The sequence below is a fragment of the Perognathus longimembris genome, chromosome 1 (assembly GCF_023159225.1).
Source record: "Perognathus longimembris pacificus isolate PPM17 chromosome 1, ASM2315922v1, whole genome shotgun sequence".
Classification (NCBI taxonomy): domain Eukaryota; kingdom Metazoa; phylum Chordata; class Mammalia; order Rodentia; family Heteromyidae; genus Perognathus; species Perognathus longimembris.
This window is the reverse complement of record NC_063161.1, coordinates 59,724,257-59,866,704: the sequence shown is the minus strand read 5'-3', so window position 1 is coordinate 59,866,704 and position 142,448 is coordinate 59,724,257. Positions and strand designations below refer to the sequence as shown.

General features: G+C 39.7%; 2 protein-coding genes and 1 pseudogene across 13 annotated transcripts; 1 reads left to right on the top strand and 2 right to left on the bottom strand.

The window, feature by feature from the left end:
• Positions 1–21,963: 21,963 nt before the first annotated feature.
• Positions 21,964–22,778, bottom strand: LOC125365896 (annotated as a pseudogene).
• A 7,284-nt stretch (positions 22,779–30,062) lies between these two features.
• Positions 30,063–48,656, bottom strand: Zcrb1 (zinc finger CCHC-type and RNA binding motif containing 1). 2 transcript variants are annotated; one of them, XM_048366208.1, is made up of 8 exons: positions 48,507–48,656; positions 42,462–42,547; positions 38,879–38,907; positions 35,535–35,646; positions 35,052–35,159; positions 31,509–31,618; positions 31,339–31,414; positions 30,063–30,239 (listed from the first exon to the last, which is right to left on the bottom strand). In XM_048366208.1, exons 2-8 carry the CDS (start codon positions 42,543–42,545, stop codon positions 30,108–30,110), a joined length of 651 nt encoding a protein of 216 aa, XP_048222165.1. In that variant the 5' UTR covers positions 42,546–42,547; positions 48,507–48,656; the 3' UTR covers positions 30,063–30,107. The 2 variants fall into 2 exon arrangements, with proteins under 2 accessions (XP_048222165.1, XP_048222171.1); XM_048366214.1 differs by lacking the exon at positions 48,507–48,656 and having other exon boundaries at positions 42,462–42,549.
• Positions 48,657–48,739: 83 nt separating this feature from the next.
• Positions 48,740–133,617, top strand: Pphln1 (periphilin 1). 11 transcript variants are annotated; one of them, XM_048366116.1, is made up of 11 exons: positions 48,757–48,795; positions 49,630–49,789; positions 57,507–57,598; positions 67,981–68,250; positions 75,817–75,878; positions 84,824–85,035; positions 90,723–90,779; positions 93,621–93,700; positions 96,800–96,919; positions 100,705–100,845; positions 133,400–133,617. In XM_048366116.1, the coding sequence occupies exons 3-11, from the start codon at positions 57,527–57,529 to the stop codon at positions 133,592–133,594; spliced, it is 1,209 nt and encodes a 402-aa protein (XP_048222073.1). In that variant the 5' UTR covers positions 48,757–48,795; positions 49,630–49,789; positions 57,507–57,526; the 3' UTR covers positions 133,595–133,617. The 11 variants fall into 11 exon arrangements, with proteins under 11 accessions (XP_048222140.1, XP_048222116.1, XP_048222073.1 ...); XM_048366183.1 differs by lacking the exon at positions 49,630–49,789 and having other exon boundaries at positions 48,740–48,795; XM_048366099.1 differs by lacking the exons at positions 48,757–48,795; positions 49,630–49,789 and adding an exon at positions 49,802–49,927.
• The last annotated feature ends 8,831 nt before the right edge of the window (positions 133,618–142,448 follow it).

Below are 142,448 nucleotides of genomic sequence, written 5' to 3'. Positions count from 1 at the left end.
GGTGGCTCACAACTGTAATCCTAGCTACTCAGGAGACCAAGATCTGAAGATCCCAGTTCAAAGTCAGCCCTGCTAGGAAAGTCTATGAGACTTATCTCCAATTACCACCAAAGTCCAGAAGTGGAGATGTGGCTCAAGTGGTAGGGTATCAGCATTGAGTGAAACAGTGCCCAAGCCCTATGTTCAAACCCCAGAAAACACACACACACACACACACACACACACACACACACACACACACACACACACACACAAATAGAGAGAGAGAGAGAGAGAGAGAGAGAAATATAAAATTACCTGTAGAAGGGATTGTAGATTTGTTCCAAAGCACTAGATGTCTATGCTATACTTTTCCTTTTTGCATAGGATATCTGCTAACTATGTAATAGAGAAAATATTTCCTTTTTTGTTTTAGTTCGAGCTGGAATTTGTTCTGTATCTGACACTTTCACTCATTGGCTGGCACTCTACCCACTGAGCCACACCTATACTCCCAAACAAGTATTTTCTATACATGATTATTTGATAAACATCATTCTCAAAGGTAGCTTTTTTTTCATGTCAGCAACTTTGGTTGACTATGTTCTATGCCATGAACCTGTGGCTTATTTCTGCAATGCTAGCTACTTAGGAGGCAGTGATAGGATGCTGTGACCCAATCTCTGATACTCCATCTTCAAAATGACCATCTCCATCTCAAGCAAAAAACAGGCTCGAGGCATGGCTCAAGTAGTAGAGCTCCAGTCATTGGCACGTAAGCCAAGTGAGAATCCCAGGCTCTGAGTTCAAGTATCAGTACCATAAAAAAGAACACAAGCAACTATGTTCTAGCCATGCCACATGCCTGTAATTTCAACACTCAGGAGACTGAGGCAAAAAGATCATGAGTTGAAAGCCAGCAAGGCTACATAGCAATACTTTGTCTCATTAAATAAATAAATAAAACAGAAACCATCTTGTTCCAATTTCTTGTCTTGCTTAAATTGGTATTTTTGTTTTCCTTGTTGTCATCATAATTTCCTATTGTATTTTTTCTTGCATTTTCTGCAAATATTGCCTTTTTAACTGAACTTTCCCTAGTTTTCTCATGCTTGCCAGATGTGTTTAACACTTTTTGTTGGTTCTCCTTACATTTTTTATTCTCCTTTCTCATCTATGTTCATCTCTGATTTTGTTTAGTACAGAGTTTGAACTCAGGGCCTCAACCTTGCTAACCAGGTACTCTACCACTTGAGCCACATTACCCAGCTCTCTTTTACTTTATTTTCCAGACAGGGTCTTGTCTATGTCCAGGTCAGTCTCAGACCATGATCCTCCTACCTATGCCTCTCACATAAGGGAGATTACAGTTGCACAACACTATGCTTGCCTTGTTTTCATTTTTGGCTTTGGTTTTGGTTATGTGACTTGAACTCAGGGCCTAGGCCCTGTCCCTGAACTCTTTTGCTCAAGGTTAGCACTGTACCACTTTGAGCCACAGCACCACTTCTGGGTTTCTGGTGGTAAATTGGACGTAAGAGGCTCATACTCATAGACTTTCCAACCTGGGCTGGCTTTGAACTTCGATCCTCAGATCTCAGCCTCCTGAGGAGCTAGGATTACAGGTGTGGGCTACCAGCACCCCGCCCCTTGGCTTATTTGTTGAGATAAATTCATACTAATGTTTTTCCCTGGCTAGCCTGAAATGAAGTTCCTCCTGATCTCTATCTCCCAAGTAGCTGAGATTACAGGTGTGAACTACCATGCCTGGACTTGTATTTTCTTTTTATTATGTTTTATTTCTACTAGTACTTATTAGAAGCATTTAAAATGTTCAATACATATCCTCGGGATAATATTTTTGTTTATTCTTGTAGCTCTAATAGTATTCCAATGGAGAAAATCCAATGAAAAACTTACTTGGTATAGGAGAATATTTAATACAGTGTTGTTTTATCAGTTGTTGAAAAGTTCAAAACTCCAAATTCAGTATATCCCTAAAAATGAGAGACCTTGCAAATCTACATTTTAGATATTACAGAAGTGCAGGATTCCAGGTGCTGGTGACTCATACCTGTAATCCTAGCTACTTAAAAGGCTGAAATCTGAGGATCACAGTTCGAAGCCAGCTAGGGCAGTAAAGTCCATGAGACTCTTATTTCCAATAAACTACTCAGAAAATGCTAGAAGTGGTGCTGTAGCTCAAGTGGTCGAGTACCAGCCTTGAGCAAAAGAAGCTCAGGGGTAGTTCCCCAGGCTCTGAGTTCAAGTCCCACAACCAACCCCCCCCAACAAAAAAAAAAACAGAAGTAGAGGAAAAATGAGTAAATGTGCACATCCCACATAGCCAAGGGAGTTAATGGTGTATTTATTATTAAAATAGTATTTTATTTTTATTTTTTGCCAGTCCTGGGCCTTGGACTCAGGGCCTGAGCACTGTCCCTGGCTTTTTTTTGCTCAAGGCTAGCACTCTGCCACTTGAGCCACAGTGCCACTTCTGGCAGTTTTCTGTATATGTGGTGCTGGGGAATCGAACCCAGGGCTTCATGTATTAGAGGCAACCACTCTTGCCACTGGGCCATATCCCCAGCCCTAAAATAGTATTTTAATAAACTCTACTTATAAAAATTTCAGCACTACTCATCTGTTAAAGGATTTCATAAGCTTTCAGTATGACAAAAATTTGTAGCTACACTAAGAACCACTAGTAAGGTTAAAGATATTTTAACCATTCTTACATGAATAGGTTTGACCCAGAAATGTCTATTACAACACATATGAAAAAATTGCAAGTAGGCTGGGAATATGGCCTAGGGGCAAGAGTGCTTGCCTCCTACACATGAAGCTCTTGGTTCGATTCCCCAGCACCACATATATGGAAAATGGCCAGAAGGGGCGCTGTGGCTCACGTGGCAGAGTGCTAGCCTTGAGCGGGAAGAAGCCAGGGACAGTGCTCAGGCCCTGAGTCCAAGGCCCAGGATTGGCCAAAAAAAAAGAAAAAAAAAAGTTGCAAGTACCTAAAATCTTTCTACCAATAAATAGCACAAACAGCTGCAGTATCAAATTTCTCAGTAGGGAAAGCAATATTTCCCAGAGACAGAACCACGGAGAATGGTATTTAGGAGAAATTGCAATCTGTTGTCCTAAATGTCTATATAACAAAATGATTGAACTACTACATTTTGCAGTAATATGAATAAAACTCTAGAGATTTCTATAAGGAATGTCCTGCAACAAACACATAGCTCACTCAATGCATTTCATTACCACTAATATATCATGGTCAAGAAGCAAATATATCAACCTTAGTATGTAAGCCATATACTCAACTAATATCTATTCATATAATTATATGTATACACATTACATGACATACATATATGTGCATATAAACATTTGCATATATGTATATATTTACCTCCATATCTATCGAGAGATATATCTATCAACATATATCTATAGATATAGTGGGAGTCCTGGGGCTTGAACTCAGGGTTAATCACTGTCCTTAAAATTTTTTCGTCCAGGCAAGTGTTCTACCACTTAAGCCACAGCTCTACTTCCAGCTTTTTGGTGGTTATTGGAGATAAGAGTCTTACAGACTTTCTGTCTGGGCTGGATTTACATTGCACTTCTCGGGCTGGGAATGTGGCTTAGTGGTAGAGTGCTTGCCTAGCATGCATGAAGCCCTGGGTTAGATTCCTCAGCACCACATATGCAGAAAAAGCCAGAAGTAGTGCTGTGGCTCAAGTGGTACAGTGCTAGCCTTGAGTAAAAGGAAACCAGGTACAGTGCTCAGGCCCTGAGTACAAGCCTCAAGACTAGCCAAAAAAAAAAAAAAAGTTAAATTGCAGTTCTCACATCTTAGCTTCCTGTGTAGCTATGTGTTGTGCCAGTCCTTGTATTTGAACTCAAGGCCTGCTTTCCTTGAGCTATTTTTCCCAAAGCTAGCGCTACTCTACCACTTCAGTCATAGCTCTACTGCCAGCTTTCTGGTGGTTAATTGGACATAAGAATCTCATAGACTTTCCTGCCTAGAGTAGTTTTGACCCCTGATCTTCAGACCTCAGCCTCCTGAGTAGCTAGGAATACAGGTATAAGCCACTTGTGCCAAGATGTTTTTACATGTTATATACTGTGTGACATTTCTCTGAGCATGCATATTCAAACTTTTTGAACAGGGATACATTTTGACAATATTATAATTTGAATATAAAATGTCCCCCACAAGCTCATTCTTCTGAATTCTTGGTCTGCAAATAGCTATTTTGGAAGGCTCTGGGAACAGTAGGAGGTGAGGCCTAGCTAGGTAAGCAGGACACAGGGGTGTGTCCTTAAGGTATCTTGTCCCTGATCCTTTCCTCCTAAGGTGGGGGAGATAAGTCTCTGCTTCCTGTCTTGAGGTAAAGAAGCTCCTCCTACACAGTCCTGCTGCCAGAATGCTGCTCAAGTTGTACCTGAAACCACTGACCGTGAGCAAAAGCAATCATATCCCTTTTTTAGTTGTTCATGTCAGGTATTCTTTCACAGTGAAAGGAAAGTAATTAACACATGCAACAAGCAAACCCTAGTGGTTTAGGTGTTATCTATGCCCAGATTTCTTGGTTTTAAATTTGGTCTCTGAGCCAAGCAATGATGGCACACACCTGTCATTCCAACTCTGTGAAAGGTGTAAATAGGAGGATTGGTATTCAGGCCTGCTCAAGACAAAGATACGGTACCCTATTTGAAAACTAAAGCCAAAAGTTCTGGGGGTACATGGTGCTGTTGGCTTACACCTGCAATCTTAGGTACTCCAGAGGCCAAGGTCTGAAGATCAAAGTTCAAAGCTAGTCTGGCCTCATTTTTGCTCTGGAATTCTTCAGTGTTATTGTTTGTGTCTATAAATTGTGCCTATTTTTTATTGTCTTGGTCCATTATCTGTGTACATCCCATTATCCATTCCATGATAAAGGGACATATGGATCTCTTTTATTTTTATTTATTTTTTCTTATTTATTGTCAAAATGATGTACAGAGGGGTTACAGTTTCATACGTTAGGCCTTGGGTACATTTCTTGTACTGTTTGTTACCTCCTCCCTCATTCCCCCCCTCCCACTCCCCCTTACCCTCTTCCCCCATGAGTTGTTCAGTTGGTTTACACCAAATGGTTTTGCAAGTATTGCTTTGTAGGCGTTTGTCTTTTTATCCTTTGTCTCTAGATTTTGATATTCCCTTTCACTTTCCTAGTTCTAATACCAGTATATACAGTTTCCAATGTACTCAGATAAGATACAGTAATAGTGTGGGTACAACCACAGGAAGGGGATACAAGAGGATCATCAGCAATAGAAGCTACAGTTTCACATGGCATGTTGAAAGTAATTACAACAGTGATATAACAGTCCTTTCCATAACATGGAGTTCATTTCACTTAACATTATCTTATGCATTCATAAGGGCATAGCTATTAGGCTCTCGTGATCCTCTGCTGTGGCTAGTTATTTATATTTTTCCAGTCCTGGGGCTTGTCCTTTGGGCCTGGGCACTGTCCTTGAACTTCTTTTTCCTCAGTGCTAGTATTCTACCACTTGAACCACAGTATCACTTCTGGCTTTTTCTGATTATGTGGTACTGAGGAATAGAACCCTCGGCTTCATGCATGTGAGGCAAGCACTCCACCACTAAGCCACATTCCCAGCCCTCTTTTATGTTTTCTTTTGGTGCCAGTCCTGGGATTTGAACTCAGGGTCTGGGTGCTATCCCTGTGCTCAAAGATACTGCTTTATGACTTGAGCCACAGCTACAGTTCCAGCCTTTTTTCTTTCTTTTGTAGTTAATTGGAGATAAAAGTCTCATTGCTTTCCTATCAGGACTGGCTTGGAATTGTGATCCTCAGATCAAAGTCCCCTGACAGGCTAGGATTCCAAGCATGAGCCACCAGAGCCCAGATGGATTTCACTTTTTAGTAAGTATGGATTTAGCTTTAAAAGACATTTGTATGGAGTGTTTCATGTGAATGTAAATTTTATTTCTCTTGGATATATACTCTGGAGTCAGTTTTCTGGATCACATGGTATTTTATGTTCAAATTTGTAAGAAATTGCCAAATTTTTTCCTAAATTAGCTGTCCCATTTATTCCATTCCTACCAGCTAGCTGGGGGCATAAGAGATTTTGAATTGTTACAAATACCCCTTAATTGCTACAAGTCTCTTTTTAAATCCACTTTTGTGAATATATATAGCAGCATCTTAGTGTGATTTTGGTTTGTATTCCCTTATGACAGTGTTGAGTACTTTGTTTTTTTCCCATGGGCTTATTATCCATTTATGTATCTTGTTTTGGCATGGGCTCTATTCAAAACTTTTTCTCATTAAAAAAAGAAAAAAGAATGCATTTTCGGATTCCATATCCAGTGTTCTTTCCCCTACATAAAGAATCAACTTGGGCTAGATACTGTTGGCTCACACCTGTAATCCTAACTACTCAGGACGCTGAGATTTGAGTATTATGACTCAAAGAAAGCTAGAACAGAAATATCTGTGAAACCTCTATGTCCAGCTAACCAAGAACTGGGGGTATGTTTCAAGTGGTAGGGTACCAGCTTTGAGTAAAAAAACTATGCTAGTTAATAATTATTTCTCCTACTGCTCCTACTTCTCCTACTGCTACAAATAAACCAACCCTTTTCTTTCCTGTTTTTGTTCTTCTTGTTGTTGTTGTTTTGGTGGTGGTGGTATTTGTTTTGTTTTTCTTTTGGATTTTTGGTAGTAGTAGGGTTTGGGCCTTGAGGTTTTTAGGCAGATTCTCAACTGCTTGAGCTATGCTTCCAGCCCTGCTCCTTTTTTGACAGTCTTTGATCTTGAACTCAGGGCCTGGACACTGTCCCTGAGCTTTTGTGCTCAAGACAAGTGGTATACCACGTGAGCCACAGCTCCCCTTCTGGCTTTTTTTTTTTGCCAGTCCTGGGGCTTCAACTCAGGGCCTCTGAGTTGAAGTCTCTGAGCTTCTTTTTGCTCAAGGCTAGCATTCTACCACTTGAGTCACAGCACCACTTCCAGCTTTTTATGTTTATGTGGTACTGAGGAATTGAACCCAGGTCTTCATGCATGCTAGGCAAACACTCTATCACTAAGCCATATTTCCAGCCTGCAAGTCTGTTAGTGATTGTATTTTTTTTTTATTTAACTGTATTTTTTGGTCTTTTTTTCTTGGTAGTGGAGATTGAACCCAGGACATTGCACTTGCTAGGAAAGGGCTTTGCCACTGAACTGCATCCCAGTCCTGACTTCTGCCTTTTTGGTGAATAATTGGAGATCTGAGTTTCACGGACTTTCCTATCCAGACTGGCTTCGAAAGGTGATCCACACAAGAGCCCAATAGCTATGCCCTTATGAACACATAAGATGATGCTAAGTGAAATGAACTCCATGTTATGGAAACAAGTGTTATATCACTGTTGTAATTACTTTCAACATGCCATGTGAAACCATAGCTTTTGTTGTTGTTGTTGATGATCCTCTTGTATCCCCTTCCTGTGGTTGTCCCCGCGCTATCACTGTTTCTCATCTGAGTACCCTGGATACTGTACACACTGGTATTAGAACTAGGGAAGGGAAAGAGCATATCAAAACTGAGAGACAAAGGATAAAAAGACAAATGACTCCAAAAGCAATACTTACAAAATCATTTGGTGTAAACCAACTGAACAACTCATGCAGGGAGAGGGAAAGGGGGAAGGGGAGGGGGGAAATGAGGGAGGAGGTAACAAATTGTACAAGAAATGTACCCACTGCCTTACTTATGAAACTGTAACCCTTCTGTACATCACTTTAACAATAAATAAGTAATTATTTTAAAAAAACAACCATGATCCACAGATCTCATCTCTTGAGTAGCTAGGATTTACAGGTGCGAATCACCAATGCCTGGCTACTCCAGCCCCTTTTTGCCCTGGTTATTTTCAATGTGTGTTGTCACTCTATGCCCACGTCAGCCTGGGCTGCAATCCATAGCTGAAGATGACAAGCATGTACCACTATTATGCTCTCATAACTCAAAGACATTGACTAAGTTGGAATCTCACAAACTTTTATGACCTAGCAGGCCTTAAACCGTAATTCCCAGTATTTTCCTGCTTTCCAAGTAACTAGGATTACAGGCCTCAGCCTGGAGCCTTGCTTTTCACTTGAAGTGCTTTCTTTAGAATGCTTTCTAAGATTTCTGAAGGCTTAGCACCATCTTAGAATCTTGTTCTTATAGCCCAATGCTGGTGGCTCATGCCTGTAATCCTAGCTACTCTGGAGACTGAGATCTTAGGATACTTAAGATTCATTCAAAGCCTGCTGGGGCAGAAAGTTCATGGAGACTAGTTAACCTCCTCAATCTCCACTTAATTAGCAAAAAGCCAGAACTGGGCTGGAGGCATGGCTCAAGTGTTAGAGTGCCATCCTTGAGCAAAAAAGCCTAGTGAGAGCAATAGATCCCAGGTTCAAGCCCTAGTACCAGCACATATGCACACAAAATGAATCCTGTTCTCTTTTTGCTTTTACTTTGTCTTTATACCTTAACTTAAAAAATTACTTTATTGTTATCATAGAGGTGATATACAGAGATGTTATATTTACATACATCAGTTTATAAGTACATTTCCTTTCATACAGTGTCATCAGTTCCCTTGTTCTCTCCCATTCCCTCCCTCCCATCTCCACCCAGAAGTTATACCTTAACTTCTTAACACCTCTTTAGAGGTTTGTCAGAACAACATGAGATTATAATGAATAAGTGTGCTTACAGCTAATTGCCTGCCAAAATCTATTATATTACCTCCTCACTACCAGAATACAGATGTGCTCCAGATAAAGCAATTTTGTTTTTTCAAGCTCTCTTCAAGCTTAAGGGTGGATTGTTGACATGGTATTTGCCAGTGATACCTATGCAGATGTCTACTTCAGAGTTCTGGAAAGTTCTGTTCACAATGGCAGACACAAGCAGTCACACACTTTTATCCTTTTAGAACATAATTACTGGTATTACAGGTGTGTGTGTGTGTGTGTGTGTGCGCACGCGTGCGTGCATGCGCCAGTATTCAGCCTTCATGCTCTGCCCTCATGCTCTTGCTTACTTTTTTTACTCAAGGTAGCACTCAACCACTACAGTTACTGCTTCACTACCTGCTTCTTGTGGTTAATTGGAGATAAAAGTATCACAGACTTTATTTCTCAAGTTGGTTTTGAACCTTGAACCTCAGATCTTAGCCTCCACAGTAGCTAGGACTATAGTTGTGAACTAACAGGGCCTAACACCATCAGAAGTTTAGACTTCCTTTCCTTCTTCTTTAAGATCCTCTAGAAAATTACTTCAGCTGGGCTGGGGATATGGCCTAGTGGCAAGAGTGCTTGCCCCGTATACATGAGGCCCTGGGTTCAATTCCCCAGCACCACATATGTAGAAAATGGCCAGAAGTGGCGCTGTGACTCAAGTGGCAGAGTGCTAGCCTTGAGCAAAAAGAAGCCAGGGACAGTGTTCAGACCCTGAGTCCAAGCCCCAGGACTGGTCAAAAACAAAAACAAAACAAAACAGAAAATTACTTCAACTTACTCCACCATTTCAGCTCTCAGCCTGCTGGCACATCTCATCCTTGTATTCTTTTTGTCATTTCCAGTTTTATACATGAGCTCTTGAAGAATACTGAAGAAAGATCACTTAATCCACACTTAGTAGAGTTCCTAGTCTTCAAACTGGTACTTCTTTATATGTTTTCTTTGGTCATTTCCCACTTCTACTCATTTTAGTAGCTACTGTAATTCTTTGCCACTCATTTCAACCTCTGTACCTGGAATGAATTCATTTTCTTGTGTTGTTTTGTTTTGTTTTTCGGCCAGTCCTGGGGATTGGACTCAGGGCCTGAGCACTGTCCCTGGCTTCTTTTTGCTCAAGGCTAGCACTCTACCACTTGAGCCACAGCACCACTTCTGGCCATTTTCTATGTATGTAGGGCTGAGGAATCGAACCCAGGGCTTCATGTATACTAGGTAAGCACTTTTTGCCACTAGGCCATATTCCCAGCCCCATGAATTCATTTTCATAAAACAAAAATACTGAAGCAATTTCCTTCCTTCCTTCCTTCCTTCCTTCCTTCCTTCCTTCCTTCCTTCCTTCCTTCCTCCCTCCCTCCCTCCCTCCCTCCCTCCCTCCCTCCCTCCCTCCCTCCTTTCTTTCCTTCCTTCCTTTTTTTTCTGCCAGTCCTGGGGCTTAAACTCAGGGTCTGGACAGTGTCCCTGAGCCTATCTGTGCTTAAGGCTAGCACACTACCATTTGAGCCACAGCACCATTTTCGGCTTTTTCTGTTTATGTGGTACCAAGAAATTGAGCCCAGGGCTTTATGCATGGTAGGCAAACACTCTACCACTAGCTCACATTCCCAGTCTGAAGCACTTTCTTATAGCTAAATTTGCCCTTTCCCAGTTCCATCTCCAAATTTATTAATATCTCCATCTCTTCCTCTTATTTTCTACTCTCAGGTGAAAATTATCTGTCCTGACTGAATCTCTCTCTGTGTGTGTGTGTGTGTGTGTGTGTGTGTGTGTGTGTGTGTGTGTGTGTACTGGTCATGGAGCTTGAACTCAGGGCCTAGGTGCTATCCCTGAGCTTCTTTTGCTCGAGGCTAGTGTTCTGTCAGCCATAGCTCCATTTCTGGCTTTGATAGTTCAGTGGAGATATGAGTGTCACAGACTTTCCTGTCCTGGCTGGATTTGAACTGAGGCCCTCAGATCTCAGCCTCCTGAGTAGGATTCTAGACGTAAGTCACCAGTGCTCAGCTTAAATCTATTTTATTTACCTGTGCTTTGGTTACTACATGTGAGTTACCAGGCTTTTTTAGTTAAAATGTGGGATTTGATTCAGTAGGCCTGGTGTGGGATATGAAATTGTGCATCTCTAACATGCAATGCTGTCATTACTAGTCAATAGGACACATTTGGAGTAGAAACGTGGTTGTTTTATGTCCTCTCATCTCCTTTTGCTCTCCCAGTTAGCATTTCTTTACATTCAAGCTCTCTCAATGAGCATTGTTTTATGTTCAAGCTCTTTTTACTGGCTCTTTTACATATAAAATGGTTTGTCTAATCTAAAAAGAAAAGGCCTTTCAAAACATTTTCTTCTTAAGTCATCATGCTTATATCTATTTTTGTATTCATTTTCCATTGTAGTATTATAAATTACAGGGGCTGGGAATATGGCCTAGTGGCAAGAGTGTTTGCCTCGTATACATGAAGCCCTGGGTTCAATTCCCCAGCACCACATATATAGAAAACGGCCAGAAGTGGCACTGTGACTCAAGTGGCAGAGTGCTAGCCTTGAGCAAAAAGAAGCCAGGGACAGTGCTCAGGCCCTGAGTTCATGGCCCAGGACTGGCCAAAAAAAAAAAAAATATATATATATATATATATATATATGTGTGTGTGTGTGTGTGTGTGTGTATATATGTATATATGTATATATATATATATAATAAATTACACTAAAACTTAGCAGCTGAGAAATCAGTTTCCATGGATTGAGAACCTGGGTATGGTTTAGCTAGATAATCTGACTCAGAATGTCTTACAAGTCCCTAATCAAGATATCAGGGAAAAGGAGGGAAAACTGGGAGAACTGGGAGAGAGTGAGGGGGTGACATATATAATTGTAGCCCCTTGTAAATCACCTTTATAATAACAAAAATTTTTTTAAAGGTACTCATTATCTGACTTATGTAATTGTAACCCCTCTATACATCATCTTTGTAATAACAATTAAAAAAATGTCAATGTATGGTTGAGTGTGGCTAAAGTTGTAGAACTCTTGTCTAATATGAAGGAGGCTCTGGGTTGAACTCCAGTACTGAAAAAAAAGAGAAAGAGGGGAAAGAGGGAAAGGAAGGGGAAAGGAAGGAAGGAAGGAAAGAAGGAAGGTAGGAAGGAAGGGAGGGAGAAAGGGAGGGAGGGAGGGAGGGAGGGAGGGAGGGAGGGAGGGAGGGAGGAAGGGAGGGAGGGAGGGAAAGAAAAGAGAAAAGCCAGCCAACGTAGTTATGGAAAAGCTTGTCTAAGGCAGGACCCATTTCCATACTCATTCACAGCTTGGTAGCAGGATTGGTTATGTGTAGGTTGTTGGATTGAGGGACTCAGTTTTGACTAGAATATTTATTTGCTATGTTATTTTCTAGGTGGAACTCTCTTATGGACAGTTCATAGCATGGTAGCCATGGCAAGGAATGTATAATTAATCTAGTCTTTTCCAAGCCCAACCCTGTAAGTGATGTTCCATTTTACTATATTTTATTCGTTGGAAGCAAGGCCCTAGATCCAGCTCCCACTCAATGGGAAGGTCTTGCCTAAGAGCATGAACACTCAGGGGCAGGACCAATGAGAGCCACCCTAGAAGCTGCCTCTCACACCACCACAGCCAAGCTCCTTGAAAGAATCTATGTATGGGGTTGGAGGCATGACTCAGGTGGTAGAACACCAGCCAGTGAGCGAAAGTATGAAATACTAATACTGAATTTGAGTACTAGCCTCAGACACACAGACCGACAGACAGACACAGACACCTACATTTGCTCTCTTTGTTCTGTCAATTTCAAAACTTTAGACTTTGGTCTCTCCCACCTTCTTACTACTTGCTGAAGTTGCTCTAATTGTCAAATCCAAACACTTTTCAGTACTTAACTCATTTAGCTTTCACAGCATCTTCATATACTGGTTTTTTTTCCCATCCCTAGAGTTGGATCCTTTTCTATACTTTGCTCTTAACTTACACACATTTGAAGTATGTTGTTTAAGTGCTCATCTCACTCTACCATATTCTCCTCACCTTTACCTGTAGCCTCCATGACCACAAGTGCATAATGCTGAAGACTTTTTCCTTTATTTTTCTTTTTTCCTTTATTTTCCTTCCTTCCCCCCTCTTTTCTTTCTTTTCTTCCTTTCTCTCCTGTCTCTTTCTTTCCTTTCTCTTCCCCTTCATACCATCCCCACCTGCCCCTGCTTGCTTGTCTTTTTCCATGGAAAGCTGGTTTTCTATTACTTGAGCCACATAACTTCCTGCTCTTTTTGCTGATTCACTGGTGATAAAAGACTCATAGACTTTTCTGCCCAGGCTAGCTTTGAACCATAATCTTAGATCTTCCTAAATGGCTAGGAATACAGGTATGAAACACCAGTACCAGGCTATGATGAATTTCCTTTGGAACTCCAGGACAATGTATCTGACTTGTGGCTGCTCCCTCAGCATCTCAGAAGTGAAATATGAAATCCAAGTATGTTTCTCTTCCTGCTTTTCATATCTTGGCTAACAACCTAGCATCTATCCAAATGTCCATGTGGAAAATCAGGATAAGTCTTAGAATCTTGTTTTTTGTTTTTTGTTTTTGGCCAGTCCTGGCCCGTGAACTCAGGGCCTAAGCACTGTCCCTGGCTTCTTTTTTGCTCAAGGCTAGCACTCTGCCACTTGAGCCACAGCGCCACTTCTGGCCATTTTCTGTATATGTGGTGCTGAGGAATCAAACCCAGGGCCTCATGTATACGAGGCAAGCACTCTGGCCACTAGGCCATATTCCCAGCCCAGTCTTAGAATCTTGTCTGTCACCTTCCACATCCAGTGAGATTCTAAATACTGTTATTTTCACCCCTTAACCATCTTGTTATGTTCTTGCTAATGTTTTCCCTGTCTTCACCCCTTGGACCCTCTCAGTAATCTCTTCTGTATGATGTAAACCTAATGATGGGGGAAGGTAACTTGTTTACAACTGTAACCCTAGCAATAGTACCAGCGCTGGTTTTTTGTTTTTGTTTTTGCTAAATATTTCTAGCCTGGTTTCCTTCCTTCCTTCCTTCCCTCCCTCCCTCCCTCTCTTTTTCTGTCTCTCTGCCTCTCTCTCTTTTTGTGCTGGTCCTGGAGCTTGAACTCAGGGCCTGGGCACTGTCCCTGAGCTTCTTTTGCTGAAGGCTGGTACTCTACTACTTGAGCTATAGCACTACTTCCAGCTTTTTCTGGTACTGAGGAATTGAACCCAGGGCTTCATGCATGCCAGGTAAGCACTCTACCACTAAGCCACATTCCCAGCCCTGTCCCTGAACTTTTGTGCTCAAGGCCAGTGCTCTACTGTGTAAGGCATGGCTCCTGCCTTTCTGGTGGTTAATTGGAGATAGGAGTTTCATGGACTTCCCTGCCTGGGCTAGCTTCAAACTATGATCTTCAGCTCTCAGCCTCAAGAGTATAGCCAGGCACTGGTGGTTCATGCCTGTAATTCTAGCTACTTAGGAGGATGAAATCTGAGAATTGCCACAATAGCCAAAATATGGAAACAACCCAGATGCCCCTCCACAGACGAATGGATCCAAAAAATATGGTACTTATACACAATGGAATACTACATAGCGATTAGGAATGGTGAAATATTGTTATTCTCAGGGAAATGGTCAGAACTCGAACAAATAATGTTGAGCGAGACAAGCCTAGAACACAGAAAACAAAGGGGTATGATCTCCCTGATATATGACTGTTAACAAAGGGAGACGGAGAGACAGTAGAGACCAAGTATGTGAAACCAAAAACTGCTTGTCAAATAGTATTCCCCACAGGATTGGGGCAGCAACCCAACAGTATGTAACTAAAACCAAACAATTACTCAACATATAAAGGTCAAAAATTGACCTCTCAGGGAAATACAGTAGCTCAAAAGCTATGTTTCTACGTTCATATGAGACTACTGTCGACATATTGTCTAATATCGACATTACATTTAAAGCCCTAGGTGAACTTTCTTGGGCGTGGCCACGTGGCTACTGTATATATTCTTGGTACACTGTATATTGTATATATGTCTACCTGACCTAGAGAAGAGATAGAAAAACAGGGCATAAGATATCACAAGAAATGTACACTGCCCTTTTTGCACAACACCTTGTCAAAAAATTTGTGTTCAATTAATAAATAAATTAAAAAAAAACTATGACAGGAAAGAAAAAAAAATCTGAGAATTGCATTTTGAAGCCAGTTCATACAGAAAAGTCAATGACAACCAAAAAACCAGAAGTGGGACTGTGGCTCAGGTGGAAGAGTTCCAATCTCGAGTGAATAAAACTACAGAACAGTATCAAGGACCTGATTTTAAGCTCAGATACCAGTACACACACACACACACACACACACACACACACACACACACACACCCCACAAGCTGGTCACTAGTGGCTCACACCTGTTAACCTAGATATTCAGGAGGCTGAGATCTGAGGATTGTGGTTCAAAGCTAGTTTGGCCAGTAAAGACCCGGTGAGACACTTACTTCCAATTAACCACTCAAAAAAAACCCCCAAAACAGAAGTGGAACAGTGGTTCAAAGTGGTAGAGTGCTAGCCTTGGGCAAAAGAGCTCAGGGACAGTGCCCAGGCCCTGAGTTCAAGCCCTAGGACTGACAGGGAAAAAAAAAAGAAAAAATAGTAGGTGCAGACCAGTGTGAAAAATCAAAGTATTTTTATTTCCTACTGTGATTTTTAGTGCTGAGACTATGTGAAATCAGTCTATCCACTATCCTGCTTAGCCCCAGTATAAATTAACAGAAATAAGAATGTTATTTCAATATATGTATCACTGATGCTTTTTGTTTTGTGTTTTTGCTAGTACTGGGGCTTGAACTCAGGGCCTAAGCACTATCCCTGGCTTCTTTTTGCTCAAGGCTAGCGCTTTACCTCTTGATCCACAGCACCACTTCCGGCTTTTTCTATATATGTGGTGCTAAGGAATCAAACCCAGGGCTTCATGTATATGAGGTGAGCACTTTACCACTAGGCCATATTCCCAGCCCTCACTGATGCTTTTTTTTAAAAAGGGCCTTATAGCAAGATTCTGTCAAATTTAAAAAAAGGGTGTGGTGGTATCTATCACTAGGAATTTGACCCTTTGTCCAAAGAAGAGCAGAAGCAATGCTAGCTCCAAGTGAGCTGATTAGCCAAAATATTATCTGGAAACACTTTTAATAACATACTTAGGAGGTAATCAATAGCCCATGTAGGCAGATAGATGCAGATATAGGAGAAAAGTGAATAAGCAAGTATAAGTAATGCATTATAAGTTTCTGTTAGAATAAACTGTGAGAACTTGATGGAGAAGGTGAAGTACCAGACTTTGAAGTCAGGCCCCACTTTACCACGTGAACCCCACTTTACCATGTGAACCTGAGATAAGCAGGCCCTGTGAGCAAACCCAGGACAGGCTTATTAGGGCCCAGCCGGTCTAGAACTCTAACCGCTGGGAATGCTTAACTCTAACTGCCCCCAGAATGCCTCGAGCCCTGAGCCAATCAGATTTGTACCTGTGTCCTAATCTTGCTTGTTTGAACACCTGATTGTTGTAACTTTGTTTTTTGCCTTTATAAGCCCTGTGTAATCGCAGCTCGAGACTCCCTCCTAACCTCCGCTGTGTCGGTGGGTAGGATGAGGCCCGAGTTGCAGCTCGCTTGTATAAAGCCTTGCCTTGCTTTTGCACTAAGGAACGTCTGAGTCTCGGTGGCCTTCTTGGTGGTCGTCTCGCGACTTGGCACAACAAAGGATGCCCCAGAAGTAGTTTCCACTGGAGCGAAGGTTTGTTTATTCTGTTTATCTGGAGTTAGAGCCAATAATCCCAGTGATCCCAAGAATGGTGACAAATGTTTTCCTACATTTAGAAAGAGCCAATTGGCAGCACATTTGCGTACGGGCCATTTCCTGCTCTTAGTAAGGCAATACACATAGGGCTCTATGATTTACTGCTGGCAATCATATGCTTTGTTTCTTACAAGTGAAAATAGATTTACACTCATTTTCATGCTTCCTGGCTCAGTGCTTTTGTAAAAAAAAAAAAAAAATCCTGAATGGGCTGAAGAGACAGAAGGCTAATGTTCATACTTAGGGAATAAAACCAAGTTACCTGACCCGCGACAGTCTGATGTTAGCCTCTATCAAAAGTCAAATTTAGGGGCTGGGAATATGGCCTAGTGGCAAGAGTGCTTGCCTCATCTACATGAAGTCCTGGGTTTGATTCCTCAGCACCACTTATATATAAAAGGCCAGAAGTGGCGCTCTGGCTCGAGTGGCAGAGTGCTAGCTTTGAGCAAAAAGAAGCCAGGGACAGTGCTCAGGTCCTGAGTTCAAGCTCCAGGACTGACAAAAAAAAAGTCAAGTTTAGAGCAGTGGATCTTCAAGACCAGGGAGAGGAGAAGCTCCAGTGGCTCATGCCTGTAATCCTAGCTACTCAGAAGGCCTCAAACTTTGAGGACATCAGACAGGAAAGTCTGTGAGGCTCTTATCTCCAATTAACCACAAGAAAAGAAAATTAAGAAAAAAATCTCGAACTGGAGCTGTGGTAGAGTGCTAGTAGCCTTGAGCAAAAAAGCTAAGGAACAGCACCCAGCCCCTCAGTTCAAACCCTAGTACCAGCACAAAAACAAGAAAAACAAAACAAAAACAGGGAGGAACATCTTGGTAAGGTTTTGTATTTCTAAATGGAGGTTGCAACAACAAAATGGATTCAAATCTTCTGTCTGTATTTGTGTGTTCTGGGGCTTGAACTCAGGGCCTGGGTGCTGTCCCTGAGCTTTTTTGCTCAAGGATAACACTCCACATCTGACTTTTATTGCTTAACTAGTAATAAGAGTCTCATGGAGTTTCCTACCCAGGCTGGCTTCTAGCTGCAATTCTCAGATCTCAGCCTCCTTAGTAGCTAGGATCACAGGCGTGAGCCATCAGTGCTCAGCATTTCCGCCCCCAACCCCACCCCAGGGCTTGAACTGGGGCCTGAACTCAGGTCCTGGGCAATGTCCCTGAGCCTCTCTGTGCTCAAGGCTAGCACTCTACCACTTGAGTCACAGTGCCACTTCTGGCTTTTTCTGTGGTACTGAGGAATCAAACCTAGGGCTTCATGCATACTAGGCACATTCCCAGCCCTGATGGTTAATTTCTGTCCCAGGCTGGCTTCAAACTGTGATCCTTAGATCTCAATTTGCTAAATAGGTTGGATTAGAGGAGTGAACTACCAGCTCTTGGCGTAGGCTAAATACGTTTTTTTTTTTTTTTTTTTTTTTTTTTGGTGTCAGTCCTGGGGCTTGAATTCAGCATCTGGATGCTATCCCTAAACTTTGTTGCTCAAAGTTAGTGCTTTACCACTTGAACCACAGCTCCATTTCCAGCTTTTTGGTAGTTAATTGGAGATAAGAGTCTCACAGACTTTACCAGGACTGGCTTTGAACTGTGATCTTCAGATCCTAGCCTGCTGAGTAGCTGGGATTATAGGCATGAGCTACTGGTGCAGGCTTGAGCCAAGTGCTTTTGAAGATTATTTATGTGCCAAACGCAGAAACACACATCTGAATGAAGATGTGAAGACAGTATAGCACTTGTAATATCTACATGTCTCAGAACTCATGCACAGAGTGATCCACTTAACAAAAGTTTAGGAGTGATTTTTCTGTTCACTTCTTTTTATCTGTAATTGATGCCTACAGACAGTCACAAAGCAATGTGGGTATATGTTTTAAAATTTTAAGATGAGTACAGAGCTTGACAGTTACGTTCCATCTTGATTTAAGTCACATTTAGAATTTGGCTGGGATGTTAGCCAAAAGAGATTTGCTGTAGTTTCATGAGATAAAATTACAGCATGTCTCATCATCTCTCTAGCCAATTCAAGTGAAGGATTTCTTCAAAGACCAACACAGCTTACAATTTGATGAATGGTGCCTTGGCAATTGGATTCTGTGATTTCAAGTGGCAGGTCAGAGAAGGCATGTGTTAGGTAAAGGGAAATGTTTGGGTTTATCAGATGACAACTAAGTGAAGGAATGCATTTTCCTATTTAAAGGAAGGGAGAGAAGAGGCTCATGCAGAGGTAACCCTAGCTACTCAGGAAGCTGAGATCTGAGAGTCAGTGTTAAAAACCAACCTGAGCAGGCCAATCTGAAAGACTTATTTCCAGTTAACTAGCAAAAAAAAGCAGAGGTGAAGGTGTGGCTCAGTGGTACTGTACCAGCTTTGAGTTAAAAGATAAAAAAGCCAAAGGAGAATGAGAGGCTGAGTTCAAGCCTCAGTAACAGGGGAATAGGAAGCAGAGGTAGTGGCTTGACATTTTTCAAGTAAAGCTAACATTTAGATGACATAGAACATACAAATACAGATAGTTATCTTTGTTGAGCAAAACTTTTAAAATTTAATGGGGCTGGGAGGTAGCTCAGTGGCAAAGTGCTTGCCTTGCAAGTGCAACATCCTGGGTTCGATCCCCCACCCCCCAAAAAAAAGAAACAAGTTTAAAATTTAATTATTGGGGGTTTTTTGGTAGTAGAAGACAAGTGCAGAATATTGGAAGAACTTGTACTGAGATCATTATTTAATATAGCAGGCTGAGAATATTTAAATCCAGCTTTCAAATTCCTGATATTTGCAATGAAGATAAAAACAAGTTGTTGAAAGGCTAGTACAGGAACACTCATCAGGTATTTCTTCATTTGTAATGGGATTTTAGCTGGCCAATTTAATCTTTAGAGCTATCATAACATCTGATGGTTAGCATCTGGCCTTCTATTGAAGTTAATTGCAGTGTCCTTAAGCTACTGAAAAATAAAAAAGGTTAATAGAGAAAAACAGTAGATAATCATAAGCTAGGCAATCAGGGCAAACCTCCCATTGCCTTGAGCAAACATGTGTGCAGGCCCCTAGACATCACACTACCATGGCCTGGAGCAGTCTCATATGTAGGCTCCTGAGCATCATGGCTCATTGACCCTGGAAGACTTAAATGTGAACAGCAGACTGATTGGACTGCAGAGCTGTGTGCTAAAAGGGGTGAAAGAATGCAAGGGGAGCTTGTGCAAGCTGTGTGAAGCCTCTGATTGGCTCTAGGAACTGTGAGGGCCCACTGTTCACTGTCCAATGATCTCTTAGAGACCCCTTATTAACGTGGCAGTGCCCTCTTTTAGGATTGTGCCCACCTGTAGTAGTTCTGTTTATCTTTTTCTTCAAATCTTTGCCATTTTACTTCTTCCTCTCTGTGCATGGACTCATCCTTTAAGACCAGAGAGACAAAGAACCTGATCTGGATATTGCAGCTTTTCAATATCAGTAGCAAGATAAAGTCCACTTGAACTCACACAATTTAAATATGATGTGGTATTTACATTGAATCTACTTTAATATAAGCATCATTTACTATGAAAACATGTGGGTTGACATCTCTGTGGCTTGGTTTCTTCATCTGTAAAATGGACATGTTCTGTTGGTCTTTTTTTGTTTTGGGTGGGTGCCAGGGATCAAACCCAGAGCCCCACACATGGCATGTAAATGTTCTATCACTGAGCCTTTGCCACTTCCTTTGATTCTTAATGGAGATTAAACTAGAAAACACACTTAAAAGCCCAGTGCTGGTGGATTATACCTGTAATCCTAGCTACTCAGGATGCTGAGATCTGAGAATTGATGTTTAAAGCCAGCCTAGGCAGAAGTCCTTGAGACTTGTATATCCAAATTGCCAATTAACCACCCCCAAACTGGAAGTGGAGTGGTATATCAAGTAGTACAGCACCAGCCTTGAGGGGGAAAGCTAAGGGGTAGAGAGTAGGCCCTGGTTCAAGGTAGAAAAAAATACAAAAATAAAAAAAAATACATTTAAAGTGCCTAGAATGGTCCTTGCCACATAATAAACATTCAGTGTAGAATATGTTATCATGTTATCAGTAGCATTAGAAGCAGAAAGGAAAAATAGCTATGAAGTTATATGAAAGTAAAGAATGGGGGCTGGGAATATGGCCTAGTGGCAAGAGCGCTTGCCTCCTACACATGAAGCTCTCGGTTTGATTCCCCAGCACCACATATATGGAAAACGGCCAGCAGGGGCGCTGTGGCTCAGGTGGCAGAGTGCTAGCCTTGAGCAGGAAGAAGCCAGGGAAGGTGCTCAGGCCCTGAGTCCAAGGCCCAGGACTGGCAAAAAAAAAAAAAAAGAGAGAAAGTAAAGAATGGGTAGGTTGTTTTAGCATATACCCACCTAAAATGTGAAATCATTTTATATTTACTAAACAATAAAGGCTAAGTTTCTGATAAATACTCAAAGAACAATATTTAGTGAGCATTCAGTAACCCAGAATTAAAGCCTATTAGGTATAGAAAGCAAAAGAAACAAGTTACTATACATATTACATGAAGTAGGGGTGGAGACTCCCTAGAAAGCCTTCTCCCATACATTATTAGATGTTAAAATGCCATTATATTGCTTCCCAGCCTTTTTTTTTTTTTTTGGCCAGTCCTGGGCCTTGAACTCGGGGCCTGAGCACTGTCCCTGGCTTCCTTTTGCTCAAGGCTAGCACTCTGCCACTTGAGCCACAGCGCCACTTCTGGCCGTTTTCTGTATATGTGGTGCTGGGGAATTGAACCCAGGGCCTCATGTATACAAGGCAAGCTCTCTTGCCACTAGGCCATATCCCCCAGCCACTTCCCAGCCTTTTAACTACAATCAAATATCACAAAGAAGAGGCTGAGAGCTGAGGATCAAGAAACACCAGCCATGGCAGAAAAATCCAAGAGATTTAAAAAAAAATACTCTTAAGGCATTTATTTATTAAAACATCCTTTGCCAGGATTTCACATTAGGTTAAAATTCAGTTCTGTCTTTACATGTCTCTACTGAGGCTGCCACCTCATTGTTACATCAAACACCTTTTTCAGCAATCAGTGTGACCAGTGTCCACACGCTGAGCCCCATGGTCAGCCTTTCTGTTCCCAAGTGAACCAACTAGATGCTAATACTGCTTCTGCTATAAGCTCCTAACTCAAACTTATTGGAAAAGGAGTAAAACTTCTGCAAAGTGCACTTTTAAGAAGAGGTACTTTTTGTTTATGAAAAGAAACCAGTGAATCCTCTAGGAATAATAAAGGAGTATTTTACAGTTAAGCACATGATTTTGGAGTGAAGAATTCAATATTGATATGCTGGTCGAGGCTGTTAATACTCTTCTTGCTCTTCCTGTGGGCCTCCTTCATCAGGTATCAGAAAGCCTTCATCTGTGGCATAGAGAATGTCTACAGTCCTCTGCAATACAGGGTCATTTTCCCACTCATTCTCCTGGCAAATCAGTTCAGTGTTCCTTAGCTTTCTGAAGTAGAAATCTTTCTCCAAATCTTCCACAGTAAGTTTCAATACTTTGACCTGCTGCATCAATTCAGCTGCTTCATCATCCCCATTGTCCATGCCAGGATTCTTTTCCCACTACCCCTGGGCCAGCCTTAGGAGTCGCAGTAGTTCTCTGTGTTGAAATGGGCCTCGGTGGAGCTACACCGCTAGAGGTTTTTTTGGGTTTATTCAGAGCTGGAGCAACAAGGGTGGGAGCCACTACGGTTTCTTGACCTTGTCTGGCAGCTACAGGGTCATATCATAGTCTTTTCCATCATAGTTCGCAACAAAAACTTTCTTGAACCACTGAACAAATTCAAAGTTGTCCTGAAACTTTCCTTTTACTAATATATCCACAGGAATTATTTTGTCAACACCTATTCTCTTAAAACCTGCTTGTAGTATTTTGAAGTTCTAGATATATTCATCTGCTAGCCTAGCTTGGAATTTCACTTTCTTCAAGGCAATAGAGCTAGGGAATAGCATGTCCATAAACTGACAATAGGCAGCACCTGAGCACAGTTCAATCTTTGTCAGATTCAACTGTAGAGACTCATTGATCCAGGCCAGCATATCATGTCGACTTAAGTTATCACTGGTTACTGACGTTGAATATACGTTCACTGCCATCTTCAGCTCTCAGCAGAACTGTGTCCCCTACCCTGGCCCGGCTCAGGTTCCTTCCTTTGTCTGTTCCCAAGAGATTCTTATCTCGAATTGACTAGCAAGATGTCTGACTCAAGTTTTAGTAGTAGCACCAAAAAAAAAAAACCAAGGGTAGTTTCTGTTTTTTTTTTTTTTTTTTTTGCCAGTCCTGGGGCTTGAATTCAGGGCCTGAGCACTGTCCTTGGGTTCTTTTTGCTGAAGGCTACTCTGCCACTTGAGCCAGAGCACCACTTCTGGCCTTTTTTATATATGTGGTGCTGAGGAATCAAACCCAGGGCTTCATGTATATGAGGCAAGCACTCTACCACCAGGTCATATTCTCAGCCCCTAGTTTCTGTTCGTATCAGCTTAATGTCTGGTATGGTATGTCCTCTATCTGAAGACAGTATAATTTAATAAATAATTTTGGAGTAGGAAGATCCAATAGAAAACTGCTTAGATAACTTCATCTATTCTATACAATAACCTGTTGCATGACTTTTAGGAACTGTGTACCCTTCCACCACCAACCCCCTCCCCTGCCTGCCCTGCCCCAGGGAATTAAATGGTTGTAAAATTAGAAAACAAACAACATAGCCAGGTGCCAGTGGCTCAAACATGTAAGCTGAGTTACTCAGGAGGCTGATACCTGAAGATCTTTGTTCAGAGCTAACCTGGGAAGAAAAGCCCAAGTGACTCCATCTTCAAAATAACCAGTAAATAGCCAAATGGCAGGCATAGCTCAAATGGGTAGAGCATCAGCCAATCAAGCAAGGCAAGCAAGCACAAGGCCCTGAGACCAAACTCCTGTTGTAGCAAGAAACCAAACAACAAAAAGCAAACCAAACAACCACAAATTTATGTGACTTGGCTTGTTAAAACTTACATATGGGGCTGGGAATGTGGCTTAGTGGTAGAGGACTGGCAAAAAAAAAAAATTGCAAAAAACAAAAAACCAAAACCCTAGGTCTGTAAATGTGTCAGGTTATTTCCTCTGAAAAACACAAATCTCATTAGGTATTTAAATTTTATTTATTTACTTTTTTTTTTTTTTTTTTTTTTTTTTTTTGTCATGGGGCTCAAACGCTGGGCCTGGACGCTATTCCTGAACTTTTCAGTTCAAGGCTAGTGCTTTACCACTTGAGCCATAGCACCACTTTTGGTTTTCTTGTGGTTAATAACAGTCTCATAGATTTTCCTGCTTGGGCTGGCTTTGAACTGTAATCCTCAGATCTCAGCTTCCTGAGTAGCTAGCATTATAGGTGCAAGCCATGGGTGCCTGGAACTACTTACTTTTTTTATTGTGCCCATCCTGTGGCTTGAACTCAAGGCCTGGGCACTGTTCTGAGCTTTTTGTTCAAGGCTAGTGCTCTACCTCTGAGTCCCAGTCTCACAAAACAAAACAATCTAACAAAAAACAAACAAACAAAAAACACCAAGCTGGGTGCTAGTGGCTCACACCTATAATCCTAGCTACTCAGGAGGCTGAGATCTGAGGATCACAGTTTGAAGCCAGCCTGGGCAAAAATGTCTATGAGACTATTATCTCCAATTAACTACCAGAAAACTGGAAACAGAACTGTGGCTCAAAGTAGTACAGCACTAGCTTTGAGTGAAAAAAGATCAAGAACAGGGCCCAGACTCCGAGTTCAAGCCTCACGACTAACAAAAACACAACACAAAACAAAATGAATGTAGCTGAAAAATTTTAAAGATGGTGCTTGGGTATCGTGCATTCGATTTTAAGCCTCACTAATGCTCAGCACTCTGCCACTGAATAACATTCCCTAAGCTAACTGGAGGTATGACTCAAATGGTAGAGAGCCTGTCTAGTACCACCAGGAAGAAAAAACACACAACAATCAGCTCTAAATTGACAATGACTCAGAACGTTCTGTACCTTTGGGTTTTGGTCTCTGATTGCAATTACATTGTTATTTTAAATAACAGGTTTATCAAATTTACTTTAAAATGTTTTAGCTTTCTTCCCATGAATGATGCACATAGTCGGTGAAATTATTGTAGGGAAATGACTTTTGGTGTCAAAGCTCCTTTCTGAGTTTTGTTCACCTGGTACAATCTTCTGCTTTGGCAATGATGAATGGAAGACTTGAATTTCTTTAGACAGGATAATTTCTATTCCCTTTGAAAACAGATACCACACAGAGGGTTTTCAGGAGCACATGTGGCTTATATAGGTTAGGCTACATACTACTGTGAGTCTACTCCTCTCCATAAGTGGGTCTCTGTCATATTGACCTGGCCACGCAGGGCTTTCCCTGGGACATTTGCTAGAGGGATATCTAGCTTTAGAGATACTGGTGGTCATTTCTGTCACCAAATGATGATGTGGTAGAGTAGGGCAGTACTGAGAAAAGCAGTGGTGAAAACCTAAAAATAAAATTTTAGTAACATTTAAAATGCCAGCAGGTATCGTTGTCAGCCAGAGATGTAGTGGTTGAATTATTTCTTTACAGTTTCCAGCCACTTTAGTGTATATATATTTTATATGTATTATAAATATATACTGTAAATATGACATAAATATGTAAATATAAAATATATGCAAATATATAATTAGATATATAAAATTATATGTATTTTTGCTTTGTTTATACTATATATACATATACAACATAATACAATGTTCATGTTTCATGTTATGTATTTGTCATAAATGTTTATATATGTAATTATATATTATACATAATTTGTTTATATATGTACATATATGTAAAATGTGTCATATATAAAGCCTTTTTATTTTTCTTTTGAGATAATGACTAGCTCTGTAGCTCTAAACTGTAGAATGTAATGTCTGGTTCAAAGAATAAAAAAAATTCTTGCTACTTGATGCTTGTACAATACCATGAGTATTCTACTTTCTTGAGATTTTATTCCAACCAGATTAAAAAGGGTTCATTGATGTAATAAAATTTAAAAGGTAAAAATATGTTCGCTCTAGGAAGTGGTGCTGTGCTAACCTTGAGCAAAAAGAGCTCAGGTACAGCACCCAGGCCCTGAGTTCAAGCCCCACAACAACAAAAATGTTCACTCTAGTACTTTTTCTATGTATATTGTTTATATCTATAGCTCATTTTCTGTGAGACTATAGGCTTAAAAATCTTTTATATATGAAAAAAATTTATTGTAAAGGTGATAGGTAGAGTACAGGGTCACCCCCTCCCTCATTTTCTCCCAGTTTTTCCCTTCCCAAATATATAAATTTGTATCTATTTTGGTCAGTCATGGAGCTTGATCCCAGGGTCACAGCCACAGCAACACTTCCAGTTGGGTTGTTAATTGGAGAGTCCCACAGGCTTTTCTGCCTGGGCTGGCTTTGAACCGTGATCCTCAGATCTCAGCCTCCTGAGTATCTAGGAGTCCAGGAGTGAGCCACCAGCACCTGGCTCATATTATCTAACAAAAAATTACCGTTTGATTTCAATTTTTATAGTATTTTACTGATGCAGCCAGAAATGTTATATATATAATTATATATTATACTATAGTCATATATGTGTGTATATATACATATGTATACATATACATATATATATACTTTTATTAAACAACTTTTTTTTTTTTTTTTTTTTTTTTTTTTTTTTTTTTTTTTTTTTTTTTTTGCCAGTCCTGGGCCTTGGACTCAGGGCCTGAGCACTGTCCCTGGCTTCTTCCCGCTCAAGGCTAGCACTCTGCCACTTGAGCCACAGCGCCGCTTCTGGCCGTTTTCTGTATATGTGGTGCTGGGGAATCGAACCTAGGGCCTCGTGTATCCGAGGCAGGCACTCTTGCCACTAGGCTATATCCCCAGCCCCTAAACAACTTTTTTTAAAGCAGTCTATCATTTTGTAGTCCAGGCAGCTTGTAACTTGTGATCCTGTCCTAGCTTACTGAGTACTGGAATTGCAGGTGTGTGTCAAGCTGTGAGACTGGCAGATTCTATGATGGTGGGGTGATTAACACTTCCATTGCCTTTGTAGGTTTCAAATCTTACTGCTTTTGTAATTAAAAGGTAATATGAGGATGTTGTTAAAAGAAAACATTCTAACAAAGAGAAATACACAGAGTGAAAAATTAAAGGCTCCTTCATCCTATTTCATATAGCTAACTGTTGGAGACATAGGAAGATTTGGTCATAAAGAAATGTGGTTAATATGTTTGACAAGGGCCTAATCCCTAGAACACACAAAGAAGTCAAGAAAACTAACCCACTTCCAAAGAATAACTAACTCAATTAACATGATCAAAGGAGCTAAATAGAGACTTCTCAGAAGTAAAAATAGCTAATAAACACACGAAGAAATGCCATAAAAGAAATCAAAGACAAATCAAGATAACATTGAGATCCCATCTCACTCTATTCAGAATAGACATCATCAGGAATACATGCTGGTGGGGATGTGGGGGGAAAAAAAACTATTACTCTGTTCATGGGAATGTAATCTAATGCAAGCACTTTGGAAGGCAGTTTGGAGATTACTCAAAATCTAAACATAGAACTATCCTATAATTCAGTGATGAGACTCCTTGGTATTTATCCAAAAGATTTCAAGCCAGGTTACAATACTGTTGCACACTCATAATCACTGCTGCACAATTCACCATAGCCAAGTTATGGAAACAGCCCAGATGCACTACAATTGACAAATGGATAAAAAGTATGATATATGGGGGTTGGGGATACGGCCTAGTGGCAAGAGTGCTTGCCTTGTATACATGAGGCCCTGGGTTCGATTCGCCAGCACCACATATAAAGAAAATGGCCAGAAGTGGCGCTGTGGCTCAAGTGGCAGAGTGCTAGCCTTCAGCAAGAAGAAGCCAGGGACAGTGCTCAGGCCCTGAGTCCAAGCCCCAGGACTGGCCAAAAAAACCCAAAAAAAAACACAACCCCAAAACAAAGTATGATATATGTATGTGTCTTTTCTGATATGTGTATATATATATTCATATTCAAAGGAATTTTACTCATTTATTAGGAAAAATAATACGTCATTTGTGGTACAATGGATAGATCTGAAAAATTATGTTAAGTGAAATAAGAGACATAACGTGCATATTTTCTCTCGTGTGGAAGCTACACATTAAATATATATGAAAACATGTACAGGGTAATATACAGATACATACAAATTGACTACAGTATGGTATAGGTGGGGGGAGGATTCCAGTGGTATAATGCCTTCAAAAACCTAATTTACAATTTAACAAAATAAATACCAGGAAGATGAAACATATTTTGTCAAGAGTGGGGTGAGTTCAAAAGGAAGGTGCCAGAGAAATGGAGGGAATAGGATTGACAAATACAGTTATTATACATTCAGTATACAGATGTGAAATAAAACCAGGTAACTTGAGGAGATGGGTAGAGTTGGGGCAGGTGGGTGAAGAATGATGGAAGAGATGACACTGATCAAGGTACATAATACTCATGTGACAACTCCTTTGTATAGCTAATGAAAAATTTTAAAAATGTGAAAAATACATGAAAAGTATGAACATAGTAATAAGAAACAAAGCAATCAATGGGATTTAGCCAGAAAGTCTGATATGGCCACACTGGGAATATGCTACAGAGAAATCCTGGCTTACTTATAAACAGAAATGCACTTTATTTAGCAAGATACTGACTACAAATGAAGAGAAATAGTTATGAGTTACATCTGAGGAATAGAACTTGTTACTGTCAGGGCAAGTAATTGAGAAATTTGGTTATAAGCTTTTTTAGAGCTACTTTATTATTTTTTTTTTGAAGCCAGGGTCTCACTATGTAGCCTACACAGCATATGGCAGTCTGTAGCCTTGGGCTAGCGATTCTCTTCTGCCTAAGTCCTGGGGTTATAACTGTACTCTGTCATGTTGGACTTCAAATCATTTTTACTACCTATCTTTTATTAATGGGTTGATATCCCCCACAGTATTTCACTGGTATCTGATATTATTTAAAAATTAGTTGTTTTATTTTATTTTTTATTTATTTACTTATTTATTTTGGCCAGTCCTGGGCCGTGAACTCAGGGCCTGAGCACTGTCCCTGGCTTCTTCCCGCTCAAGGCTAGCACTCTGCCACTTGAGCCACAGCGCCACTTCTGGCCATTTTATGTATATGTGGTGCTGGGGAATCGAACCCAGGGCCTCATGTATACAAGGCAAGCACTCTTGCCACTAGGCCATATTCCCAGCCCCTGGTTGTTTTAAAGATTATTAACATCTAGATTTCTAGTATAGGCTTTGGCAATTATACAAAATATCAGGGCCATAAGTAATTCCTATTTTGAAATATTTACATACATATGAGATATTTTGGGGATGACAGTGAAGTCTAAGCACAAAATTCATTTGTCACACATATAACCAGAAGGTATGTAACACACATACATATCTGTGCTTCCTTTTGTTATATGGTGACAGGTGTATTGTCATTGCACTCAGCTTGGGATGAAAGGTATGTGCTATTGTGCTCAGTCATTGGCTGAGATGGAGTCTCACAACTTTAATGTTTTAGCAATTTTTATGAATCGAGATCCTCTGATTTCTAAGCAGCTAGGATTACAGGCTTGAGCCATAAGCACCTGGCAATATTTTTTTTTTCTTTTTGGTAAGTAAATTCTTTTCCTTTTTTTCTTCTTTTTTTTTTTTTTTTTTTGTGCTGGGGCTTGAGTTCAAGGCCTGGGAGCTACCTTTAAGCTTTATTGATAAAGGTGGAGCACTCACTTGAACCACAGGTCCATTGCCTAATTTTAGTGGTTAATTAGAGAAAAGAGCCTCAAGGACTTAACTGCATTTTTTTTTTTTTTTTTTTTGCCAGTCCTGGGCCTTGGACTCAGGGCCTGAGCACTGTCCCTGGCTTCTTTTTGCTCAAGGCTAGCACTCTGCCACTTGAGCCACAGCGCCACTTCTGGCCATTTTCTGTATATGTGGTGCTGGGGAATCGAATCCAGGGCCTCATGTATATGAGGCAGGCACTCTTGCCACTAGGCCATATCCCCAGCCCCTGCATTTTTTTTTTTTTGGCTGGTCCTGGGCTTCAACTCAGGTCCTGGACGCTGTCCCTAAGCCTCTTTGTGCTCAAGGCTATCACTCTACCATGTGAGCCACAGCACCACTTCCAGCCTTTTCTATTTATGTGGTACTGAGGAATCGAACCCAGGGCTGTATACATGCTAGGCAAGCATTCTACCACTAAGCCACATTCCCAACCCTGTGTATAAAATCTTTTACAGTATAATTGGTATTAAAAGTATCCTTAGGGTCAAATACTAAAAATAATCTTCAGTCCCCAAGTGAGTACGATTTTTAATTTTAAGGCTATTTACATAATAAATACAATTTTAATCACTAAGTTCTTCTTCATCACTGAAATATGCACTTTTCTTTATCCTTGGACGTCTTGAATCATCTGATGTTGAGGGACCCCCTGAACTAGGTTTCCACTTGTTCTGTTCCTCTTCAACTTTGGCTTGCTATAATGTGATTCAGAAAACAAAGAAAACAAACCCAGTATTTTTTTATATGGTGCATCAACTCAACCATGGCAAAACCATAACACAAATGGCCAGCATTGCCAGCACCTCTACCCAGCCAGGCCATTCAAACAAGAAACTCTCAAACTCAATTTTGTACTATCACAGTGCTAGTCAAAATCATTCTAGGCAATTTCTGAGAAATCTTTTTGGTTGAGTTAAACTCACTCTATTGCTAGATTCTATAATGAAAAACACATTTAAAGTGTTGTGGGACCCGTAAAACCTAGAATGAACAAGTGAAAATTTGATTCATACAAAGATCTTAAGAAACAGCCTTGTTGCTTCAAATTTAGGAGGTAGAGAAAGGTTGCTATGATGAAATGATCATTCGAGAACATAAGGAATTTAATCAACTTTCATAGTGCCTTTCATTTCATGGTGCCTTTTATTTTTGGTAGTACTGAGGTTTGAATTCAGAGCCTTGAGCTGGCTAGCACAATACCACAGAGCTATGCCTCTAACTTTGCTTTCCATTGGTTATCTTTAGCCTTCTAACTAAGCTTGAGAGGACAAGCAGGCAACTACTGTATGGGTTGAGAAGAGATCTACATTGAGTTCAAGGCCTAGAATGAATGGCCTCAAACTACAATCTGCCTATTAATAGTTTCCTAAGAAGCTAGGATTACTGGTATAATTAGTAGTGCAAGCCACCACTGTCTAATTTGTTATTTTCAAATTGAACTTTATTTTTACATAATGTCTTACCATATAGCTCAGATTGGCTTCAAACTTGTGATTATCCTTCCTTTGCTTCCTAAATGCTGATCCCAGAAGTGTACTACTACTGCTCCTGGGTATTTTTTCTTTTCATGATAGGGAGCTGTTTGTTGCCTAGGCTGGTCTTGAGCTTGTAAGCTCCCACTGTGCCTAGCACTGGAACACTAGATACCAGACTGATGCTCTCTCTTCTCTTTTCTCTTACTCTTTTATTTTTTTAATTCCTATAGTGCTGGAGATTGAAACCACAGCTCATACCGTGCTAGGCAAGTTCTCTGTCATTGAGCTGTATCCTGGAACCTTTAAAAGAATATGATACCTGGAATGCTATGGCCTGACTGAGACTGTCAAGAGCAGGATCTTCTCCTTCATCTTCACTTTCTTCTACTTCCTCACTGAGGTATTAGAAAAAAAAAAGTCAGAATGCCATCAATTAACAGGTGAGAGATGAAAGCAATATCGTAAGGTATTAAGAGTAGACATACATACATTTCTTCTGGTTCAGGTATTTTCTTTTTTTTCTTTTTTTCTTTCTTCTTTGGAGGTTCACGTTCTCCAAGTACATTTTTAGGACAGGCATAACTTAAGTGTCCACTTTCCTTTTATTTAATATCAAAAAAGAAAGGAAAAATATTGTATTTTTGGTTGTTAGCAACTTCACTATGACTAATGATTTCAGAACTTAAAAAAGAATATTATTATACAGGGAATATACAAATTAACTGGTGGTTCATGTCTGTAATCTTAGCTACTCAGGAGGCTGAGATCTGAGAATCACAGTTCGAAGCCAGCTTGGGCTGGAAAGTCTATGAGACACTCTCTCTCTCTCTCTCTCTCTCTTTTTGGTCAGTTGTGGGGCTTGAACTCTGAGCTTGGGCGCTGTCCCTGAGCTCTTCAGCTCAAGGCTAGTGCTCTATCACTTGAGCCACAGCGCCACTTCTGGCTTTCTAGTGGTTAATTGGAGATGATAGTCTAGTGTACTTTCCTGCTCCAGCTGGCTTGGAATCATGATCCTCAGATCTCAGCCTCCTGAGTAGCTAGGATTAAAGGTGTGGGCCACTGGTGCCTGGTAAAAAAACAATTATTTTAAGGAAGACCCTGAGATATATTCCCAAAGAGCTACTTTGATAATTAGGGAGTACTTTAGAAGTTTCTCTAAGAGTAAAAGAATTACTTCCTCAAACATTTTAAATAACAAATTTCAAGAAATAAGATAATTCAAAAGTACATTTTGAACTTATTATTTGGTAAAATGGTACAAAACTATTAATTTGCAATATGTTGCCTAACTATTAAAAAAAAAGTGGAAGGCATGGATCAAGTGGTAAAGCACTAGCTATGAATGAAACAGCTGAGTTATAGTGAGGCCCTGAGTTAAAGTTCCAGTACCATAAAACACAAACAAACAAAAACAAAAACAACCCCCAAACAACAACAACAACAACAAAGTGTAGGTTTGGGATAAAACTCAGCAGTAGAGCATGTGCCTAGTACTGAACCAGGCTGGGTTCAACTCCCAGCACCACATAGACTAAGGAATAAAAAAAACAAAAAATTACACATCCAAATGGTATTATTTCAGATATATATTGGGTTAAGTAAGATATATTAGTGGATATATGTTGGGTTAAGTAAAAGATTATTAATTTTTACCAGTTTCATATTTTTTGAGACAGGGTTTTACTCTATAGCCTCAGGATAAGTGCTGTGATTATTGTGGGATTACAGGCCTGTGCCACTATGTCTGCCTACAGTGCTTTTACTTTAACCAGATAGAATGTTCTTTTAAAATTTTTTTCTTTTACTGTAAAGGCGATGTACACAGGGGTAAGGTAATGAGTACATTTAATTTTTTTTGCCAGTCCTGGGCTCAGGGTCTGAGCACTGTCCCTGGCTTCTCTTTGCTCAAGGCTAGCACTCTGCCACTTGAGCTACAGTGCCACTTCTGGCCATTTTGTATATATGTGGTGCTGGGGAATCCAACCCAGGGCTTCATGTATATGAGGCAAGCACTCTTGCCACTAGGCCATATTCCCAGCCCAATGAGTACATTTCTTTTCCAACAGTGTTACCCCCTCCCTTATTTTCTTCCCCTTTCCCTTCCCCCAGTGATCTTTTTTATTTTTCACTGGTACTAGGGTCCTCATGCTCTTGCTTGGCTTTTTTACAAATAGGTAGCACTTTACACTTGAGCCACACCTCCAGTCCACACTCCTATTTGTGTGTGTGTGTGTGTGTGTGTATAGGCATGTGCCCATGCATGTCCTGGGGCACAGCCCCTAAGCTCTTGTGCTCAAGGCCAACACTCTACCACTTGAATCACATCTCCCATTCTGGATTTTTTTGTGGTTAATTGGAGATGAGTTTCATAGACGTACTTGCCCAGACTTTCTTTAAAACACATCCTCAGATCTTAGCCACAATACTCAGATCTCAGCCACCTGAGTAGCTAGGTTTACAGGCCTGAGCCATTGGTGTCCAGTCTCATTCCTAATTTTTAAACACAACCTAAGACTCTGGAACACAGTTTCAAAACATTTATCCAGGTTTAGACTGATAGGATTGACAGAACTAGTATGACTTCTTAACATTTCTTATTCCCACTTTCAGCCTACCTATTTAATCTGGTAGGTACCTTTTTGGTGGGGAGGAGAATTAGGAATGGCAGTGAGGAAAGGACAACAAGCTACTTTCTTACATCTTCCATGTGAGTGTGTAGCCAGGATAATGTCTCTTAGTAATTCTCTAGCCACTTATTAATACCTCTGGACTCAGTTTTTTAAGTATTTTATATATAATTTTTTTGTTTTGTTTTTTTATTTTTTAAAGTTTTTATTATAAAACTGATGTACAGAGAGGTTACAGTTTCATACGTTAGGCATTGGATACATTTCTTGTACTGTTTGTTACCTTGTCCCTCATGACCCCCTCCCCCTTCCCCTATATATCATTTTAGAAATGGAAAACTATGGGACTTAGGCTGAAATTCTTTTGGTACCATTATAGTAGGCCTTATACAATATTACTGTTTCAAGGTTGTATATCTGTATGTTCTCCATCCCCTGCCCCCCCACTCTTGAACTGTAGACCAAATTCCTTTTCTTCCCAAGTTGTAGAATACAGGTGTGTTACCACCTCTGGCATTCATTCATTCATTCATTCATTCATTTATTTATATATATTTTGGCCAGTCCTGGGCCTTGGACTCAGGGCCTGATCACTGTCCCTGGCTCCTTCCCGCTCAAGGCTAGTACTCTGCCTGAGCCACAGCACCCCTTCTGGCCGTTTTCCATATATGTGGTGCTGGGGAATCGAACCGAGAGCTTCATGTGTAGGAGGCAAGCACTCTTGCCACTAGGCCATATTCCCAGCCCCACCTCTGGCTTTTATTATCTCTTCTAATCTCCAAAACTCTAAGTGGCTAACAGAAGATCATGAGGAGAATTAGAAAATGTGGAGATAGTTCAACCACAAATATTAACATCATATCTTATAGAGGATGGGTCACATGATGATACTGGTATAACTTTAGGCTTAAACACAGGCAAATGTTATAGAAAACAGGCACTATCCTTGACAAGAATTTGCAGGTTACTAAAAGCTTTTAAGACAATGAGACAAATAATTATTCTAAGACTGATTAGGAAATTATTTTAAAGATTTAGAAACTGGAGGAAATAATATGTAGTATGACTCAACCTAGATCATCTTGACATACATTTCAACACAACTTTTATAACCTGGGTTTAGCCAGCTAGCAATTCTGGTGAGCACAAATTTAAAAAAACTGCTGTGCTGCTGGGTGCTGGTGGCTCACGCCTGTAAGTCCTTGCTATTCAAGATCTGAGGACTGTGGCTGGAAGCCAGCCAGGGCAGGAAAGTCAGTGAGACTCAAATTGGTAGAATGTTAGCCTTGTGGAAAAAAAAAGAAAGAAAAGCTCAGGGACAATGTCCACGCCCTGAGTTCAAGCCCCATGCCATGGAAAATACCTTCCACTATGGACAAGTTCATTAAGTTTTAGGGTCACTCACCCCACATTCGTAACACTTGGATTTATCAAAGTAGTTTCGCCTTCGGATGAATTCAGCTGCTCTTCCATTGTCAATAGCAATGCTTGCCTTTATCATTCTACCAAATAACTAAGCCAGAGAAAAATATAAATGCACAAGAATGTATTTCACTGAAACCTAAAACTATTTATTTAATTCTGGTTTCTCATATCTTTAGTTTCATTTTATTTCTTGGGTTATTTGAAGAATTTCCTCCTATGTGTAATAAATTCTATCCTGCAGTATTTTTCTTTCTTAGGTTTTACCAATATTGTGGGAAGCTAATACAACACTGACATCCCTTTTTCAGCTCCCCCCACCCCCAAGTTAGATATCCTCTGAATCTATATCCATCACGATTGGCTCTACTGTATAACCCCATCTTTTTTTCTTTTTTGGGGGGAGGGGACTGGATAAGAACAAAGGCTTTTGGGTTAAAAACCTTCATGAGAATGAATGACTTACCTGTTTGTTGTTAATTGCTCTGGTGCAGTTTTGTGCAGAGTCTTTATCCAAAAATAAAATAAATGCAACCCCTTTACTTCTCCTAGTATCTTTATCTTTCATTATAGTAACCCTTAAAACATAAATGAAGAGTCAGTTACACACAAGGCAGAAACAAATAAGACAGATAATAAGCTGGGAGCTCACGCCTGTAACCTGAGCTACTGAGGAGGCTGAAATCTGAGGAGTGGTTTGAAGCCAGCCCAGGCAGGAAAGTCTGCAAGATTCTTATCTCCAATAAAATATTCAGAGAAAGCCAGAGTGGTGCTGTGGCTTAAGTGGTAGAGCACTAGCCTTGAGTAAAAAAAAGCTCAGGGTCAGCACCCAGATCTGAGTTCAAGTCCCAGGACTGCTAAAACAAACAAAACCCCCCAAAAAGAGATATTAATAACTCCTTGGGAAACTCAAGCTTTAAAAAGAGTTAAATAATAAGACGTTTATAAAGAGAGATTAATAATACATTTAAGCAACTGGCCATCTCTCTTCAATATCACCGGATAACAAAGAACAGAGGGGATGTTTTTTTCAGTGTAGAGTGCTTGCCTAGTATGCACAGAGTTCAGTGCTAAAACTCAAGTATCAGTAAAAAGAAAAAAAAGAAAAGCTGGTAGCTACTTAGGAGGCTGAGATCTGAGGATTATGGTATTACCAGTACTGGAATGAAGAAAAAAAAAAAGAATGGGAATCAGGAATGGCATTTGGCTGGGAAACTACTCCTTTGGCAAGCAAAAACATTCAAAGCAAACTTGAGGAATTCTCTTCAATACAAAAATCTAAACAAAAAAAAAACAACACACAAAATTATTTACTGAGTTTCCCAAGAGTTCAGAGTCTGATTATGCCTTAAAAAAAAAAAAGAAATAGTGAGGATTGGGAATGTGGCTTAGTGGTAGAGTGCTTGCCTAGCATGCATGAAACCCTGGGTTCGATTCCTTAGTACCACATAAACAGAAAAAAAGTTGGAAGTGGTGCTGTGGCTCAAGTGGTAGAGCACTAGCTTTGTGCAAAAGAAGCTCAGGGACAGTGCCCAGGCCTGGAGTTCAAGCCCCAAGACTGGAAGAAAAAAAAGAAAAATGAGGGAGGGGATAACAAGCAGGACAAGATATGTAACTGTAACCCCTCTGTACATTACATTGACAATAAAATTATTTTCTTTTTAAAAATGGTGATTTCATGGCTGGAGTAGGGGTAGGGACAAAGAGACTGGAATTTACTTACAGAAAAAAGGGTTGGGCTGGGAATATGGCCTGGTGGGTAGAGTGCTTGCCTTGGATACATGAAGCCCTGGGTTTGATTCCTCAGCACCACATATATAGAAAAAGTCGGAAGTGGCGCTGTGGCTGAAGTGGTAGAGTGCTAGTCTTGAGCAAAAAGAAGCCAGTGCTCAGGCCCCGAGTTCAAGCCCCAGGACTGGCAACACACAAACGAACAAACAAAAAAAAACAAAGAGAAAAAGGGTTGGAGGCCTGGGTCAGTTGTAGAGTAATTCTAGCCACTCAAAGAGGCTGAAATCTGAGGATCTAGGTAGAAGCCAGCCTGATCAGACAAATTGGAACTCTCGTCTCCAATTAATCACCAAAAAGCCAGCACTGGAGGCATGGCTCCAATGGTATAGTACCAGCTTTGAATGCAAAAACTAAAGAGCGTTTGAAGCCCTGAGTTCAAGCTCTATACCCCCAACAAGAAAAAAAAAAAGAAAAAAGTAAAACAGGATAGAAAGGTAGTATGGTTAAAGGTAATACTTGATTCTAGATTAGATCATATCATCAAGGGGAAAAATGCTACCCTAGGACATTAGGTCAACTGATAAAACTTAACATGGATGGCTTAACTCAATAAATTAGGTACTTAGGAGTAAAGGGTGATGATAAGTGTAAATAAACCATGACTATTCAAAATAATGTGTACCTGAAATTTCTGTATACGCAGAAGTATTTTTGATAATGACATAATAGCCAAAATAGTTAAGAAGAAAAATACCTAGTCAAGATGAATATGCTCTTGGGCTGGAGGCATGGCTCATGTGGCAGGGCTTGAGGCTCCCAGTGCCATCAAAAAGAAAAACCCAAACAAAACAAACATGCTCTGAAACACTCCACAATGTAGACCAAGTATAAGATATATTTAGAATGTCTTTGCTTATTTGCCTTTTAGTATAGCTGCCTGAGTAAATTAAATAACAACCTCAATTCTTCTAATGTTGTTGAATTCTTGGTCACAATGGCCATTATCATCCATTATCATTTTTATAGTTTTCCAGAGGTATCTATGCTTGACAAAGGGAGATAATATTTTACATTTATCAGTCTCATAAATGCTTTGTAAGTCATACACACTGATATATTAAATTTTGTTATTTATTGATAAATGGCAACCTATTTATAGTATACTTGATAACATGTTCTAGTGCAAAATATTTGCTTAAAAGAAGACTGATGTCTTTATTCACTTACAAAGGGGCTTCAATTCAACAATCAATAGATAAAAACAGTGCATGTTTTTTTTTTTTTTTTTTTTGGTATTGGTCCTGGAGCTTGAACTCAGGGCCTGAAGTGCTCACCCTGTGCACCCCTCCCCCCCCAAGGCTAGCATTAGCTTTAAACCATGATCCTCAGATCTCAAGTCTTCTGAGTAACTAGGGTTATAGGTGTCAAGACACTGGTGGTGGTAAGAACAATGCATCCTGATCCATGTCACTCCTTCCATTGTTCTCCCCATCTTTCATTGTGATACATTAAATTATATAGGTTCTCACTATATAGCACAAGCTGGCTCCACATCCTGAATTCTAGGATAGGCCATACCTAGTAATTCTTTTCATTTAGTTCTTATTTTTGTCAGTCATGGGGCTTGAACTGAGGGCCTGGGTGCTGTCCCTGAGCTCTTTTGCTCAAGGCTAGCACTCTACCACTTCGGGCTACAGCGTTTATTTCCAGTTTTCTGGTGGTTAACTGGAGGTAAGTGTCTCACAGACTTTCTTGCCTGGGCTAGCTTTGAACTGTGATCCTCAGATCTCAGCCCACTGAGTAGTTAGGATGACAGGTATGAGCCACCAGCTCCCGACCCTATAGAGTCTTACAATGGATAACAACATTAGTAAGAAAATGGCAAGAGATTATTTAAATAAAGTATGACATGTGAAGTAATACCAAAAAACATCAAATCTTTATAGTACACTAAAGATCATTCATAATATAGAAGTTAAAAAAAGTTGCACATATAAAGTCTTAAAACAGTGTATATGTTTATGTAGAAAAGCAATGGAAATACACATAAAACATATATCTTATAATGTGAATACTTACTTCACAACTTTGCCATACTTGGAAAATATCTGAAACAAAAGACCACATAATAGTTTGTAATTTAATTTTTTTTGGCTTTTTTTTGTTGTTGTTGTTTGTTTGAAACCGGTCTTGCTATAGAGCCCAGGCTGGATGTCAATTTTCTTCAGCCTCCCAAGTGCTATTATTACAGGTATATAACTACCACACCTCACATAATTTATAACTTATATACAATGCTCAAATATACATGTACATGTACATATATACAACAGTCCAATTTAATATTGAGTTATACAGCACAAATATCAAATAGGACTACAATTAAAATATGAATCTTTTTTAAGTTTTAGAAAGGATTTATTTTAGCTTAACAAATGACAGAGAAAAACAAACACTGCTGGCTCAAAATGCAGGAAAGAGGTGCTACTAAAGACTCCTTAAAATCTATTTTTGATATAAACATAATACTTAGAACAAGTAATGAATGATTTAAGGAAATGTATCTTATGTTTGGAAGTTTTCTCCTCACACAGTCAAAATCTGCAGTTTATATACAATGACAAAATTCTTCCTTATATTTTATGAAAACAAAATTAGCCTTCTGTCTATTCATGAAATATTTTCTACACTTCAGAGGCTGAGGCAGAAGAACTGTGAATTCAAGCCCAGGCTGGGTATTTAGCAAATTCCTATCTCTGTCTCTCTCTCTCTCTGTGTCTCTCTCTGTCTCTGTGTCTCTGTCTCTGTCTCTCTCTCACACACACACACGTTTTTTTCTAGGTGACAAGACTGTTTTTGTTATTAAATCTTATATACCTGCCTTAGCTTCTAATTATTTACTTTTGATGCCAATCATGGGGCTTGCATTTGGCCTTTGTGCTGTCCCTCAGCTATTTTGCTTGAGGCTAGAGCTCTTTCACTTGAGCCACTTCCAGCTTTTTGAAAGTTTATTGGAGGCAGTAGTCTCATGGATTTTCCTGCTTAGGCTGACTTTGAACCATGATCCCCAGATCTCAGCCCCTTGAGTAGCTAGGATTACAGGCACTGGCTACCAGCATCTGTCTAGCTTCTAAGATTTTTTAAACAAGGGCATGGACTCAGGAAAAAAACAAAGCAAAAAACCTTTACATGTGTGGCAGATGCAAGGCATATATATGGCAACTATCAACTCCTCCATAGCTCTAGCTAAATGTGCTTTTGTTACTAATGTTGTGGAATGTGACTATTCCTTTTCTCCACTGAAGGTCTAAGGTATCACTGTGTAAGCAGACCTTTAGACTACACACACACACATATGAACCTGTAATGGAAAATCCACTTCTAGTGGGTGGAGTGGTGAAAAGCCTGTAATCCCAGGGAGTCTGAAGTAGCATCATGAGTTGTCTGCTGGCCTGGATGACATACCATACTCTATCTTGATGGAGAACAAAAAGAAGAAAAATCCCATTTCATATATCTCCATCCCTTTTCTTCCTTTTTACACTTCTACATCGTCACCTAAGCCATCTTCATCTATTTCTACCATTTCAGCCAGTACCTACCCATATACTTACAGTTCTTATTTACATAATGTTCTGCAGGAAAGTCTTTCAGGATAATACAAACAAGCAACAACAATAAAATTCTACAATGAAGCAAAAATTGGACTCTGATGATGGTAATACTGGAGGCAGAAGACCAGAAATTTCTCTCCACCTCCCCTTCACTTTTTTTTGATACTCATCTTGGGGCTTGAACTCAGGCCCTCAGCATTGTCCCTGGGCTTTGGTGCTCAAGGTGCTCTATCACTTCAGCCACAGCTCCACTTCCTGCTTTTTGTTTGGTAGTTAATTTGGGACATGAGAGTCTCTCGAGATTTCCTCTCCTGGCTGCTTCAAACCTTTTCCCTCAGATTCAGCTTTCTTAGTAGCTAGGATTACAAGCATGAGCTAAGGATGCCTGGCTACAGCAGTAATTTCTAGTGGCAGTCTCACCATGAAGTCACTGAATTACTGTCCTCCTAGCTCAGCCTTCCAAGTGCTCAGATTACAGCCATGACTACAACACCTGGGCAAATTTGACTTTTCCATATCTTGCGTTGCTTCTTCAACACCACATCTTTTGTATATGTATTCAGAATACAGTAAGAATTCAATACATTAAGTTCATTTTGGGGGGTTGGGGAGGAGAGACCTGGACGCAAGTGGCTCACATCTGTAATCCTAGCTACTCAGGAGTCTAAGATCTTAGGGTCAAGGTTTCAAGCTATTCAGGGTAGGAAAGTATTTGAGACTCATATCCCCAATTAACCAGCAAAAAGCCAGAAGTGGAGCTGTGGCTCAAGTGATAGAGCACTAACTAGCCTTGAATGCTCAGGTTCTGAGTTCAAGCCCTTTCTTTCTCCCTCCCTCCCTTTCACTCCATCCTCTCACACACACAAACAAAATCTGTTGTTGTTTTTTGTTTTTTTTTTTTGCTGATGATACATTGAACCCAGGACCTCAGGCTTTCTTGGCAAATATTTTACCACTCAAACCACAGCCCCCCACACCTTTTTCTTTTCTTTCTTACTTTTTTTTTTTTAGATAGGGTCTCATTTGTTTGTCCAAGCTGGTTGGCCTCAAACTTGTAATCCTATCTTCACCTCCTGAGTAGCTGGGAATATAAGCCACAACAGCTGGCTTAATTCTCTTAAGAAATAGTTAATTTTTCTCCTGTTCTGGAAAGCTCAAATTATCTCAACCAAAATACTATGTACAGCATATGCAGGGATCTCTTTATATCTATCCAAAGAAGTTATATTCTTTTTTCCAGTTCCTCTCAACCACCATCTGCAGAACAAATGCAGTATGAAATTTTGTTTTCTAAGGTAATGAAGTAAAGAAACATGCTGGAAGAAATTCCACCTCTTCCCATCACTCTTATCCTGAACCAAAATCAAAATAATAAAACTGTGACGATTCTGCCATGTACATATACTAGAATATATACACTTCCTTAACCTGACAGGGAAGGGACCAGTTTGCTCTCATTGTCCATTCCTCCAAAATTTCCACTCTATTACCAGTTTAAAAGTTAGCAAGCAGGAAGAATTAGCCTATCACAATGGTTCCCACTTCATTACACTAGTTCACTGGATTTTGTTCTGTTTGTCTTGGCCTTTTGAGATAAGCTATGTAGCCCATAGTGGCCTTGAATTCAAGCTCTTCCTACCTCAGTCTCTGGAATGCTAGGATTATATCCACCAAGCCCAGGTATCTTCTGTGTTTGTGAAAAACTTGCTATTCCTTATAAAACCACAGTAAATTCTCTTCAGAAATTATAGGTAATTTTTCACTTATTCCTATTTATAATAAATGTCTTTGATTTTGATGGCAAAAGTGCATTATAATGTACTTACTAAATTTTTTTTTTAATCAGGGAAAGCTATTTGCTTAAATTATAGGCTTGTGCCACACAACCACTTCTTGCTTTTTGATAGTTAATTGGAGATTTGTCTGTCCAATCTGGCTTTGAATCTCAATCCTCAGATCTCAGTCTCAGTATATAGCATACTATTTGCTTACATTAATTCTCTATCTTAAATAATTTAGTAGATATGTGTACTAATAATGAAACTTACCCGATATAAATCATTGTTTGTCAGGGAGAAGGGCAAATTGGACACATAAACAGTGCTCTTACTTGGGGCCAAGCCACCACTCATTTCTGAAATAGAAAACAAATCAACCCCTAAGTATTTTTTAAAGTAGATACTCCTATACCGATTTAATTAAGGCTGACTTTCACACCCTGCTAACATTTTCAGACTGAGTTGTTTAACGAATTTCTTTTCACAAGCCACACTGTAAGGAATTTTTTAAAATTTTTATTAATTAAAATTTGTTGACAAGGTGTTGTGCAAAAGGGGTACATTTACATAATAGGGCAGTGAGTACATATCTTGTGATATCTTACACCCTCGTTTTTCTTTCCCTTCCCTAGATCAGGTAGGCAAATATACAATACTCAGTGTACCAAAATCATATACAGTAGCCATGTGGTGTACACCAAAGAAAATTCACCTAGAACTTTATAACATCAACAATAGAGTTTGCTTATCCTTGTCTTATATGATCATATGTACATAGCTGTTGAGCTATTGTGATCCACTGACAGGTCTATTCTAGACCTTTTTATGTTTAGTAGTTGTTTGGTTTTAGATACATAATGTAAGGTCGCTGACCCAAACCTGTGGAAATACCATTTGACAAGAAGTTTTTTGTTTCACAAACCTGGTCTCTACTGTCCCGCGCCCCCCCCCCCCAACAGTCATATATAAAGGAGACCATGCCCCTTTGTTCTCTGTGTTCTAGGCTTGTCTCGCTCAACATTATTTGTTCAAATTCTGACTATTTCCCTGCGAATACCAATATTTTATCATTTCTAATTGCTATGTAGTATTCCATTGTGTATAGGTACTACATTTTTTTGGATCCATTCATCTGTAGATGGGCATCTGGATTGTTTCCATATTTTGGCTATTGTGAATTGTGCAGCGATAAACATGGATGTGCAGATGTCTTTTTGATATCCTAGGACCTGTTGTTCAGGATAGATGACTAGGAGTGGTATGGCCGGGTCATAGGGTATGTCTATGCAGAGCTTGTTGAGGAACCCCCATGCTGTTCTCCAAAGTGGTTGTACTAATTTGCACTCCCACCAACAGAGGAGAAGGGTTCCTCTTTCCCCGCATCCCCTCCAGCATTTGTTGTTGCCTGAGTTCAGAGTATAGGGCATTCTAACTGGAGTGAGGTGGTATCTCAGGGTTGTTCTTTTTTGCATTTCCTTTACTGCCAGGGATATTGTACATTTTCTCATATGTTTCTTTGCCATTTTTATTTCTTCTCCTGTGAAGTCTCTCTTTAGCTTCTTTGCCCATTTAATAATTGGCTTACTGGGTTTGGAGGGAGTTAGTTTTTTGAGTTCTTTGTAGATGATGATATTAGGCCTTTGTCTATTGCTGACTGCAAGCAATTTTTAAGTCTTGTTTGACCTTTTTAGTACAGGGCTATTTGGGCTCTGAGAGAAGTGGTTTGTTTTTTGCCAGTCCTGGGGCTTGAACTCAAGGTCTGGGCACCATCCCTTCATCTGCTCAAATCTAGCACTCTACCACTTGAGCCACAGTGCCACTTCTGGCTTTTCCTTTTATGTGGTGCTGAGGAATTGAACCCAGGGCTTCATGCGTGCTAGGCAAGCACTCTACCACTAAGCCACACTCCCAGCCCTGAGAGGGGCATTTTTAAAAGCAAGATAAAGGAAAAACCCTGAGACTACTCTTCCAACTTTCTAAGGCCTAGAGCTAGAAGTTGCTTTCTGGCCTACTCCCATATCAAGTGAGAGAGTCTAAACTATTGATTTTTGTTAAGTTGTGATCATATATGTAAGATGCTCCCCCCTCATCCCCCTTTAAGTCTGCACCCAGTACCTGTGTTACCTAGGTAACTGACACATCTGGAGACAGTTACCTCCCCCTTTTCTGAGGTCACATCCAATACACCTGGCCATACCTCCTGCCCCAGCCCTAGATAAGGCAATGCCCTTCAGTGGTACAGCCCTTCTCTCTGGCCATGCATCATCTGGCCCACAGGCCAGCAGTTCAGGAATACTTTCCTCTCCTGCCTGAACACCACGTGGTGTTCTCCTTCATCGGTTATCTACTTTAATAAACCTTACATATGGAGTCAGGACAGGCAGAATTCCTCTGTTTCTCTCTCTCTCTTTTTTTTTTTTTCTGAGGAATATCCCCAGTCCTTACAGGCCCTTTTTCTGTGAACCAACGCCATCTACGGCTTTTGCTGGCCTCCACATCCATGTCCACACCACTTCTCTACTCCGGTGAGTGATACTGATCCTCAGGTTCTCTGTTGCTCTGGTACCATGCCAAAGAACTTCCCAGGCCCAGGGCCTGGTCACCTCCAGGGCTGAGGATGCTTGGCTTTGGAGGCTTGGCCTTCTTTCTCTCTGCTGAGGATGCTAGGTAAAGTCGTAAGCTCTCATTCACTCACTAGGCCGACTTCTTCCCAAACTTTTAATGGGTTGCTGTGTCACACCCCAGCCGGGACACTCAGTTGGAATGCCTCTTGCCAGTGCAATGAGGTCTGCTCAAAATACTCTCACAGATACAGTTTTTGTCTCTGCAATGGTAAATGGTTAGAAGTAATTTATATTCAGGCTCTCTTTGCTCTCTCTCTCCTTTTTTTCCTCTCTTCTTCTTCCTCTCTCCCTCTTGTCTGCCTGCTTGCTTGCTGTAAAAAACTCAGTCATACCATCCTGATAATGTGCCTTGCTAACAAAGCGGCCTCTTTTCACAGGCCTTGGAAACTGAGGCTTGACCATCCAATGTGCTTTGTCAGCAAAGATATCTAAAAGTTGCCTAGTTTCTCTAGCACTGACCACATGGTAGATATTAGGTTTAACAGGTACCACCTTGGCATAATAGCACTACGTGTTCTCTGTTTTTGTCACCGTGGCATCCCATTTCGGCTGACTTGGTTTAACAAAATGTGGCTTCTCCATTTGCTAATCTGAAATTTATTTATTTATTTTTTTGCCAGTCTTGGGGCTTTGACTCAGGGCATTGTTGTAGAGATGACGCCATCTCTACAAATTTGGCTTCTGTAAATGACTTGCTTAACTTATTTGCTCCACCACCTGTGTCAACTTCCTACATCTGTGCCACACTTGCTTTGTTGTGTACTCTACCCCTGCGTCAAGCCCCTACATCTGTGCTATGCTTTTACCTTTATAAACCCCAATTTGAGGACTGCTGGGGGGTCATGGTGGCAGCTCCCGAATCTGCGCTGGGTCTTGGCTAGTCAGCCCGCTTCTTTAGGGGCATAGGTTCAGCTCCCGAGTCTGTGCTGTGTCCCTGGCTGGTCAGTTTCACTTTATGCTTCCTCAATAAACCCATCTTTTTGCTTGAGACTGTCTCTGAGTGGTGGACTCTTGGAGGGATGGGAAATCCCCTCCCGCAAACCCTGTAACATTCCTAACCCCGTAACAGCCTGAGCACTGTCTCTGGCTTCTTTTTGCTCAAAGCTAGCACTCTACCTCTTGAGCCACAGTGACACTTCCAGCTTTTGCTGTTTATGTGGTGCTGAGGAATCGAACCTAGGGCATACTAGGCCAGCACTCTACCATTAAACCACATTCCCAGCCCCTGAAAATCTTGTTTGCTGGCAAAGTTTTTGTTTTTCTGACCACATGGTTGTAAAATGTTGGGGAAAATGTTATTTACTGCTGGAATTCCAAAAGTCTATAGCCAAAATTCATTCTTACTCATTGTAAAACCTATGTGCATGGTGTTTGTGTTACGTGCGTGTGTCTGTGTCTGTGTCTGTGTAAACTTGTTATATCTGGCAATATAATCAAGCCATTTGTTAGTGATGAAAGCCTTGGAAATGGGAATTGAGTAAACAAAGTGTAGGGGGAAGATGGTATGAGTATGTCTTGAATTTTTTCTTTTTGCCAGTCTTGGGGCTTGATCTCAGGGCCTGGGCACTGTCCTTGGCTTCGTTTTGCTCAAGGCTAGCACTCTACCACTTGAGTCACTGTGCCACTTCTGGCCTTTTCTGTTTACATGGTGCTGAGGAATCAAACCCAGGGCTTCATGTATCCAAGGTAAGCACTCTACCACTAAGCCACATTCCCAGCCTGTCTTGAATTCTTTTAAGATAAAGCTTATTGAAATTGGTATGTAATTAGCTTTGATTTAAACACTGATGTAAAACCAGCATGTCAATGTTTATGTCCATCTAGCTGTACTAATCTGTGCCAAAACTCATCACTTCTAAGTTTTGTTATTGTAGAATTTTGGCAAACATTTGTTGGTCAATTCTAGACAATGTGCAGTTTAAGTTCTAGTCCTCTCGGTCTCCTTGTTGCTTTAATTGGAAATAAAAAGGGTGTTTTGTTGTTTTTTTTGTGGCAAAGAGTCGTTCAATCTGAGGACTGCAGTTCAAAGCCAGCCTGGGCAGAAAAATCCCTCTAAAACTTCATTTCCCAACTAACCAGCGAAGAGCCAGGCTGGAAGCATGGCTCAAGAGACTTATCTCTAACCTGTCAAACCCCAGAAGTGGCACTGTGACTCAAAGTGGTAGAGCGCTAGCCTCGAGCAGAAGTGCTCAGGGACAGTGCCCTAGGCCTTGAGTTCAAATCCCGTGAATGTCAACAGGGGTGAGCCATCCCAGCAACATGCACCTAGACCCCTGGAACTCAGCCAGTTTAGGGAACAAGGGGCATGGAGAAGAATAGGAGAATGATGTCACATCCTAAATGGAATCACTTTATACTTGCCCTTTCAAAATCAGAGCCGGGGATCAAGAGATAGGTGTGGACATTAGATGGACAAACTACTCACTTCTAATGGGACAGGTATTTACATTCTCCAATCCAGTCTTAGTCTAGCACACTCTCCCCTACCTAGTTGCCAGATGCCAGAAGTAGCTAGAGACATTTTCCACCAACTCCAGGACAGCATGGAATGCAAGAGGTAAGTATAAGAACTAGCCGAACTAGCCAAGTCACCCAATTAATTTTCTGCTCTAAAGCCTTCCTTTTGCCTTTTGTGTGCTCTGGATTTTTCTTTTTTTTGTCCAGCCCCTGCCTCATGAGACTTCTTCCAGGCTTCATTCAAGAACTGGCATCCACCATCAAGGGACAGCTGTTGCTTGCCTTCTCCGGCCTTTTGCCCCTTGCCAGCAGGAAGTAGCCAGAGTCTACATTCTTTTTCATAATTATTAAAAGGTCAGAATGTAAGGTCCATCCTTGGGAGGGCTCTATGCAGATAGCCCCTTCTCCCCCCTATTTAAGTCAGGGCCCAGTACCTGTGTTACCTAGGTAACTGGCACACCTGGAGGCAATTACCTCCCCTTTTTCTGAGGTCACATCTAATACACCCGGCCATATCTCCTGCCCCTGCCCTAGATAAGGCATGGCCCTTCAGTGGTTCAGCCCTTCTCTCCCACCATGCATTATCTGGGCCACAGGCCAGCAGTTCAGGAATAAACTTTTCTCTCCTGCCTCAATAACCGATAATGTTCTCTTTCATTGGCTACCTACTTTATAGCTTACCCCCCCAGCTGAGGACCGAACTTGGGACCTTGCGCTCGCCAGGCAGGCGCTGTTCCGCTGAGCTAAATAAATCCCCAGCCCCGACTACCTACTTTAATAAATCTAAGTATGTTGGAGTGATGCTAAGAAAAAATTTAATTTTGCATGTTGACAATGTAAAGTTCTTTGGAATTCTTCATTTTGGGTGTTATTACCAAATTATGAAACGAGAGTTAGGTGCTGGTGGCTCATGCCTGAAATCCTAGCTACAGCAGGAGGCTAAGATCTGAGGATCCTGATTCGAAGCCAGACAAGGCAGGAAAAGTCCATGAAACATCTCCAATTAACTACCTACACACACTGCTTGTCATTTCGCGAAGTAGTTTGGAAATAAGCTAGGTGATAAGTAGTTGGGAGAATTAGTTTGGAAACCAATCAACATCCATAGCTATTTTAAAGTATTTCGTGCAGGTTAAAGGTGAACTGCTGAATAAAAGGGGTGACGGAAGAGAGGCAAATCGTTGAGGCTGGTGAGGGGCTGGGGTAAGGCCATAGGAGCAAGGGAAGCTTTTACCTTCAGGTGGGAGCGAGTCCGGACAACCGAAAGGCCGAGGCTAAGGTGGGGCTCAACCCCGGCAGCTCTTCCAGCCTTGAAGAGGTCCAAGCATCTCCCGTCCTAAAGGGACTGTAACACTGAGGTTCAGAAGCAGACTGCGCCTCTTCCCGGATCTGCAGAAACCCGGGCTCCGGGGGCGGGCGCGGTTTGTTGACGTCACGACGCGCGCGCCGGAAGTGCCTCGCCGAGATCGTAGTAGCGGGCGGTCGACTGGATTTCGCGGGTTTTTCCTGGAAACTTCGAGTCGGTGAGCGCGTTTTATTTCTCCTCAGAGATGAGTAGGGATGTGAAAAATGGGCTAATAAGCCCTCCGAGGTTGTGGGCGGGTGTGTTTCGTGGTAGAATGTGGAGTCTCGTTGCATTTGGTTGTGAAGCATTTGTGTGTGTGTCGGTACTGGGGCTTGAACTCGGCCTGGGCGCTATTCCTGAGTTGTTGTTTTTTTTCCGCTTAAGTCTCGCACCACGTGAGCCACAGCCCCACTTCTGGCCTTTTTTTGTGGTTAATTGGAGACTTCTGCGGACTTTCCTGCCCGCGCTAGTTTCGAACCGCGATCCTCTGATCTCAGTCCCCTGAGTAGCTAGGGTTACCGACGTGAGCCACCCATGCCCAACATGGATTGTGAAGTATTATTACGTTTGTACTTCGGAGTGGAGAGACACTCTGAATCTTGACATGAAGGGGAAAAAGTGGTTCTAACCTATCTATAGATTCATTTTTCTTTAGCAGCTTTCTGTGAACAAACAAAACCAAAAACCTGAGGTAACCAGTGACTCGAGATCATTCAGGAGATCGGTAATTTTGTTAAATGTCTTCAGCATACCCTTCTTGACATTAGGTATTTTGGAGGGTTTTTTTTTTTTTAAATCTAAAACAGTCCTCTGTCTCTAATCGGTGAGACAGCTAGCTTGAGAGTCAAATGCACAGAATGACGAAAGTGTTGAAGTTTTTGACACCTTTTTTCTTGCTGTAAATCTAATGAGCACACACTACCTTTTCTCATTAAAAGGTTGAAACAGGCCAATTATTCTTAAAGAAGAATGTTGAAAATAATGTAAGATAGTTTATGCTTCTATTCACCAGTATATACAAGACCAGGCTTCTTACTTTCCTCCTTGGGAGCCTGCGTGTCAGCAGACTGGAACTCAGAGCCCGGTCCTGGAGCCTCCACAATCAATCCAGATTGAAGTCAACGCCATAGTCTTCATCTTCTAAGAGGGACGGAAGTGCAATCCATCCAAGGGTACAAGCTGGATTTTGAGGCATTTATGCCTCAGTGCCCATCGGAGGACCACCTGCGACTAATTCTTTTGGCATAACATGTGGCCAGCCCAACTTCCCCTGCTTCAGATCCCTTCTGTAGTTGGTTTTCGCCCAGCACGTAAGCCTGCTTTTAAGCTGTGTCCTCATCACCTTACCAGCTTTATGCTTCCTCACCCTTGGTTTAGGCTATCCTGGCTTTTGCTTTCCTTCCTCACAGTCACTTCCGAACACTCCTGCTGGGTTCTGTTCTATACTTTTTAAAAAAATCTATTCATCATTCTTAGAAAAATTCTTTTTTGTCCTGACTTTAACCAACATGTGTTTTTTTTCCCCCCCACATCCCAGTGGAGGCCTTTCTGGGATACTTATGAGATTTGCCATAACCTTAGACAAATTGATGATGAACTGATTTCACTTCCTTTGAAAAGCATATTTTTAGTTTATATTTCTATTTATTATTATTTGCTAATGGGATGTTGGTGGCCAGGCCTGGAGGCTGAGATCTGAGAATCAGTCCTTAGATTTTTAATTGGAGATGAGAATTTTCCTGGCAGCCAAATCCCCAAGACTCAAATTAACCTGCAAAAGATGGAAGTGGAGGTATGAGGTATGGCTCAAGTAAGTAGAGTACCGGTCCTGAGGTCAGGCCCTAGTATTGGCACAAAAAAAGAAGAAAAAGTACTTTTTTTCCTCTATTTTAGTATCAATTCAATGTCTCTTCACTAGGACATTTATTCCCCCCTCCCCCTTTTTTTTGGTGTGGTCCTGGGGCTTGAACTCGGTGTTTTGTATTCAAGACTAGTGCGCTACTACTTGAGCCCAAACTTCACTTTTAACATTTTGGTAGTTAACTGGAGATAAAGGTCTCTTGACTTTCCTTCCCTTGCTGCCTTGGGGCCCTGATCCTAAGATCAGAGCTTCTTGAGTAGGTAGGACTGCAGGCTTGAGCCTGATGCCTGGCTCTTCTACCTTTTTTTTTTTGGCTGTTCCTGGGACTTAAAATCAGGGCCTTTGCACTGTCCCTGAGCCTCTTTGTGTTCAAAATTAGTGCTCTACCACTTGAGCCACAGCACAAAATCTGGCTTTTTTCTACGTAGTTTAATGGAGATAAGAGTCTCACAAACTTTCCTGCCCGGGCTGGCTTGGAACTGCAATCCTCAGATCTCAGCCTCCTGAGTAGCTAGGATTAACAGGCATGAGCCACTGGTGCCTGGCTGAGATCTGAGGATTGAGGTCAGAGTCAGTTTGAGCAGTAATCTGTGAGACTTTTTTTGGTGGGGTAGGGCTTGAACTCAGGGCATGTACTGTCCCCTGAACTCTTTTGTTCAAGGCGAGAGCTCTATCACATGAGCCACAGCACCACTTCTGGTTTTCTGGTGGTTAATTAGAGATAAGACTCTCATGGTCTTTCCTGCCTGGGCTGCCTTTGAACTATGATCTTCAGATCTCAGCCTTTTGAGTAGCTAGGGTAACAGGCTCCTGAACTACTACTGCCCGGCGAGCTTTTGTGTTTTAATGTGGAATGCCAGTGATAGTATTTTTTCTCCATTAGGATTGTATGAGGAAAGGACTTAAATGTGTTGAATGTTTGTTGCACAAATTCTTAGACATAGGGAAGAAATGCAAGCTTAAGGGACACCTAAGTAAGTTTATTTACTTTTTATTTTTGCAATTTTTGGTCAGTTATCTTTGTCATATATTTTCTATGTTCCCTAATGCCTTTTCTTGGGTTCTCCTATTCAATATTGTCTGCACTATTTGAACAATCTCAACAAGATTCTTAAATGTCGTTTAGCTATTTATTATTTTTTGGCAGTTGAGGGGCTTAAACTCAGGGCCTGGGCACTGTCCCTGAGCTTTTTTGCTCAAACCACAGCACCACTTCTGGTTTTCTGGTGGTTGAGGTAAGAGTCTCATGGCTTTCCTGTCCTGGTTGGCTTTGAACTATGATCCTCAGATTTCAGCCTCATAAGTAGCTAGGATTAGAGGTGTGAGCTACCAGCACCTTCTTAAAAAGGTGTGTGTGCATGTGTGCTGTTTCTGGGACTTGAACTTGGGATTTGGGTTCTAGCCTTGATCTTTTGTGCTCAAGGCTAGCACTCTACCACTTGAACCACAGCCACTGCCTACCTTTTTCTTCTTTTTTTTTTTTTTTTTCTTTTTGTTTTGATAGTTTCTTGGTGATTACAGTCTCATGGACTTTCCAGCTTGGTCTGGTTTCCAATCACTATCCTCAGATTTCAGGCTCCTGAGTAGCTAGGATTACCAGCTTGAGCCAGAATGCCCAGCTGTTTGTTTTTTTTGGTTTTGTTTTGTTTTTTAAATTACTGCCTGCATTTAGTTTTCCTTGAGTTCTAAATATTGTTGAATACTAACTGAGACTTTGTTTTGGCCATTTTAGTTGGAATCAGTGCCAATTTTATTTTCTAAGATCTTAATAGGTGCTATAATTTCTGTTTAATTTTAGTTGTTTGGAATTTTAAATATTTTCCAGTGAACAACATTACACAGTTGTAGGCTCAAGTTAACCCTTAATCTCTTTTGTGTGTCAGTTTGGATATTTACTTTGCATTAGTCAATTGACCTTATGCTGAGATGAGTTTAAGATTTGAAAGAACTTAGATCTTCCCAAAGTTAATTAATAGGAATTTCCAAGGGTAGGACATAGCTGGTGTTAGTTTTTAAAGCTCTTCAGGTAATTACAGTATATACCAGGGTTGAGTGTCACTGCTTTAACTGCTAGAGCTATGAGACTCTTATTGGTACCTTTTGCACCGAAGTGAAGTGGTATTAATGTCCTGAGAAGTGTGGCAGGAATCTTGGCTTAATAGTGCTTACAAGTAGTTTTCTGAATAATTAAATGGAGTAATTCCTTCTGTTAAGTTTCCCGGAATGGCTCATGTGGTGCTCACATAGACTTCATTTTGGGCCAATAGTACTTTTACTCTGGTAAGGAAAAAGAGCAACAGAGCTATGCATTTATTGCTTTTGCAGTAATATTTATTTTGGGTGAGTAGAAAGCAAAAGTACAGTATCGTGTCACTGCAGTAAGTTGCAGTAAGATGTTTTGATGGACACAAAGAAGGACCAGCGTGCTTCCTTCTAGAGATGGCAAGAGAAGTTGACAATTGAACTGTCTTGACAAGAATGGAAGCTAAAGCAGATAAAAACAGGTTGAGCAAGTAGATATCTAGATATGAAAAAGTTTGCAATTTTGAGTGACTCAGGTTTTTAATTTGGGTGTCCTAGGGTATCATTGGTCAAAACAGAGAAGGCAGCAGATGAAATACATTTCCAAGAAATGTGAAGAACTGTTGTTGCATGTTGGATTGGAGATGTCTATGATTGTGTGTGTGTGTGTGCGCACATGCACGTGCGCCAGTGTACCAGTACTTTAACGCAGGGCCTGGGTGCTGTCCCTGTAGTTTTTTGCTAAAGGCTAGTGCTCACTTGAGCCACAGCTCCACTTCTGGCTTTTTAGTGGTTAATTGGAGGTAAGAATCTCATGGACTTTCCTGCCAAGCTGGTTTCAAACCATCATCCTCAGATCTCAGACTTTTGAGTAGTTAGGATTACAAGCACAGTCAGCAGCACCTGGCTTAGTAGGATGTTCTTTTGAAAGGAATTGAGGTGTAAGTAGAGATGTAGTCATAGTGCCCATTTAATTAGCATTCATAGATTACACTCTGAAATACTGAGCGTATACAGTCTTTCCAAATTGTTCTCAAGGTTTAATCAACAAACATCAGAGAACTCCACTTTAACATAGCTCATATTTCTAGTAGTAAGAGATCAGTAATAACAAACTAAATGTAATTATAGTACCTGAGATGATTAGTGCTATGAAAAAAATGTGAATTATAGCTTAATTTTGATGTTTAAGCACTATATTCACAGAAACTTTAGCAGTTTATTATAGTTTTTTGGCAATTTTCTTTTAAAAGTGAAGTAGCAAGACTTTATTATTTTCTTTTTGTTGTTGTTGTTAATTTTGAGACTTTATTTTTTTAAACATGTTAACTAGCAGCTGATTGCTGTAGCTTCTAAGGTGAATAACTCCATGAAGACATCATCAATTACAGGGTCAGAGAAGCCAGGTGGCCTTAGGATTAAATGTAGGAGTTGCTAGTGGAACATCTGGCTATTTTCCTAGATACTTCTTTTTTAGTGCAAAAGTTTTGCATACTGATTAATACCTTTCACAAGTGATCATTAGGTTGAGCAAATTCAGTAAGCTTACAATGCCAGATAAGCCCATATTTTGGCTTTCTGAAAACAAGCTCTTTGGTTTTCTGAGACAGGATTTTACTGTATAGTTCAGACTGACCTCCAACTCAAAATGCTCCTGCCTTAGCCTCTTAAGTTCAGGAATTATAGATAATGTGTAGCCACATCTGATTTCTAGAGTTTTTATTGTGGTAAAATATCCAGTATGTTTACCATTTTAACCTTTAAAAAATTATTAAAAATGATGGTATTGGAATTTGAACTTAGGGCCTTGTGTGCTTGCCTGGCTGACTTCCTGCTCATTTGGTACTCTACCAGGGGATCCACCCTTCAAGCCTAGCCTTTTGCTGATCATTTTAGAGATGGGGGTCTCACTGACTTCTACACAAGCTGACTTCAGACCACAGTTTTTCAGGTCTAAGTGCCCTTGAATAGCTAGAGTTACAGACATAAACTCAACTCTATTGTAACCATCTTTAAAAATAGAATTCAGTAGAGTGTGTCACATATCTGTAATCCAAATATTTGGGAGACTGAAGCAGAAGAATCAAGAGTTTGAGACAAACCTGGGCAATGTAAGGAGCTCTATCACAAGAAGAAAAGGGAAAAGAAAGGCAATTTGGTGACATTCACATTGTGATCATCAATAGCATCTCCACTCAGAACTTTTTCATCTTCCCAACTGAAAATCTATACCCGTTAATAATTAGTAACTCTCCTTCTAAGCTTTTGTTGTGTTGTTGAGGCAACTGAATTAGCTCTTTGAATTTGTTCATGTTTAGCTCTTCTACAAGTAAAATTAGTTGTTCTCTTTCCTCTTGATAACATATATTCTAGATGGCCCCTTTCGAATTCTTCTGTAATTTCTCTGTTTAATTCTTGCTGCTTTGTTTCTGATTGCTAGGTTTTTCAACAAAATTGTTCCTTTATTTCCTTTGTGAGTATTTTCAGTTTCTGTAGTTTTTGTTGTTGATACTCACTATGTAAACCAGGCTAGTCCCCATCTTATTCTCCTGCCTCAGCACTCATTTTATATACTATATTGTGCTTGGGGACTGTGTTCTCACTGGAGTCCCACTTACAGTCCAGGTTTTGCTGGTTATTTGGAAATGGGATCTCTGAGTCTCATGTCTCATGTCCACTCTGGCTTCAGAGTGGATTCTCTGATCTGAGTCTCTAGAATAGCTACGATTATAGACGTGATCCACCAACTCTTGCTCCTGGACCCTTTGCTAAAGTAATTAAAATATCTGAAATTTTTGTATTTCTGTTATCTTCCAAACTATAGAGCAGAAAATTGCCATTAGATCAGGAGTGACCCCTAAATATGGTCCCCAGTTGTCTGTTGAGTCACTCCTCAAAATCCCTGAAGCACTTGTAAGTCTAATCTTTCTAGAGGGTTACTCCTCTGTCCTTTATTTCATGTAAAATGATAGAATTGAGGCTTGATTAGATGTAATACATACCCCTCTCCTGCTGCTTCTTTTTTTTTTTTTTTTTTTTTTGCCAGTCCTGGGGCTTGGACTCAGGGTTTGAGCACTGTCCCTGGCCTCTTTGATCAAGGCTAGCACTCCACCACTTGCCACAGCACCACTTCTGGCCTTTTCTATATATGTGGTATCGAGGAATCGAACCCAGGGCCTCATGCATACAGGGCAAACACTCTTGCCACTAGGCCATATTCCCAGCCCCTCCTGCTTCTTTTTGAGATGAGTTCTTGCTATGTTGCTCATATTGACCTTGAACTCCAGTTCTCAACACTTTCTCTCTCTCTCTCTCTCTCTCTCTCTCTCTCTCTCTCTCTCTCTCTCTCTCTCTCTCTCTTGCACACACAGTTTTTTGGTGCCAGTCCTGGAGCTTGAACTCAGGGCTTGGGCACTGTCTCTTAGCTTCATTGCTCCAAGTTGGGGCTCTACCAGTTGAGCCATAGCTCTACTTCCAGCTTTTTTTTTTTGGCCAGTCCTGGGGCTTGGACTCAGGCCCTGACCACTGTCCCTTGCTTCTTTTTGCTCAAGGCTAGCACTCTACCTCTTGAGCCACGGCACCACTTCCAGCTTTTTTTGTTTATGTGGTGCTGAGGAATCGAACCCAGGGCTTTGTGCATGCCAGGCAAGCACTCTACTCTAAGCCACATTCCCAGCCCCTCCAGCTTTTTTTTTCTTTAGCCAGCTTTTTGATAGTTAATTGGAGATAAAAGAGTATAACACACTGGCTTCAAACCACAATCCTCAGATCTCAGCCTCCTGAGTAGTTAGAATTAGAGGCATGAGCCATAGTTATGTCTCATGTCCTTTTTTTCATGTTTAAAATTCATTTTATTTTAGCTTGCTCAAATGCTTGTAATTTTGAGGGAATGTCATTGTAAAGTTCTCCATGAAAGTTATACATTTTGTGTATTCTTTGATGATTTAATGATTGTTGCCTTGATTTCTCCATTACTTTTGAACATGTGACCATTCTGACAAATACCAAACTGTAAGAGTTTCAGACTGAGCATGCCAACTTTTCTTTCAAACGTGAGCTATTTTAAAGCCAGTGTTCTTAATAATACAGCTGAAAAAGACCATAAACACCTTAGTGTAATTTTCTTAAAAACAAAAGAGTTACAGCCCAACTCCCACCTGGCAAGAAATATTTGGTCCTATGCAAAAAGGCTTGCTAGCCTTCATCTAGTCTTTCATTTCATATAACTTACCTGTTTTCTTATATTCTAATTCTCATCTTCTCTATTGTTTGTTTTGTTTGCCTTGTCTTCTGCCTGATCAGTTTCTGTGTGTCTGCTCTGGCAGCAGTGTGCTCTTGGTAAAGCCTCTACCTAGATGTGGAAGACCTCATTTAAGTTGGAACAATTTCTTCTATAAAAATTTATCCTCTCCCCCAAACTGTGGAATTGCTAACAAAACTTAATTTCAGATTTTATAAGTATACATTAAAATAAGTTAATATTAAGTAGGATCAAGAGTGTCTTGTTTTACTGATGTGTACTTTTACAGGATTGTTCATTTACTACTTTTTTTTTCTGGTTAAAATAGCTTAAACAACATACAGAGGTGAGGTAGAAGCTTTAAGAGTGGAAAAGCAGAAAACCACTATTACACAAAGTACTCATTAGGAAATTGGTATATCATTGCCTGTCTGCTTTTTAAACTGTTAAGTGGGATCTTTTCTATTTTTTTCTGTATGATAATTAAATAGTATGTGTCCTGTGTACTACTGCCATTGGTGTGTGAATAATTTGAAGTTTTCAATAAACTTGAAAATACAGGCACAATGAAGGTATTTTTAGACCATCTTAAAATTCCTGGGAAGAATCATCACTTTACTCTTTTCCTCTGGGGACACTTGGCATCCTCCCCCTTCCCCTTAAGGTGTTTGGAAAATATTTGTATGGGGAAGTAATCATTTACTTCTTCCTGTCTTCTCTGTTACTTCCTAATATAAAACCTATAATTGTTTTCTTTTTCCTTCAGTGGCTTACAGAAGAGATGAAATGTGGTCTGACGGGCGGTATGACTATGAAAGGCTCCCAAGAGAAAGAGGGCCTCCTCGGAATCACAACAATGTAAGTGTCAACTTCCTCTACAGGCTAACTCAGAACCTGCTATCCAAATTAATCTTCAGGTATTAGAAGCTTATCTTTCAGAAGTTGGGAAACAAATGCAAACTATTTTATTTCTTAAATTTCTAGAACAATAGGTTTATATTTAATTTAGGGAAAAGGTTTTTAGTTTCATAAAGGTCACACTACAAATAAGTACCTGAGCACCTACTCCTACTATTAGTTGTCATCTGTTTCTGTTCTTTAAAATGTTTGCAAATTGAATATACAAAATTTGAGAGTAGGTTTTTAAATTTTAGAACAGGATAACTTTCTAGAGCAGAAATATATTAACATCCCTAGATAGGAATCCAACAACTGCCTTCCTATGGATAGGTGACTTGTCTACTGAGTAAGAGTTTCTGGTGTTCTGTCCTACCTCTTGTCTCAGTTGCTCTGGTGGCTGGAAATTTTGAACTAGGCCATTTTTATTCTCAAGGTGCTTGCTGTTCTGCTATATTCAGAACTTCATTTAGTACATAATGGCTCATATATAATAAGAGGCTCAATGTTCATTAAACAAGTATATGTATGCCCTTTTTAGACATAGGGATAAAGTTTAGGGAAGGGCAAAAAACTGTTTAACTTCTGCATAGGCCTAATGAGGTGGTTCATGAGGCCATAACTGGACAATAAAGCAAAAAAAAGATTGGTAGAGCATCTGCCAATCAAGTTGGAGGCTCTTAGTCAAAAATCTCAGTGCTGTCATAGAAAGAAAGAGGAGCAGGCAGAGAGGAACAGAAGATGAAAGAGGGAAGGAGTAAGGAAGAAAGTAACAAAGACGGGTCTGTTCTAAGAATCAGGGAACCTGGGTTGTGGAGATGGTATATGGACATATTGCGGATTCATTATGTACCATTCAGTGGTACAAATATTTGTTTAAATGTGAGGTGTCTGTATAATATGTTATTTAACCCTACAGCTCACTGAGACAGGCAGTATCATATTTCAATATTGGAGACCTTATTACCATCTTATTTTCTTTCAAGGATAATGTAAAGACTATTTTTCCCCCCCCAAAGGCCAGTGTTTTAAGTTTTTATTTTTTTTTTGAAGGGGGAGGGGTCAGTTTAGGGGCTTAAGTTCAGGGCCTGGGTGCTATCCTTGAACTCTTTTGCTCAAGGCTAGTGCTCTACCACTTTGAGCCACAGCACCACTTCTGGTTTCTTGGTGGTTAATTGGAGATAAAAATCTCATGGACTAGCCAGCCTAGGCTGGCTTTGAACTGTGACACCCAGATCTTAGCCTCCCAGGTAGATAGGATTACAGACAGGTGTGAGCTATCAGTGCCTGGCTTAAAGTTTGTTTTTTTTTTTTTTTTTTGGCCAGTCCTGGGCCTTCGACTCAGGGCCTGAGCACTGTCCCTGGCTTCTTCCCGCTCAAGGCTAGCACTCTGCCACTTGAGCCACAGCGCCACTTTTGGCGGTTTTCTGTATATGTGGTGCTGGGGAATCGAACCTAGGGCCTCGTGTATCCGAGGCAGGCACTCTTGCCACTAGGCTATATCCCCAGCCCCTGGCTTAAAGTTTTTTAACTTGCTAAAATTACTTTGCAGTTCCCTAGGATAACCAAATGGTGTGTGACAACTGTCACACAAGAATGGAGAAGATATGTATGCCTGATTTTTTTTTTTGGGGGGGGGGTGTCATGGGGCTTGAACTCTGGGCCTGGGTGCTGTCACTGAGCTCTTCAGCTCAAGGCTAGCATTCTACCACTTGAGCCACAATGGCACTTCTGGTTTTCTGGTGGTTAATTGGAGATAAGAGTCTCACAGACTTTCCTGCCCAGGCTGGTTTTGAACCATGATCCTCAGACCTCAGCCAGTGGCGCCTGGCATAAAATGATTTTTTAAGCACCATCCCTGCTGTCACAGTATATCCTATTAGAAATTTTATATGCTGTATTTCAAAGATATAAAAGAATTTTCTATGTGGTTATGTTACCAATTGAGCATCTATCTGTAGGACAGGTTGCTTTCTTGCCACAGTTGCAGTTTAGGAATAGGGAAAGCAAAATTTTTTTTTTCTTTCTGAGGCTTGGGACTCAGGGCTTGAGCACTGCCCCTGGCTTCTTTTTGCTGTAGGCTAGCACTCTACCTCTTGAGCCACAGCACCATTTCTGGCCCTTTCTGTTTATGTGGTGCTGATGAATTGAACCCAGGGCTTCATGCGTGCAAGCACTCAACTACTAAGCCACATTCCCAGCCCCAAATTTTTGTTTTTTTGTTTTCATTTTCCCTGTTTTGGGGCTGGAACTCGCCCTGAGTGGTGTCACCAAGCTTAAGCCTAAGCTGCTTTTGTTCAAGACTAATGCTTTATCACTTGAGCCACAGTTCCACTTCTGTCTTTTTTGGTACTTTTTTGGAGATAAGAATCTCACAGACTTTCCTGCTTGTATTGGCTTTGAACCATGATCTTTGAATCTCAGACTGTTGAGTAGCTTATTATTGCCCGTACCTGGCCAAGCAAATTTTTTTATCAATTTAGGCTTGCAAGCTGAGTGATGGACCTTGTCAGGGAAGGATATTGAAATTTGACTCAGGATTATTGAGGTACTTAGTCTATGTGATATGGGCTGATATAAGAAGAAGTGAGGCTGTGAAAGGGGGATCAGTGGATTGAAACTGGTGAGGGGCTGAGGATAAGGAAGGTGAGCTTGAAGTCCCTGTATGGCAGGAAGATAGGCAATTGATAATATAAAATGTCAGTTTTCCTCATTTGAAGTGTTTGAGTGAAGTTCAGTGTTTGGTGGAAGTAGAATGGTACTAGAATATATCAGAGTTCAGATTAATATTAGCTAGATTTTGGCTTAGTGATTAATATCAGAAGCTCAAATTTTTACCTACACCTTGAAATTTCCTAGAGTTTTATTTCTATCTTTTTATTTAGTGTAGCATTGGGGTTTAAACCCAGAACCTTGGATCTACTAGGCAACTGCTGTGTCATTGAGCAACATTTCCACCTCCTCAGAAAGCTCTTTAATGTCCTTGCAAGGGGATTCTTTGCAGGTAAATAATCATCTCTCTGGGTGAGGTCTGGATAACAGAATGGTTTAAAAGTCTACCAGGAGGTTCTTAACATGCATATTTGGAAAGTTAGCACTCAGGTGATGGAAATGGTAGGATTTCATCAATCAGGCTGGGCTAACTACATAGGCAGTTCCAGGCCAGTTTGAGGTGCACAGGGAGACCCTGTCTACAAAAACATAAATGAGTCAGTGGACATATGTGAGGATTAAAGTTGTTGACCATGACAGGAGTTGGAATAAAGATGATAGTCCATTGAATCAACATTTTTTTCCCATATTTTCAGCTGGATGTTAGTGGCCCATGCCTGTAATCTTAGCTACATGGGAGGTTGAGATTGGGAGAATAGTGGTTTGAGGCCAGCCCTGGCAGGAAAGTTTGTGTGATCCCTTCTCAACCCAGAGCTTGGAGTGGTGCATGTTTGTTAGTGCAGAAAGTGTCTAGAGGCATTGCTTAGTGATAGAGTGCACTTTTGCTAGCAAACATAAGGCCTTGAGTTCAAACCCCAGTACATGTAAGAGATTGTTTTATAAGTAACATTAGTTGTAAGCTTTAAACTGGCATCAACTTAAATACTCAACAGTAGGGAAATTGATTGTCAAATTTATATGGCAGAGTAAATGTAAATATTGAAAGTAAGCAGCCAGGCATAAGAGTATCACCTGTATATTTCCTTGTATATAAAGTTTGCAAATGAGCAAAAGTAGCTACTTTGGGGAGGAGGAGGAGGAGATGTTGAGTGGCCAAGATACACGGAATTCTTTTTGTATGTATGCCTATCTTAGGCCTTGAATTCAGGGCTTAGTTACTGTCCCTCAGCCTCAACTCCACTTTTGGCTTAACATTAACTTTCCTTCCTGGGCTGGCTTCGAACCACAATATTCAGATCTCAGCTAGGATTATAGGTATGAGCTGCTGGTAGCTGGGTACAAGGAAGACTTTTAAGGGCTAGGAATGTTCAGTGTTTTGATCTGGGATGTATGTAATTACACAGTATGTTTACCTTGTGAGAAAATTTATACAACAGTACATTTTTGTTTTATTTTTAATATTTTTGCCAGTCCTGGGGCTTGGACTCAGGGCCTGAGCACTGTCCCTGGCTTCTTTTGGTTCAAGGCTAGCACTCTACCACTTGAGCCACAATGCTACTTCCGGCTTTTTCTGTTTATGTGGTGCTGAAGAATTGAACCCAGGGCTTCATGCGTGCAAGGTGAGCACTCTACCGCTAAGCCATATTCCTAGCAGTACATTTTTATTTGCACATTTTTATGCTGATTGTCATTTCTCAAAAAGTTTAATGTTTTGAGGAAGCAGAATATTTTTCAGAATATAAAGCTCTGTATGTGTGTGTGTGTGTGTGTGTGTGTGTGTGTGTGTTTGTTTGTCCTGGGGCTTGAACTCAGGTCTGAGCACTGTCCCTGGCTTCATTTTGCTCAAGGCTAGCACTCAGCCACTTGAGCCACAGCGCCACTTCTGGTTGTTTTCTATATATGTGTTGCTGAGGAATCGAACCCAGGGCTTCATGAATATGAGGCAAGCACTCTTGCCACTAAGCTATATTCCCAGCATAAAGCTTTAGTCATTTAAAAAGTGAGAACTTAGCCAGCACTGGTGGTTCATGCATATAATCTTAGCTATTCAGGAAGCTGAGATCTGAAGATCATGGTTTGTAGCCAGCCTGGGTTGGCGAGTCTGTAAGACTCTTTTCTCTATACCAAAAAGCTGGAAGTGGAGCTGTGGTTCACATTGTAGAGTGCTAGCCTTGAGCAAAAAAGCTCAGGGATGGGCTAGGAATGTGGCGTAGTGGTAGAGAGCTTGCCTAGCATGCATGAAGCCCTAGGTTCGATTCTTCAGCACCACATAAACAGAAAAAGCTGGAAGTGGCACTGTGGCTCAAGTGGTAACATGCTAGCCTTGAGCAAAAAGAAGCCAGGGGGCTGGGGATATAGCCTAGTGGCAAGAGTGCCTGCCTCGGATACACAGCCCAGGACTGGCCAAAAAAAAAAAAAAAAAAAGAAGCCAGGGACAGTGCTCAGGCTCTGAGTCCAAGCCCCAGGACTGCCCCCCCCCCCCCAAAAAAAAAAAGCTGAAGGATAGTTCCCAGTCACTGAATTCACACCCCAGGATTGGCACAAAAAAATAAAAAAGTGAACTCACTATCATTTTGTCCTGGGATGAGGGAATGTGGTACTCTATTTTGTGTTTCTGGGTTTTATCCCAATAGAAAATAAATTTTACTGCATTGTCTTTTTGTCATGCTGCACTCCTCTGCATTATTTCAAATTGTGACAAAAGGTATTTGGCAAACTTGTGTGTGTGTGCGTGTGCATGTGCGTGTGTGTGTGTGTGTATTGGAGCTTGAACTCAGCTGCAGCTCCATCCTCTAGCTTTTTTGCTCAAGCCTAGCATTCTACCACATGAGCCACAGCTCCACTTTTGTCTTTTTTGCTGCTTTCATTGGAGTTAGTTTCAGAATTTTTTGCCCAGGCTGGCTTCAAACGATGTTGCTCAGTGTCCTGAGTAGGAGGATTACAGGCCTGAGCCACTGGTGCCTAGCTCCTTTAAATTGTTGTACATGACTATGAGTGCATTTCTTTTTATAAGGTGGTTTCTCAAATATTTATTTCATCTTAAACTTGATTAGATGGATGGACATAGCTGAAAGAACCACTATTATGCTAGAGAGAATCTAGATTAGATACAAGCATGTGCCATCCCTCTATATAGGACAAGGACCAGTTATCACAGAATACCTACATTTAGCCTGAGATGCTTATGACTATCTTCACTGACTGCTTATTTACTTACTTTCAATGTATTTTGAGACAAGGTCTTGTGATGTGGTTCAGATTAGCCTAGAACCCATGATTCTCCTGCCTTTGCCTTTTGAGCACTGGGCACAACCATGCTCAGCTCTTTTTTTGTTTTAATTGGAAAATTAGATGAAACAAAATATCTCTAGTGTTCATTTGCTACATTTTAATTTGGTAATGTTTTCCTTTGTAGAGTTACTCTCAGAGGGGTTTAAATTTCTTGGCTGACAGTTGGAAGAACTAAACTTTGCTTTTTCTAACTTTTTGAAAAAGAGTTACAATGCTTTCTTAACCCTGTCATATGATGGTGTCTTAATTCGGAAGAGCAGTACTAATTTCCAAAATTTGGAAATCCAAGCCATTGGAATGACTTGGAAATACCAGCATAGAAATCCCAGTGCTGGTGGCTAAACTGGGAGCCTGTAGCTCACTCCTGTAATTCTAGCCACTCAGAAGGCTGAAACTTGAGAGTTGCACTTCAAAGGCAGCCTGGACAGGAAAGTCTGTGACACTTTTATCTCCACTAAAACTCTGGAAGGGGGACTGTGACTCATGTGGTAGAGCACTAGCCATGAGCACAGATTAGGGAAAATTTCCAGATCCTGAGTTCTATGCCCAAGACTGGCACCAAAGAAAAGAGAAGAAGAGCATGGAGTCAGATACCTATGGCTCTTGCCTGTAATCCTTCTGAGGATTTAATTTCTAAGACAGCTAGAACAAAAAAGCCCATGAGAAACTTACCTCTAATTAACCGCCCAAAAGCTGAAAGTGGAGCTATGACTCAAGTGGTAGAACATCAGCCTTGAGGAAAAAAAAAAGGCTGAGAGCTCCAGGCCTGGAATTTTAGCCCCAGTATTAACACAAACAAGCAAAAAACGCATGAGGTTGAAAAGTAAAATAAAATTTAGTTAACAAAATAAAATGAGTATCATGTAATCGTGACCACTTACTATGTGCTAAGTGCTTCCCAGATGTTGGGAAACAATGAATAAGACTACACTTTTACATTCATGTTGTATCGTGATTGTGCTAGAAAATAATATCACTTATTTTTTACATGTGCCATTATACTTACTTTGCCAGTAAGTTAATGTATTAGATTGTCACTTTTTAATTTATTATTTAGAGGAGACAGGGTCTTGCTATATTTCTAGGCAGAACATGGATTCTTCATCCTCCTGTCTCAATCTCTCAAGTGCTAGGATATAAAGTGCTACCATAACTGGCTTGTTCTTTAACTTTTTATGAGGGAAAAATTATGTAAAGATAAACAGGACAGCTAGATGTCCATGGCTCCTGCCTGTAATGATAGCTAGCTACTCAGGAGGCTGAGATCTGGGGATCAAGGTTCATTATCCGTGTAATTCTTACCCAATTAACTATGATAGCAGTGTGCAAAGTTTATTACATAAAATCAGACTATGCATTCAGTGCTTTTACTTTTTAACATGAAAACGTGTCATAATAGGAATTAATATGTGGGATATATTGAAATTTTTTTTTTTTTTGGCCTGTCCTGGGGCTTGAACTCAGGGCCTGAGCACCGTCCCTGGCTTCCTTTTTGCTCAAGGCTAGCACTCTACCACCTGAGCCACAGCGCCACTTCTGGCCGTTTTCTGTATATGTGGTGCTGGGGAATCGAACCCAGGGCCTCGTGTATACAAGGCAAGCTCTCTCGCCACTAGGCCATATCCCCAGCCCCATATATTGAAATTTAAGTATAATTCATGAAAGTATAATTTTTCAACAAGTTTTTTTGTTTTTGTGTTTTTATGTGTGTGTGTGTTCCTCCAGGCTCTGGCCTTGAGCTTTTCTGCTCAAGGCTAGTGCTTTATCTATTGAGCCACAGCTCTATTTCTGGCTTTTGGGTGGTCTCTGTGGCATTGATTATTTTTGAGATAGGATTTCAATTTAAGCCCAGTGTGGCCTGGGCTATGAGGGTATTCTCACTTTATTATTTAAAAATGTTTTAAAAAGCTTTTTGAGACAAGGTCTTCCATATACCAACTGTGAACATTGCTGAGAAAGAAATCAGGAAATTAGTACTGTTGACAATAGCCTCAATTAAAAAAAAAAAGCACAAACCTAGGGATAAACTTAACCAAGAAGGTGAAAAACCTCTGTAATGAAAATTGAAATGTAGAAGGAAGTTGAAGAAGATGCTAAGAAATGGAAACACCTCCATTTCTCATGTCCATGAACCAATTGGTATTGTGAAAATGGCTTTTGTTCTGCACAAATTAAGTGCAATGATTTTCCTCACAGAAAGAGAGCAAGAATTCTAAAATTCTTAATGGAACCTAAAAGACCCCAAATAGCCAAAGCATTCCTAAGAAAAAGAGCAGTGTTGCATAGCATTATTACAGTACCAGATTTCAGATTTTAAATTGTACTGCAGAACTATATGACTAAAACCCCAAAACAAGATGCTAGTGGCACAAAAAGAGAAGATGTTTAGAACTCAGAAATAAGCCCATAGAAATAACCCTAATTTTTTGAGAATGGTGCCAAAAACTTCTAGGAGAAAAGACTGTCTCTTCAACAAGTACTTTTGGGAGAATTGCATATTCACACGGAAAATACTGAACATTGATCTCTATCTTCTACCTTGTACAAAAATAATTTCAAAATGGGTCAGAAACTAAGTTAAGACCTGAAATACTTGCAATGTATTGGCAGTGAGTTTTTGAATAGAACTCTAGTAGCCCAAGCAGAATCGACAAGCTGGCTGCTGATGGCTCATACTTGTAATATTAGCCACTCAGTAGGCTGAGGTCTGAGGATCATGGTTCAAAGCCAGCCAAGCTCTTATCTCCAACTAACCACTAGAAAACTGGAAGTGGTGCTGTGGCTCAAGTGGTTGAATGCTAGCCTTGAGCTGTGAGTGACAGCTCACAGTTGTTGAATGCTAGCCTTGAGCACTGAGTGACAGTGCTCAGGCCTAGAGCTGAAGCCCCATGACGACCAAAAAAAAAAAAAAGTTGGCAAAAGGGACTGCATCAAATTAAAAGGCTTCTGCATAAAAAAAGTCGTTAGGATTATGAGAGACAGCTAACAAATGGGGGGAAAAGGTTATTCAATTTGACAGGGGTTTAATATCTAGAATATATAAACAACCTAGATAATCATGCATATAATCCAATTAATGAATGGGCAAATGAACTTGAAAGTTCTTAGAAGAAGCACAAATGGTCCAATAAGTATACAAACACATTTCAACATCCTTAGCCATAAAGGAAATGCAAATCAAAATGACAACAATTCTCATACACTGTTGGTGGACTGTAAATGAGTACAGCCACTGTGAGAGTCATGGAGACTCGTTAAACAAATAGAAACAGAACTGTCATGATCCTGCTGTGCCACTTTTGGGCTTAAGCCATCAGAAACCATCACACACTAGCTGTTTACTCCCATGATTATGGAGGTACTTTTAATGTTAGACACATTACAGAATCTGAAAATGTGGTGTAGAGCACATTATTTTGAAAAGTCAGATTTTGTATAGGTTTTATTGTGCTTATAAAGCTAAAGCCTGTCCTTTTTTCATTGCTTCTGGAAAAATAGCAATATGTTTCTTTTGGTCTTTCTGGTTCAGTATCATCTTCCCATGTTGCTTCTTGCGTGTTAATCTTGTTTCTTTTTTTTTTTTTGGCCAGTCCTGGGCCTTGGACTCAGGGCCTGAGCACTGTCCCTGGCTTCTTCCCGCTCAAGGCTAGCACTCTGCCACTTGAGCCACAGCGCCGCTTCTGGCCGTTTTCTGTATATGTGGTGCTGGGGAATCGAACCTAGGGCCTCGTGTATCCGAGGCAGGCACTCTTGCCACTAGGCTATATCCCCAGCCCTAATCTTGTTTCTTCTAAACCAAATAGTTCAAACACAGAACAAATATGTGTACTATATCTTTTTTATTTCTAAATTCTTAGAAAGTCAAGGGTAGAGATACTGTAATATTCTTACTGAAGTTTTTTTTCTCTTTTTAATTGGCTCATACGAGTTATACAGGTGTGTGTGGGCTTTTCATTTTTCAGGTCTTCGAATTTACTTTGTATTCCAGTCAGTTTCTTCTTTTCATACTCCTTACACCCTTTTGCCTAATGTAGCTATATTATTTTTTCTAGCTGACAGTTTAAAGAGTTATTCTTTACTAGACCTGCTTACCCCAAATTACTTAATTTTCATCATGAGTAAATAAATGCTTTGGGTGAGATGAGTTGAAGCTGTTGATAGGTTCATTTTTGTTATTGTTCTTAATATTTGTTTACTCTCTTCCATTGATGCATGTTATTTTGAATGTTTGGCTTTTCTTCATTGAATAATTTTATTTCCTTTAGTCCATATAAAGACACTATTGATTATATTCATGATTATATTCATTAATGCATTTTTGTTTGTTTCTTCTATTTGATTAAGTATAAGAACTCCTGTACTTTGAAAAAACAAATCTTTCCAAAACCAAAAAGAGAAATTAGTGATTTTTTTTATATATTTCTTTTTGTCTGTTTTAGGATGCCTACAATAGAGTAGTTAATATTGTGCCAAAGAAATCACCACTGCTAGAAAAGAGACCACCACTGCTAGAAAAGAGACCTCCACTGCTAGAAAAAAGACCACCACTACTAGAAAAGAGACCTCCACTGCTAGAAAAGAAACCTCCACTGCTAGACAGACCTGATGAAGGAAGCTACAATAGATATTACAGTCATGTTGATTCCCGAGACTATGACAAGGGCCGCAGTTTTTCTCATGATCGAAGGAATGTTCTACCTCACAGAGGAGTATGTAAATTTCCCCCATGTACTAACTTATTTCTTTTTATCTTTTAAGTTGATAACTAAAATTTATGTGACAGCCATGGGAGCATTTGTAGTAACACTTCCTGCTCTTGTCCTATGTTTTTTTTTTTTGTTTGTTTGTTTTGTTTTTACTTTTTGGGTCCAGGGTTTTGCTATGTATTTCAGACTGCCCTCAACTCAGCATTTTCCTGTTTCTGTCTTGTGAGGGCTAGCGTTACAGGTGTGAGCTCCCACACCCATCTTTGCACTCTGTTGAAATGTTGAAATGAGGCTGTCAAATGGGAACTAGTAGTCAATATATTGGGGTGTAGGCCAAGATAAACACTGAGTTTTTAGGAGACATTTGTTCCAACTGGCTTGGTATTCATTGCTTATTTGCTTATTCATTCTGGTGCTAGAGTCCAGTCCAGATTCTTACAGACAGGCTTTGAAAGCACTCTATTGCTAAGCTGTAAGGTCTACTTGCTTTTTTATATCCTTAATTGGCAGGGATTTACAGACATACATGATATAAGTGATTATATCATAATCCTTGGTGTTTAAGAAGTTGATGACCTTGGTGGTCAATTAGTGCTTAAGAAGTGATGACCAAGTGGTTACCATTCCTTATTGGACCTCCCTACCTAAAATTGTTTTCATGTAATGAAATGCCATGATTGATGTGAGTTAAGATTGTTGAGAGTTTTTTGTTGGTGTCATTGTTTGTTTCCCTTTTGTTTTACTTCTTAGCACCTGTTGCTCACTCAGGTCTGATTTTGTTTTTTTTTGCCAGTCCTGGGGCTTGAACTCAGGGCCTGAGCACTGTCCCTGGCTTCTTTTTGCTCAAGGCTAGCACTCTGCCAGTTGAGCCACAGCGCCACTTCCGGCTTTTTCTATATACGTGGTGCTGAGGAATCGAACCCAGGACTTTATGTATATGAGACGAGCACTTTACCACTAGGCCATATTCCCAGCGCTCACTCAGGTCAGGAAGAACTCAAAGCTCAAAGCAACTTGTATGTCATATAAAATAAGCATTTTGAAATGTTGGTTGCTATTGTTGATATTATAATTTTTTTTTCTTTGGGGGGAGTTGTTTTATTTTGGTAGTTGAACTTTCTTTGCTTCTTAGGCTAGTAGTACTTTTTGCTTTTTTAATTGTTTATCAGATCCAATCTTAAAGTTTTACCCTAGTCTGGCCTTGGACTTTCATCTTCTTATATATGCTGCCCACATAGCTGGGATTACAGATGTATACTGCCACATCAGGCTTGTTGTTTGAGACTGTGTCTTGCTACTGTCTTACTAGGCCAGTCTCTAAATACAATCTGTCCTCCAGATCTCTACTTTCTGAGAAGTTGTGATTATAGATGCATACCACTGTGCTGGCAATTTGTTATTATCCTGATTGAAACTGTTACTTAATGCAATTCCTTTGTCCTAGCTGGCATATTTGAAATTCTTCTAATCTGTTTTCACTCCTTTTCATGTCACCTACTGGATTCCATACTATTCTTTCCATTTGAAGAAATGAAAGTAAGTGATTTACCCAGTGTGGGTATATATGGGAACCCAGTAATTACACTAATCTCCAAGTATCCTCTCAGACTATATTTTCTGTAGTTTGTTCTTAATGTTTGGAGTATGTGTTTATCTTCCTTGCTTGTGTTTATTTAGTGCCAGTACTGGGGCTTGAACTCAGGGTCTGTAACTTCGCTTTTTCTCTCAAAGCTAGTGCTTTATCACTTGAGCCACACTTTTACTTCTGGTTTTTGCTGGTTAATTGTATTTAAGAGTCTCACAAACATTTCCTCCCTGGGCTGGCTTTGAACTGCAGTTTTCAGATCTTAGTCTCTTTAGTAGCTATGATTATGGCTATCGCTATATATGCTGCCTGGTTTATTCTGTAACTGTTTGGCTTAATGCTGGGTACTCTACAACTTGTGTCACAGATCCACTTATGATTTTTTAAAGGTTTATTGAAGAAGGTATCTCATGAACTTTACTGCTTTAGCTGACTTCTCCCCATGATTCTCAATCTTCAGCCTCCTGAGTGTAATGTCCACCCCGGCAGGCAGGGCTCTGTGCAGATTCCAAACAGCTACTGCTTGCCTTCTCCCGGAGGGGCCACATTTCCGCCTTTTACCCCTAATGTCAACACCCCTTGCCAGCAGGAAGTAGCCAGAGTCTGCATCCTTTTTTTTTTTTTTTGGCCAGTCCTGGGCCTTGGACTCAGGGCCTGAGCACTGTCCCTGGCTTCTTTTTGCTCAAGGCTAGCACTCTGCCACTTGAGCCACAGCGCCACTTCTGGCCATTTTCTGTATATGTGGTGCTGGGGAATTGAACCCAGGGCCTCATGAATACGAGGCAGGCACTCTAGCCACTAGGCCATATCCCCAGCCCCTTTTTTTCATAATTATTAAAAGGCTAGAATGCAAGGTCCATCTTGGGAGGGCTCCATGCAGATGCCCCCATTTGTCTAAAGTCTCTGCCCAGTACCTGTGTTACCTAGGTAGCTGGTATACCCAAAGGCAGCCACCTCCCCTCACCTGGCCATACCTCACCACCCCTGCCCTATATAAATGGCAAGGCCCAGTGAGAGGTCACCCCTTCTCCCTGGCCATGCATCATCTCAGCCAGCAGTTCAGGAATAAGCTTTTCTCTTCTGCCTGAATACTGTGTGGTATTCTTTATCGTCTACCTACTTTAATACGTCTTACTGAGTATCTCGGATTATATGTTTGAGCCACTGGCACTTTAACTCATTTTATTCACTTTTTTAAGTTAAAGATGTGTTAAGTATTGAAAAGGAAACAGTGCATTTTCTTTAAGTTAGAAATACTGAGTTTTGCCATCAGAGTAGCCATCCTCCAGGTATTCTTATGGAGAAACATTGCTTGCCCATAGCATAAGCACCTCTTATTCTTTTTATGAAAATCCATTGTAGTTAGTTAGATAATTGTAGGTATTTAGGTAATTAGTTATTTAGGGAATTTTTTTTTTTTTTTTTTTTGGCCAGTCCTGGGCCTTGGACTCAGGGCCTGAGCACTGTCCCTGGCTTCTTCTCCCGCTCAAGGCTAGCACTCTGCCACTTGAGCCACAGCGCCGCTTCTGGCCGTTTTCTGTATATGTGGTGCTGGGGAATCGAACCCAGGGCCTCGTGTATCCGAGGCAGGCACTCTTGCCACTAGGCCATATCCCCAGCCCTATTTAGGGAATTTTGTATTCATTGAATTAGCTGTGTTTTTAAATTATTCAAGTTTCTTCAGATTTTTGAATATTCACTATTTACTATAATTAAGACATTATTTTAACCTTAGCAGAAAAATTTAAGTTTAAAATAATCACTCACAATTGAAAATTCAGAGCTAGCACCAACTTTAGGAGTCTGTTCCTCAGAAACACAATGTCTCCCCACTTCTCAGCACTCTTCTGTGCTGACTTTCCAAACAATGAGCATTGTGACCAGGACTTGCCTGGATCTTTCCAGATCTTTATTGTGCAATGGAAGACCAAAGGAGAACATTTCCCATTTTATAAATATCTTGTGCTTGAACATATTTTATTCAATTTGCTCATTACAATAGTTTTTGAAACTTGACAAATTTATTTTAAAAAACAACTTATAGCATAATAGTGATTTTTCTGCTCTGGCTGGCTTTGAACTGTGATCCTCAGATCTCAGACTTCTAGGTAGGTAGAATGGTGTGATCCATTTGGTGCCCAGATTATACTCATTTTTTTGTTGTTTTGCTTTTGCCAGTACTTGTTAAGCTGGCATTATACCACTTGAGCCACACCCCCAGCCCTGTGTTACTTTTCTTTTCCTTTGGATGGTAGCCATGAGATGAGAGGGAGTCTCCATGTTATAACTCTTTTTAATTTTTTTACATGTATGGATGTACTTATTCATTTTGACAGTTTTAGGGAGTTTGAACTCAGGACCTTGCACTTATTAAGCAGGCTACTTCCCCCATTCATGTCATACTTAAGCCCTCAAGGTCACTTTGATTGTATTTCCTTTTGGCTAATGATGTTGGACTTTTGCTTATGTATTTACTTGCTCTTTGTATTTCTTTGAGAACTGTTCAATTTATTGGCCACTTATTGTATTTAGTATTTTGGTGTCTTAATTTTTTAAATTTGCTATTTCAGATATTAACTTCCTGTCGAGATGAATACATAATGATTTTCCAGTCTGCAGGCTGTCTTTACTCTTGTGATTGTTTCTTTCAGATGCAGGATGTGCTTGTGATGGTCCTAGGGCTTAAACTCAGGACATGAGCACTGTCCCTCCCTGAGCTTTCTTGCTCAAGGATACCATTCTACCACTTAAGCTACTGCTCCATTTCCTTTTTTTTTTTGGTGGCTAAGTGAAGATAAGAGTTTCACAAACTTTCCTGCTTGGGTTGGTTTTGAACCACAACCTTTAGATCTTAGCCTCCTAAACAGCTAGCATTTCAGGCATGAGACAAAGGCCCCTGGTGCAAGAACTTTTCTTTTCTTTTTCTTTTTCCCCTGCCCCTTGCCCTACCTTGCCCTGCCCTGCCCTCTCCTCCCCCTCCCTTCCTTTATTTTTTTCTTTCTTGTTTTCTTTCTTTTCTCTTTCTCTTCAATTCTTTCTCCTTCCCCCTGCCGCCCCTTGCCTTCTTCTCTTCCTTTCTCTTTTCTTTTTCTTCCCTCCCTCCCACCTTTTCTTCCTTCCTTCCTTCCTGTCCTCCTTCCTTCCTTCCTTCCTTCCTTCTTTCCTTCCTTCCTTCCTTCCTTCCTTCCTTCCTTCCTTCCTTCCTTCCTTCCTTCCTTCCTTCCTTCCTTCCTTGTCTCCCTTCCTTCCTTGTCTCCCTCCCTTCCTTCCTGCCCTTCCTTCCTTCCTTCCTTCCTTCCTTCCTTCCTTCCTTCCTTCCTTCCTTCCTTCCTTCCTTCCTTCCTTCCTTCCTTCCTTGTCTCCCTTCCTTCCTCCCTCTCCCCCTTCCTGTTCCTCTCTTCCCTTCCTCTTTCCCCCTCCCATTTTTCATGCCAGTTCTGGGGCTTGAACACAGGGCATAGGTGCTATCCCTGAGCTGTCACTTGAGCCAGAGCTCCACTTCTGGGTTTATAATTTTTGTCATTTTGTATTTATCTAGTTTTGAATACAGGGTATTACTAGCTTTATAGGAGTTTGGTAGCTTTTGTTCCCTTTCTATTTATGGAATAGTTTGAGAGGCATTGGTATTCTTCTTTTGTAAAGGCATAGTAGAATTCAGGAGTGAATCTACCCAGATCTGTACTTTTTGTTTTAGGGAGACTCATGTCATTTTCTATTTATAATATCATCTTGGTTCAATTTTGATAGGTCATATGTATCCAGAAATGTATCAATTTCTCTTAGATTTTCCAGTTTATTGGAATATAAGTTCTTGAAATAATCCTTAATGATCTCCTGAATTTTATTAACATTTATGTGATATTCCCCCTTTTCATTTCTAACTTTATTTTGGTATTCCTTTTTTTTTTTTTTTTTTTGGCCATTCCTGGGGCTTGGACTCAGGGCCTGGCTTCTTTTTGGCTCAAGGCTAGCACTCTGCCACTTGAGCCACAGCCCCACTTCTGGCTATTTTCTGTATATGTGGTGCTGGGGAATTGAACCCAGGGCCTCATGTATAAGAGACAAGCACTCTTGCCACTAGGCCATATCCCCAGCCCTCTAACTTTATTTTGAATCATCTCCTTTTGGTTTGTTTGGCTAAGGGCTTGCCAATTTGTTTATGTTTTCAGAGAACCATACTAATATATACAGTTATTTTTAAAACTTCATACAGAATGGAACACATAGATTACTTGTAATCAGAAAGTCTAATACTAAAGTACTATTCTCAATGTCCTCTGTAACATCATATGTGTTTAATAGTGAGAATAAAAGAAAGAAAAGCCAATGCCTTTAATAAAATATTGGATCAGGTAAATGGGTTTACAGAAGTGAACTCCATGAAAGTATTAATGTCATTAACATGAAAAACTCAACAATTTCAGATAAGCTAATGATGTACCTCAGCTTTTAAGGACAAGAGCAATCCAGATCAAAAAATGAAGAAATAATAAGGACAAGACAAATTAATGGGTATTAAAACTAAGATATAAAGAATCAGTGAAACTAAGAGGATGCATTATGCTTTGTAGTTCCATATATTACTCTAATGATCAATATGATGTAGTTTCTTATTGCTTCTGTGTGAATTTTTTTGATTTAAGTATGATGTAGTTTCTTTTTTTTGTTTGGTTTTTGCCAGTCCTGGGGCTTGAACTCAGGGCCTGAGCACTTTCCCTGGCTTCTTTATGCTCAAGGCTAGCACTTTACCACTTGAGCCACAGTGAGCCACAGCACCACTTCTGGCCTTTTCTATATATGTGGTGCTGAGGAATCGAACCCAGGGCTTCATTTATGCAAGGCAAGCACTCTACCACTAGGCCATATTCCCAGCCTCCTGATGTAGTTTCTTGTTTGTTTTTTTTTTTGATGTAGTTTCTTATTACTTCTAACTATGTGAGTTTTTTTGTTTGGTTTTTGCACATCTGTGGTTTGAACTCAGAGCCTATATGCTTCCCAGGCAGGTGATCAGTTATCAAGCCATCCAGCCCTTTTTGCACTGCTTATTATCATTATTACTTTTATTGTTGTTATCATTATACTAGTCCCAGGGCTTGGAACTCAGGGCCATGCTTTTGCTCATAGCTGTGAGTGATGCCTCCATCCCTGCTTTTTTTTGCTGGTTATTTTGGAGATGATGTCTTGAGGACTTTTCTGCTGGGCTGGCTTTGTACTGGGATCATCTAGGTATTAGCCTACTGAGTAGCTAAGATTACAGGTGTGAGCCACCTGTCTGTCATTTTTTTTTTTTTTTGACAGTCGTGGGGCTTGAACTCAGGGCCTGAACACTGTCCCTGGCTTTTTTTTTTTTTGCTCAAGGTTTGCACTCTACCTCTTGAGCCATAGTGCCACTTCTGGCTTTTCTGTTTATGTGGTGCTGAGGAATCGAACCCAGAGCTTCATGCATGCAAGGCAAGCACTCTACTGTTAAGCCATATCCCCAGCCCTGTTGTTGTTGTTGTTGTTGTTGTTTTTTAATGAGTTAAGTGAGTTGTTTTTTTTTATGAGTACAGGGTTTCAGTAGTCTACTTTTAGTATTGAGATGGAACACTTGATCTGTTTTCTTCTTTTTTTATTTTTTGCTGGTCCTGGGGCCTGTGCTCTGTCCTGAGCCTCTTTATGCTCAAGGCTAACATTGTACCACTTGTGCTACTGCATCACTTCTGATTTTTTTCTGAGTAGTTTATTGGAGATAAACATCTCAGGGACTTTTCTACCTGGGCTGCCTCGAACCATGATCTTAAGATCTCAGCCCCCTGAGTAATTAAGATTGTAGGTGTGAGCTACTTGCACTCCGGCTTATTATCTTTTTGATCTTAGGGATATCTAGAAGTTTTGCCTTCATAGTATTTTGACTTTAGGGACTTTTCCAGTGTTCCTGTTAGATATATTCTACATGTGCAAAGTAATATAACAAATATCTAAGTAAGTGTTTTATGTTGCAGGATGAATCTGGCTATCGATGGAGTAGAGATGATCATTCTGCGAGCCGACAGCCCGAGTACAGGTAAAAAGTTAAATGTAATATCATGAGTGCATTTATATTTGACCCCTGAGGTGTGAGATGTAGAAGTCTAACTTTAGAGTACAGGTGAAATATTTTAGTTGCATTTCACTATTTGAAAGCAATAGCTGTTATAGGTGATAATCATATGGATGATAAATAATCACCATATAGTTGATAAATAATCTGTCTATTGGCATCTTATAGTGGATAATATATATCCACTATATCTTACCCAATATATATCCAATATATCTTATAGTGGTATATAGTTTAAAATGAATTTTGGGATAGTCTTACTAGCTAATAATTAGTGTTGTATGGCTTCTGAGGTACAGGTTTCCTTAATTTAGTGAAGCGTGTTTTGTTGTTGTTTTTTAGAAGTAGCCTCTTGTGTGAGTGGGGTAACTGGAATTTTTTTTTTTTGCCAGCTCTGGGGCTTGAACTCAGGGAGTGGGCACTATCCCTGAGCTTCTTTTGCTCAAGGCTAGCACTGTACCACTTTAGCCACAGCATCACTTTTGGCTTTTTCTGTTTATGTGGTACTAAGGTATCGAATCCAGGCTTCATGTGTGCTAGGCAAGCACTACCACTAAGCCACCTTCCCAGCCCAAAGGAAGAGACACATAATGACTTTGGGGGCGGGGGGCAGTCATGGGGCTTAAGTGCCCAGAGCCTGGGCACCCTCCCTGAGTTTTTCTGTTTAAGGCTAGTGCTCTGCTACTTTGAACCACAGTGCCACTGGGACTGGAATTTGAACTGTACTAGGGAGGTCAGATCTGGCCAGTGCCATCATTAACTGTGGAGGGGCGTCAGATTGACTCCAGGTCAGATTAGAGCAAAAGCCAACTCCATCTTCACTAAGATCTCCCTCACCCTATCCAGGGAAGTTCCCCTTCGCTGTGATAAGATTGTGTAAACTGCTTGACCACCTGAAGCATGGAAGTTTCAAGGAACATTCAAGGTTAAACCCGTGCCCTCCTGTGAGTAGGCGTATCCACCTGCATCATGTGAGCCCCGCCAAATCCATGCGCCAATTCGAACTAGAATGATAGGTTGGTTCAAATACATACTATGAGACAGCCGTAACTCTATTGGCCACCTGTGTGCAGCCTAGCATGCTCTGTATGTGTTGTGTTGTATCCTCATTGGCCACCTGCGTGTGGCAAGTTTGGCTGTGATGTTTGCCTTATAACCAGGCTGGAAGGCCACATGGGCACGTGGTTCCAGCTCCCAAGTTTGGGCTGCACATGTGCTGGAGGTTCCAGCTCACTAGTTGGCCCTGATCCTGCACACGTGGTCGGCAGTTTCGGCTCCCGAGTCAGGGCTGCAACCAAGGCCGGTCGGTTCACTTTTTGTTCACTTTTTACTTCCCCAATAAATCTGTCTTTTTGTCATCTTGTAGCTGGAGACTGTGGTGGACTCTTGGGGGAACCAAGAATCCCCTCCCTTGGGGGGGCGTTTCATTGTAGCGAACCCCTACTCTACTTCAGAACTTAAGTCTAGTGCTTACTAGGCTGGTGAAGCCCCTTTCTCAGCCTCTTTTTGGTTACTTTGAAGGTAGGCTCTTTCTTTATACTTTGACTGACCTCGCCTGCTACCCTTTCCTTTATGCTTCCCTGTTTTGTAGAATTACAGATATGTTATTTATCCCAGCTGTTATACTTTGTGCCCAACCTCTGCTTGGAATAACTTGCATGCCATGCCACAACCCATTTGATTGAGATAGAATTTTGTGAACTCTTTTTTTTTTTTTCCTGCCTGAATATCCTGGAACCATGATTTTGGCTTAGGAGTAGTGAGGATTATAGGCTTGAGCCACTGCTCTAGGCTTCGGAAATAGCCTTCTGAAAATAAGCTTGAGTCCTTAAAATGCTTTTTGTATTATATGATACTCTCTAAGTTGCCTTATCTAGATCAGTTCTATTGGGAAGACATTGGCAGCTTTGATTTCTCATATGCAGCATCTAGAAATACATTTATGAGAGATAAAAATTCTGGACTGATAACCAGGTTGATAATTTGTTCTTGCTGTTTGCTTTCTAAATGATTTCACAGAAGGTTGTAATTAAATGTCTTGACTGTGAATAGCCCCACAGCCTCAGGATGACTTGGTCCCCTGCTGTTTTGGGAGGTGCTGGCTAGGTTAGAAAGTGGGACCTAGTTGGAGGAAGGTCATTAGGGGTGTGTCCTTGGAGAGCTTCTTGTTCTTGTTTCTTTCCTGTCTATTCTCCAGCCACCATATCATCCTCTTGGTGATTCTCAGCCTTACCTCTGGCCCACTGCACTGGAACTAAGCATGAATTGCAACCTCTTGAAACTGTGAGCTCAAATACATTTTGTTTTCTCTTTTGGTTGGTGGTAGGGCTTGAAGTCAGGGCCTGGGTGCTATCCCTGAGCTTTTTTGCTCAAGGCTAGCATTTACCACTTTGAGCCACAGCTCTACTGGTTTTCTGGTGGTTAATTGGAGATAAGAGTTTAATTGGACCTTCTTGCCTGGGCTGCCTTTGAACTGAGATCTTCACATCTCAGCTTCCTCAGTAGTTAGGATTATCTGTGTTGGCCACCAGTGCCTAGCTCTAAATTTTTTTTTTTTGCTGTAAGTTCCTCTCTTCCACGCCCCCCCCCCCGCCCCCACGGTGTTTGTAGCAAAGCCTAATAGAAAAATTAGTGCTAGGAATGGAGTTGCTGTGATTTCTGAGCATGTGGTTTGAGCTCTTAGAAATGATGAGAGAAACAGGTTGGAGAAGCAGAAATGGATGTTTTTCATGTGGGATTCTGTTGGGAGCTCAGCTCAATCCACACTACTAAAAGACTGCTCTTGAGGTTTCAAATAGCACTCCACACTTTAGCAGGAATTGAACTAGAGGCCTTTGGTATCTTGCTGTGGCAAAGAACTTCTACATTTTGGATGTGTCCTCTGACTGTTGTGAGGCTGAGTTTAAAGGTGATGATAAATTAATCTGATTGAAGTTTCAAATCATTCAGGCATTCTTGCTGTGGCATATTTATTGCAAGCTATTTCTAATCAAGTTTGCTGGAAGAACTGTGCAAAAAGCAGAGTAAGAAGGCTTGTACTTTGACCAGAAAAGAAATGAATGTAAAGTTGGGGCCTTTGAAAGGGTAGTTACTTGAAATGATTGGGCCATTAAAAAGTAGTCAAGTATTTTGCTCTGTAACAACAGGAAAAATGCCTTTAGGGAATCTCAGGAATTGGCTGGACTCCACCCCATTGCTAGTTCTTAAGTATAGTCCATTGAATTCATTTGTAATTTATTTTTATTTTTATTTTTGCCAGTACTGGAACTTAAACTCAGGGGCCTGAGCACTGTCCCTGGCTTCTTTTTGCGTAGGTTATCACTCTACCACTTGAGCCACAGTGCCACTTCTGGCCTTTTCTATATGTGTGGTGCTGAGGAATCTAACCCAGGGCTTCATGTATATGAGGCAAGCACTCTACCTCTAGGCCATATTCCCAGCCCCATTTGTAATTCTTTGATGAGGAAACTCTCCCCCTTGGTGAGCTTGTTAGTGTAGTGCTTCCTACTAAGTTGTTTCCCCTGGATTCATTTCACTGTGCCCCAGCCCTTAGGTACTGAGAGGCTGTTACACAGTTGAGATCCTAGAAGGCCTAGTTGGGGGATGTTGGTGTCAGTCCTATGGTGCTGGTTTTGCAGGCATCCCAAATGCAAGAGTTAGGGGTCATGGAATCTTCCATCTAGGTTTTAAAGAAAAAATTGGTAGCCAGGCAATGTGTAATAGGGTTGAAGTTTCTCCAGGTAGTCTCTGAGAGTGCAAAGGGTGAGGCCTAAATATCTGTATAAAGACCCAAGGAAGTTGGAGACACTAGAAATGTTCAATTTCTACTAACAGTGAGCAAAAGCCAACCCTAGTGTTAGAAGTACATGATTCTTTTGTGTCAGAAATGAGTCCATACTAGAGATACAGAAAATCTTGTCAAGGCAATTCACTTTTGTGCAAAAGGGTACAATGCCATTTTAAGGGGGGGAGCGGCTGTTCTCCAGGCAGACCTAACAGCTCTACCCAGAGAGCTAGGCAAGTACACTGTTCAGGGCAGTTTGCTAGGCTTTTATCCCAATCCAAACTGTCCCTCCTCCTTGTCAAGGAGTTAGGCTTACAGTCTAAGTACAATTGATTACCAAAGTTAAAAAGGGGGCCATTTTTTTATTCCTGTCTGGGAGTGAGATAGGGGGTGGGGTGGGGGAGAGGTTGACTAGGTCAGTGGGGAAGCTCCCACTAATATTCCTTTTAATTCTATTGATAAAGATTTCTCTCTTTTTTTTTTTTTGCCAGTCCTGGGCCTTGGACTCAGGGCCTGAGCACTGTCCCTGGCTTCCTTTTGCTCAAGGCTAGCACTCTGCCACTTGAACCACAGCGCCACTTCTGGCCATTTTCTGTATATGTGGTGCTGGGGAATCGAATTCAGGGCCTCATGTATACGAGGCAGGCTCTCTTGCCACTAGGCCATATCCCCAGCCCAAGATTTCTCTTTTTAACAAACAGCACACTTAGTAGTTACAATTTATTATTTTAACTCATTCAATATAAGATTTATCTCCTTAACCTGGCTAGCTGTTCACAAGCAGCAAATAATTCCCAGAAATATAAAATCCATACCAAAGACTATCAGTATACAAAACAGAAGCACTTTAGTTTGACAGAAAAGACTACTTTTTTCTTACACTAGAGAGGTGCTGCGAACCATAGTAGTAAGGAATAGAAGCAGGGCTGCTCAATTCCCTTTCAAGCTCAAAACTCAACAGTACTTGCCCTAGGTGCTGGACATGTAATTACAGGGTTTAAAGTTTGCCCCGTTGGTTTTTGGTCTTAGTTTGGCTCGGTCTTTCCTTATTTGCCTATTTCTCTGTTTTGGAAGAGAAATGTTTACTTTGTGCCATTGTATGTTGGAAATGTAACTTGCTTTAAAAATTATACAAGAGCTCAAAGCTAAGAGTTTGCCTTGAGTCTCAGAAGAGACTTTGGAGTTGATGTTTTGAACAACATTGGAACTGTTCTACACTATCTTGGACATAGATTGAATGTATTTGCCTTATGAGATGGACTTGAATCTTTTGGAACTCAGAGGTGGAAAGTTTTTGTTTGTGTTGTAAGTTTGATACCAAGCTGTGGTCACCATTTTGGGAAGCTCTTAGAAATGTTAGGAAATGAGGCCTAGCTGTCGGAGGTAGGCCACAGGAGCCCCACCGTGTCTTACTGTAGAAACTAAGCTTCCATAGAGCCAAGGTAATTCTTTATAGATATGATATAAAAACATAACTGATATTGATCCTTACTTGTGATGATTTTATTAGGCTGGTAGGCAGTAGCAGAAGTTGATATGAAGAAGAAAAGAGACATTATTCTCTCCCATTAAAATCTGTCATGTTTTCCCAATGTCTGGTGGCGCTGGCTACTCAATTCAGTCAACTGTGCTTTGATTTTACTGCCATCTGGTGTTGTGATTAGGAACGGCAGTTGAACGTTTTGCTCTTTTGGAAAGAGGAAGAAGACTGGCAGTCTTTGAATGGGCTAGCCCTCTATCCACTGAACTAGATATCAGTAATAGCTCATTTAATTTCAGTGCACAAAGTCTCTTATTTTCTTTTTATTTTTTCCATTCCTGGGACTTGAATTCAGGACCTGGGCACTGTCCCTGAGCTTCTTTTGTTCAAGGATAGTACTCTACCACTTGAGCCACAGCACCACTTCCAGCTTTTTCTGTTTTTGTGGTGCTGAGGAATCGAACCCAGGGCTTCTTGTATACGAGGCAAGCACTCTACCACTAGGTCATATTCCCAGCCCTTGCACTTTTCTTTGACAGCCTGTTTCTTTGAATTTTTTTTAACCTGTACTTTCTGGACTTTTTCCTGTTTTATTCCTTTTTTCATCTGTACTCATAAGTTTAAATACTGATTATTTACAAATTTATGTTGGTATTCCAAAAATCTCTCTGAACTGGCAAACAATGTCTCTAGCTGCTTATGTAGACATTAAAGAACTCATATCCTTCTAAATGCAGGTCTTTCACCCCATCTTCATTTTTTTCAGATCAGATTTCTAATTTCATTAATCCATGTACTAATAATTCTAGGGATCAGTTTGATATCTTAGTCATGATTTAAAAAAATTTTTTTTGGTTGGTCATGAGGCTTGAACTGCCTGGGCACCTCAGACTGTAATCACTACAGTCATGAGCTACTGGCGCTTGGCTTGTCTTTCATGATTTTTTAGTCAGATACTTAGCATATCCCATTGTGTCTAAAAGATATGTTATGTGACTCCATGTAGGCTACTACTGTTTCTTCCCTGAACAAAGTAAACTCTTAGCTTGTCTCCCTATACCAATTCACATGTTTTATGTATGCTTGTTTAATGTCAGTTTGTCTTCTGGTTCTGTTCCTCATTTAGTCCTTAGCACCTCCTATCGTTCCTTCAACCTGTTGAATGCATATGTAGCACTAGCTAGCCAGGGTTGCTAGGCTAGTAAGACTACTGTCATTTTCATGAATAGATTGGGCAATATTATAATTTTTCAATACCTTAGTAATATTTTCCACAGGAAGAGGAGAAAGTATGCTTGTATTCGGAAGACCTCCACTTATTTTTTTTATTTTTATTTTTTGCCAGTCCTGGGGCTTGAACTCAGGGCCTGAGCACTGTCCCTGGCTTCTTTATGCTCAAGGCTAGCACTCTGCCAACTTGAGCCACAGCGCCACTTCTGGCCATTTCCTATATATGTGGTGCTGGGGAATCGAACCCAGGGCTTCATGTATACGAGGGCAAGCACTCTTGCCACTAGGCCATATTCCCAGCCCAATACTTCAGTAATATTTTGTATGAGCTCATTTATCATAAATGCATTTTAGCCATTTTCATTTTCCCAAGAAAACTTGTGTCTGTAGGAGCCATATATGTTGGGAATTAATTAGCTAGAGTTGAGCTGAACTTGTAGGATAATAGCCTTCTTGTGGAGTAACAATTAACCAAGATACTGAAATAATTTTTGAACTTTTGTAATTCATGTCACAAACTGGGGTTCTATAGCTCAGTAGTAGAGCTTGTTATGCTTAAGACTTTGCATTTGATTCCCAACACTGGATTTTTTTTTTCTGGGCCTAGGACTTGATCTCAAGGCCAGGACACTGTCCCTAATCTAGCTGTCTGTCTGTCTATCTTTCTCTCTAGGCTAGTGCTCTGCCACTTGAACCACAGCTTCATTTATGGCTTTTTGGTGGTTAATTGGAGATAAGAGTCTCATAGATTTTTCTGTCTCTGCTGGCTTTGAACCATGATCCTCAAATCTCAACCACCTGAGTAGCCAGGAAGCACTGGAAGTATTTTTAAGCACTTTTGTTGTTGTTGTTGTTATTAAGGTATACAAAGGGGTTACCATTTCTTTTTTGGACAGTGTCATCCTTCCTTTACTTTCTGTTTCTTCCTCATGTCCATGCCTACAAGTTATATTAATTCATTTTCTACATAGTGTATAATGAACAGCATGATAGCATTGGAAATTGTTTTAAAATGAAAGATGAAAAGGAAGGGAAAGAAAAGAAATTCCTTGTCATTGGTTTGCCTCAGCATTCTTTAATATTCTTTAACTTTAATACAAAGGTACATTTGTTAAATGAGTTATAACCTGTTTGAGTGTTCATTTAGTAGGGTTTTATATCTTGATAATTTGGGTAATTTTTATTTGTTCTATGAATGGCTTTTGCTGTATAAAGTTTTGATAGTAGGGCTTCCTTGATGCTTTGAATTGATAGTGCTCAATAAAGAATTCTTAAGTTTCATTTGGTATAAACCAACTGAATAACTCATGAGGGGAGAGGGAAAGGGGGATGGGGGAGCGGGGAATGAGGGAGGAGGTAACAAACAGTACAAGAAATGTACCCAGGCCTAATGTATGAAACTTTAACCTCTCTGTACATCACTTTGACAATAAATAAGAAAAAAATATCCAAAAAAAAAAAGAAGGCATCTTGGAATATATTCTACACACTCATGAAACTTCATAATCAACCACATTTATATTTATGTGGTGAAATATACAAATGAATTAAATGAAGACTAACCTAAAATAAGAAAAGAATTCTTAAGTTTGAAAGTGGAGATTTGTAGAGGTGATTTTTAGGGGTGGGCAGATTCAGGGAACAAAAACTTAGCAGTAAAATAAAATTTCTTAACATTTGGCAGTAGATAGTTTTTTTGTATGTGGTCTGTTTAGCCAGGGATCCTGGGCATTGTAGAGTTGGTTAACCAGCCTCTGTCGTCACCATGTACCAGTGCCCCAGTCCACGACAACCCAGAAATCTTGTAGATATAGAGACATTGCCAAACTCTATACCACTGCGAGCAAAAGTACTAGATACAGAGTATGTATCCTTTTTCTGAACTGTTTATGACCTGAGTTTTAGAGAGTTACTTTTTTTAAACTTAGAATATTTGCATAAAAGTTACTCATTGAATGTTCTTAGCATTATGTTAATACTGAATAAATTTCAGACTTAGGAGCTTCTCAGATAAGGGAATGATCAATTTGTGCTATATTTAGAAAGCAATAATAGGCCAAGAAAACTTTGACTTGGGAAGTCTTTGGCATTCTTTGGTGTTAGAGTATAGTTGTGCGGTTCATTGATGGCAAGAGAAGTAGACAGTCTATAGTGATGGACAGTTCATACTTCATACTTGCTATGATAAAATAACTTTTGTACTCCAAAACCTGGCTCTACTCCATATATGAAAAGTGGTGCATTATAAGTTGTATCTCATCAGTTTTACTTTGTTAACTTACTTCAACAGGTGGTGTTAGTAGAAAATGGGGAACCAACACTACAACAGAGAGGGTCATTTATAACTGGAAATTTGGCCATTTTGTTTGTATATATTGGGTAGAAGGTGTAATTAATTTTCCTTTTTTTCCCCAGGGACACAAGAGATGGTTTTAGAAGAAAAAGTTTCTACTCTTCCCATTATTCGAGGGACCGTTCTCCCCATAAAAGGGAGCCTCCATTTTTCAGAGAGTCACCTGGAGGTCGAAAGGACTCTCCACACAGCAGATCTGGCTCCAGTGTCAGCAGCAGAGGCTACTCTCCAGAACGGAGCAAGCCGTATTCATTCCACCAGTCTCAGCATAGAAGTAGGTACATTTAATACTTAACCATCTTCACCAGTGAAAGTACACTGAGTCACATTGCCTCACTTTGCTCTAAGACCTACTATCTTCCTTTTAGTTTTACTTGTTTCTTTTTTTAAAAAAAAATTCAAACCCAACAAAAATGCATACGCACAGATTTTTTTCCCCCAAATATGTGAAATCTTTGTGGTATTTTGTTTAAATTGTCAGTATGTAAAAGAGAGCTTGGTGATGAAGTGTGAAAGTTAAGTTCTCCTATGGTTTCTGGTAGTTCTTATGCCTCCAGCTTTTTTAGCCTTTGGTCAGTAGGTAATACCCATATATTTGATGGTATGGTTTTCATTCAGGTTATCAGTCATCTCTAAATAACATAGAATAGTATTGTTGAATTTGGAGCTAAAACCTACCCGTAGATTCATTCTTTTCCATCCCACGGGCATTCTGTGCAAATGTACCATGTCACCCTAAGTTGCTTTCTGTGTTTTAGAATAAATGAGTAGGGCATACCTTTTCTAGAACAAGAATTCGTATTTCTAGACTTTGCCATATGCTGTCAAACTCACTCACAAAACAATTACTCATGTCTTCAAGATTCAGAGAACTTTGTTAAATACAAGTATGTCTTTGTCTAGGAACATGTGTATGTAGGTGGCTTATGTATGTTTATTTTCCTAGCTAATACTCTTTTTGAAAATCAATGTTACTATGTATAAGATAAAATTTGGATGCACAAAATGATACATAATAAATAAATTAACATGACATGAACATGTCAAGGTGAGAAATTAATTCTCACCCTAGAGATGGAGAAACAGAAGAGTTGACATCTGTTTTTATGGATTTCTGCATTGCAGAAGTGTAACCAAAGTTGAAAGAATTATAAGCCAAAATATTAAAATCAGAAAAGTCTAGGGTAGTTCATGTGCTGTAGTTTTCAATTCATGGTTATAATTCAGTAGCCCTTGCCTACTGCACAGTGACTTCCTATATTCTTATATCTAGCATACATTTATCAGGATTTTTTGTTGTTGTTTGTTTTTGTTTGTTTGTTTGTTTTTTTGCCAGTCCTGGGTCTTGGACTCAGGGCCTGAGCACTGTCCCTGGCTTCTTTTTGCTCAAGGCTAGCACTCTGCCACTTGAGCCACAGCGCCACTTCTGGCAGTTTTCTGTATATGTGGTGCTGGGGAATTGAACCCAGGGCTTCATGTATTAGAGGCAACCACTCTTGCCACTGGGCCATATCCCCAGCCCGTTGTTGTTTGTTTTTGCCAGTCCTGGGGCTTGAACTCAGGGCCTGAGTACCTTCCCGGAGCTTCTTTTGCTTAAGGCTAGCACTCTACCACTTGAGCCACAGCACCACTTCCAGCCTTTTCTGTTTATATGGTACTGAGGAATTGAACCGAGGGCTTCATGCATGCTAGGCAAGCATTCCACCACTAAGCCACATTCCCAGCCCCATTTATTTATATTATAATTACTCTTTTTTCTTAAAATGTTTTAAAGCTTCAGCTGTTAAAGGAGATATGACTATTATGTGTGTTGTGAAGTCTTAAATTCAAAAGTTTGCTTTGTCCATGTTTGCAGAGCACTGTACTAAGAGTTTGGTACTTTTCAATGCATGGTTTCCAATTTCATCTTAAATGATAATTGCTCTTTTCTCCTCTGCGGTATCTTTTCTTCCTTTGTCAGTTCTCAATAATGAATAGTAGCTAATGGAATTGCTTGTCTCTGGTTGTTTATCTTTGTTTTTAGCAGGAAAATACACATCAAGAAGAAAGGGTATTTTTTTTTTTTTTTTTGGCCAGTCCTGGGCCTTGGACTCCGGGCCTGAGCACTGTCCCTGGCTTCTTCGTGCTCAAGGCTAGCACTCTGCCACTTGAGCCACAGCGCCGCTTCTGGCCGTTTTCTGTATATGTGGTGCTGGGGAATCGAACCTAGAGCCTCGTGTATCCGAGACAGGCACTCTTGCCACTAGGCTATATCCCCAGCCCGAAAGGGTATTTTTGAAAGATCATGTTTGATTTGCCATTATGTCAAATATGGTTAAATTCTTCCCAAACTTCTTTTTTTTTTTGGCCAGTCCTGGGGCTTGGACTCAGGGCCTGAGCACTGTCCCTGGCTTCTTTTTGCTCAAGGCTAGCACTCTGCCACTTGAGCCACAGCGCCACTTCTGGCCATTTTCTGTATATGTGGTGCTGGGGAATCGAACTCAGGGCCTCATGTATATGAGGCAGGCACTCTTGCCACTAGGCCATATCCCCAGCCACACCCAAACTTCTTGAATGTTTATTAGAACATTAAGCTATTTCTACAGTTTTGTATTTTATCTCAATAGGAAAAATTATTTAAAGCTAGAATACAGAACCAAGATAGATGCTCCTTGACTTAGAAAACCCCATCATAAGTGGGAAATATTATGTTGACAATGCATGTAATATACCTAACCCACTTAATGTTATCATTTAGCAATTCAATCCACTGTATAGTTTTGGTGGTTTATGATTGTGATTGAGGTAGCTGATTGGGAAATGTAGTTTTCTCCCTTTGTTCAGCATTGAGAGTTCCAAAATTTATCTTTTCCACCCAATGGCTATGGCTAGTCCATCACCATAAAGTAGAAAAACTGAGTTGGCCATGTTAAGTCAGAAACAGCATAAATTTGAAATTCCGTTTTGCTTTTTCTACTTCAACTCAGTCAGTGTGTAGACATGAATTTCTATTACCATGGTACTACTTTTGGTATTTTTCTCTTTTGGTTTCTCTTATCCTGATTTAGAGCTCTCTGTATAGCAGCAACTGACTTTAAAAACAGCAGTATTTTGAGCTACTTTTAACCTTTTAAGCAGAGAAAGTTAGGGTTTGCCTATACAATCATGTGTGACATGAATTTGAGGTCCTGGCTAAATAGGTGAGTAGCATTCTCTTAGTTAACTGTAGAACAGCTTGAGAGACAGGCTTAAACACTTAAATTCATTATGTTGGTTGAAGCCTAGTCACAGAAGCTTCAGGGTTGAAGTAAGGAGAAACACCTACATTTAAAAACAAAAAACCAACAGAAAAGCTACAGGAAAGAGGTAAGGGGGTCCAACGTAGAATACAGAGGCATTGGGTTTGGCCTATGGCCCTATTAGGAGGTGGTGGGCCCTTTAAGAGGTGAGGGCTAGTTGAAGGACCTTACATTCTTAGGAGTGTGGCTTTGAAGAGTATATTGCAACTGGGGCCTCTTCCTGCTGTTCCTCCTGTCAAGAGGTATGCAGGCCACCTCTACCCCCTGCTGTTAGCTATCACAAGCTTTGGGGCCTAGTGACCACGGACTGAAACTTCCTACCCATGAGCCAAAGTAAGCTTTTCCTGTGCATAAGTTATCAAGTATTTTGTCACAGTGATAGAAAACTGAGAAACATGGATATGAAGACCAAATACCAAAATCTCTTTTATGAAAAGACAATTATGAAATCTGCAGTTTTACTGAGTTAGTGATTGGAAACTTTTTGGGATAAACTACACAGTACATTTATTACTATTAAGTGTGTTACCAAAAAAAATTCAATTAATGGTAAGTACTACTGTTCAAGATTCTGAAGTTCTTCTGGGCTAACTAGTTTGTTAGAAGGTAACTAAATAGTCTTTTCCTTTTTAACTGCAACCTGAAATGGGAATTTGTAATTAAATGTAATAACGACTACAATGTCTCTTCAAATTAGGAATAAAGATTTCTAAATGTCTCCAGTGGTGTGTTGATAAATTGACTCCTCAGAGTTAAAAAGACTGGTGGAGTAAATACTTCATCATGTTGATTTTGTGCGCTATCATGGACTAAGATAAAGGGATGGATAACAGTGTATTTGGTTGCTATGAGTTAAACTCTGGTGCTGGTACCCATGGTACAATATCACTTCTATCTACTGAGTTGATTTGAAAAAGAATTTGAGATGACTTAACAAACATTGGATAAAATGAAATCAAATGAATTTTATGTACATAAGAAAACACTAGGAACATAGAAGAATAAATAATGTAGGAAGTAAATGTTTCTTACTCACTGAGCAGCTCTAGGTGAACTATTTTATTTAGCCAATGTAACAGAAAAGGAGCAGGGATAATTTTCATATTACACCTTGTAAAGCAAATGAAAACAAATGAGCTGCTCTGGAGGAAGAAAACCTTGCCTGGCAATAGAGACCAGTGATAATGACAATATGGTACTGGTTCTCAATAACGTTCTTGCAAAAGTCACAAGGCAATAATTGCAAAATTTGCAACATATTTGAAGGCAGATTGCTGACACTGCCAAAACAATTCAGAAAAGTTGTGGAATGTTTTTCCTTTTTTTTTTTAAATCAATAAAAGTAAAATAGGCAGTTTGGGATCCCTGGTAGAAACATTTGCAATAACTGGTAAGGAGTTAGCCTGTTAAAAAGATACTGTGTGTCCGGCCTAATATATTCAGTCTGTTGAGAAAACTGATTTCCTCTGTGTTGTTAAATGTATAAGCAAGAGACAGTAGCAAGTGTTTTAAGATTCCAAATAAGGGAAAATTAGGGACTCAACCAAGATAGATGTGGATTTGTTTTGAAATCTGTGCATGACAGTTTGAATAAACACAGCTAGATTTATTAGTACATTATTTGGGAGCAAGTCAGAATGAGTATTGGAAAACTTTCCCAGTGATATTCCTGAGTTGTAGTGTTGATTCCTTTTTTCACTACTGACTCTGTGTGTGTGTGTGTGTGTGTGAGTGTGTGTGAAATTCATTACCAGTTCTTTAAGTGGAAACTTCATGAAACAGATTATACTAGGCACCTGCAATGATGAATAAGATATGGTCCTTGTCTACTCAAAAGTCTTTATCTTACTGTAGTCCTTTTCTCATTCCCTTTTGCCCCCTTTGTCCTTGATCAGCTTCATTTTAACACTCCTAGTTAGCTTTTGACCTTTGTAGGGGAGTTTACAAATTTTATCTTCACCATGTAATGGTTTAGAAATTGAGTCTGAAATAAATGGACAGTAGACAAATCCAACAAGAAGAAGAAATACGAATTTATTATGATTATGTATGCATGCTTGAGATTCTAAGAAAATGAAAGGCTGAGAAGTTCAGGTGATTAAAGCTTGTATAGAACTGAAGTAGAGGCTTGGTGCTTTGGTGCTGGTATAAGCCAGCTATAGAAGGGGAAGAATGCACAGAAATAAAGGGTTTTCTTGTTATGCAGATCAAGTCTAGGTGATCTCAAGAATTCATCCCAGAAGAGTTGGCAACCTGTGAGAGTTTCCACTTGGGATGCCAATTAAGTTTCTCTTTTTGTGATAGGATTCGTTTCTAGGCAGATTGAGGAAGTCACAGATGGGTAGCCTGTTTTTCTACCTTTTGTTTATTAATGTGTGTAAATGTTAATTTCTTTCATAATAGGACAGTTTTTCAGAGCTGGTCCTATGTCTGCTTCTCTGAATAGCTATCTCAGTGTGCTACAAAAGTATACTATAGGGTATATATCTGCTCTCTCACACATCAGGTAGAGATTGTCTCCTCTTACAACCTAGCTCAAAGGCAGAGTATAAAAGAGTTGAGGGATCATCCGCAGATGCTTGGAAGTTCCTGTTCTCATAGCTCCTACTTCTAGGGGGTCTTACCTTGTCCCTCCTGGGCACAGAGGTGCTGGTGTTAATTCCTCCCTGCCCACCTTTCCTAGAACCTGTGCGTGCTGGTGCCTCCTACAAACGACAGAGTGAAGGAAATCCAGAAAGAGGTGAGTTTTGAGCTAGACTTTTGATTTGGGAGTTTGAAAGGGAATGGGGAGGGGGTCTGGAATTGATAGAAGTTATGAAAATAGGGAAAAAAATATATAAAACTTTTGACTAGTCTGTTGTTAGAGTTGGATAGCAGTATAGTAGTAGATAAGGTAGTAGGATCTGGGAGGATACATGGGTTCATCATCTGGGTTAGCCATTCCTGGTCTGGAGATTGGTAGAATGGATAGGTTACTTGGCTGGCAGGATCAAGGGAGTTCTTTCTGTTCCTTCTCTGTGCTCTTAGGTTGCCATCTTTGTCAACTTCTTTCTGCTTCTCTTCTGCTCCTCACATTCATGTAGTAGGTATAAAAGGATATATGTGGATACATGTTGAACCACCTGCCTTGTCCTTCAGTGTTCCTTTGCTTCTGCTTACTGTTTGGTTGGTACCTGCTTAAATTAGACTTTTAGCCTCTGAAATCAGGAAAGGCCCTAAGACTTACACTTTGGGACCATACTTGTCACAACTACAGTATTGATGTGTCCTGTTTGTAAAGGGAAGTGCTGCATAAAAGATTTAACAGCTGCTTGTGTGACAGATTTTCCCTTCTCCTGTATTTAACTGATGCACTTGTGCTAGACTTGACATTGCAATGCTTATTGATCTAATGCCTCATCTTCTTTCAAGGAATTGCTCATTTGAGTATTGATGGGGGATAAGGGTAGAAAAATCAGATTCAGTCAGTACCTAGCCCCCACCTCTTCCCCCTGTTTTGAGGTTTGAATTCAATGCCTAGTACTTGCTAAACAGGCTCTATTGCTAGCCCCTTGCTTTTGTTAAGCTAAGTAGGCCATAGCCATTTATAAATAACTTAGCATAAATTATTTCCTTTAGGAGCTTTTGGTGTCTTGGGGTAGATTATGGTAATATAAGGTAGAACTTGTCATATACAAGGGAAGTGTAATAAGGGATGGCTAAATTATGTTCTTTGCCATAAGGTTCCTAGGAACTTTTAAACCTGCTTAATGTGAAATCCTTTTATGGTACCAGGATCATGTTACCTGAAGATTCTATGTTATATATTTTTTAAAAGATTTGAAGCTTCAATATTGGATTGCTTATTGTAAAGCAGAGTTCTCAGTTCCAGAAAGATTAACATTTGAGTTGGATTATTCTTTGTGGGGGCGGGGGTGTCCTCCATAACAGGATGTTTAGTGTCATCCTGCCTGTACATGGTCTGTGCCAGTGGCAGTCTTTCATTGATGACAGCATAGAATACCTCACACATTGCCCAGTGTCTGGAGGTGGGAAGTACTTAACTGTCCTTGATGAGAACCACTGGTCTAGTGGGCTGGGCCTTGGTATACTGGAATGAGGTTTTTATTCACCCTTGCCCTTACCTATCTTGGCTTTGGTGAAGAAGAGCTTAAATTAAGAGACATTTAAACTGAAGCTGGCTTTGCCTCAGTCTTGACATCCTTTGGTCTCTGCTTTTGCACTTGTCTGCTCTCCTGGCCATAAACTACTTTTCAGACTTGACCATCTTTTATGTGACTTCAAGCCTGGTGCCGCTCTCCTTTCTTCTATTAGTAATATTTTTAGTTTTTACAGCAGTTAAGAGAAGACGAGTCAGTGACTTATGCCGTTAATCCTAGCTACTCAGGAGGCTGAGATCTCAAGATCACGGTTCGAAGCCTGCCCGGGCAGAAAAGTTTTTGTGAGATTCCTTGTGAGACTCTTATCTCCAATTAACCACTCAGAAATCTTGAGTTGAGGCTCAAGTGATAGAGTGCCAGCCTTGAGCACAAAGAGGCTCAGGGACAGTGCCCAGGCCCTGAGTTCAAGCCCCACATCTGACAGGAGAAAAGACAAAAAACAGATGATTATATGTGAAATGTTCAGTTACTGCTTTTTAGAATTCTCTTTAAACATGTTTTCTTGGTGGTTTTTGAACTTGCTAAATTAATACTGCTTTTTTTTTTCCCCAGTCCTGGGGCTTGAACTCGGGGGGGGGGGCGGGGCTGAGCACTGTCTCTGGTGTCTTTTTGCTCAAGGATAGCACTCTGTCACTTGAGCCACAGCACCACTTCTGGCTTTTTCTGTTTATGTGATGCTGAGGAATCAAACCCAGGGCTTCATGCATGCTAGGCAAGCACGGTACCACTAAGCCACATTCCCAGCCCTTAATACTGTATTTTTAAATTTAAATTTCTGTCAAAATGGTACATATACACAACACATTGTGTCTTGAGATCACTTTAAGGTTAATGACTCTATCATTCATTTTAACCAATTTGCCAAATATTTTGGAATGCATTCATGCTAGACATAAGATTTGTTTTCTAACTTTATTTTTAGTCTGTGTACATTTTAAAATATCTGCTAAATTTCTTATGTAAAGCTCTCCTTGAACTACCCTTTAGAGCTTTCTTGCTTGTCTTTTTATGGTGGTGACCTGTAGCTGCTGGAAACTAAGTTGCCAAGGTTTGGTAATATAGGAGTGACTTTCACAACTAGATCTGTTAGTGTCTGCATAATGACTACAGTCACTATCCCTGTGATAACATGAAAAATTGACATTAAGGAACAGATGAAGCATAATGACTTAAAACTGTTCTGCCTATGTCTTCTCTGTGATTTTGTTTATTAACTGACATGGGTGTGGCCTAGACGACCATATAATAGCACTTGATTCTGAGTTCCAACTATTCTGAAGAGGTAGTTGTAGATATAAATATGATTTAATAATACATTGTACTAAAACTAAGTATATGACCCTCCTCCTTAATTCGGCTACAGAATCATGTAATTGAAAATAAGTAAAAAAAAAATCACATCTATTATTTTATTTATATAGGTAAAGAGAGATCTGCTCAGTCCTTGAAAACATCACGAGACACTTCACCTTCGAGCTCTTCAGCAGTTCCTTCATCAAAGGTTTGTTACTTTTCTAAAATCAGCTTAAAGTAGAAGTACAAAGAAAGCAGATAGCCCTACTAGCACAGATGCTCTTATTATGTATTGTCATACCCAAAGGGAAATTGCACCTACTTGGGAGGCTAAAAATGGGAAGATTATAGTTTGAGGTTAGCCTGGGCAGCACCATTCCTCAAACCCCTTTCCATAGGTGAGCATAGTGGCATGTCTATCATCCTGTTATGTGGGAAGCTAAGATTAGAGGATTATAGTATGAGGCTAGGCCAGGCAGAAAAGTATGTAAGAATCCATCTCAACAGAAGAAACTGTGCATGGTGGTACGCCCTCTCTTCCCAGCATGGTCCAAGTGTATTCCATGCAGGAAGCCAGATCCTGCCACAGAAGTAACCAGGAGGAATGGCTCAACAGAGGAGCACCTGCCTGGCAAGCACAAGCCCAATACCATCCTCAAAACAAAACAAACACCACTGTGAACTTTATATAACCACGACTTAAAAGAGTAAATGAATGCTGTTTTCATAGATTGTCTCCATAGGTTATGCTCAAATTAGTTCTTTCTGCTGCAACCATTGCTCATAACTGACTGGGTGGGTACACATAGTCCATGGGGCATCTTTGTGGATTTTGCTTTTGTTATGGGAGGTAAGTATGCAGAGACCTGAGCAGTTTGTAACTGCTCAGTTTTAGATGCAGTATTGTTTTCTCATTACTTTATACAAAAATACTATACTATACTATAGATGTAAATTGCCATTTTGTGACTCAGAAGTAATTCAAGGCTCAGAAGTAATTTCCTCTAAGGGATAGACAGCCACTCTTTACTTGGTCATCACCCTCATTCCTGTCTTTCTGCTGAGCATCTCAGTACAAGCTGCAAAGACATGCACTATGTTTGTAACCCTTGAAAAATTCAAATGTGAGGAATGTTGTTTCTTTCCATCATTCATTTCACTTAGAAGCTGTCTTTAGCACTGTACTGGCAGCTTGTAATCCCAGCTACTCAGGAGGCTGAGGATCAAGGTTTCTTGCATCTCCATCCCCAATTCAAGCCCTGGTATCAGCACAGAAAAGAGTGGGGAGGTCTTCACTCATCTCACTTCCTTTCTCTTGCTAATAATAATAACTAAGTTAACTTTTTTTTTTTTTTTGGTTGCCTGTCCTATGGCCTGGGCCCTGTCTCTGAGTTTTTTTGCTCAAGGCTAGTGCTCTACCACTTGAGCCACAGCTCTATTTCCAGCTTTTTGTGGTTAATTGGAAATAAGATACTCATTGACTTTCCCCAACTGGGCTGGCTTTGAATTGGCATCCTCAGATCTCAGCCTCCATCTGGAGTTGGATTACAGATGTGAACCACCAGTGTTCTACTGGTGGAGGAATTTTTATTGTAAACATTGTTACCATTCTTACAGACTTTTTTCCAGTTTTATTTTCTGCTGTTCAAAGTTAGGCTTGTACGATTGTTTTAAAAGTACACACATTTAATAATACATGAATTACAGGATGGTTGTAGTCAGTGTTATTCTTTATGAGAGAACTCATAATCAAGTATACGTTAGATATATTTGTATGAGTTTGTGTTTCTTTTATTACCTTTTTATTTTCCCCCCTCTCCCGCCCTCCCTCCCTTCCTTTTTTTTTTTTTCCAGAGCTGAGGATTCACCAGTGAGCTAAATCCCCAACTCCAGCTTTCTTTATATTAATATCTTTCTCTCCTTCCTTCATATCTTCCGTTTCTTTCCGGTTTGTATTTTAGTTAAGGTCTAACTGTGTAGTACAGGCTGGCCATGAACCCATACTTGAATTTCTGCCTCCTAAATGGTGGGATTACGTATGTATAACATACCTTGCACTCTTTTTTTATTTAAAAAAAAACAATATATTTCTATATAGTAATATATTATTTTTACAACATATTTGTATAGGCAAAGCATTGGAATGAGATATTTAGGCTGCCTTAAGGGTGTAAAATGCCATTTGAAGAGAAGTGTCAAATTTTCTCCTTTCTCAGAAAAGCTGATAGTTAAAGTCCGAAATGAGCCTACTGTTTATACTTACAGAAGATATACTAATTTGCTGTATTAATAGGCAGGGGAGGAGCTGTACACAAAAGATGACCCAAAGAAAGTACCAGGTAGTTGAAGTTTATGTAGTATCTGCATCACAAAGGATTAGAGTGTGGTACCCTTAGTTGGGGATTGAAGATGGCTATATCCCCTGAGAGAAATGATGGGCCCAAATTTATCTTGTGAAGACCCAAGTTTCCCAGGAGGCAGCCAGAAAGAACTATTACTTTGTGTGTGTGTGTGTGTGTGTGTGTAAACTGTTTTGTTTTCCAAATATGTTTTAGCAGTGAATATGGAAAACAAGGAAAAAGGGGTATCAAGCATTATCCTAGACATTTTCAGGTCCGTTACCTCTAGTTTTTTTCACAAGTATGTCGTAAAATAAGTAATATTAGCCCGATCTTGTAACTTGAAAGTGCCAAGCCTAATATATTATGCATATGAAATCAATCTTAGCTAGTGATTAAACCAGTTCATATCCAGTCTGTAACTTTCTTTGTATTGTGTCCAGTTTGATAAAGGAAGTAGAGGTGTATTCATGGTGAATTTAAGTACAAAAATGGAGTAGTATTTATATAATTTTTAAAAATTATAAAGACAGGTTTTCCTCTCTTTTCCTCTTTCCTGGTTTTCCAGACTCTCCTGTTAAATTAATTTGGAATTTACCTTAATGCAATTTTGGCATTATTTCACTGAGTATAATTAAAAATAAAAAGTTGAGATAACATGCTGTCATTTATATTCTATATACAATTAGTATATGAGTTGTTGGTGTCTCTTGCTTTGTTCCTTAGATAAGTTCTTGAAGTTTTATGTAAATGAAAATGAGTTAGATCTAGTTTGTTTCTCAAAGGCATTGCTACTTTTAGGAATCCTATGTTATATTGTTGAAGGACCAAAAAAAGAAGAAACCTGTTTGTCTTATAAATTTGGAAGTTTGTGTAATTTTAAGTGTTACTAGGGTGTGCTTCTCAATGTACTTGAAGTTTAAAAGCCCTTGAGAATTGTAACGGAAATGTTCGTGGATTTTTATTAGGTGTTAGACAAACCCACTAGGTTAACCGAAAAGGAACTGGCTGAGGCTGCAAGCAAGTGGGCTGCGGAAAAGTTAGAGAAGTCGGATGAGAGTAACTTGCCTGAAATTTCTGAGTTTGAGGTATGCTCACATCTGAAAATTTCATCTAGTTTTTAAATGATGAGTGGGAAAATGCTTCGTTTGTTATAGTGCTTCAGATATACTTAGAGGAAATTATCCTCACAGATTGGTAAATGTACTACTGTGCAGGGTTGTAATAATCATCACACTGTGCCTGAGTGGCTGCAATGCTTTAGGAGTACAGAACTATAAATGCATTATTTATGGGCTACTGAGGGTCTCTGCTTTCCAAGTATCGCATGTTTAGTCAAACCACTGAATTCAGAAAGAAAAACAATTTGACTTAACATGTGGATTTTATTTATATTACATATTATATGTTAAGCAAATTATTTAATATCCTAAGAATGAAATTAAGCATTGTTTGAGCTACTTGAGATCTTTGAGTCTTAATTATCAAAGAAATAGGAACACTTTTGGGGCCCATTGAACACTACAAAATGTTTATATATAAATGTTTAAATGAAGTGAAAAAAACAAACCATGTAACCTATTGTCTCTAAAAGGAAAATAGAGACATTTTATGCAGAAAATTAAGTTTTAGGATACAGGTTTTCTTCAATTACCAGTTGATATTCTTTTCTTTTATTAGGTAGTCCTAGTGTACAGTATGTTGTAAATAAATTATATTGCTAATGTTTTTAACCTTATTACATCTTATTTGTCATGTCCTCTGTAAAGACCTCTGTAACAGTCTACTGGCACTTTCACCCATATCATAGAATAAGTTGGGTTTTTCAAATGGTAACAGATATTTTCATTAAAATAAAACCCTATAATAGTAAGAATCCAATGCAATTATCAAATAATTAATGGTAGAGTTCAAATGAAATAATTGTTAGCATCAAATCATTTTAGTTGTACCCAAATAATAACTGATAGTTACAAAGTCCTTGATGAATGCCTTGATAACATCTTGACAAAATAGTTTATATTCACATCCATTCCTGAACGGAACCTGTTTTTTCCACAGTTGGGGAAGCATGAGAAACCCTGAGTAAAAAATAGATTTTTTCCCCCCCTAATATCCCTAAGAAACCCACAGTAGCATTTTTTTTACTGCGGCTTTCTATATAGATAGAAAATTTGATGATGGAAAGATGAATTTTGATATGATATAAAGGAAATATGAAAATCTGTATAGTAACTTATATTCAAAGAAGAATTCTGGCTTTGGGATAACTTAGGAATGGTGTGGGAAGGGGGTGGGGCTTGAACTCATCGTCTAAGCACTGTCCCTGAGCTTTTATGCCCAAAACTAGCATCCTATTACTGGAGCCAAACCTCCACTTCTAGATTCTTGCTGGTTAATTGGAGATAAAGATCTCATGTACTTTCCTTCCCCGGGCTGGTTTAGAACCATAAGCCTTGGATCTCAGTCCCCTGAGAAACTAAAATTACAGACATGAGTTGCCAGTGCACAGCTTGTACTTTGTATGGGTGTGTCTGTGTCTCTGTCTGTATATATAACATAGTGTATGTATATATATGATATATACACATGCACATATATATGTATTAAGCACTGAAATTCTATATAAAAATTTATTTAGCTGCATGTATATATGTGTATATATTATTCAAAAGTCTTTGGTTTTGGTTTTGTTGCCAGTCCTGGGGCTTGAACTCAGGGCCTGAGTACTGTCCCTGGCTTCTTTTTGCTCAAGGCTATCACTCTGCCACTTGAGCCACAGCGCCACTTCCAGCCTTTTCTATATACATGTGGTGCTGAGGAATCAAACTCAGGGCTTCATGTATACGAGACGAGCACTTTTACTAGGCCATATTCCCAGTCCCCTCAAAAGTCTTTGTGTATCAGTCAATAGATATTTCCAAAGTAGCTCATGTATATTGTGTATATATGGTACCAGAACTTACATAAATAGAACATTTTTTAAAATGCTGACTAGTCATTTATATAGCAGTTATTCTTAAAAGGGTCGAGGTTTTCCTGTCATTTAACTTTGAGATTTCTACATATTCTAGAGAAAATGTTTCAGAAAACTAGTGTTGAGATTTTTTAAAGCACTTTTCTAGTACTATTTAAAAAGCATTAACAATATAGTCATAGGTTTAATTGTTTTAAATAATTTTGGTTTAATTATTTGGAGCAATTGTGTTTATATTAATAATAGGCATGTACACTTTACTATTTGGGAGTAAGACTGATTTCTAACTTTAGTATTTTTTTATTTCATGTATTATGAATACAAACTGGCAAGACTTCACTTTTACAAGTCTAATTGTGTGTTCATCCCATCTCACTACCATTTTTATGTGTTAATGGGGGTAACACAGTTACTCTCAGAATTAGTTAGGTCCGTGTAACTGTGTTATCCCCATGTCTATGTTTTACTCACAATCTGAAAGTGTCATCACTTTTTTCTTTTCTTTTTTTTCCTTTTTGGTTATAAAATTTCTTCCCAAGCAGTCTAAGTAAGAGGAGTTAGAAAATTTGGGAGCTTGCTTAAGATAATAAAATGGCTGTAATGACATATTATTAGAAAACTGATATTTATAATAGAATTTATTTTATAAGTGATTATTATGATTTTAATTTCAATCCCTTAATATGTATAACATGGACTTTTTTTGTTTTTTCTTTTAAAGCAGACAATACATGTATGTGTCGGAATTCAAATAGTTCCAAGTTATTTAGAGTATCCTTACTTCCTTTTCATCCTATTGAGAAAATCTTGGATACTAGTTTTTTCCAATAGGTAGCATTCTTGAGATAGTCCATGTATATATGTACATAAATAAATATACACTCCCATTTGTCCTTTATCACACAATTGTTAGTATATTGATATATTGGTAGGATAAGACTTTCAGGTTATTTATATTCACTGTCTAATTGTTGCTCTAATCCTTACTACTCTGGAATTTTCTTTTTAATGATTTTAATTATTTTCTAGATTATAGATGCAAGGTGTTTTCTCTTCTGAACATAGACTTCTCAGTGTTCCCTCCTTCCGTCATTGTATTTCTTTATGCGTGCATGTAACTGTCACTTTTTTTCTTCAGTGTGTCATAAATAGATTGCTTATGGGAAAGTTACAGAACAAAACCTTCTGTAAAATGAAGTATAATTTTGGAATGGAATAAGCCCTAAGGCTTTTTCTTAAATCATTTCCCATTTAATCAATCAAGCAGTCATTTTCTGTTTAATCCTTTCACATATGCTCATTATGCATAGTGAAATTGAGTATTTCTTTTCTTAAACATGTAAGACCTGCCAGGGACTGGTGGCTAATGCCTGTAATCCTAGCTACTCAGCAGGTTGAGATCTGAGAATTGCAGTTTGAAGCCAGTCCATGAAGGAAACTCTGTGAGACTCTGATCTCCAGTTACCCACCAAAAAGCCAGAAATGGATGTAGCTCAAGTGATAGTGAGCTAGCCTTAAGCCCAAGGATAGTGTCTAAGCCCTGAGTTCAAGTCCCAGGACCAGCATAAAAAAAGAGGAATGGAGCTGGGCTCCAGTGGCTCATGCCTGTAACTAGCTACCCAGGAGGCTTAGATCTGAGGATGGAGGACTGAAGCCAACCTAGGCAGGAAAGTCTGTGAGACTCTTACTTCCAATAAACTATTCAGAAAAAGCCAAAGTGGCACTGTGTGGCTCAAGGACCAGCAAAAAAAAGAAAGAAAGAAAGAAAAAAATGTGAGGCCTAATACTTCCTTTTAATATAATCTATCTACCACTTAGTGTCTGCTCACAAGCTCTCTGAAATGCTGTATGATATCTTATTAGAAAGTGATTAAAGGCTTACTAATCTTTTTCAAGACGGTACCTGCTGCACCATTATTCATTGACCAGCCAGAGGAACCTGAGTCGAACACAACCAACGGGATAGAATTATTTGAAGACAGTCAGCTAGACAGTCGCTCTAAAGCAATAGCATCAAAAACCAAAGAGATTGAACAGGTAAGAATGTACTACTCTTTTTAATGTACATTTTTGGTTCGCGACACTATTGACATGTATGTGTTTACTGAAAAAAACCTATTTTCCGTTTTCCACTTAGGACTATTAAAAACATGTTTTTCAAAGTCATTTTCACAGTCATTTTGATTAGTGTTGTCCCATCTTTGTTTATTTGGTGGTGGTAAGGCTTGAACTAAGATCCTCACACTTCTTAGTCAAAAGCCTGTGACCACCTGAGCCACAGTTCCAGCACTTCTTGAGTCACTGCAAATCAGGGAGTATCCTAATCTGACCAGGATAATGCCTTATCCCTATACTTGGTTGGAGTAAGTGCTTGATACGTATTTGTTAAATTGTAAGGTGTTTTGTTTTTTTCTTTTCTGTATGAGTCCTAGGGCTTGAACTCTGTCTCTGAGCTTTTTTGCACAAGGCCAGTACTCTTACACTTGAGCCACAGTTCAACATCCAGCTTCCTTTTAGTTTATCGGAGATAAGAGTCTCACAGATTTTCCTTCCTGAGTTACTAGTATTACAGGTGTGAGCCACCAGTGTTCAGCTAAATTGTAGTTGTTTAGAGATGAAGTTCTCTTAAGAATCTAGTAGATAGTCCTGACAAATAACAGCAGAGGGAGAATCTGGATCGCTGTTTGTTAGTATTTTCACTATCTCTGTTACTCATCATGGATCTCTTTAATCTTGAGGAAGTAGGTTGCCAGTCAGGTATGCAAGCTACCTTATCAGTACACACACAAAATTATTTAACACAAAGTTAATTTTTATAATACTTCCTAGAAACCTATATGTTTGATTTACCAGAATGAGACTATCTGTCTACATCTGTTAGTTGAAGCATGTGAGATATCTGATGTTATGGAACATTGACATTATTACAAGCAAGGACTTATAACCTAGAAAGAAAAATCTTAAAGGGACTTATGTTCTGATGTTACTGGAGAAATATAAACAGTTATTATAAATTGTATTGTGGGGCATAGCTGTAATCCCAGCAAGATGGAAAGCTGAGGTAGGAGGATCTCAGGTTCCAGGCCAGTAGCAAGTTATAAAACAAAACCAAAGAAGTACCATATATGGGGCTATTTTTCTATAGAACTTTGGTTTTCTATGCTAACGAGAAGTTAAGCAAGGCCAGGCACCGGTCGCATATACCTGTAATACTAGGATTGTGATTCTAAGCCAGCCTGGGCAGGAAAGTACATGAATGAGACTCTTAGCTCTAAGCACCAGAAAAACTGGAAGTGGAGCTCTGACTCAAGTGGTAGAATTTTAGCCTTGAGCACAAAAGCTTAGAGACCCTGAGATCAAGCCACAGGAGTAGTAAAGAAATTTTTTTTTAAGTGAGTAAATATTCCTCCAGTTGTCGGAAAATTAGTAAATAATAAGTACTTGTTTTATAAACTCATCTGTAAAACATTGATGGGTTACTTATATTTGGTGTGGGTCTTGGGGCTTGAGCTTAGGGCTGGGGTTCTGTCCCTTAACTTTTTTTTTTTTTTTGGCCAGTCCTGGGCCTTGGACTCAGGGCCTGAGCACTGTCCCTGGCTTCTTCCCGCTCAAGGGTAGCACTCCGCCACTTGAGCCACAGCGCCGCTTCTGGCCGTTTTCTGTATATGTGGTGCTGGGGAATCGAACCTAGGGCCTCGTGCATCCGAGGCAGGCACTCTTGCCACTAGGCTATATCCCCAGCCCCTGTCCCTTAACTTTTTTTGCTCAAAACTAAAGAACTTGAACTAGTGGCTCTCAAACTTTTTGGTAGTTAATTGGAGATAAGAGTCTCAGGAATTTTCCTGCCTACGCTGGCTTCCAACCAGATCCTCAGATCTCAGCCTCCCAAGTAGCTGTATTACAGGCTTGAGCCACTGCTGCCTGGCAAACAGAAATTTTTGAAAAGAGAAGTAGCTTTAAGGATTTGAATTTTTTCTAATTTTACATTGAACTTCTGTATGTTTTATTTTTTATGGGTTAAATACCTAATGGTTAGGAAAATTAGAAAGGTCTGAAAATACACAGGTATCCAGTAATTGTTATTTACATTTCTCCATCTACATGAAATATTTCAAAAGTTAAAAATACGAGTAATAACAGAAGAAGAAATCATGTAAAGATGACATCAAACAAGAATGCTAGGTTAATGTAGAAGGGCAAATATTACAGTAATACCTACCATGTCTTGTTCATCAAGTGCAGCATGATCAGTTGTGTTGTAAAGATAAATTATAGTGTATATGAACTAGGTATCTCTGCTATTCAGTCCTTAAAAAGTCATTATCTTTATCATTATCGAGGGACTACTAAAGTGTAAAATAAATTTCTAGGTTGAAATTTGATTTAATTCTAAATGTCCCCAGATAAAATAAATCTCCAGGTCAAAATTTGATTTAATTTTAAATGCCCCAGATATTGCACTTCACTGAAGTTTAGGGTCAGCATGTGTGACAGCATGTGAGACTCTTAGAATCATCTCACTGAGGGGGAAGACATATCTCTTGCAGACTTGTTTCTCACCATAGCGTCAATTTTAGTAGGGTTAAGGATGCAGGTGACTTTCACAAAACTCTAGGTTATAGTCGGAAGAGGTAGAGGAAAACCTTTATCCTAAAATCCTTAATTCAGTAAATATCAAATTGGATCTCTGAAATACAGGATCATTTTGGATTGTTTGGAATAAAATGTAAAGCAAGACAATTATGGTGATCATTTTACTAATTTTTATTTGGAGTTCCATACTCTAGCTATTTTTGTGATCATGTGTGGGGGGGTGTTAACTAGCTTTTCTTCAAAGATTCGGCTAATAATCTTTGGCTCTTTTATGATTAAATTATATTTAAAAATTAAATGCTAATTGTGATTTCTTCTGTACACACTGGTGTTTTCTGTTTTGTCATTAAAAAAAAAAATCTATTTGCAGTGCCCCATGGGAATTGAACCTGGAGTCTTAAGCATGGTTAAGCATATATTCTACCACTACGCTGAACTTCTAGCCTATGTACACAGTTCTTATTTCTAATTCAGGCTTAGAATTTAGCAATAGAATTTTGAAGTGGTTTGGATTTTTCATGCTTTTGATAAGATACAGGGTTCTTACATTAAAATAAGTCCATGTGTTCATGTTCCAGTCCTGGGACTTGAACTCAGGATCTGTACACTGTCCTTTAGCTTTTGGGCTCAAGGCTGGCACTCTACCACGTTAGCCATAACTACCCCTGGCTCTGGCTTTTTCTTGTTGTTAGTGATGGTTAATTGGAAATAAATGTTTTGTGGACTTTCCAGGCTAGGTTCAAACCTGGATTGTCAGATCTCAGCCTCCTGAGTAAGGGTTACAGGCATAAGTATCTGGTGCCCATCTCGCAAAATACATTTCTAAACATCCTCCAAATGGATCACTGTCAGATATAAGTAAACAATTACTGTTTATTGAATTAATGATGCATGGCATTTATTTTTTTCTGTCAATAAAACGTTACACGATCAGTGTCGTAACTGCCATGTATAGTTCAACTGCTATCTATAGCCTGATGACTCCCAGCACACTCTCTTTCTATTTCCATAACTTAGAGGACATTTTTGTTTTACTTTATAAGGAGTTGAGAAGTAAAGGTTAGTCACATGACTAGTCGCCTTGAAAATGCTAACCAGATTTGAGGGCATGGAAGAGCATTAGCTCTTGGATTAAAATGAAATTGTTTTCAAAGTAGGGGCAGCCCTAGCTATTACTGTAAATGCATGGTTGAAGCATTGCCTACTAACCTTGCATAATAGAAACATTCTTTGTTTTTCCTTTTCATCAGAACAAGTAACAAATGTTCTTTAAAGTGCACCTCTCCTCACTATCTTGTCTAGCCATCAGGTCTACCCAAATGTATTTAAAAACCCATGAATACTAACCACTTCTTTAGACTTTACATATATAGAATTATTAAAATATACTCACCTAAGATTTACCTCTGAGAAATCTGCATTTCTAAAATAAACTGGAAATGTATTTTGGCCAAATTTCAAAGTTTCTGAACATTAAAGTTTGCTGCTATTATAGGAACATGTTGCTGAAGTATAAGTATAAAGTTTTCATTTTAGGAGAATTACATCTGCATGCTGTCTTTATAGGGTAATTTATATTGCATGAGAAGTATAGAAGTTAAATATCTTAGGCTTTCTATATAATTAAGCTTCTTATTTTATAGATGATATAGATCTATATTAAGTTCTGCTACTCATTTTCAAGATTATTGTTACATAAAATACAAAACAGTGCAAATACCAAACCTTTATAAGAACTTTACTTAAAATGGCACAAGTACCTCGGGTGATGATGTCTTGGACATATCTCTGGGGATGTTATCACTGCAATGAAATGCACTTTCAGTTAAAGTGTTCCCAGGGGAATATGCCCAAGAACAAGCTTTATTTTCTTCTTTCTTTTTCCACTGCCTACCATTGGCAGGTAAAGATTTCTCTAGTGTTTTTAAAGTATATTCCCTTGCTATTCAGTTCTGCTCTTGTTTGTTTGTTTTTTTGTTTTTTTTTGGCCAGTCCTGGGGCTTGGACTCAGGGCCTGAGCACTGTCCCTGGCTTCTTTTTGCTCAAGGCTAGCACTCTGCCACTTGAGCCACAGCGCCACTTATGGCCATTTTCTGTATATGTGGTGCTGGGGAATTGAACCCAGGGCCTCATGTGTATGAGGCAAGCACTTTTGCCACTAGGCCATATCCCCAGCCCCTCAGTTCTGCTCTTGTAAGTTAACAGTTTCACTTAGTCACTAAGTAAAACATTAAGGGCATTTATAAATTATGGTATAATTGACACTGGATGTTTCTGCTTAGTACTAGTTTTAAATGCTGAACCCTTGGCCTTATTGTGATTAATTAAATACAGGCTCTCTCAGAGAATAGACCATCTATTATATGTAAAGATCCTTTTCTATACTGAAAATTGTATGTGGTTATCTTAATGCTAAGTAAAAATTTGCTGTTTATTTGTAGCTGTGGAATATGGACTAGTTTTGAATTGTTACTCTGGATATTGTTATCGGTTTAGCCTGAGATATGTTGTGTTTAAGTTTGCACTCTTTGCCTCTTGTCTTTTCTTTTTCTTCTTCTAATTATTTATACCCTCCCTGCCCCATTCCTAATATGTTGCAAGTATAAAAATGTACTATGAAATATTTTTCCTTATTTTGGGTTGACTTTGTGATTTTGTTGTCGATATTTTCCATTTTTTTGGGCTCATTTTTTTTTTTTTTCTAGATTTAAAACATAGCATAGCGCTGGGAATTTGGCCTAGTGGTAGAGTGCTTGCCTCACATACATGAAGCCCTGGGTTTGATTTCTCAACACCACATAAATAGAAAAGGCCAGAAGTGGCGGTGTCTCAAGTGGTAGAGTGCTAGCCTTGACCAGAAAGAAACTAGGGACAGTGCTCAGGCCCTGAGTTCAAGCCTTACGACTGCCTCCCTCCCCACCCCCACCCCCCAAAAAAAAGAAACCTATTGCATAACTTAGTAGTTTCCTCCTTAGACTTCCCTGCTCTCCTTTCCCATCCCTAATATGTAAATTATACTTCAGGATCCTCCAAAGATAAGATTCACAGATATTCAAATCATTGCATCAAGTAGAATAGTATTTTACACATAAGCTGTGTGTGTCTGCCTCTTTGCATTAACTTATCACTAGATCACTTAAAATATCTAGTGCAAGGTGAATGCTATATAAATAATTGCTAATATCATTGGGGGAATTTTAATATTTTGTAGGCAGAGGGCTGGTTCGAGGGCTTGGAGATGGAATCTTGAGGATGTTACTGCCTAGGCTGGCTTTGAATCAGGATCTTTTTAGTTCTCAGTCTCCTGATTAGGATTACATATGAGCTACTGGTGTCCAGTTTCCAAATATTTTTGATCTGAAGATACTTCAGTCCTACCTAAGATATTGATGATTTAGAGGGTCAAGTGTTTATTTAAGCTATGTGGGAGTTGTCAGTAATGGAAATGTCTATCATTATTGTTTTATACTGTTTTTGGTGGTGAAAAACAAAATACTTATGCTTACATTAGCCTGGTATCTCAACTTAAAATGTTAAGTCCCGAAATCTGACCTGGTAACTCATAAATCACATAGAAAGAACTGTCCTAGTATTTTAAATCATAATTTTTATAAGTAGATTAGAATTATAGTTAACTTCATCAAAAAATAGGAAAAAGTTGATGACCTCTGTCACGCCCATCTCTTATCACAAATGAAATGAAAGAGCCAGCAAATACTAGAGAAGTAAAATGTTCACATTGATTACAGTATATTGCTGTATTGTCATCTCCATTTGTCTGTCATAATAGTGATTATGTTTTGTGTGCAGATGTCTTTTAAACAGTGTGAAGAAGACTAGGGGCATGCTCAGTAGTAGATGGCCTGCATAGCAAGCACAAGGCCCCAAGTTCAACCTCCAGTAGCACAAGAAAGGAAAGAGTTTCAAGAAAAAAAACTTGAAAAAAATCATTTATTTAATTTATTTTTTTGTTTATGTTTAAGGAATTGAACCCAGGACCTCATGCATGCTAGGCAACTATTCTATGATTGAGCCACATTCCCAGCCCAAGAAAAAGCTTTTAAAATGTATAATAGCATGGTTATTTTGGGGGCAAACATACTATCTTTCAGTTATTATCTTATCTTCTTAGTCCCATTGTTAAACTGTTTGAAAATACTTTAAGTAAAGCATACCTTTGAAATAATCATAGTATGGAGATACATACAGACTTTAAAATATCTCTTACCCGACCACTTTCCCTTTTTACTCAACTATTGCTTTTTATTAGTTGTGTGTGTATGTGTACTGGTACTGGGGCTTGAACTCAAGACCTTGCTCTGTCACTTGGCTTTTTTTTCTCAAGGCTGGCACTCTGTCACTTGAGCTGTACCTCTACTTTAGACTTTGTTTCTGGTTAATTGGAGATAAAAATTTCACTAATTTTTGTGCCAGGGCTGCCTTTTTTTTTTTTTTTTTGGCCAGTCCTGGGGCTTTGACTTAGGGCCTGGGCATTGTCCCTGGCTTCTTTTTGCTCAAGGCTAGCACTCTGCCACTTGAGCCACAGCACCACTTATGGCCATTTTCTGTATATGTGGTACTGGGGAATTGAACCCAGGGCTTCATGTATACGAGGCAAGCACTCTTTCCACTAGGCCATATCCCCAGCCCAGGGCTGTCTTTGAACTAAGATCCTCAGATTTCTGCCTCCAGAGTAGCTAGAACTAAAAATGTGAGCCATCCGTGAACTTTGTGTATTATGTTAAAAAAAAAAAAAAAAAGCTTTCCTGGACATCTTATTCACTCTGCCACTATATTAACTTGTGGTCCTTATCTCTCTTTTGGATAATTATTTTTGTATTATTTTAATTAGTTTCACTGGATTTGTTTGGCTTCCTTGTATAATTACACAAATGCATGCATATATCCATGTTTCTATTTGCATACACACAAAAACATTCACTTTTGAGCAATCTCAATCATAAACCTTCTGTAGGTACTCTAACAGTATTGTAAAACTACTATATTTCTAATTATAGTTTGCACAGTTCTGCTTTACAATTTTATCTATTAGCTTCCTTTTTTGGCACTATTGGAGCAGAACTAAGAAAACTGTTATTTCAGTCACTACTGTACACACGTATTTTCTATCTTTATATTTGTTGCTTAAAAGTCAAAGTTCAGATGAGGTCCTGACAATACAGAGTTTAAAATCTAGCTGTTCTTAAACAATACTCATTGTTGTATTTAAATATTTAATCAGAGCTCTTTTAGCCATTCTTGATGCCTTTAGGGCCAAGTCGGAATGTGACTCAGCAGAGGCTTTATTCTTAAATAAAAATTTTTTCTAGTCCATATTTTTCTATTTGTACTCTTAAATGGAATTATAAGCCTCATGTAATGTCGGAGTCATATACATTAATTTGACTTCGCAATTGAAATTTGCATAAAAGGAATGTGGTTTGCCCCATGTTTAATTTTCAAAATTTTATTTATAGTAAAAATGCTTATTCACCAAGTTTATTAGTTGTGTAACTGTTGCTTGCCAGTGAAATTTGCGCAGCAAATGTTAACATCTTTTCTTGCTACCCATAGCTAGTGAATACTCTACTACAATAGATGATAAAATGTGACCTTTCTGATATAGACTGAAAGAAAATTACCTGATCGATCATCTAGAGTTCTTTGCCTGTAATAGGTTCACAGTACATGTTTTTTAACTTTTTTGTCTCTCTCTCTCTCTTTCTCTCTCTCTCTCTCACTGGAACTGGATGGAGTACCCGAAGCACCTTTCTTTTTCTTGTAGCTCAGCTCTCTCACTGGTTTATTCAATCTAATGAAGATTAATAGGATGGGAAACCCTCAAGAAGGTTTTCCTTTTAGCAATTAGGAGGTGGAGAAAGAAGCAATGCCACCTTCCGTCTTCGTTCATTTGGTGGCAAAAATGCAGGCTGACCTAATGGTTTTCTCATAAATTTACTAAATATACCGAAAAGAATGATGTAAGTGGCGCTGTGGTTCAAAGTGGTAGAGTTGTAGCCTTTTTTTTTTTTAAGTTTATTGGAGATAAGATTCTTAAGGAGTTTCCTGTCTGAGTTATAGCTTCGAACTATGATTCTTAGATTTCAGCCTCCTGAGTAGCTAGAATTATAGACATAAGCCACTGCCTAGCTGTATTTACTTTTAGTTTGTAGTTTTCACTATAATGAGTCTAGATATGGATTTCTTTTTTAAAGTATTCAATTTAGGCTAATTTATGCCTCTGGTTATCTGAGTATTTGCATTTTTCATTAGAGCAGGAAAGTGAATAACGACTGCCCTGTTATCGTTTATGTCCTCCAATTGGACATCGATTTCTCCCTTCCTTTATTTCTCTTAAATTTTTTTAGTCTTTTTTTCCTTTAAACAATTAAACCACCAAAAATAAAAGGCCTATGTTGATCTGGAACTTGGCATTTCTGCCTCCTCCCTTCAAGTACTCCTCTCTCTCCCTCTTCCCCCCTTTTGTGTGAGGAGGACGTAGTAGGGATGGAATCCAAGTCCTGTTGCATGCTACACAAATGCTTGACATACTCATTCTCAACAATATAATTATATATAAATATATATATGTATACATATATATATATTTTTTTTTTTTTTTGGCCAGTCCTGGGCCTTGGACTCAGGGCCTGAGCACCATCCCTGGCTTCTTCCAGCTCAAGGCTAGCACTCTGACACCTGAGCCACAGCGCCCCTTCTGGCCGTCTTCCATATATGTGGTGCTGGGGAATCGAACTGAGAGCTTCATGTGTAGGAGGCAAGCACTCTTGCCACTAGGCCATATTCCCAGCCCCATATAATTATATTTAAAAATTAAAAAAACAGTATTGTAACTCAATACAATTAAATGTGAAGTCCCATCATATAACAAGATCCCTAACTGTGTTTCCCAGTTAAGTTTCATGTAGGTTTATAAAGGGATGATTATCATGGAATTGCTTGGAACAGAGAGAAATTGGAGAGCTTCCTGATGGATCTAAGGAATGGCCATCGTGGCATATGCATACAGTACATTGACACATTTTGTTTTTAAAACCATTAACCTGTAGGTACCTTGTTCAGGACTATCTTTTTTTCAGTTGTCTGATTTTCTGTTTAAAACACTCATTGAGTTGTTAAATTGTTATAATTTTCCATTTCTTGGAAGTTCAGTTTGGTTGTTTTTCCAAATATACCTACACTGTTAGATCCTACTGCTTACGTTTTCATGCTTTTTTTTTTTTTTAGCATTTTAGTACGGGAAGTCCCAGGACTTTTTTTTTTCTTCTGACTTTTAAGTATTACGGGATTAGAAATGTTACCGGGTTCGAGGGTGGGTATTCCCTGTCCCTCCAAGAGTCCACCACTCAGAGACAGTCTCAAGCAAAAAGATGGATTTATTGGGGAAGCAAAAAGCAAACTGACTGGCCAAGGACAGTGCAGACTTGGGAGCTGCCACAGTGACCCTGAGCAGTCCTCAAACTGGGGTTTATAAAGGTAAAAGCCTAGCACAGGTGTAGGGGCTTGACGCAGGGGGTAGAGCATGCAATAAGTTCACAGATGTAGGAGGTTGACTCAGAGTAGAGCAAATAACAAGCCATTTACAGAAGCAGAATTTTGGGGTCAGGTTGACCTAATCTCCAGCATTTCCTACTATGTTTCCCTAGTCAAGATACTCCCTACAACAGTAAGGTACCCTGAGGTGTTTGGTTTTTGGAGTTGTTAGCATGTATTCATTATTCCAACCATGTGAGTTTTCATGACTGGATCAGATGTAACTAGACCTTGCATGAACCTGTGATTGTATCTGTCATTCCTTACTTTCCTGGCCTTGGGGCATCCTTGCTTCTGTATTAGATTATTACTCTGATTTCTTGCTTCCTTTTCATTGTAAGCTACTTTACTTACTAAATAGAGCTTAGCTGTGTTTTTTTGGTTTTATGAGACAGGCGGGTTGCTGTCTACCCCAAGCTGCCACAACTCATAATATCATCTTGCTTAAAACTGGGTATCCAGGTTACAGCTATGTACCACCATATGCTGTGTTTTCAAATAATGGGTTTCTAAGGTTTATTTATTTATTTTTGAGGCAGGAGATTTTTCTGGTGTAGTTGAAGAGCAAAAAGGGCTGAGTATGTGGCTCAAGTGGTAGAGTGCCTGGATTCAAACCTCAGTATCACCAAAAAAAAAAAGAAAGAAAGATTATGTAGCAGAGTGCTGGTGGCGCACATCTATAGTCCTACTCAGGAGGCTGAAACTTAAGGATCTTGGTTCAAATCCAACCAGGAAGACAGACCTGAGAGATTCTTATCTCTTAACCTACAGAAAAGCTAGAAGTGGAGGTGTGGCTCAAAAGATAGAGCCCTTGACTTGAGTGAAAAAGATAAGCAAGAGGCAGAGGCCTTTACATCTGAGAAAATAAAGAATGTATGTAGTATGAATGGCATGAGCATAAGAAGGATAATTGCAGGGAGTGATAGTTGCAAGTGGGTTAGTTTGGATAAAACCATTTTAGGAGAGTATTTTTTACCTCTCCCCCTATGACCTTCATTTCAATAGGATCAGCATTTATTGAAAGGATTCCACATAGTAGATGATGACAAAATTGTATTTATGTGGGAAAATGAGCAGGTGCCTAAATAGTTCATAGCAAAGGGCTTAGGAACTTAGTCTTGATTTGATATAGAAAAATTTTGGAAGGAAGTTTTGTTTTCACCCCAACAGGATGGCTCTAACCATCAAGAATTGGTTCAAACCACACCAGTTAAAGGAAGGGCACCATCATTAAAAAAGGCTGCTCATGCCAGCTTTGAGTGTCCTCAGATCATATCTACTAATGCAAACTGGCTATAAATCTAGGTCTTCCCAAGACCTCCTCAGCTTTGCGTGTCCCCTAGAAAAATTCATAAAACTCAGTGAATTGATATGCCTATGATTTTGTTTTTATGATGTGTGATGTAGAAGAAGAAGGAACTAGACTATTTCATTCTCCAGTTAGTGTGATGCAATATGCAATCCAATCTAGGCCTACTTGGTATAAAATCTGCAGGTTAAAATGCATAGTCCAGTTCACACCTGTAATCCTAGCTATGCAGGAAGCTGGGATTTGAGGGTCTTGGTTCAAAGCCAGCTTGGGCAGAAAAGTTCCTGTGAGACTCTTACCTCCAATTAACCACTCAAACACTGCAAGTGCAACTGTGGCTCAAAGCTCTAGAGAGCTAGCCTTAAGAGCGCAGGGACAGCGCCCAGGCCCTGTGAGTTTAAGCACTACTACTGTGTTCTTCTCCCTCCCTCCCAAACAAAACAAAACATAGCTCCAGGTGCCTATAGCTCACCAGCTACTCAGAAGGCCGAAGATTGTGGTTTGAAGCCAGCCCTGGCAGGAACATTTGGGAGACCCCTACCTACCTCCAGTTAACTACTGAAAAGTCAGAGTGGTGCTCTGGCTCAAATGGTAGCATTAGACTAGCCTTGAGCACAAAAAGCTCAAGAGCAGCACCTCTATCCTGAGTTCAGGAACCAGGATTGACTGGGCTGGGGATATGGCCTAGTGGCAAGAGAGTTTGCCTCCCATACATGAAGCCCTAGGTTCAATTCCCCAGCACCACGTATACAGGAAATGGCCAGAAGTGACACTGTTGCTTAAGTGGCAGAGTGCTAGCCTTGAGCAAAAAGAAGCCAGGGACAGTGCTCAGGCCCTGAGTCCAAGGCCCAGGACTGGCAAAAAAAAAAAAAAAAAGAACCAGGATTGACAACAAACACAAACAAAACACTTCATAGTTCCCAAGCAGTGGGTAAGAAAGTAAGAAAGAATGGTTATGTGGATTGGGGACGGATTTTTGAAACATTTTATTCTAGGATATAAAAGTGTTTGAATTCTGTGGGTAGGCAGAATACTTGATGGGTGAATTTTGAGCACATGAGCATTCAGATCAAGGTGTTTTGGGGCAGACTCATGGGTCTAGAAAGGTTTTGCTACCTTTTTTTTTAAAAAGAAACAAATGTTTAAAGGAATTGCCATTTAACAAAGCAGTTTATGAAAACAGTGTGTCTGGATCACCCTGACTTTCAACATTCCCATCTTCCTACCTATCCCTTCCAATTTTATAGGATATATATTGGATTCTTAATTGAATCTCCCCCTTTCAAGTACCTACTTCCTGGTGTTTACTTTGTTGAAATTTGACTTTGCCTTTCTACCCTGTGTGAATTCTCCCTTGAATCTACCATATTTCAGTTGATACATTTTGTATACACTTGCATACCACCCAGAATATTTACTTTTAAGTTTATAAGCTAAATATAAGGGAAAACATGCATCCTCTGTAGTCCTGATTTACCTCATATAACATAATTTTTTTCTGGTTTTGCTACTTGTAAGGTGAGGACTGAAGTGTGAATGAGAGTAATGAAGACAGAAATGCAGAACAAGTGCATAGAATTTTGGCAAAAGAATAAATCTATTTTTGAGAGCGCATGAAAGAGTAAGGGTTGAGTGAGACTGAAGATAAACAGATGGAATAATTGAAGGGAGAGAAGCTATCAGTAGCACAGATATAGGGACTCATTGTGAAAACTCAGACAAACCCTTTTCTAGGACTAGAAGCAAAGCAGAATTAAAGTGGCCACAGTTTTGAAGTGAAGGGTAGATAAGTTGGGAAAGGCAATTTTGCTAAAGCAGGGGGAAATGAGATAGGGAAAGGGAGGCCTATCAGCAGTTTGAGTTCCTGAATTGGGTGTGGAAAGGGCTTAGAATACTCCATATGTTATTTGTTGATAGGAAAGTCAACAAGAGAGATTAAGGAGTTCACAGTGGATCAAATAATTGCAGTTTTGGACATTTTCCAACAATTCATGGCATCTTTGGAGTAAGAGTAGAAGAGTCAATTGTTCAACTGTTTTTGACTAAGGAACACTTTACATTTTACTTTAAAAAAATCAAAGATGCTTACTAAAATAGTGGAGTGATTTTATTAGAAAAAAAAATAAAACCAACTTTGTCTTTTTTAGCCCTTAATTCATTTTTATGCCCTGGACAGCACAATAGGTGCCCAGGTTCTTGAGCATCCTAGACATTGCACTGTGCAAAACTAAAGGCAAAGTTAAATGCATCCTACCATAGATCAGCTTAACTATTAATCATAATACATTTAAAGAAAGAAAAGAAAGGATGGAAAACAACTCAGGTAACAAGATTTAAACATTTCTTGTTTTTTTTTTTTTTTTAAACCAAGGCAGAAAATGGTCAATGGATTTCAGAATTTTCCACCTAGAAGGAACAAACAGTAGTATTTTATTTTATTTTGCGCTTTTTTTTTTTTGCCTGTCCCTGGCTTTTTTTTGCTCAAGGCTAGCACTCTGCCACTTGAGCCACAGCGCCACTTCTGGCCATTTTCTGTATATGTGGTGCTGGGGAATTGAACCCAGGGCCTCATGTAGACAAGGCAAGCAAGACTCTTCTTGCCACTAGGCCACATCCCCAGCCCAAACAGTAGTATTTTAAAACAAATGCTCCAGAATGTCATTCAAGCCAAATGGGAAGTTGAAGGTTTTTTTTTTTTGTTGTTGTTGTTGTTCTTTTTTTTTTTTTTTTGCTTTTTCTTTTCTGTAAACCTATTGATTATAATGGCTTCCCTGCTTGGAACCCTGTAGTGGTTTTCCATTAAACAGTGAATGAAAATCTAAAGTCTTTGCCATGGCAGGCTGTCGTTGATGTTCCTTGCTGAGAGGGCACCAGTATGACTGTAGAGAGCCTGAAGGCTAAGATGAAAACTTTGGAGCAAGAGTTAGAAGACACACCAACAGAACACACTGACTTCTGCCTGGAGTTTTCTCATTTATCACCTTTTCCATTTACCAGTGGAGCTTTGTGTGGAGACCCAGGATACATACTGGGCCTGAAAGTGTTGAATGACTGGATGGTGTGAGAGCATTAAGGGGCATGATGTGTATTCTTTCCCTTACTTCTTTTTTGTTGTTGTTGTTGTTTTTTGCCAGTCCTGAGGCTTGAACTCAGGGCCTGAGTCCCTGGCTTCTTTTTGCTCAAGGCTAGCACTCTACCACTTGAACCACAGTCCCACTTCCGGCTTTTTCTATATATGTGGTGCTGAGGAATCAAAACCAGAGCTTCATGTATATGAGGTGAGCACTTTACCACTAGGCCATATTCCCAGCCCTCTTTCACTTACTCTTAAGTACTATAACATAATCTCCACATCACATACAAGGAAACTAGGGACAATTAGGTCACTCAGCACCCAGTAATGACAGTCTCCATTATTTTCCCATCTCTGCATATCTTCTTCGTTACCCTGAGCCCACTTTTCTAGGTAATTGTATTTGTGGGAATTTAAAGAAAGGATTGATGACTTAATTTTTAAGTGTTTTTTAAAGGTGGGTGTGTGGGTGTGTGGGTGTGTGGAGTTCCTGGGGCTTGAACTCAGGACCCAGGCACTGTTCTTTTGCTCAAAGGTAGCACTTTAGCACTTGAGCTATGGTTATACTTCTGGCTTTTTTGGTGGTTAATTAGAGATAAGAGTCTCAGACTTTTCTGCCTGTGCAAGTTTTGAACCATGATCCTCACATCTCACCCTCCTCACTAGTTAAGGATTACAGATGTGACCAGTGCTCAGCCTTTTTTTTTCAAGTTTTAAAGATAAAATTATAATTAATAACATTTTTGTTTACATGAACAAAAACTTACAGATCATTTTTTGCCTAGGTAGTGTAGTTTGGTAAGATACTATGCCTTTGTAATTATTTTTACATTTTCTCCTTTTTTTTTTAATCTTTTTTTTTTCAAATTTTTATTATCAAACTGATGTACAGAGAGGTTACCGTTTCATACGTTAGGCATTGGATACATTTCTTGTACTGTTTGTTACCTTGTCCCTCATACTCCCCTCTCTACTCCCCCTTTCCCTTTCCCCCCCTGAGGTGTTCAGTTCACTTACACCAAACAGTTTTGCAAGTATTGCTTGTGTCTCTCAATTTTGGTATTCCCTTTCAATTTCCTACTACTTCTAATACCAGTATACACGGTTTCCAGTATACTCAAATAAGATTACAGAGATAGTGTAGGTACAACCACAGGAAGGTGATACAAGAACATCATCAATAATAGAAGCTACAGATACAGATGGGACGTTGAAAGTAGTTACAACTGTGATATAACAATCGTTTCCATAACATGGAGTTCATTTCACTTAGCATCATCTTATGTGTTTATAAGGGTATAGCTATTGGGCTCTTGTGATCCTCTGCTATGACTTGCCTAAACCTGTACTAATTATTCCTAATAAGGGAGACCATAGAGTCCATGTTTCTTTGGGTCTGGCTCACTTCACTTAGTATAATTTTTTCCAAGTCCTTCCATTTCCTTACAATGGGGCAATGTCATTCTTTCTGATAGAGGCATAAATTCCATTGTGTATATGTACCACATTTTCCTGATCCATTTGTCTACTGAGGGGCATCTGGGTTGGTTCCAGATTCTAGCTATGACAAATTGTGCTGCAATGAACATTGTTGTGCTGGTGGCATTACTGTGATTTTGTTTGTGGTCTTTTGGATAGATACCCAAAAGTGGGGCTGCTGGGTCATAGGGGAGTTCTATATTTAGCCTTCTGAGGAATCTCCATACTGCTTGCCAGAGTGGCTGAACCAGTTTACATTCCCACCAACAATGAAGTAGGGTTCCCTTTTGGACACATCCCCTCCAACAATTGTTATTGTTACTCCTCAGTAGTTAAGGATTACAGATGTGACCAGTGCTCAGCCTTTTTTTTTTTAAGTTTTAAAAGCATAAAATTATAATTAATAACATTTTTGTTTACATGAACGAAAACTTACAGATCATTTTTTGCCTAGGTAGTGTAGTTTGGTAAGATACTATGCCTTTGTAATTATTTTTACATTTTGTCCTTTCTTTTTTGATATTTCTAGAAATATGGATGGTTCATTTTTCCAAGGTTATAATAGTTTATTCTAAATGTTTGAAAAAGTTTGACTTGATTTCCGTTCATGCATTTCAGTACATTCAGTATGTGAAGAGAATGGTTTCTGCTGTCTCTTTGAACAGAAATATGTGACACTATAGTAAAATTTGGATTTTTTTGAGTGAGACATTGTCTATGTAGCTCAGGATGGACTTGAATTCCACTGTTGTCTTGCCTTAGCCTCTGATGTATTGGGATTGCAGCAGATGGTAATTTTTAGGTTGTATTTCAATCCACTTTATACTGGCTTTTTTTTTTTTTCTTTAAAACTGAAATAACTGGTCTGGGAATGTGGCTTAGCGATAGAGTGCTTGCCTAGCATGCATGAAGCCCTAGGTTTGATTCCTCAGCACCACATAAACAGAGAAGGCCAGAAGTGGCATTGTGTGGCTCAGGTGGTAGAGTGCTAGCCTTGAACAAAAAGAAGCTAGGGACAGTGCTCAGGCTGAGTCCCAAGCCCCAAGACTGGCTCCCCAAAAAACCCTAAAAAAACTGAAATAACTGTCAGAAAAAACATAGAATACAGAATGTGGCTGCTATACAATTGAGCTACATAGGATAAATTCTGGCTTGAGTCAGATGATCAGTGCTTGAAGAAAAATTTCAGAGCTTTTCTGTCACACCCACACAATGGAGATAGGCAGAACTGGAAAATTTTCCTTTTGTTTTACAATAGGTTTATGTCTTAATTATTGCTTCATTTCAGTACTATGCAATACTTTTGAGTTCTGAAGTAAAGTCATCTTGAACTGTAACATTTCTGGACTAATTTTGTTTTGTGTCGTGTGTGTGTGTGTGTAAATTTTGGCTTGATTTGAAGCTCTTGTGAAAGATAATATATTAGACATGTTAAAACTTTTTCTTTGGCCATAGTAGGATTTGAGAAGAGAGCCATTTGCTTGCTTTCAAGTGGCTGGCTTTCTGCCACTTGAGCCATGCTTCCACTCTGGGTTTGATTATTTTGGAGATGGCATCTTGTGGACTTTTGTTCTTCAGCTGACTTTCAATTGCAGTCCTCTAGAAGTCAGCTTCCTGGGTAACTAGGATTACAAATGTGAGCTGCCATTACCCAGTGTAGAGCAAATCTTTTATTTTTACTTTTCAGTGTCTCATTATGTAGTAATAATATGTGCCCTCATCCTTCCTCAGCCTCCTAAGTAATGGGATTACAGGTATCTAGTAGATGCCTGGCTAGACCAAATGTTACCTGGACTTTAGCCAAAAAAAAATTACTTTCACAAAATAATACACTATTGCCATTTGTTGCTGGCTTTCACCTGTAAGCCCAGCTACTCAGGAGGCTGAAATCTGAGGATCTGAGGCAGCAAAGTCTGTGAGACTCTCCAGTTAATCACCAGAAAGCTGGAATGGAACTGTGAGTTAAGTGATCAAAAAAGGTCAGGGACAATGACCAGAACGTAAGTTCAAGCCTTAGGGCAGGTACCCTCCCCCACCCCCAGAAAAGACTCTTGTTTATGTAAGCGACAAGAAATGGATTTACACTTTTCAGTGGAGTATGTTGTACGCTTTCGATTGGCCATTAATTGCTATATAATATTTATGTGGAAATTTTTGCTAAGTAAACTATTAGCTAAGATTGTAGTATTAAGACTTAACTCAGTGGCTGGGGATATAGCCTAGTGGCAAGAGTGCCTGCCTCGGATACACGAGGCCCTAGGTTCGATTCCCTGGCACCACATATACAGAAAACGGCCAGAAGTGGCGCTGTGGCTCAAGTGGCAGAGTGCTAGCCTTGAGCGGGAAGAAGCCAGGGACAGTGCTCAGGCCCTGAGTCCAAGGCCCAGGACTGGCCAAAAAAAAAAAACAAAACAAAAAAAAAAGACTTAACTCAAGGCCTTGTGCTTAGCTAGTCAAGTGTGTGTGTCTGTCATTCTAGACAGCACTGAGCTTCCCCCTACCCCAGTCAGATTTTAGAAGTAGAGCAATCATGTTTTGGGGTGGTGTTAAACTACCATGGAAGAAGATGGTGCCTATGAGTGGGAAACTTTAGGATTAACAGGCTAAATAGTCAGAAGGAGGGATGTTGTGTTACAAAGTGTATTGTTTATCAGGTCCATGCTAGTGTTACAGAAAGCATTTACTGATGTGGGAGAGTCATGTTGTACCCCCAGTGTACCTCTGAAAACATGTCAATAGTCTCTTTTCAAATCATAGGATAATTTGTCAAACTTTTACAAATGATTTAGTGCTTATTCAGGAAATAAGTCCTAGCTACAAGTCCTAATTTCTGGACTTTAATTATTACAATATCAGTAATGCTAAACTCTGAGAATGAAGCCACATTTAAAAAAAAATATATATATATATATATATTTTTTACACTGTCACGGGACACTGGAAATAAGTATGTAGAGAAGAATGTTTTAGTACATTTTTATAGGATGTGTTTATATGAAAAAAGGTTTGTCTATGTTGTATTTACGCAAGCACTTGACAGTGTACTGTTTCTTTTGGCTCTTGTGGTAAGGTGGTCAACCTTTGACCCTTATTTTATCTGAACCCAATCAAAAGGGTCAGTGCTGTGAATCCAAACAAAATTTTATTTCTGCTTTTCCCTGTTTCTCTTGCCTAGAACTTACTCATCATTTCTGGCCTAGTGATTTTACTAACCAGAAATTTAACAATATTTTTAAGCCAGTAGGTCAACTTTGAAAGGCCCGTTTTAACAAACTGGAGATGTCTATGGCAAATTTCATCAGGTCTTCATAGAATTTCATAGTTATGGTATTATATCTTTTCATTTGCTAATATTTGTATGTAAATTTATGCTCATGTGCTCATTGGTTACTACTGGTTTGACCTGGAAGTAGCAGAGCTTGTCCATTTGTGCACACAGCTGTGTTAGGAGTTTTTCTGGGGGTCTGGGGCATGGCTCAGGTGGTAGAGCCATTCAGTAACTCAGAGTATCAGATACTGAGTTTGAGTCCTAGTCAAAGAAATTTGTGATTCTTGGGAGGAATTTCCTTTTTTTCTCTCTCCTTCTTTCCTTCCTTCCTTCCTTCCTTCCTTCCTTCCTTCCTTCCTTCCTTCCTTCCTTCCTCCCTCCCTCCCTCCCTCCCTCCCTCCCTCCCTCCCTCCCTCCCTCCCTCCCCTCCCTCCCCCCTCCCCTCCCTCCCTCCCTCCCTCGCTTTTTTTGGTCAGTCATGGGGCTTGAATTCAGGGCCTGCGCGTTATCCCTGAGCTCTTCAGCTCAAGCCTAGCCCTCTACCACTTTGAGCCATAGTGCCACTTCCGGTTTTCTGATGGTTAATTGGAGATAAGAGTCTCACGGACTTTCCTGCCTGGGCTGGCTTTGAACCATGATCCTCAGAACTCAGCCTCCCGAGTCGCTAGGCTCATAGGCATAAGCCAGTGGCGCCCGGCAAAAAAATTCCTTTTCTTTCTTTTTTTTTCAAAACACCTTTTGGGGAGAATTCAGAGTAGGAATGTATAGAGTCTAATTGAACCCTGCTAGAAGTGTGGTAATTCTGCTTCCTGTATTTGCAGGTGATGAGTTTAAAGCCACATTATTATTTTTGTCCAGTAGGAATAACATAAGCTTTGTTTTCAGATGGAATTGGTGATCATTTAACTACCTTTATGTATGTTAAGGCTCACAAAGCACCTTTGATTCATTTGCAGTGATATTGCTGAGAAAATAGCTTCATAGGGTCACCTTGCTGTTCCTGTGTGTTTTACAGTCTGTTATGCTGCTTTGTACATGATAACCCTAGAGCTTACAGCTACTCCAAGTAGCAGGCTATTATTCATGATAGGCATCTGTCTGGAGAAAGAGAAGTTACCAAGTCTTCTCAAGCCAGTAAAGGAAAAGTATTGAAAGCTTATAGCAGAAATAGGGACCCGGAAAGTCACCAGGCAGCAACTTTTTATCCTCTTCTCTCTCTAGGCCTCCTTCTGCCCACCTATCTTTCTTACCTGTATTCCCCAAACTCTGCATTATGAACCCAGTTTTATAAGCTAGTAAACTCTGGGGTTCTGTTTTGTATAAAAATGTATTTTGGGGCTGGGAATGTGGCCTAGTGGTAAAGTGCTCGCCACGTATACATGAAGCCCTGGGTTCGATTCCTCAGCACTACATATGTAGAAAAAAGCCAGAAGTGGTGCTGTGGCTCAAGAGGTAGAGTGCTAGCCTTGAGCAAAAAGAAGCCAGGGACAGTGCTCAGGCCCCTGAGTCCACGCCCCAGGACTGGCAACAAAAACAAAAGAAACAAAAAAATGTATTTTTTATCTGGCATAAAATACATGTTCAGGTTCAGAGGCCTGTGTAAGAGGTGAGGAGGAAGCAGTGAAGCAGAAATGAGTCTGGACTAGGATGTGACCTCTTAGCAACTCCCACTCTCACCCCCTTCACCATGAAGGAGATTGTGGCCTCCCAAAGATTGCATTAGCTAGGACTTTTTTTATCTTGAAAATTTACAGTCTTTTTGATAGTATAACAAAAGTGAAAATCTTTGAAAGTACCACCTACAGCATTCTTAAGCTATTTAGTATCACAGGAAATGGAAAACACTGGTCTCACGGGTTCAATTCACAGCAAAGCAGACGGGGTTTGGGAATACAGAGGGGATGTAAAATAGCACTCTACCTCTTTTTTAAAATTTATTTTTTATTTATTGTCAAAGTGATGTACAGAGAGGTTACAGTTTCATGTGTAACCGGCCATACAATGGACAAAGGACTCATACTAAAAAAATTAAATTCCTCCAAAACAAAACTGCAAAGAACCAACAGCCCCCTCAACAAGTGGGCTAAAGACTTAAAAAGATGAGGAAATGAGAATGGCCAAGAGGCATATGAACAAGTGCTCTACATCACTGGCCATAAAAGAAATGCAAATCAAAACAACTTTGAGATTCCTCCTCACCCCATTAAGAATGTCCTTCATCAAGAAAACTAACAATAATAAATGTTGGAGGGGATATGGCCAAAAGGAAACCCTACTTCATTGTTGGTGGGAATGTAAACTGGTTCAGCCACTCTGGAAAATGGTATGGAGATTCCTCAGAAGGCTAAACGTAGAGCTCCCCTATGACCCAGCAGCCCCACTTTTGGGCATCTACCCAAAAGACCACAAACAAGAACACACTAAAGCCACCAGCACAACAATGTTCATCACAGCACAATTTGTCATAGCTAGCATTTGGAACCAACCCAGATGCCCCTCAGTAGACGAATGGATCAGGAAAATGTGGTACATATACACAATGGAATTTTAAGCACTCTATCTCTTGAGCCACAGAGCCACTTCTGGCTTTTGGTGTTTATGTGGTGCTGAAGAATCGAACTCAGGGCTTTATGCATGATAGGCAAGCACTCTACCTCACGTTTTTGAAAAGAATTTGCATTAACTGAGGAAAGTAACTCTACAGTGCTTCTGAGGACCCCTGGTACATAAAATAACACAAATAATGCAAAGATCTATGGAACTGCTGTGAAGTTAGTGGTTTTATACCTTTAATATGTTAAAAAAATTCTGTTTTGTTTTTTGCTAGTCCTGGGGCTTGAGTTCATGGCATTCTCTGGCTTCTTTTTGGTCAAGGCTAGCACTCTGCCACTTGAGCCACAGCGCCACTTCTGGCCTTTTCTATATATGTGGTACCGAGGAATCAAACCCAGGGCTTCATGTATATGAGGGGAGCACTTTGCCACTAGGCCATATTCATAGGCCTAGGCCAGCCCCATAATTTGTTAGAAATTTCTAAATGCCTCTGTGTTAATTTTTCCTGGTCATGGCCTTGAACTCAGGACCTGAGCACTCTCCCCAAACTTTTGCTCAAGGCTTGTGCTCTACCATGTTGAGCCGTAGCTCCACTTCTGGTTTTTGAGTGGTTAATTGGAGATAAGTGCCTCAGAGACTTTTCTGCTCCAAGCTGGCTTTGAACAATCCTCAGATCTCTGCCTCCGAAATACCTAAGATTACGGACGTGAACCACCAGCCCGGCACCTTTGTGTTTAAACATAAAAAGACCCTTAGAATTGTAATCTATATCTTTTTTAGTCATCGAGGCCTTTGCTAGAATTTCCTGTGTTCTTGCCTAAGAACTCACCTGATTGTTTGTTTGTGTTTTTTTTTTTTTTTTTGGCCAGTCCTGGGCCTTGAACTCAGGGCCTGAGCACTGTCCCTGGCTTCCTTTTGCTCAAGGCTAGCACTCTGCCACTTGAGCCACAGCGCCACTTCTGGCCGTTTTCTGTATATGTGGTGCTGGGGAATTGAACCCAGGGCCTCATGTATACGAGGCAAGCTCTCTTGCCACTAGGCCATATCCCCAGCCCTCACCTGATTGAAACTTGGGAGTTTGTGGCTTACTTGCGTATGTTTGTCCAGGTCAAAGCAACCTCAGTATTGAATTCCATTCAGCTTTCTTGTTTTGGGAGATGACCTGGAAAGGAAGAGGAGAGTCTAGGTCTGAAGTTGCTCAGCTGTTTTCTGCTGTCTTTACTCTAGCTGACAAATTTCTCCTGTAGGGCAGGGGGCAGCTGTTGAAGTTATTCTTCTTTGTATGGAAACAATATTTTCATTAATTACTTCATATTTTACTTAAATAGGAACTTTTCTGACATAATATTAAATCATGTTCAAATCTAGATTTTCTAATAAGCAGTTTAAACTCCCTTATGAATGGTAGGGGTCTAGCTTAGTGGTAGTCACCCATGTTCTTAACTCATCATTTTTTCCAGAACTTGGGAGAAGAGATGCTGGAGATTCTATGGAAGTTTATTTAAGTTATCTCGAAGCCAGGTTCTATTGGATCACAATTGTAACCCTAGCTACTCAGGAGACTGAGATAGGATTGCAGTTCAAGGCCAGCCAGTAGGAATAAAAAAAGCTCACATTACCCCATCCTAACCAATAGCTGGTCATGGTGGTGCATGCTACATGTGAGGCTGAGATTTGGAGGATCACAGTTGTAGAATGTCCTGGACAAAATTGTTCAGGAGACTATCTCTGGGTATGGATGGTATGCCTGGCGTACAGGCTGTGGTAAGAAGTATAAGTAGGATCTCTATCCATACCAGTGGTGGCAAAAAGTGAAATCTGCCAGGCACCGGTGCCTCATGCCTATAATCCTAACTACTCTGGAGGCTGATATCTGGGGATTGTGATAGGAAGCTAGCCAAATCAGGAAAATCCTTGAGACTTATTTCCAATTTACCAAAAGCTAGAAGTGGAGCTGTGGCTCAAGTGGTATTTTAGCTCAGGGACAGTCCCCAGGCCCTGAGTCCAAGCCCCAGGACTGCCCTTCCACCCTCCCAAGCAAAACAAAACAAAACAAGAAAACCGCTCTTGTCTGAAAAATAGCCATAGTTAGGCTAGGACCATGCATGGCTCAAATGGTGGAATGACTGCCTAGCAGGCTCCAGGCTTTGAGTTTACAACCCAGTATCACTCTGTGTGAGAGGGATGGTAGTGGTGGTGGTATGTTTGTATATGTAAAATATTCCTTGGGTAACTCTAGCCTAAGGTATATGTTGGATTTTTTTTTTTTTGTATATTCACGAACCTCACTTAATACTCAATCCAAATACAATTTCTTCTGTAAGAAATAGCTATGTATGTCAGTTCATTGCATATATAAGGATTTTTTTTACCCTCAAATTCTAAGTGACAGATACTTTAAAAATTGTCATTTTTAACTATGGTATCAGTTTTATGCTGATGGATGTTTGGGACAAGAATTTTTATTCTTAGCCATGCAAATATTAAAAAACATCATAAAATGGTTGTTACTTATCTTGCCTTCATTGTAAACATTTTATTTGAGGCTTAGTATTTTCATGCTCCTTGTATCTTTCTCAAGCTAATTCTGGCAATAAACACAAAATTACTTTTCCTGACTTTTCTGGAGTCAGATTTGAAGGAGGATGTCAAGCAGTGAGTACATTAGTTTTACTCTTAATCAATCTTCAGGGGTTTATTGTCTGAATAAAGTGTGTTAAAAGTTTTATCTTTGCCTTAGGTATGCATATCTAGCTGTGTTTTGATTCTAATCTTGCATATTAACTGTCAGTTCTAAATTTTGCCAACTTTCTAAGGTTCATTAGTCTTTAGTTAGCTATGTGACATGGATTACCTGTTATTTGTTGCCTATAACAAACTCTGTTTCCATGCTTTTGATCCCCACTACTCATGATATCCATGATCTTTTCTTTGAAGTCATTATAATACCTCATCTTTTTCTTATGGCATTTATTTTATTCTGTCAGGTTTTTTTTTTGAACATTATTGTTCTTTTTACTGAGCAGGGCATGCTGTATTACTGACTAAATATTGCTGTACACAAGATAAGCAAGTTCTACTTGGCAGGCATATTTGTCTCATTCATATTCATATCTGTACTTTTAGATGCATTTCTAGCTGACCCAAATTAAGAGAAGATGTAAAATTCATTCTCTGGGGTTGAGGCAAAATAGATCTACCTTTATTTTACTAGTTCATAGGATCAGATCCATAATTTACTTTCTACCTAACACTATGTTATGAAACTTAGGAAGAATTGTATGTACAACCATATACAAGATTCTATAATTATCCTTTTGTTCTTTTTTTTACTTATCTAGCCATTTCTGGATAGAAGTGTGTGTGTGTGTGTGTGTGTGTCTCCCTGTTTCCTGGCAGACAACACCTAAACCCCTGGCTGAAAGTGTCTTTTCTTTGTTTAATTAGGTGACTGGTTGTAGTCTTAAGGGTAGCCCTAAGAATGGGCCCAGGTCATTAGAAAGCTGGAACTTTAAGCTACTTGGCACAGGTGGCTCAGGCCTATAATCTTAGCTACTCAGGAGGCTGAGATCTGAGGTTTGTGGTTTGAAGCCAGCCCAAGCAGGAGAAAGTCTGTGAGACTCTGATTTCCAATTAACCACCAAAAAACTGGAAGTTGGTGCTGTGACTTAAAGTGGTAGAGTGCTAGCCTTGAGCAAAAGAGCTCAGGGACAGACCCCAGGCCCCTGTGTTCAAGCCTCATGATTAACCAACCAAAATAAAGTTGTGACTTTTAGCCTTCCACTTCTGGGGATGCAGGTGGAGGTGGTTACCAAAGGCCAGTGATTTAATCATGCCTTACATAATGAAGCCTTCCTAAAAAATCCAAAAGGATAACTTGTTGGATGCTGATAGAGGTTTGGGAAAATCCCAGATGGGACAAAGCAGCCCCCCTTCCCTCATACTTTGCCATCATGGTGGTCCGGGGTTGCACCCTTTTATAGTAAATGGACATTTATGAACCAAGTGCTTTCTGGAAGTCATTTTAGCAAATTATCAAATTTGGCCAGGGTTCTGGGAACCCTTGATTTGACCAAGGAGCCCCAACTCCTTGGTGAGATGTTCTGGAAGCTTTCAAATAGCAACTAGCTTCAACAATGGGAAGGATGAGTTTTAGTACTGAGCACTTACCCAGAAAGCTAGAAGTGAATGTCAGAAGTGAAGTACAGAGTATTGTAAGTGGGGCTACAGAAGCAAGGGAAGAAAAGTTTGTGTTTTTTTCTTTCTTTTTTTTTTGGCCAGTCCTGGGGCTTGGACTCAAGGCCTGAGCACTGTCCCTGGCTTCTTTTTGCTCAAGGCTAGCACTCTGCCACTTGAGTCACAGCGCCACTTCTGGCCATTTTCTGTATATGTGGTGCTGGGGAATCGAACCCAGGGCCTCATGTATATGATGCAGGCACTCTTGCCACTAGGCCATATCCCCAGCCCTGTGTTTTTTTCTTATACAGTCATCTCTCGGTACCCAAGAGAGGTCTGTTCTAGCAGCCTGTATGCATAACAAAATTAGTGGATACTGGAGTCCCCTATATAAAATAGCATGGTATTTGTGGATAGCCTCTATATAGCTTCCTATAACCCATAAGTAGATTACTTGTAATTCCTATTGCAGTATAAGTGTTACATACAGAATTGTTCCTCTGCATTGTTTAGGGAGTAATGACAATGAAAATATTCCTAAATATTGAGTACAAATGTGTGGATGTGGAACCTGATAAAGGGATGGGATGAAGGAAGGTTGGCTGACACCTGTTCCCCCATTAGGTCACCTTATATTTTGGTGTGTATTAAAGTGTGTTGCAAATGTCAGTACATTTCATGCATATATCATGCACATACCTAAAATTTAATGTATGGCTTTTTCCCTTAAAAATCAAATATTACATATATAGTTAAAACCCCAATAAGGTCTTTTGTAGCTAATCTATTTACCTTACATCTAACCTCTCCTTTAAGTATGTCACCATTGAAGGAGCCAGCTGAAAAGGCATAGAAGGAAAGTCACAATTGAGCATTAACCTGATTAGATCCTACACATTTATATATTGGTTTACATTTATGCCTGAGAAATCTATAGAGATAGTTTGCTAAGGCATTTTAGATCTACCCACATTATTATTAATTTTAGAGTTACTATTTATGTGATTTTACTTCATACTAAATCTGTCAAATCCATGTGTTCATAACCCTTTTTTTAGTAATCCACAACATGTATTTTTTATTTGTTTATTTATTTATTGCTGGTCCTGGGCCTTGAACTCTGGACCTGGGCACTGTCCCTGGGCTTCTTTTTGCTCAAGGCTAGAGCTCTACCACTTGAGCCACAGCCTCACTTCCGGCTTTTTCTGTTATGACGTACTGAGGAATCAAACTCAGGGCTTCTTGCATGCTAGGCAAGCGCACTACCACTAAGCCACATTCCCAGTGCAACAACTTTCTTTTTACAAACTGCCTCTTTAAGAACCAGTGGACTGTAGCTTTGAGAAAAGTCTCAAAAACATTCTTTCCTTATTAAAACATTGACTCAGCAGTTACTAAATATCTGCTTTGTACAAATAGAAAGAACTTATTTCCTTCAAAAATCTTCCATATTCTCAACTGTGCTAAAGATTATGAAATTGATACCTTCCCTCACGAACTACTTTTTTGTTTTCTCCCAAAGTTCTGACTCATACTTAACTTTCTATTGATAGTTGATCCTGGCTGTGTTGTAGTTGTCTCAAAGGATTTATCCTGTCTTAAAATCTTCCCCTATCACTTTTCATATGATCACATTTGTACTGTTTTCTTTAGGTAGTAGTATTTGATACACAGTCTAGGCTGGCCTTAAACTTGTGATTCTCCCGCTTCAGCATCCTGAGAGCTGGGATTATAGGTGTGTGCCTGTGGCCAGCTGTACTGTTCCTTCCTTCCTTCCTTCCTTCCTTCCTTCCTTCCTTCCTTCCTTCCTTCCTTCCACGCTTTCCCTCGTTTACTTTTTATTTCTTATTGTCAAAGTGATGTACAGAGAGGTTACAGTTTCTTATGTTAGGCCTTGGGTGGACTGCTTCTTTCATGGCTTGGGAAGTCTCTGATTTTTATCTTCTTTTGTTGCCTCCTAATTTTATCATTCTCTATTGTCTCTCAGGACTCCTAAGCATTGATTCTTTCTTTCTTTCTTTCTTTTTTTTTTTTTTTTTTTGCCAGTCCTGATGCTTGAACTCAGGGCCTGAGCACTGTCCCTGGCTTGCTCAAGGCTAGCACTCTGCCACTTGAGCCACAGTGCCTCTTCTGGCCTTTTCTATATATGTGGGTGCTGAGGAATCGAACCCAGAGCTTCATGTGTACGAGGCAAGTGCTCTTGCCACTAGGCCATATTCCCAGCCCCCTAAGCATTGATTCTCAACCAACTTTTTCCCCTTGTATTTCCAAAACCATTTAAATTCCTCTTTTGCTGATTGCTTATTTGTAGATGTAGGTCTGAACTTCTTGAAAGAGAACTTTTAGTATTTCCTTTAAGGATGAACACATCCTGTGCTCTAGGTATGCCACACTAATTAAACATCATTCAAGGTACTGTTTTCTTCCTTCATGTTTTAGGAAGTTTTGTTTGTCTGTTCTTACAGCTCTAACCCCATTTTCTAATATTACCTTTTGACAAAGGAAGTGCAGTCGAGTTATATAGCTCAGTGATAGAGTAAGTGATTAGCAAATGTGTGAGGGCCCAGGCTCCAGGCTCCATCCTCTGCACCAAACCAAACAGCTGTGTCTTTTCTTACTGTTATCACTATCATTTCTGAATAAATCTGAGTAAAATGCTTCTTACACAGCAGGAGCTGTTATGAGAGCTAGTATTATCCTTTTTAATTCTTTTAACAGCATAATCAGATGTAGGTCGTGAAACAGGAACAGAAAAGCCCCTTTTGTTCATCAATGTGAAACTTAAAAAAAATAAAACAGTAGAGGATTGGGGGGTATATTTTGGTGGTAAAAATACTTACCATTTTTATTGTGTTTTTACAAAGGGCCAGATTGTAGTTACTTTGTTTCTTTTTATTTCCTATGCTAACTTCATTTTTGGCTATTAGTTTTGTCATCTACTTGTTGAATTTCATTTGTTGTTTTTCTATTTTCCTACCTTAGATGATTTTTTTGTGTGTGTGTGTGTGTGTGTGTGTGAAGTTTCTCTTGAGATCTCATTGACCTATTTGTTATTTACAAGTGTAATGTTAAGTCTCCAAATATTTTCAGATTTTCCAACTGACTTTCTGTTGTTGAGTTCTAACTCAGTTCCAGTTTTAACTGAGAGCACTCTGAGGCCATTGTCTGCTGTATTAGACACTGTGACTCTTATCTCCACCACTCTCCCAGAATCTGTATCAAAGGTTAAACTGAATAGAATTCTTGTAACAACTCACTTTATTTTATCTGAATTTTTTTTTTTTTTTTAATGTATGGCAAACATTGGGGCTGGGAATATGGCCTAGTGGCAAGAGTGTTTGCCTCATATACATGAAGCCCTGGGTTCGATTCCCCAGCACCACATATATAGAAAACGGCCAGAGGTGGCTCTGTGGCTCAAGTGGCAGAGTGCTTAAGCAAGAAAGCCAGGGGCAGTGCTCAGGCCCTGAGTCTATGACCCAGGACTGGCAAAAAACAAAAACAAAAAATAAATGTATGGCAAACGGCAGAGGTAAGTAGTACAAATGGAATATTTCAGAATTCTGTATTCCTGTAAGCAATTTTAACTTGTAAAAGAAAAAAGTTGTTTTCAGCTGTTGTAGATGGAACTGTACTACAGTCTTGTATTGGTGAGGCAAATACTCTGCCACTGAGTTACATGTACCTCAGCCCCCTGCAAGCAATTTTTATTTATTTATTTATTTATTTTTGCCAGTCCTGGGCCTTGGACTCAGGGCCTGAGCACTGTCCCTGGCTTCTTTTTGCTCTGCCACTTGAGCCACAGCGCCACTTCTAGCCATTTTCTGTATACGTGGTACTGGGGAATCGAACCCAGCCAGGGTTTCATGTATAGGAGGCAAGCACTCTTGCCACTAGGCCATATTCCCACCCCACCCCCACCCCCTGCAATTTTAAATAGAGAAAATTTGCTGTTAGCTTGCTTTGCCAGACACTCTGTTTCTAGTCATCTGCAAGCAAAATTAATAGAGAAAGCCTTGATAGATTTTTTTCATATTCCTTTATACATGGAAACACTTTGTAAAAATTTGACTATTGAATCAATGTGTGAAACCACTTTTGGAAGTGTTTTCATTATGCTGACAAATTTAACTATTCCATGTCTTGTGAACCCCACCAATACTTTAGCCTGTTTCCCATTTTGACCCAAGTCCAAACACAACAAAAACAGCAACAACACCAAAAAAATCTTCCTGTGTGGCCTGTAGATATCAAATCTGAAGGTTATTTTTAATGCATTTCCAACTAGAGACCCTAAGCAAACAAATGCTGCTAGATAACTACACCCTTCCTGTTTTGGGATGGAGTTTACTGTGGAACAGATTTCGGAAATATGTTTCTGACAATTTTGGCTTATACTTATAAAATGTTGTAGGGCGAGGTCTTCCTTTAACAAAAACTAATGATTTCCTGTTTAATGTCCAGCTAGGGCATTTAAAACAGGCCTTTTAGAGAAATGTCCCTGTAGTAGAGAATTAGATTGCCTCCTACAGTTTTGATCTTATTGACAAATATACAAAAAGTTATTTATTTCTGGTGAATTGTTCTAAGAGTTATACAATTTAAAAAGTATGCATGTATACCAAAACTAAAGTGCTTATCACTAGAGTAAGAGCAGTTAACAGATAAGTTTATGAAGTACTATAAAGTAAGCTTAAGTTAGTGTTTCGTATGCAAATCTGTAGCATATTTGTATTCTACAAATGAGCTAACGTTACAATTTAGTTAAAAAGCAGACTTACATTAAAGAATTTGCAGATTAGTCCACAGTGAAACATTATCCTCATCTAGGAAGTCTGTTCCAAAAGGAAAAAACACCTATAAAGTTTAGGCCACCCACAGAGTGGCCCACTGAACCCTTTGGTTGGTGTTAGAATGTGGTTATTATATGGGCTGACTGGTTTGGTAAGGTATTTATCTCCACTGAGACCTTAACATCATGATATTCTCCCTGTTCTTTGTGGCCCTGCACATACTCCACTTAGACCTTGTATTCTTGGAGGACCTGCCATAGCCATAGCGAGCTCTGTTGCCTTCACATCCTACATATTAAGTTCCTTTATCAAATACTGAGAGCATTTCTGGGTCATGTAAACCTCAAGATAAGCCAAAGCAAGTAATTAGTTTTAAGTGGCTGAATTGCTATTATGAGTAAATTTCATCACATTAGAAACTGTGTTTGTGTGATCACTGAGAAGACAGCTAAATTTTGTATATTTTAATTTCTGTATCCCTTGAAGAACTTACTCATTAAATTTCTAAGGGACTTGTGAATTGTTTTCAAAAGCACAGAAAGGGATTTAGTGAAAACCCAGAAGCAGCCTCCCACAAGTAGTGACCATTTGAGGAGTGAAAACTACCACAAGCCCAGCAATGTCTTGAACCATTGACTTCTAATGTGGTTCAGATTGTGTAGAAATGTTTTCTGGAGAATAAACAATGTCATATTGGTTGCTATTGTTATATTTATATCAAAAACAAATAGATCATGTCTTTTAAATCAGATAATTTTAATTCTCACAGATTTTTGCAAATAAAGACTTAGCAGTGTTTTTCCTTTAATACATGAAGTTCTGAGTACAAAAAGTCACATAGAAATGGAAATTATGGCTGGATGCTGGTGGCTCATGAATATAATCCTAGTTATTCATCAAGCTTGAGATCTGAGGATTTTGGTTTGAAGCCAGACGGAGCAGTAAAGTCTATGAGACTTTTTATCTCCAATTAGCCACTTTTTTTTGTGGGGGGGCGGATAGTGCTGGGGCTTGAACTCAGGGCCTGAGCACTGCCCCTGGCTTCTTTTTGCTGAAGGCTAGCACTCTATCACTTGAGCTACAGCGCCACTTCTGACCTTTCCTATATATGTGGTGCTGAGGAATTGAGCCTTGGGCTTCATGTATATGAGGCAAGCACTCTTGCCACTAGGCCATATTCCCAGCCCCCAATTAGCCACTTAAAAAAAAACAAAAACAGAAGTAGAGGTGTGGCTCAAGTGGTAGAGTGCCAGGCTTGAGTGGCAAAAGCCAAGGGACAGCACTCAGGCCCTGAGTTCAAGCCCCACTGTAGACACAAAAAAGAATAAAACATGTACGGTGAAGAAAACCAAGCAATTTTATTGCTCTCTAATTGCCACCTATCAAAATTACACATTTTGAGGTAAATAAAATAAAATGGATGTAGAAATATATACAGCATGCATATTGAGTGTTATTTGTGAAAATACATATTCATACATATGGGTATAATGTATTGTTTTGATTTTAATCCTTCCTGTCTTGTTGCCTCTACTATCTAGTCCCATGTCCTAGAAGCCTACTGCCTTGCTTCAAATGTCATGCTAAGCTTCTACATGTGACAGATCAGTGTTTTTGTGCTCCTTCAAGTTGTTAATACCCACGATGGAGGTTTGAAGTGCTGGCATCAGTGGAGAGGTTTGGTGTGTTTCTTCCTTCAGACCTCAGCACTGTGATCCTGCCTAGTCTGTTAGCCAAGTGTTTACCTAGTTAAATTCACTGTCATCTAACCTGAATGTGTTTTGTTGTTGCAGGTTTACCGCCAAGACTGTGAAACCTTCGGGATGGTGGTGAAAATGCTGATTGAAAAAGATCCTTCATTAGAACAGTCAATACAGTTTGCACTGAGGCAGAATTTACATGAAATAGGTGAGCGGTGTGTTGAAGAACTGAAGCATTTTATTGCAGAGTATGATAATTCTGCTCAAGATTTTGGAGAGTCTTTTTAGAAAAATTAGTGTTCAGGCAAAATGTAACCACCCTCCCTCTACCACCTCTGGATTTGTGTAAATCCTTAATGTATGAAACTTTTGTGATGAAGAGAAATACTTTATTTGGTTACATTTCCAATTCAGTTTAAACATCTAAAATAGTCCTTTAAAGATATTTTAATTATATTTTTTTCCTAAACATGAAGCCAGGCCATACCCCCACCTCCCAAAATGGCTAATTTACTAACCTTTGATAAAGCAGTCTTGGTGTGCAGCTTTTTGTAGTTACTCCTGTTCTACTGTCTGCCATGGCATGTGGTGATTTGTTTTGTCATGTGAGTGTAATTTATAGGTAGAGATCATTCCACTTAAACGTGTAGTCTTTTGCATTCTTGTAGCAGAGATTGCCATGTGAAAACCGTTAGCATTTTGAGTTGTGATTTTTTTTTTTTTTAAACTGACTCTTTGCTTTTGTTAGGCCTTAGGAAGTCAAGGGTACTATCCTAATAAACAGCACCCTGGTATCTTAGTGAATATTTGCTTTGAGAACAGTTCTCATTCAGCAGCAAAACAAATTTAAAACCTTTAATACACACCTTAAAATATTTTTCCCAAAATAAACAAATAACTCTTAGGGTGTTCTCTTAAAATATCCATGAAACTGTGGAGTACCCTAACTGATCAAATCTTAAACATCATATAGTAAGAATAAAAGAAAGAGCAATTTGAGATGGAAGATGAGTATTTTAAAGATGTGAGTCCTCAAATCCTTTTCTGCAGAAAAAATCTCAGATTATATAAGAACATTTGAGTTTTATCTTTTCATAGACCCATACTTTTTTAAAAAAAAGTGATCACATGCTCATGATTAAGCCATTTACAAATTATTCCTTTATTAGTCTCTATAATCTGAGTGTTTTGTTTTGCTGACTTTCAGATGTCCTTTGACCTTCAAAAATATTCTTGAAAGAAAAAGAGGAGAATTAGTAAGCTAGCAAGCAGTCTGTGTGTACAGTCCTTCATGAGTGAGCCAACCAATCACAGATTGTTTAAGAATATAACTGGGACCATTAGAATATTCCACTCATTTCCTGGCCATTTTCAGCAGTCCTGTGCATTGAGCCAGAATACATAATTTTGTAGCATTAGTTAGTACAGAAATTTTAACAATCATGTTTGTTATTAACTGCCCAATTTCATTATCCTCCCATCCTTTTTCCATTTCTACCGTATGCTCACTTCAATACTAGCATTTTTTATGCTCTTTATTAATATCATCTAGATTTATCTCAATATTAAATTGAAAGTGGAAATAGCAGTATAAATACGTTTTACACCATTTTACAAGTTTAAAAGCTTGATGAAAGCCACATAAGTTTTCTAAGACCACCTGAATCTTCTTCCCTTGAGATCTTACTTCTTGACTTATCCAACTTTTATAAAATATAAGCCCAGTAAAAATCCCACATGTTATCTCTGCCATTCTTCAGTGTGAACAGTGATGTATTGCTTACTTTTGAAAGATCAAGAAGGCACTGATGTTGATTTTATTTTATCCCCCCAGTGTCTTTTCTTTCCCTTAAATATTCTACTCCCAGAATTGAGTTCCTTTAATCAGGATGTTTTTACAAGTTTAAAAGTAAAATTTAAGACACCACCATAGGCAGAGGAATTGTTAGTGAAATCATTAAAGTGTTTTGCTAACATACAGTTCAGTGTAGGCACAAGCATTTAGAGCTGCTGATAGCTTGCCATTGGTGGCATTCTTCTAGGCTTTTCAGTGTTAAACAGCCTATTTGGTTTTTGCTTTTTAAATGCTTCTTAAAGTTTAATTTTTGGGTAGATATATTCAAATGTGTTCTAGAGAGTGTATTTTGCTAAATGTTCTTATTTCTAGATTGTATTTTGTTTTTCAGTAATGCCCAACCGATGTGACTAAGTTTTTGTTGTCTTAATAAAGCCTTGGGTATTGATAAGGGGAAAGCAAATATTGTAAAGCTTTTTGCAATGTTAAAAAAAGAACAAAATAAAGCAACCAAGTTTAAGTGATTGTCTCAAATCTACTTTACCAGCCTCAAAAGTGTTGTTGCCAGATATATGCTTGCTACTGTCTGCAGTATTTCTTCTTACTATTCAGTTCATTGCTCAGCCAGCAGGATAGAGGAAGTAGGGTAATTTCATGATTTAAGGAGTTTCAATATCTGAGAAGATGGTGCCTCCTACAGTAATAGGCAGTAAATAATGCAGTTGTGAATATGAGTTTCAAAGAACTGTAATATTAAGTTCCTACATCTATATAGTAGTAACTAGTGGCAAGGAACCTTGTCTTTTGATTCCAGTTCTTTTTATATATATTAAATATTTGTACAAAGGAGGTTCAAGTCTTCAAGTCCTAAGTCAAGTTTTGAGTACAGTGCTTCTTGGTCAATGTCATTCCTTTTGTTGTTCTCACTCATTTTCACCTCACATCTCTACCCTCAAGTTACTTAGTTCGATTTTTACCCAATATGCATTGAATTTAATGACTACACATGCCTACCCTTCCTCCCTCCATTCAAGTGTCCCTCCCTTGGTTACATCCTGCTGTTTATTTTGATAAACAGTACATTCGTTATTCAGAGAAAATATACCTTCAGATTCCTCCCCTCAGCATATCATCCTTTGGTAAGTTTGTGTGTAAATAAATTGGGCCCTATACATATTATATATATTTGTAAATTATATCTGCATATGAGAGAAAATATGCGCCATCTTTTTGAGCCTGGCTTATCATTTAACACGATTTAGTATAATGTTAAACATCATTTCCCTGCAAATGACATCCCTATTCTAATGTATGAGTAAAAGTCCATTGTGTATAAATACATTTTCTTGATCCACTCATCAGTCGTAGGGTATTTGGGCTCTTTTCATAGCTTGGCTGTTGAGAATAGTGTGACGCTGCACATGGATCTGCAAGCATAAGCATCATTACCATATCTTACAATGTTCTGGGTGGCTGGCCAGAGTGGTATGGCTGGATCATAGGGTAGTTCTGTGTTTAGTTTGTTAAGGAATCTCCACTCCACCTTCCAGAGTGATTGTACTAGTTTACATTCCCACCAACAGTGTACAAGGGTTTCTTTTTCCTCACTTCCCTGCCAGCATTTGTCATTGTTTGGATTCTCTAGTGTTGCCCAGTCTTACTGGGGTGAGATGGAAACTCAACATTGTTTTGATTTGCATTTCCTTTATGACCAGGTGGCCCCAATTCTTACCACAGTTGGGAATGTGGTTGGTACTCAGACTCAGACTTGTCAACTTAAAAGGTAGCTTCTCCCTGGGTTCGATTCCCTAGCACCACATATATAGAAAATGGCCAGAAGTGGCGCTGTGGCTCAAGTGGCAGAGTGGTAGCCTTGAGCAAAAAGAAGCCAGGGACAGTGCTCCTGAGTCCAAGGCAAAAAAAAGGTAGCTTCTAACACATAACTCTGGATCTTGAAGGAACAGGATTCAAGTACTGGAGAAGTATTCAAAATCTACAGTAGGAGGGGCTGGGAATATGGCCCAGTTGCAAGAGTGTTTGCCTCATATACATGAAGCCCTGGGTTCGATTCCTCAGCACCACATATACAGAAAAAGCCAGAAGTGGTACTGTGGCTCAAGTGGTAGAGTGCTAGCTAGCCTTGAGCCAAAAAAAAAAAAGCTTAGGGACAGTGCACAGGCGCTGAATTCAAGCCCCAGGACTGGCAAAAAAAAAAAAAAAAAAATCTACAATAGGGATTGTATATGAAATGTCTAGATCTATGTGAGAAATACTGAGAAAAAAATCAATGTAGGAAACTGGGTGCCTGTATCTTGTGTTTGTAATCCTAGGTACTTGGGAGTTTGAGATTGCGAGGATCTTGGATTCAGGCCAGCCTGGCATGAAAGTCTGTGAGACTCCCATCTTCACAGAAGAAAGCTAGAGACAGTCTCATGCACCTATGATCCCAGCAACTGTAGGAATCCTAAAATTGGTTTGTAGTTTCAGTTTGTAGTCATGTGGCTTTCTGTCTGGGGGGCCGGGGTGAGGCAGAAAAAGTTCTGATTTCATGAAAGCCAGGAAGTAGAGTCCTTGAGGTCCCCTTTTATTCCATCTGGCTCCAAGCCTATTGGAACAGTGTTAGCCACATAGGGGATGTCCTTTCTCTTTAGTTAATTCTGTTTGGAAAAACCCTCACCAACACACCCAGAATGTGCTTTACTAATCTCCTCAGATGCTTCTCGGTCCAATCAAGTTGGCAACCAAGATTATGGACCACTAGAGTCCAGGCACTCATGTCTGTAATACTAGCTATTTGGGCAGCGGTGATCGAGTCTCCTGGTTCTAGGCTAACACAGGGAGTAAGTTAGGGACACCTAATCTCAAATGAGCTAAATTGTGATAACGTGCATCTTTGACCCCGGCTACCTGGAAGGAATAATAGGAGGATAACTATCCAAGGCTAGTCCAAGTAAAAGTTCCAGGCTGAAAAATAAAGCAAAAAAGCGCTAGAGGATGTGGCTCAAGTGGTAGAGCCAGCTTCCTAGGAACATGGAGGCACAGAATTCAAACCTCAGAATTCCACCTTCCAGGACTCTCCATTCCCCCAAATAAAAACCATCATAATGCTAGAGTTAGCTGGAAGAGGATAGGGAATGAAAGTGGTGAAATAAATTAAAATATTAGGCTGTGATGTAGCTCGGTGGCAAAGAGCTTGCCCAGCAAGTATAACATCCTGAGTTTGGTCCCCAGTATCAAAAAAGAAAAGACAGTTTGAAAACAAAGGAATAAAAATATTTTCACAATATAAAGGATTCTTGATCTGAAGATAATCAAAACACATACGGAGTTCTGCCTTTTCTCAGTTTGCCTAAAAATCAGGCAGAGATTCACAATGTGAAAAATGTCTAAGCCGAGTGCTAGTGCCTCACACCTGTAATCCTAGGCTACTCAGAAGGCTGAGATTTGCAGCGCAGGATTTAAAGTCAGCCCAGGCAGGAAAGTCTGTGAGACTCCCGTCTCCAGGTAACCACCAAAAAGCTGGAAGTGGAGCTCAAGTGGTAGAGCACTAGCTTTGAGCACAAAAACTCAAGACAGTTCTCAGGCCCAGAGTTCAAAAAGAGTAGCACAAAATAAAATTTAAAAAAAAAAGAAATCTCTCTAGCCTGTCCCTTCTCCTATGACTTTCTGCCTTTAGACCTGATAGAACATTGGGAAGCTTGCCTGTCAGCTCCAAGATGGCCCTCTGGAGCAGACCTTATAAATGTGTTATCTTCCCACCACTTCCCCACCTCTGAGGCCTTGGACAGTTTCCATGGTCACTTCTCTAATATTTATTGTTCTTTATTAAATAAAATTGAGACACGACTCCTATGCCACTGTTGTAAGTAGTGTTTTTTTTTTCCCTCACAGTGTACAAGTTAATAAACTTGATTTGTTTTTTGTTAAGTAGAACTCTGTCCCAACTACTGATGCAGTTGAGCAATGATTGTATTTTCTTCCCAGCAGCAGGAAAAGGTAAATTCAGAGCTGAATATAAAGGATGTTGAATGCTCACCAAGTGTTTATTTCTTATCACCTTCAACTACTTCCTAGCCCTGAGCTAGCTTGAAGATCCTGAACCTCTTAAAGGAAAGGAGGGCCAGATGCCCTTAGGGAAGGACTCTACCACATTCTGTCAACACCTATAGTGCTTTCAGCTTCATTCCAGAGCCTGTTCTGCTCCTAGGTAAGCTCTGACAGTTTTTTGGCTGTGGCTCTGGGTGGTGATGATCTGTTCATCACTGTGAAATCAGGTGTGATTAGCATTGTGTTGGAGGCAGCCAGCCCATTAATTGGCTTTATAACTGTATCTGTTCAGGCTGGCACCTGGAGTTCCTGTGAATAATGGCCACATTCTGTTGCTAGCTTAACATTGGTGGGCATGGTATGTAGTTTTCATGTTGTCCTTTGTGCTGTCTTTCTTAATCGTGATGTCCAATTCAATGAATAAGAAAAAAAGGCAGGCTGAGCACCAGTGGCTCACACCTGTAATCCTAGTTACTCAGGAGGCTGAGATCTGAGGATTGTGGCTCAAAGCCAGCCTGGGCATGACATTCTTATCTTCACTTAACCACCAGAAAGCTGGAAGCAAGTCCCACAACTGACAAAAAAAGTGCTGGACATAGAGCTGTGGCTCAAGTAGAATACCAGCCTTGAGTGAAAGAGCTAAGGGATAGCATTGGGCAATGAGTTCGAGTTCCAGTATATACATGTGGGCATGTGTGCGCACACACACACACCACCCACACACCATTTGGAGGTGGGGGAGGGTGTAAGGAGTAGGACTAAAGTTGTTGCTAGCAGCTTTACTACTATTTTTCCATGGTAAGAGAGTTGGTGCTGGGTCACTCACTTGCCTTACCAGTACTCACTCCAAGCTCCTCCTAGTTAGATGTAGTTCACTGCTAATGGTAAGTGGGAGGATGTGCTGCTCTAGACTGGGACTCTTGGAGTACTGGGCTTTTCCTCTTCCTGCTCTTTATACCTTGCTTTCATGACTACATTGAATACTAATACTGAATATTTACATGGGAACTGGGTAAATATCTCCATTTTGGGGGCCACATTAACTTTTTTCACTATAGCAGCTCACTTTGGTCAAGCTCATTGCTCATTGTCAAATAACATTCAAAGGTTATCTTCATTTACTGACATTGGCCCCAAGCAGACTGCACCAGCCTGAGTTAATTGACCTTTGAGTGATGGAGATTGTATAAAAGGCTAAGTGCACCAGGACCTTAAGCCATATTGGAATGACAGATGATGTTAGAGCCTGATACATATTTATGTAGCAACAGACACCTGTTTCTATGTTCTGTGCTTTCCCCATGAATTGATACTGTGCTAATGTAATGCTAGGTCATTATCTTTGAATCTGTAAATTTTTAAAAGTTTTTTCCGCATTAATTTAAAACAAAAACCTTAAATTTTTGGACTGTCTATATGAAATCCAGTGTATCATGTTAGTTGTTGCCCAAATATGCTCAGGTTTAATTTTATTGAATATAGAATCATTTCACTAAGTTTAGACCACCATTGTGATGTTTTTGGCTTACAACATATGTGTAATTCTTTGCCAATAAGGACCTTTTCCCTCCTGCAGTTGAGCTGAGCACAAACCAGAGATCAATGAGAAAAATTATTCTCACTTTTGCTGTGAAGAATAAGAGTTTATAATTTACCTGTCTCAATAGCTAGCAAGTGGTCAGACTGATTTAGTGTTATTTGTTTTGTTTTTTGTTGTCAGTCCTGGGGCATGGACCCAGGGCCTGAGCACTGTCCCTGGCTTCTTTTTGCTCAAGGCTAGCACTCTGCCACTTGAGCCACAGCGCCACATCTGGCCATTTTCTATATATGTGGTGCTGGGGAATTGAACCCAGGGCTTCATGCATACGAGGCAAGCACTCTTGCCACTAGGCCATATTCCCAGCCCCCTGATTTAGTGTTTGACTCAAGCCTTTCCAATCTAACATTGATGACATTGGGAAAGGTAGGAAGTACAGTAGTAGTACAGACTAGTTTTTTGATATGTGAGTAGTTCGTATGTAATAGGCAGTGTATAAAGTGAACAGCTTTATCAAAACATTTGAAACAATTGAATTCTTAGATTGGTAGGTTTTTTTCTGGTGATTTTACTTTGTTCTCACTGGTTGTTAGTAACTTCCATACTGCTTTGGAAATACTTAGAAAAATACCTTTGAGGTTGTGACTACCTACCCACGCTTATGGTGGAGTTTAAGAAGAATCATTAGAGTGGAAAGAGTTTGGTAGGGGCTGGGGATATGGCCTAGTGGCAAGAGTGCTCGCCTTGTATGCATGAAGCCCTGGGTTCAATTCCCCAGCACCACATATATAGAAAGTGCCCAGAAGTGGCGCTGTGGCTCAAGTGGCAGAGTGCTGGCCTTGAGCAAAAAGAAGCCAGGGACAGTGCTCAGGCCCTGAGTCCAAGCCCTAGGACTGGCCAAAAAAAAAAAAAGTTTGGTAGCTAAACACTCCCATTTAAGGAGCAAAATTTTTTGTGTGTTGGTACTGAGGCTTGAACTTAGGGCCTGGGCACTGTCATTTAGATTTTTTTGCTCGAAGCTGGTTCTCTACCACTTGAACCTCAGTCCTCAGATCTTAGCCTGCTGAGTAGCTAGGATTGTAAATGTGAGCCACCATTGCCTGGCTTTGAAAAGCCAAGTATAATTAAACACAACAACTTTTTAGAGTCCAGAGCCTGATAGCCATCTTCTAAAATGTTGAGAAAACTTTTTTCTCCTGGTAAATGGAGAGAAAAGGACATGGAGGATCACTATGTAAACAAGGTCTATTTTGCAGTTCACAAAAGATACATTCTCAAGTAATCCTTAATCACTGAGGGCTTCTATGCAGTTTCCAACCTACTCAGTGGAGAGACAAGACCAATTTAAAGGTTATGTACTGACAGGAAGATAATTATCCCTAGAATTCCACATTGTTATATGCTTCAATTTCTTGTCTACTCACAATCTTGTCAGAGTGCCTCTCTCTCTGTCTCTCTCTCTGTGTCTCTGTCTCTCTCTCTCTCCCCCTTCATCCCCTTTTCTCTGTCAATGTAGGGCTTGAACTTAGGGCCTGGGCACTGTCCCTGAGCTTTTTCACTCAAGGCTAGCACTTTACTACTTTGAGCAACAGCGCCACTTGTGGTTTTCTGGTGGTTGATTGGAGGTGAGTCTCTTGGACTTTCCTGCAGGGGCTGGCTTTGAACTGTAATCCTCAGATCTTAGCCTCCTGAGTAGCTAAGATTACACATGTGAATCACTGGTACCCAGCTAAGTATCAATATTGTTTAAAAATTGGAGATGC

What these genes read in the sequence shown, in the direction of transcription:
- Zcrb1 (XM_048366208.1), bottom strand. Translation starts at nt 42,545, where the DNA reads ATGAGTGGTGGCTTGGCCCCAAGTAAGAGCACTGTTTATGTGTCCAAT. An exon ending in AAGTATGGCAAAGTTGTGAA is followed by an intron (nt 35,647 to 38,878) that starts GTAAGTATTCAC and finishes TTATGTTTTAAG; the next exon opens with GGTTACTATAATGAAAGATA. An exon ending in CCAAGTGTTACGAATGTGGG is followed by an intron (nt 31,619 to 35,051) that starts GTGAGTGACCCT and finishes ATTAAATAAAAG; the next exon opens with GAAAGTGGACACTTAAGTTA.
- Pphln1 (XM_048366099.1), top strand. Translation starts at nt 49,867, where the DNA reads ATGTGGCCAGCCCAACTTCCCCTGCTTCAGATCCCTTCTGTAGTTGGT. An exon ending in CTCCTCGGAATCACAACAAT is followed by an intron (nt 57,599 to 67,980) that starts GTAAGTGTCAAC and finishes TGTCTGTTTTAG; the next exon opens with GATGCCTACAATAGAGTAGT. An exon ending in AAACCAAAGAGATTGAACAG is followed by an intron (nt 100,846 to 133,399) that starts GTAAGAATGTAC and finishes TTGTTGTTGCAG; the next exon opens with GTTTACCGCCAAGACTGTGA.